The sequence below is a fragment of the Equus przewalskii genome, chromosome 6 (genome assembly GCF_037783145.1).
Source record: "Equus przewalskii isolate Varuska chromosome 6, EquPr2, whole genome shotgun sequence".
Taxonomy (NCBI): Eukaryota; Metazoa; Chordata; class Mammalia; order Perissodactyla; family Equidae; genus Equus; species Equus przewalskii.
In genome coordinates this window covers 74,305,517-74,418,715 of record NC_091836.1, presented here as the reverse complement: position 1 = coordinate 74,418,715, position 113,199 = coordinate 74,305,517, and the positions used below count along the sequence as shown (strand labels likewise).

Here is a 113,199-nt window from a genome sequence, read left to right as displayed (position 1 = left end):
TTTGTAGGATGCCTAGAATCCCAAACTTTAGTCCTGATTCTGTCACAAGAGTGTTGGATGGCCTTGAGAAAATATTTTCCCTTTCCTGAGCAGTGTTGATTTACAAAGAACAATGACGCTGGAATCCTAGTCTCAACTTTTCTACCTATTCACTAGTTAGCATTGGATAAGTCTCACAAACTTTTTGAGATTCAATTTCTTCATTTATAAATTGAAAATAACAACAACTGAGTTACTTATCTCACAGTTATTGTGGTTGAGAAGGAGTAAAGTCTATAAAATTAAACATTTTGGACACTAAAGTAATGCCCTTGCCATTTTTACAAGCTCTTTGCCCATAGCTGCATATTGGAGTGGTACAGAGCATAATAATCATTTTCACTTCTGTCTTACCAAAGGGAAGTCCAAGTTCAGAGAAGTGAACTGATTTAATCCAGTTCACAAAGCATGTTACTGTCAGAACTGAAATTAGGTCTCAGTTCTCCTAATTCAAAGTTTTTACTTCATTTAACTGTCCAGTTTATGGCCAATACTTGAATTCCCATATTTTTCTTACAAGGCGCTCTAATATCAGTATCTAATGCTGCAATCACTTTACACATTTGGATCCCAAAGAGACAGATGACAGTGGAGAGCCTCTCTTACTTGCCTGGAGTCTTTCACTGATGGCCCCAGCCACTGGAGGAAAGAAGCTTGGGTAGGAGAGAGTGGAGAGTTGGAGCCATTATCATTTTCTCTTTCTCTCTTTTCCCAGCCTATTTTTGCCCACAAAGGAAGATTTCAAATGGTTATTGTAAGGGAGCTGCTACTCTGGAAGCATCTGTGGATATGAGTACCAGAACGATTAGGTAGAAGTAAGGTTGTTTTCCAGGGAAAACAATGGGAAAAAGACATTGAGCTGGAGCACCACTCTGGGTGGAATGAGAGCCTCCTCCCATATTTGTCCCACTCAGTCTTGTGTCTGGGTCACTATGATGGCTAAGTATTTGAGGTCTCCCTCTGAGACTGAGACTTCAATAATAAAGTCTTATTTTTTTTTTGAACATATATTTTTGGGGAATCCAATTTCAAGAACTTACCTGTATCAGTGACATGCATTCACAAATTGGGCATGCTGAGATTGGAGCTCTGTAACAGGAGTCATATGTGAGTGTGAAATTGTGCAGGAGAGTGACGGAGCAACGGCTAGTGCAGGTGATGTATATTTGAATGAAATGTTTTGTTTAGGGACATGACAGCCGTGTTTTTGTGCAGGTTGTATCGGTGATTGGAGGATAATGGGGTCTGAATGTGTAATCTGGGTTGAAATGTCTGATCCGTCCTCACTGTGTGAGCTCAGTGAGTGTCTTCAGCTTAGTTCTGGGTTGCAGCCTCCTCTGGTCAAGGGACGTGGTAAGGGAGGTTATTTATTGACTCTCTGTGACACTCAGGTATGAAGACCCAGGGGGATTGCTCTAGGGTTACAATTCATAGTGCTTATTAAGGAAAGAATAAGGGGGAATTGGAAAAGAGAGAAAGACATGAGGAAAGGAAATTTTCCATAGGGAATTTTCAAGGAAAGAAAAAATAAAATCTAGTAATTTTTATTTCTCTTCTTTTTGTTTTCTCTTACTTTCCTCCTGAATTCTGTGTATCTCACTGAAATTCTATACATCGTGAGCCCATGTTCTTCTGTGTGCATAGGGCATCACTAATGCTATATACAAATAGAGCGGCAAGAAATGGCTGTGGACGTTTGCTTGCTCCATTGTCCCATAGCCTTCATATTACAAACAAAAGTGCAAAAATAAATTATTAAGAATTTCAAGAACATGGCAGCAAAACACTGAATCAAACACAGAACCCTTCTGAGCATGGACCTTATGCCACTGCCCAGGTTTCATGTCCACAAAGCAAGCCCTGGGAGTGAAAGTCAGTCTTCTAGCCAGATCTTCTCAAATCCTTTGACATTAGCCATCCTTCAAGCCTTTGCACCAAGGTTTTCTTCCACTGAAGCCTTCAGAGCACTGCATTCTTTTCCCTTGCCCACACATATCTCCTCTCATACGAATATGAACCAGTGGTCTTCAAAATTTTTGTCTGAGTACTTTCTCAATTTTGAGAAACTATATACCCCTTCAAAAATGTTAAGTTGACATGTAAAAATCGTCATTTAATATTTAAATAGTAGAAAAGGATATAATGTTCAGAATATTGTGAATATTGACATTTTAAAATAAAACTGCCACATCAGTCTTTTAAGCATATCCTATGGAATCTAAATATCCTGGAAATCTTCTTCCCCCATTACCCATTTAAACATATATGAACAAGGTCTCCTTAACTACCATAAATTTAACATCATTACTTTGTTTCCTTAAAGTTGGTCCATTTTCCTACATATTAATTTTTATGCTTAAGAATGTTGTCATGGTCGCTCTTTATTCACTGTTAGCAATGAAAATATGTATACAAATTGGAAATATTATTTTTTAATAAATAGGCTCCAAGTGTTAAAATGTTCTATAATTACAATTATTTTAAGTACACATTAATACAAGCAATATAAAAACCTTTAATTTCATAAGTTATTAAACATAAACCTATTTTTTGAAAATACAGTCTTTAGGAAGACTGATGAAGTTTTTCTTATTTTTCCTTCAATTAGATTATATATTCAAAAATCAATATTTGTGGGATGAGACAAGATTCACCTGCAGCTATTGTTAATTTAATTTTTATAAAACTGAGCTCTGAGAACTTTTGTTTTTATATAAATAACAGCTAAGAGTGGAAGGAGTTTGCATTGTAGGGAACGCTGCTCTAATAGAGTTAGTAACTGCTGGAATCAACTTCCGCTCTAAGAAAGGTGATTCTGGTTATCAGAAGCTCAAAAGAGAATGCCCACAGAGCTGGGCCCCAAACTTGTAAGAATGGGCCACAGAGAGCTGGTGCTGGTGTAGCTGAGCAATGTGATGAGGCTGTTTTGAGGTAAGGGTAAGAGAAATGCACCACAAACTGGAATCAACTGCTTCTATTAAAATCCACTGCTGTTGCCAAGGATAAAACAGTTGCTTGTGTGACAATGACAAAAATAGAAAACTAATAGGAAAAACAAATGTCTTATCCTTCTTCCAGCTTTTCAGTCTGCATCTAATGCCTCCTATTTGCAGAACACAACAATGTATTTAATTACAGAACTTCCAAATACTGCCAAAATACTTTGATCTAAAGCCACATATTATTCTTAAGGCAAATATATATAAGACAGGGAAAGCAAGCCCTGAGAAGATATATAGTGATTTAATTAATGATTAAAGTGGCTTGCTCTAAGTCCATAATTGAAATTATGTCTTTACGTGTTGCCTACAAGGGTCAATGCACCAGAGCAGAACATGAAGAAGAATGAAATTAAAATTTAAGTGTTTTTCATATGACAGGTTTTTTTTATAGCTAAGTTTGTAGTCATAATCCGAACAAAGTAAATATCAGAGAAACTGATTTCTTTCTACAAGAAATGGTTTACCTGGCAGTTTAGGCTTTGTCCTTCCATCAAACTAGCTCCTATCTTGTGTCTATCCTGGATCAATCTTATCATCTGTCTTCTTGAATGTTATGCCTAGGACTCTTTAATACCCTAGAAAAACTTCACAAATGTCTACAAATTAAGACAATATAAATTCATGGCCTCACACTTCAGCAATCATTCCACTTGATCCAGTTAATTTTCTCTATCATTCTTCTTAAATGCCATTTCAAGCATCTACTGCTTTCTTAGAGCCTGCTGTACCACTTACATTCAGCAGTTTGAATGTTTAGAATATGGTGACTACTTAAATAGATATGAGAAATGAAGGAGAGAAAGGGTGTGTAGAATGACAATTAGGTTTCTGGCTTAGTCAGCTACAATGTTCATGTCATTCACTGAGAAAAGGAACCTAGGAAAGAAAAAGTTCTCATTCATATTTTGGACATGTTCCTATAATATAGCCAATTAGAGGTACCAAGTAGTCATTTGGAAAACAAGAAATAAATTAGAGCCGAATATATGGATTATGGATTAATGTGTTTGAAATAGTGAAAATCTGATTTTTTTTCCCAGAATCATTTAGAGAGAGTATATAGAGTAAAAATTGAAGCTGGCTTAGAAAATAACCATAGATAATGTTAACGTTTAGGAGAGAACAGAGAGAGAGTTATTTGTACAGGAAAATTGAAGAGAGATAGACATGGGGATATGTGGAGGACCAGAAAAGAGTGACATTACTGGTCCCAGAAAGGAGAAAACATCAAGAAAGAGGGGAAGTCAACTGTATCAATCTCTCAATTGAAAGTCCATTGTATTTAGTAATATTGAGGTCAGTGGTGACTATGGAAGCCCAGTGTTGTGGTATGATATTGTTAAAATACAGTCCATGATGGAGTTACTGAGGAACAAGGAAGAAGAGACAGCGAGGGGATGTGAATGGCTCATGAACTTGCCTGTGACAAATAAGCCAATTAAAAAATGGGCAAAGGATTTGAACAGAGATTTTTTTCAAAAAGAGATATATAAATAGCCAATAAGTACATGAAAAGATGTTCAATTTCATTAGTCATTTGGGAAATGCAAATCAAAATCACTATGAGAAACCACTCCACACATATTAAGAAGGCTATAAGCAAAACCAAAACAAACCAGAAACAGAAAATAACAGCTGTTGGCAAAGACGTAGAGAAACTGGAATCCGCATACACTGCTGTGGAAGTGAAAACTGGTGAAGCCACTTTGGAACATAGTTTGGCTTTTCGTCAAATAGTTAAACTTAGAGTTACCAAATGACTTAGTAATTTGACTCCTAGGTTTATACTCTAGAGAGCAGAAAACATTTTCACAAACAAACTTGTATACTAATATTCAGAGAAGCATTATTCATAACAGCCAAAAAATGAGAACAGTACAAATATTCATCAACTGATTAATAGACAAACAAAATGTGGCATCTTTATACAATGGAATATTATATCAGGAATGAAGCACTGATATACAATGAACATTGAAAACGTTACGTTAAGTGAAAGAAGCCAGACACACAAAGCCACATATTTATTGTTACGTTTATATGAACTGTTCAGAGTAGGAAAGTCTAAAAGAACAGAAAGTAAATGTCATTGTCAGGAGCTGGGGTAAATGAAAATAAAGAGTGGCTGCTAATGGTAATGGAGTTTCTTTTCAGAGTGATGAAATGTTCTGAAATTAGATATTGCTGATGGTTGCACAATTTCATAAATATACTAAAAACCACTGAAATGTACGCTTAAAAACTGAATTTTATAGTATGTAAATTTTACGTTAACAAAATTTCTAAAAAGAAATAATATAATCATATAATGGTTGAAACGTGAAAGTTCAACTGCCTGGGACCCACCTGTTTATGTGACCCTGTAGACAAAGCAGATGCAAGCCCTGGATCTGGGTGGGACAACAGAGGAAGGGGTCACATTTGTCTCCCAGACCGTAGCTGGTGGCCGTATGTGAAAACCAGAGGTTTACAGTCAAAAGGATGAAAGAGATTGATTTTAGCTTATTTTATTCTCTTTTTCTCTGTCTATTTTTGACAGAGTTTGCTCAGAAAGAGGCAAAGGCGGGGAGAATCAATTCAACAGGAAAGAAAAGATAAATAGGAAAAGAGATAAAGCTGTTAATGATCAACAAGTAGATGTGGCATGTTCCAGGGTCTTTGCTGGATAAAAATTCTTAGTATGTTTTTTGAAAATGTTAAGTGGATAAATGAATGGTCTATGTTTGAATGCAGTTCTGCCACAGGGTGGTATGTAATGTTGAACCTGATTTGACCTTCCAGGCACTCATTTTTCTCATCTGCAAAATGGGTAGAGAATAATTCCCTCTAAATTTGGTTGTTAGGATTGAAAGAGACAATTCTCATGAAGTTCTTGATGGAGTTCAGGGAATATTGTTAACACTAAGTATCATCACTGATACTTATATTTCTATCACCTATGACTATAGCCAACCCTATATTCTGGACTCTGAAAAGTCCTCTAAATAGAGGACCCTGGAGTGGGCGCTTGGCTTGAGAAAATGAAACCCTGGTCTTGGCTTACCATTTACCAGCACTGGGCTTCTTGGCACTCACACTTCTCATCTTCCAGTGGTTCCTCGGGGCCCATCCTTGAGAGGATCCCAGGAAGCAGGAGGACATGGTATGGGGCAGGTATGGCCTGCTCACCTGGGCAGAAAGGAGGTGTTGCTTTGGCCTTTGCATACAACTCTGAATCACTCATGAGAATAGACAGAAAGAGGGGTCCACTGGGATACGCTGTGAGGAGCCTATTCCTAACAGGGTTTAGCTGGGGGACGTTATAGCTTATAGCTCCTTCACTGCTCAGAACCTAAAAGGCAGCTCCTGTGAGACGTGTTGTGCATAATGTCCTCTACAGCCTTGGCCTGGCTTGAGAGACACAGCCCATTCCTCTTGGAGCACCTGGAGCAGGCGGGGCCATTGCCTTGTAGCTGTTCTTGGTCTTCTTGTTCGTCTTTTCTTCCCTCTCTCTTTCCATGTTCAATGTTGTACTCATTTTCCCTAAAATTCCTTCTCTGGCCTTGCATTCAGCTTTGCTGCCCTGAGCAAATTATTTCCATCTTATTTACTCTGGATTCTTTATCCTCTTCTCTCTGTCTCTTTCTCACTCTCTGCCTTCTCCTCTGCCCTTCAATCTTTCTCTGTTTCCTCACTTCTCTCTTCATCCTCTGCTCCCAAATTTTTGCTTGGCGTGAACATGGAGAAAATATATTAAGGAACAGAGAAGAACACTCAGCTAAACTCTATCCTCTCTAATTAGGACCGGAAAGAGGTACTAAAACTGACCTTATTCTGCAGCAGCAGGTTTGTAGTTCAGACAATTTTACACTTCCTTATAGCAGAACACATGAGATGATGGCATGAACTCCAGGCAGGGTGCTTAGGAAGCGGGTGACCCATGCTTTTCCTTGAGACCATCTCCTCTAAAATCCTGAGTCAGTCTCTTTGTGTGGGACTAATGGGAGCTCATTACACTGTACAGGTTTCCTGGGGCTTACCTAGTTCATCTTCCCAACTTCTTCAAATCCAGTGCTGCTGCTCAGCATCCCCATCCTTCAGCAGTGGTGCCCTGAAACTTTGTCCCAGACCCATATCCCTCTGGTGGAGAATTTCTCCCTGATTTCTGGCCTCATTGTTCATGGATGCAACACTGAGCTTATGCCAGAGTAAAAGGAATTTTCCCCCTAAGGTTCACGTTAAATAATAAGTTACTCAATGGTGGGTAATTACACTCCAGTGTTTGGAATTATGTATGAGAGGTACAGTGGATTGAACACCTAAGTTCAAAAACTAGTATGTGAAGCCACTTATCTACAGGATATGCAAATGTTTTTGGACATGCCATCCAAATATTATGAAATATTCCTCAATGCAGCTCCTTCCCCAGCTGGTTGTTCTGAAGTTGCGAAGCAAGTGAGCAAAGTGAAAGATGTGCAATGCATTGAGTTACTTCACCGTCTCGTCTCACCATCAGTTTTTGGCTGGGGTAAGGCAGCGTTTCTTGTCTTCCACTCCTGTTGAAGCTTGAATGTCCATGAAAGGAAAAACAAAAGTCTATTATGGAAATGAAACAGTGCTGTTCTTTAACAACTCATAGGAAAAATAAGGTAATGGAAAGAATGTTTCCAATTTTAAATTTTTCTCTCAGTTTTTCTTAAGCTTTTTCAATTTACTCTTGCTTTTCTGTACAGTAACCTATTATGTGATAATATATGGTTTAAAAATATACATTTAGGGGCCGGCCCTGAGGCATAGTGGTTAAATTCAGCATGTTCCGCTTTGGCGGCCTGGGTTTGTGGGTTTGGATCCTGAGCGCAGACCTACACCACTTGTCAGCCATGCTGTGGTGGCATCCCACATACAATATAGAGGAAGATTGGCACAGATGTTAGCTCAGGGCCAACCTCCCTCAGGCAAAAAAAGAAGAAGATTGGCAACAGATGTTAGCTCAGGATGAATCTTCCTCTGCAAAAAACATAAAAATAAAAACTAAATACCTATTTAAGTTCAGTATAAATATATTTCATGCCTTTTGTCAAAGAAATCACAAAGTACAATTTATTTTCCTTTTAAATATGCTTTTAAAAAACAACAATAACAGCAGTACTTCTGTAATGCTTACTCTGGGCATGACCTGTTCAAGTCCAAGTTCTCTCTCTCTCTCCCTCTGTTTCTCTCTCTTTCTATCTTACATATGCATGCATACATATATCCATTTGGCAACTCTATTTTATTCCTATCCTAATTGTAAAAAATCTACAGAAGAGAGTTGAAGGAATTTACCTAATGTCATACAGCTATTAAGTGGCAGTACTGGAACTCAAAGCCAGGATGTTCTGGCTCCATGCTCTTAACAAGTATACTACGATGCCTCTTGAGACATACTGATTTCTAGGCTTCCTGCATGGACTCTCCCAGTGTGAAATGTGGGGCTCTGGACCATTTAAGCACCTCAGGATGGTAGTTGGATTACTAAGTTCTAGTTCCAGCCATGTAACTGCCTCCCAAAACAACCCATAGTAATTCCCTTTCCTTGCTTGGACACTGGCTCCTCATCTGCCTGACTAGATTTAAGTGTGAACATTTCCTGAGGATTAGGTAAGATTGTGGCTGTGAAATTTAAGGCATTTGATGGAGATCTGTGACATTGACCATAAGGAGGGTATCCAGAGGGCTACCAATGAGACTGAATGAGCTAGTTACCTACGCTGAAGAGTGCTGGTCTCCTCTTTTTCTGAAAGATGTGTGAGAAAAAAGCCTTTCTTTTCACAGTTAGCATTTCATGATCTTCTGATCATTCTCTTAGGGTATTTTAAGAATAAAATCAGTGTATAATCACAATTCATAAGCCTAAATTTTGCTTTTTCTCCTAAGGAGGAGTAGTAGTCTTAGACACATGGTATAATTTCTCTAAAAAGTCATTCTGGGGATCCGCCTGGTGGCACAATGGTTGAGTTCACCTGTTCTGCTTTGGCAGCCCAGGGTTCACTGGTTTGGATCCCTGGTGCAGACCTACACACTGCTTGTCAAGTCATGCTGTGGCAGGTGTCCCACATATCAAGTACAAGAAAGTGGGCACAGCTTTTAGCTCAGGGCCAGTCTTCATCAACAAAAAGAGGCGGATTGGCAGCAGATGTTAGCTCAGGGCTAACCTTCCTCAAAAAAAAAAAAAAAAATGTAATGCTGGCTGATGACAGGCGTTCCCAGCATCTCATGGGCAACTTCAAGATGAATGCCTATGATCCTCCCACATTTACCTTGACAGACTTCCCAGAAATGGAGGCGATGGAGGCCTGTCTATCTGTCCCTCTCCTGCTCTATGCCATCTCCATCATGGGCAAGGGACTTATCCTCCTCATGGTTAAGCAGGATCAGAGTTTGCGCCAGCCCATGTACTGCTTATTATCCCCACTCTCAATCAATGACTTGGGGGTGTCCTTTTCCACATTGCTGACTGTACTGGCTGCCCTCTGCTTCCATGCCCAAATGATTGCCTTTAATGCCTGGGTTGCTCAAAAGTTTTTCATCACCTCTTCTCTTAGATAGAATCTAGCATCCTTCTGGCTATGAGCTTCGATCACTATGTGGCCATCTGCAGCCCACTGTGCTATGCTACAGTGCTCACCAATGCCCGCATTATGGCGAGGGGCCTGTGTACTATCCTCGGAAACTTTGCCCTCATTCTGGTCTTCCAACTGCTGCTGCACAGCCTGCCCTTCTACCACACCAAGAACATCCTCTCCCATGCCTCCTGCCTTCACGTGGATATGATCAAGCTGGTGTGTACTGAAGTCTCCCTTAATAGTCATTATGGGCTGTCCATTGTGCTGTTCACCTTTTCCCTGGACTCTGCACTCATTCTCATTTCCCATATACTCATCCTGAGATTAGTGCTAGCCATCACCTCCTCAGAAAAGGGCCTCAAGACACTCAACACTTGCGTGTCCCACATCCTAGCTGTGCTCATCTTCTATGTGCCCATGGTGAGTGAGTGTATCCATTGTGTATCACTTTGGTGCTGGCCTGCCCCATGCTGTCTATATCCTCATGTCTATTCTTTACCGCTTCGTGCTTCCCATTCTCAATCCTATTGATGTGGGGTCGGTGAGCCGAGGAGTCGAAAGAAAGATTTCTTAGACTCTCAAGATCTGGCAGTAGTGCTCTTTTATTTAGAGAATAGTGTGGAATAGCATGGGGACAGGACCCATGGGCAGGCAGAGCTGGTGCGTGAGGACAGGACCCACGGGCAGTCAGAGCTCCTGCTGCTGCTGCTGCAAAGTTGGGTGGAGAGTAAGGCTAAATTTAAGGCATACGTATGTGAGTTATCTCTTTACAAGACAAAGAATATGTAAAAAAGTTAAAATGGTATCAGTGCCCATATGGTCTGGCCATTTGGCAGTCCCACAACTTTTAGATAAGAATCAAACCGGGATTGAGTAAATGGCAGAAGTCACCACTTGAATTTTATCCTCGGCTAAAGACAAAGGAGGATTTGGGGGGGGGGGGGTCAGTTACATGAGGTTGCCAGACAGTAACCAACTTAAGTTCTTGCCTCTGGCATTGATTAAGAGTTTCTAGAGATAAGACCATCCCCCCTTCTTCCTGGCACAGAGAGGGAGGCATCTTCACAGATAGAGGTTTCCCTTAGAAATGTAAATGTTTCCCAACAAAGGGGCAAACAAATTCCACTCCTTGGAGCCTGAATCTCATCTGTAGTTTTAAAACTAACCAGCCTAAAAATTCTCATCATAAGCCATTTTAAAATTAAGCAGCCTAAAAATCCTCATCACTATCATCTACGCCATTAAGACAAAGGAGATACATTGCAGACTTCTCAAGATGCTCTTCAGGGTTAAGTTCTGACTCTTTGGTAGATCTAGAAGCCCTGGAGATTTGTGTTGGGGTATAGCCATTCAGACACCAGTGGAGGAAAAGATCAATCTGGAGGGTGACAAATAAAAATGGCAAGTAATAGGATATATTGGAATATATGATGAAGTCATTTGGTGTAAACCTAATTCAGCCTGACCTTGTCTTTCTAAAAGGGCCTGACCGAGGCCGTTGAGCACACATTGTATATCTGCTTTAGACATTCCCTATGGCAAGAGCAAAGGCCCTTGAGATAAAGGTGCAACTTCTCTCCCCCTCCCAACTTTGGTGTCTCCTTAAGGATTAAGTATCTTTCCTTAGGCTAGAAACTGATTGCTGCTCTCACCTGTGACCGCCCAGCTCAAGACAATAGACTTGCCTCCTGCTACGCCCACCAAGATAGCAGACCCACTGCCTGCTGTGTCCATCAAGTGCTGTGCTGACAGGGCAATCTTGTGACTATTGTGGGAGGGACAGTTCAATCATATGTGAAACACCCTCTTTGAGGGTGTATAACCACCCTCTGTACCCCACTTCTTTGGAGTGCTCTGTTCCTTTGTGGAAAGACACTCCCGGGTTATAATCCCCAGATTTCAGCTCAGAATAAACTCACCCAAATTTTCATTTACATATTGGTTATGGATTATTTTCGTCGACAAGGGTCTTTAACGATGCACTGCAAGCTCTAGGATCAATGATCAATGATTTAGTCTAGTATATTGGGCCAGTACCTGCTGGCAAAAGCTTGGGAATTATCCAGAAAACAAATATGTCAAAGTCCTCCAGAGACAGAAAAATGGTCTCTTTTTATAACCAGGAGAATGTGGACCATCCCTACATGATAAGATTATTCTCTAGATGAAGGAGGGACTAATTTCAGGACACATGGTAACATGGCTGGGATTTCTGGTTTGGGGACTGCACAACTCTGAAAAAGATAAGAGATATAGATGGGGAAATTGATCTGAGTATCACATCATTACCAGTTTAGTTTGGGTGGTTGATTTCTCATGCTGCGAGGAGCCAGAGCCCTTTCCATTATGCTGTTTTAAAAGTTGCTAAGATTTGGAGTTTGATAACTGTGATGGTTAATTTTGTTTGTCAACTTGACTGGGCCATAAGGTTTCTAGATATTTGGTTAAACACTAGTTCTGGGTAAGTCTGTGAGGGTGTTTCTGGATGAGATTAACATTTGTGACAGTAAACTATGTAAAGCATATTGCCCTCCTCAGTGTGGGTGGGCCTCATCTAATCCATTGAATGCCTAAATAGAATAAAAGGCTGAGTACTTAAGAAAGAAATTCCTCTCATTGTCTTTGAGCAGGGACATTAAGGTTATCCTGCCTTTAGACTTAGGCTTAGACCTAAACTTACACCATTGGCTCTCCTGGTTCTTCCGTCTTCAAACTGGAGCTATACCAGTGGTTCTCCATGGTCTGAATTTAAAATCTCAGACTCCATAATTGTGAGAGCCAATTCCTTACAATAATAAATCTCTTTACACACACATCTTATTGACTCTGTTTCTCTGGAGAACTCTGACTAATACAACAGCTACAATATTTAAGTAGTCAGAATTAGACTTTAGGATTCCTGGATTTTTCACATGAGAGACACTAAATCATGTAGGCACTTGACTCTGCCAACCTCCATTGACCTCAGCAGCTTTGTGCTTGTATCAATCTTGTGACCTTTCCCTCACCCTTTCCTGTTTATCTGTATTCCTCTCACGGAATCTGAGCTCCCTAAAGCAACAACCTTGTCTTACTTCATTCTGTCCATCCACATCAGACCTGCTACAGGCCCTCTGCTTAGATAGTGCCTGATGATCTAGAGCAATATGAAAGAATAAGTGGAAAAATGCATGAATAAATAAGAGGAGCAAATCGTAAGTGAACAAATTAATGAATGAGCTTATGAATTAATAATGAATTTCCTTAAATCAGAATCTCGTATCAGGAAATGTTTCCTTTCCCTTTTCTCCTCAGAACTCCCCCTATAGAGAGAAGTGCAAATTAGATGTAGAACCTTTTTCTTTCCTTTTTTCTTTTTAATCTCCCAGAGTTATTGAGATATAATTGACATATAACACTGTGTAAGTTTAAGGTATACTGTGTGATGATTTGCTACACATAGGTATTGCAAAATAGTTACTACAATAAGGATACTTAACCCATCCAAAGAGGTGACATATTCAGTAAGTGGACTGAACTTCTCAGTCTTTATTTCCTCATCTGTAAAACAGAACACCAGTCTCCAATTTATCTACCTCATATGTTCGTTTTGAAGAGTGAATAAAATAAGCTGCTCTAAAAATTATGTAACAATATACATAGCTTATTTACCCATGTTGTTTTTATTCAGCAAGAACAAATGCAAAATTCAATGTTTACCTTCAAAATATCATGTGCATAAGCCGTAGTCTAAAGAACTATTTTGTCCAATACTCTTTAACATGCAGTAAAACTGTTCACTACCTGCTTTGTGCCCCCGCTGTACTCGGAATTTGTTTTAATCAGATCAGTTGGTTTGGGTAGTTTGTCTCCTCTAGACTATAAGAACTCATTGGAAGGGATAATGTACTATTTACATTTGTACTCTTCAGTCTCTAGCCTAGGGCTTAAAATATACCACACACACACAGTGGAGGAATGAATTAATAAATGATTGTATTTCCACATATTTATATATCAGCATTCTCTTTATACTTCACTGAATTAACATATCTAAAAATGTTTTAATCTAAAATAGATAATTTTACTAAAGAACAATTTTATATGAAGATCTTGATATTGATCATAATTTGAAAACCATATGCATTATGGATATAACCAGAGTGAATAAAAAATAAATCGTGCTTGAAATTTTCAAGCATGCCACAAATGTAACTTGCATATTTATGTTGACAAGACCTTCCATACTATAAAGAGAGCGTACCCATAGCAATTTAAATAAAGTGCCAGGACTTTTGCTTGGTCCTCTTAACCTGAAGGACTTTGAAGCATTGATTTGGCTCGTTTATGTACATGTGCAAAGCATTCTGAGAACACCTCGGATGATATTTTCTGTATCACATTCTACAAAGAAAGACAATCAGAATCTTGACCTTAGAAATCCGCCCAGTCTAACAGGGCTCAGCAGACAGCCACTAGTGACAGTCCTCTTCTATTCAGTCCATTAAATTGAATTCATTGCTCTGTCTGGATCTGTTACTTGCCAATATGGGGGGAAGAGGAAAGGGAGGAATTTGCTTAGGCTAAAGGAGAGAAGAGACTACCAGAAAATGCATTATCTCATCTATGAGGAGTTTTATACAAACTTCATGGTACCCACTAAACAAAAAATCTTAACCTTTATTTTTTGTATTTCATAAAAAAATACTACCAAAATTTACCATGTGTTGTTATTATTACTGAAAGTTACATCAGTTAATACCATTTATATGCAATTGCATTTATTTTATCTTAAAACCTATGTCGATAGTGTGGGGTGTTATTTGAAATAAATATTGACATGCATAGATATAACTATTGTGCCATACATATATTTTTTTAATTTTAATTAACATTTTTTGACATAATCTTTTTGTTTTATTTTATTTTCGTGTGGTAAGAACACAACACAAGATCTATCCTCTTAACAAATTTTTAAGCGCACAATACATTATTTTGACTATGGTTACAATGTTGTACAGCAGATCTCCATGGCATATCGATCTTGCTTAACTGAAACTTTATGCTATTGATTAGTAACCCTCATTTCCCCCTCCCCCCAGCCCCCAACAACCAACATTCCACCTTTGATTCTATGAATTTGACTATTTTCTGTACCTCATATCAGTGAAATCATGCAATATTTGTCTTTCTGTGACTGCTTCATTTCACTTAGCATAATGTCCTCAAGGTCATCCATGTTGTTGCATATTGCAGCATTTTTTCTTTTTTAAGGCTGAATAGTATTCCAGTGTATATATATGCCATATTTTCATTATCCATTTATCAGTTGATGGACATTTAGGTTGTTTCCACATCTTGGGTATTGTGAATAGTGCTGCAATGAACTTGGAAGTGCCGATATCTATTTGAGATCCTGATTTCAATTCTTTTGAATAAATATGCAAAACTGAGCTGGATTATATGGTTATGACACCAAAAACACAAGCAACTAAAGCAAAAATAAACAAATGGGATGACATGAAACTAAAAAGCTTCTACACAGCAAAGGAAATCATCAACAGAGTGTGAAGTCAACCTATGAAATGGGAGAAAATATTTGCAAACTACATGTCTGATAAAGGGCTAATCTCAGTAACATATAAGGAACCCCTACAATTTAGTAGCAAAAAAACTAATAACATGATTTAAAAGCGGACTAAGGAGCTAATAGACACTTCTCCAAAGAAGATATAAACAGTCAAGAGGTATATCAAACATTCTCAACATCTCTAATTATCAAGGAAATGCATATTGAAAGCACAATGAGATATCACGTCACACCTGTCAAGATGGCTATTATCAAAAAAATCAAAAGACAAAGTGTTGGCAAGGATTTGGAGAAATTCGGACACATTCACACTGTTTGTAGGAACGTAAAATAGGGCATCCACAGTAGCAAATTGTATGGAGGTTCCTCAAAGAACTAAAAACAGAAGTACCTTTGCCATAATCTTGGAGAAAAGAATCCTTTACCCATTATGGCAGTATTTCCATGGTAATAACTAATATCCTTTGTGATGATTCACTTTAAACAAGGATAATAGTAACATATTATAACAAAATGAGGGACTGATTATGAGGATGTACATCTTTGGATTAAAAAAGAGGAAAACTGAGCAAATAGTTTTTGCTAAATTATGATCCAGTTTACCTTGCCAAATCCTGTTGGCTTGAGTCTTAACTAGTACCAGGCTGTTATCAAACATCTGATGGCAGAAAGCCTAACAGAAAGTAAGTGCCAAAAGGAAATTTTAAAATCCTTATCAAAATAGGTCTCAAATCTGTGGAGTAACAGTAAATATCTATTGAATCTAGGCCTTTCAACATAATTCCTGCTTAAAACTTGGTTCCCAGTAGTATTTTGCAAAGCCTTTGATGAATCTGTTTGGTTTTGATGGAATAGATGACAGGGTTGAGCATTGGAGGCACAAAGAGATAAATAAGGGACATGAGTGTGTGCACATACTGTGGCACATGCCTACCATAGCGAGCAGCCATGGACACACCGACCATGGGCACATAGAAAACAAGTACAGCACACATGTGTGACACACACGTGTTGAGTGTCTTTAATCATTCCTCCCAAGATGCAATGGCAAGTACAGAGCGCATTATGAGAACATAGGAGAGGAGAATGAGTGCTGAGTCCAGACCAAAGGCAGAGATAACAATGAACAGACCAAAAATATTATTGATGGTGATGTTGCCGCAGGGCATGCGGATTAGATCTGAATGCAGGCAATAGGCATGGGAGAGTACATTGGCTTTGCAGAAGGGCAACCTCCTCAGAAGCAATGGGAGTGGGAAAACCATGCAGAAACTGCGGATGATTACAGATATGCCCATACGTGCCACTTGGGCATCAGTGAGCACTGTGGCATAGCGCAGTGGGTTACAGATGGCCACATAGCGGTCAAAGCTCATAACTAGCAGGATCCCAGACTCCACGAAGGAGAAGAAGTGGATAAAGAACATTTGAACCATGCAGCAATCAAAACTGATCTTCCTTAAGTGGAAGCAAAATGTGGCCAGTACTGTGGGCAGCGTGGAAAAAGATACACCTAGGTCGTTAATTGATAGCAGGGACAGGAAGTAGTACATAGGTTGATGCAAGCTCTGCTCCTTCTTGATAATGAAAAGGATGAGGGCATTGCCCACAATGGAGACAACGTAGAGAGTGCCAAGGAGGAGAAACATCCAGTGTTGGGAGGTCTCCAGCCCTGGGAGCCCTGTCAGGGTGAAAGGAGGCAACTCTGAGCTGTTGTGGGGGTTACTTCCCATGCTGGGATTATTGCTTAGATTCTAGGACTATTATCCTGTAAGGAAGACAAACACACAGTCTTATCCATGACCTAGGCCTAATATTTTAAGACTCTCAGATACTGTCCAGCCCCTCACTTTATAGCATTAATCAATCTTTTTCACCAGATCACTCATCCTCGTTTTTCAATGTCACCAAGATTTCTGGAATTGTCTGAATTTTCTCAATTTTTCCAGCTCACTAATCAGGTCACATTGCCTTCCTTTACACTTGTGCCTATTGCCACCATGCTCTTTCTCACACTCAAAGCTATTAACTCTTTTCTTTATCAATCTAAAACATCACTGTGTTCAAGACCTAAGAAAAAACTCTGTTGATCACTACTTCCTTGACTATCCTGACCAATTCCTGAGTATTCCACTTATTCATCGAGTCATAATTGCTTCGTTTTTTCACTCTCTCACACTACTGAACATTTCTACCATGTCGTGACTCCCAAGCTTCCCTACTCTTGCATTAGTCTCTCAGTTCTTCCTTTCATTCAAACAGACAGAAGACAGATGGAAAGAAAGACATCCATCCACAGAGATAACCTTCCAGACATTCATCAAGATGCACTAGACTCCCATATTTCCTCTCATCTTTTCATTCTTTTCTCTGTTTAACTTATGGCACCACTTTTATCTCCAAATAATTTACTTTAATGACAATCGTTTCTTAATTATTTCATCAGAACTGAATAGAATCTAGCTTCCAGAAGCCACTGGATTAATAATCATTTCTCTACACCATGGAATGTCTTCTCCTCTGTGTTCTCCACCTCTTTGAATAATACCATCATTATGCTTAATAGTGATACTCAAAATCCAAACATCACTTTGACTGTTTATTTTGCTACATTAAAACTGTGTTAAACTGGGTAACAACCAGTAAAAATACTGCCTCCAAAGTGCCTCTGTCAGTACCTTTCTCTATTTCCTTCCACCTGTAGTCTCACACTTCAGGCTCAAGAAACTGCATTTTTGTACCATAATGACAGCCTCCTAATAAATCTCATGCCTATCTCTATTTCATTTTCTAATGTTGAGTAGGACTAATATATTTTAAAGGCAAATCTAAAAATGACACTTTTCTGTCTAGAAACCTCGAATGCTCCTTCATTACCAAAGGATCAAAACCAAACTCATTAGCCTAGAATTAAAGGCCTTCTGTGGCCAGTACTAAATCAAGATTTCTGATCTCAATTCTCAAAACTTCCATCCTTGTAGCTTAGGACACCAAGATTGGGGCTGGTCCCATGGCCGAGTGGTTAAGTTCTCGTGCTCTGCTTCAGCGGCCCTGGGATTCTCCATTTCGCATCCAGGGTGCAGACACAGCACTGCTCATCAGGCCATGCTGAGGTGGTGTCCCACATAGCACAACTAGAGGCACTCACAACTAGGATATACAACTATGTATTGGGGGGCTTTGTGGAGAAGAAGAAGAAAAAAAAGATTGGCAACAGATGTTAGCTCAGGTGCCAATCTTTGAAAAAAAAAAAAGATACCAAGATTCATCTGTTTTCTGTTACCCAAACATGAAGCACAGCTCCTCAGCTCCCACAGGGTTCCCAGAATGTGTGAACACACCCATTCGATCCACCTTCCAGGGCCCAGGATCAACGATGCTCTCCTTGAAGAATACTTGGCTGGTCATTGCCAGTGGTAGTCAATTTTCTCCCACTACTCTCATAGGTATAGGTTTGCCTCTCCTTCTGTACCCATTTCTTTGCCTTCCCTGTGTTATAACTTTGTGACTCCTATCTTCCCTCCTGGCTCACCAGCTCCAACAACTCAGGCCTCACTCTTATTCATTATTTCAGTTCCTTTCATGCTTAGTCTGAGTGCAAGGTGTTGAACAGGAGACACTCTCAGTAAGTCACTGCTCCCCTCTGCGTTTGGGCTCTCTTTGTTGTAAATTGGAGATGCTAAGAAGCTAGCTACTGATGTTGTGAAGATCCAAAAGTGGACAGTTGTGAAAAATCTTAGGACCATAGACTTTCAACTCTGAGTTCTAAAACCAGCTCTACACTCTCATCTCCAGCTTGTCACCAGCCTCTACTCCTCCATCTGCATCAAGATTCCACTATCCTTTCTTCTCAAGATGTAATTTTTTTCTCCATTCCTCATATTTAGGACCCCTTTGTTTTCTCTATGTGAAAACTCTTCCTGGGGGCGCCCCGGTGGCGAAGCGGTTAAGTTGGCATGTTCTGCTCTGGCAGCCCAGGGTTCACCAGTTTGGATCGCGGCTGCTGACATGGCACCACTTGGCAAGCCATGCTGTGGCAGGTGTCCCACATATAAAGTAGAGGAAGACGGGCACGGATGTTAGCTCAGGGCCAGTTTTCCTCAGCAAAAAGAGGAGGATTGGCAGCAGATGTTAGCTCAGGGCTAATCTTCCTCAAAAAAAAAAAAAAAACACAACTCTTCCTAAATATTTTTGTTCCCTCCATACACAATATGCAGACACCCTTGATTTGGGAGTCTTTTAGCACTTAAGTAAGGTCCTGCCAAGTGACTTCCAGAGCAGTCAGTTTCTTTTATATACCCCCTCATACGATATTATTCTGAGAAAAGCGTGTGGATGCTTATTCACACCAAGGCATCTATATCCAAAATATAGCCTGATGGTATATCCCTGCTGAGAAAGTAATGTCAGAGCAGGAAACATGGCAGGATTTCAGAAAACAAGAGGAACAGATGGAAAATGTAGAACTGGGAAGGTGATAAAGGTGCAAGTTGCAAGAAAAAAAAATTGACTCGGATTAGAGATAGCCTTCCTTCCTTCAGATTGTCATATTAACACTCAGATTTCTAAATTAGGGGCAGCGTGCCTTCGGGCATCAGTCTGAGGGGCTCTGACACTCCTAGTTACCTACCTGAGAGACCTCTATGCATGGAAAGTGCAGAGGAAGGAAGAGCAGTAGTGGGGGCCCTGCAGGCCGTGCCCATAGCCCCCAGTTACCTCCGCCAACTCTCTGGCCTGAGCAATATAAGGCTGCAGCCAGGAAGTCCCTTGAGCTTGTATGGGCTCAGGTGTTCATGGACTGCTGGGAATATGGAGCATCTGCAGTGATCCACACCCCTCTGACTTAGTATTTCATCACTCACAGGGGTAGGAATGCAGGAGTAGGAATGACCAGACCTGGAAGCAAGAAAATTGTATCTAGCCTCTCATCTTATGGAAGAGTTTATGAGAGCCTAGAAAGGAAAAACAGACACCTCAAATTTATACAGCTTGTTAGTGACAGAATATTTAAAACTAAGTCTTCTAATTTAGCTTATGTGAGCATGATCAATATTCACAAGAAACACTGAATGCCATGAAGAGTGCTTAAGCCACATATAAGTTAACTTCAGGAATTGATTTTATTAGAAAATGTGAAATTCTCACCTGGATTATCCATGAAATTGACCCTAAGCATTTTAAGAAGCATGGGTACATTGTGTCTGACCACATACATAGTATATCTTTAGGTCAAAGTATAGAAAACATTTTCCCTGTTTAAGAAGGTCTTGAGGATACTGCATTGTGCTGCCTTCTTCACAGGTTTTTTTGAGCTCCAAGAGGGAGATAGCCTAGGTAATAAGGATTAGCTGATAAAGTTTTGAGCTAGATGGATCTGAGCTTGAGTTTAGGTAGCACCACTTGCCTTGGGAAAGTTTCTAATTCACATACAGCTTTATTTCTTCACCTGTAGAATTTCTTATAATCCTACTTATATCATAGAATGATTAGGATGATTAAACAACATAAGACATGAAAGGCATTTGGCCTATTGGCAACCAGATAGCACTTAATAGATATTTATGTTTAAATCTCAAACATTGGGTCTTGAATGTAAAAAAATGGGTATAGATATTCACCTAAGTGTACAACACAGTAAGAATAAATTCCTGAATAGTTTGAACAATTCATTTCTAGGAAAACACCAGCAGGTACAGCTGGAAGAAGTAGCGATCAGTAACAAGAGATACACATTTGAACCAGATCAGCGAGGACAGTAAAAGAAGTTGGGTTTAGAAAGAACCTCTCAGATACCTTATGTTTGTCTGAGACCAACCAGGCTGAAAATGCAGTAGCTTTTCCAGAATCCCACTCAGACATACGTCAGACCAAAGGATTCAGTGCATCACCTAACACACTCCTAGATCTTCCCACAGTCACACTGATTGTCATGGGAAAGGTTGGGGAATCACCCAAGCCCTGATCTATACATATGTATGTGTCTGAATTCTATGTTTATTGTTCCTTTGTCATAAGTCTATCTCTTTAAATTTTCCTATCTAGAAAAAATACTGTTTTTTCATTTTTGACAAGGTCACAATCCCTACACTAAAAGTCTATGGTAAAAGGTGCATGTCAACAAAAGTAACTATAAATTATGTCATTAAAAACAATAATAAATCGAGTCATTCATTCAAGATTAGACATGATTTTAGTCATGGGAATGTGTAAATGAGTAAGTCTAACAATTCACAGTGTAGTTCAGGAGACTCATAAGAAAACATTCATAATAGCCTAATGAACGAAATGATAAGAGATATAAGGAAGGTTTTAGGAAAGAACGAAGGAAGGGAATTTGCAAAATTATAGGCAGTCAGAGCAGATTTCCAGGTGCATGTAATATCTCTCCTGACTCTCAAAGAAAGAGCAAATATTGTTCAAGGGAATGTGGTAAGCAGAATGCACCCCACCAAGATGTCCATGTTTGAGACCCAGGAATATGCATGTTTCATGGCAAAAGGAAATTTGAAGATGTAATTAAGATTATGGACCTTAGGATTTTTTTATTTTTGGGGTAGTCCAGGTGAATCCAATTACTCACATGAGCTTTTAAAAGCACAGAACTTTCTCAGGCTGGAATCAGAAATATGTGGCAGAGGGAAAGAGGAGTCAGAGAGCTTTGAAGAACGACAGGCAGCTGACCCACAAATACTGGAGGGAGTCACAAGAAAAAAAAACCCAAAAACATGAGACATAGTGTGGGCAGCCATTAGGAGCAAATACCAGCTCCCAGCTAGCAGCCAGCGAGGAAACCGAAACTTCAGTCCTACATTGATGAGGAACTGAATTCAACCAACAACTTAAACGAGCTTTGAAGCAGAATCTTTCCCAGATCCTTCAATAAGAAACACAGCCCTGCCATCACCTTGATATCAGCCTTGAGAGACCCTAAACCTTTAAGGTTTCTAGATTTCTGACCAACAGAAACTATAAGCTAAGAGACTTTTGTTGTTTTAAGCTGTTAAATTTGTGATAATTTCTTACAGCAGCAATAGAAAACTAATACAGTGAGCCTCAGGCAGAAGGGAGAGGACGGAAACAACAGAGAAGAGTCATTTCTGGCAGATTTGAAAACACAAACACAGGTATGAGGGCTTGAAAGGGAGCACTGGAGGAGGAGAATGGGTGGCAGAACAAGGGCAGGGGGTTATAAGACTTAAAGAGCGAGTGGGAAATTAGTGAGAATTTAATCTATGAGGACCGGGCTATGAATCATCTCAACTATAGGGCCAGGAAATTTGGAGAAGAAGGATGTTTCCACTATTGCATATATTACAGGAGAAAGAAGTGTTAAAAACAAGACAGCGGACCCCAAATCGAGTCACTTATGCTAAGCCCCGCATCACCAAATCAAGACTTAATTACAGTTTTTACTCCCCCAGAAATGGAATCCCCAGACCAGCAGTAGTTAGGTAATCTGACTGATAGACCTCTGACATTCCCTAAAGGAAAGTAACCTTTCAATAGCCCACGTGCTTTTTTTCATAGTATAACTTCCTTGTTGCTATTCCTTTCTGCCTATAAAAGTCTTATTTTTTACAGCTCCTCAGAGCTCCTCTCTAACTACTAGATTGGGTGTTGCCCAATTCATTTTTTTTTGGTGAGGAAGATCGACCCTGAGCTAACATTTGTGCCAGTCTTCCGCTATATTGCATGTGGGTCATTGCCACAGTATGGCCTAACGAGTGGTGCATGTGAACCCCGGACTGCTGCAGTGAAGTGTGTGAACTTCATCACCATGCCACCAGGCTGGTCCCTCAAATCAATTTTTCCTTGAATAAACTCTTAAAATTTTTAATATGCCTCAGTTTGTCTTTTAACAAAAGATAAGGGCAAAGTTAGTGCTGGGAATTGAGAGTTCCTGTAAAATCACATCAACATTCTTCTGAAATAAAAGTAAGGTCATCAGCTGGGAGTAAGAGGTTGGGGTAACAGATGTGAGTGATTTGAGAAGAGAGAAAGTATGAAATGGAAAACAGAAGCATTTATGACCACTGTCGACTATCTAATACAATTTGGGCTGATTAATGAAACCATTGAGTTTATCATTGTCTCAAAACTGTCCACCCTCTCAATTACAGTACTCTTTTATTAAATGCTTTCTAATTTTCTTGGTAACTTCTCCTGGAAGCCCTCTGTTCTCTTGCTTCAGTCTGGATCAGCTGCTTCCCAGGTCTCTTACTCAGCTGGCAATGAGGAATTCATCCTACTGCTCTCTTGAGTTGGAATCCCATTTCCTGGATCATGTATCTTCCTTTTCTTTGTCTTCCTTATTTGTTTGTTGGGAATCTTTCTCCTTTGCTCTTTAATTTAGGAAGATATTTATTAAATTGGATACTATGTTTTAATTTCTATGCAAAGCTGTTTCATCTCCTTTCTGCAGTCTTGGTAGAGAAGCTTTCTTGTACTATGCACTGTGCTAAGCACCTTAAAAGTCTGGTACCAATTTCACTGTGTGTGTGTGTGGGCAGGTCAGGGGAATGTTCCCCATACACCCATGAAATTCTCAGACACCAGTGTAGAGGAGCAGGATTTACTACCTCAAAATGTATCTCTTTGGCTCAATTATTTTTAAGAACAAAAGATGCAGGAAGAAACTTTGACCTTCGCCCTAACTGCCTGAAAGAATTTAAGATAGAAGGTCTGTTTCAGGAAGGGGCTAATACCATACATAACTATAGCATAACATGAACTAGGTGTGGTAGACAAGGAGGAACCTAGTGAAGTCTATTTGATCAAAATCCTCTCCATGTCGCAATGTCTGTGCAAGGCATGGCAACCATTTGTTTACCATTTACTTTTCCATCTCCATGTGAATTGCCTTCCTCCTCTTTGAAGTCCCAAACCACTGCCCCCAATATCCTCCTTTCTCTTTAGCTGAAGGTAGTATTTAAGGTGGTGGCTTTGGCTATTTTAGCGTTACTCAATGTTCTTGGGTTACTCCCATATATACACATTACTAATCTTGAATGATTTTTTTCCTGTTATTCTGTATTATGTGGTTTTAATTCTTAGACCAGTAAGAAGAACCTAGGAGGATGAGGGAATAGTTCTTCCTCCCCTACAGTACCAAGATTCAAAGGCTAGTTCTATCACTTACAGGTTTTGTGTTTTGTAAAAATTATTTAACTCACTGTGACTCAGTTTCCTTATGTGTAAAATATAGATAGTAAGAGTATCTGTTTCATAAGGCTGTTGTAAGGTTCAAATGAATTAATGGAGTTGATCAACACATAAAACACTCAATAAGTAGATTTGAATATTATTACTGAAGGGAAACAGTTACAATCCAGTGAGATAAGATGCCATGATTAACATCTGTGCTAGCCCAGAGAAGAGGCATCTATCACAGCCTGGAGGGCCACCAATTTCTCTAGCTCACATTAATTAATTAAGGTGGAAAAGTGAATCAGATATTTCACCAAGATTCTAGCCAAGAATAAAAGACAGTTTAGATTTGGAACAATTGATTGATGACCCAAGTGTTGGCCATTCTGCAAGATGGTACTATGGGGCCCAAAGGTATCTAGATACACTGACAAAAAAGCATCATTTGAATAGCTGTCTATATGTCATGTGTACCTTCATATGTGATTCGTTAAATAACATGCTAACCAATTTAGCAGAAACTTACGGAAATGATACTGATGCTGTTATGTTGATGGTGTTTATTATGGCAAAAATATTAGTTATATGCTTACTATTGCTAAACATTGTGCTGAGTACCCTGAATATATTAAAGAATAAGAATGACGTAGACTCATCTTTCATGGAACTTACATATTAATGTATGAGAGAGGCATGGAATGAATAACTTATTGTTTACATTAAATCACTTAATCACAGATCTGCAAGGTGCAAGAAAAGATCAAGGCAGAATGTTATATAAGCATTTAGGAATCTAGGAGGTTAGGGAATCTTCCACAAGGCAGTTTAAGATAATAGTTGGTAGATAAGGAGCTAGTGAGATGAAGGGAAGGTGAGTGGGGAAAAGCTTCCAAAACATGGGAAACAGCATTTGTAAAGGCCTGAGGAAGGACCAAACTTTGCATATTCAAGGAAATGAAATATCATTATGATTGCAAGAGAAAGAATAAAGGGGAAATGGCCCAAGATAAAGTTTGAAAGAAAGACAGTTGTCATATCACACAGGGTCCTCTGGGCCATATTAAAGTTTAGACATAATAATAATAGAAATGGAAATGATATGATGAGATATTACTTTAAAAATATTTCTGTAATTTGGAAAGTGGATTGAAAGAGGACTGAATAATGTGGGAAATCAGTTAAGATTCTACTGGAATTATCTAAGATTCACATGTTGATATTTTTATCTAGAGAGTGACTAGAACTGGAAAGAAGTAAATTAAATAGAAAGATATTTGGAGTTAGAATTGAAAGGATATAAAAATATTTCTGCAAGTAGAGTTCGTAAGTCCAACACTTATTTATTAAGCTCTCTTCTCTCTTTCCCTGAACATTTCTAATTCATTCTTCAAGTCTCAGTGTAATCTTTTAGATTATTTTAGATCCCCTCTTTCAAATCGTTCCTATTCATAGCACTCTAAATTTCTTTTCTGAAGCAGATTAATGCATGAAATTATTTGTGCAGTCTATTGTCCTGATCACTGTGAAAGCAGAGAGAAGGCGTGTCCTGTCCATTTTTGTACCTCAGCACATCCCTCAGTGTGGTTCCTTCACTTAGGAATGAACTCACACTAACCAAGACAATGGCATAGGTGCATAATGGTATCATTTACAATACGAAATAGAATTATTATATGGGCATAAATTCTCTTCTCACTTTAACCAGCACATTCTACGTGGTAGGAGACACCACAATTACATTTCTTCTTGAACAAGGAATAAGAGGCAAAGGAGTAGAATTATAAAATCTGAAAGTTTCATGTCTTAATTTCTGATGGCTATCTCGAAAAAGACCCTAACACGTTAGGCCATTAGCCCCTGGTGCTTAGTGGGCCAGTTGTGTCATCTCCTTATAACTACTTGATTGATGCTGTCCTTCAAGCCTCTTGTTTTCTCTGCTTTAAGCTCTTCTTCCAACCAATTGGTGATTGTGTGTGTGTGTGTGTGTGTAGTATATTTGTTTATGATTATGATTTTCTGTCTGGACTGGAATCTTGACTCCTGCAATATTTATATAGTCTTGGCAAGTGCCGTAAAGTCCCTGAATCTCAGATGTCTCATCTGTAAAAAGTAGACAAAACTTATAACTGATAGGCTTCCATGAATATTGAATAATGCATACGAAGATACTAGTAAGTTAATGACATGTAGTAGATGGTCAATAGATAGTAACTATTTTTCATACCCTATACTTTAATTAGGTTAAATTGATCAAATCTTAAATTTCTGAAAATCAATATTTTTAATAAAATGTTTTTTATTTCTCTCTTCTGATCTCTTGAAACTGACTTAATGAATAGTTCTAAGAAAGCAGTTCTGTTTTTCCAATTTCTAAGAAATTCGAGGCACTTTCCCTCGTATACTCTTTCCTCACTCTGATAGATACATTTGCGCACACACACATACATATACACAAACACAGACACTACAAGCAAATGCTAACAAGCCCTTTAGAGACATTAACGCCTGAAGAACTTTGATGTTTCTCCATACAAATTTAAAAACAAGCTAAAAAAATTAATCCCTAAAGAAGGTATAGTGAAATCTAATAAAGTTCTAATTTTCCTGTAAGGAAGAATGATGTTGGAGGAGAGGAAGGAATTTTCTTCTACTCTTGTAGATTCTTCTGGCTAGTCTAAGAATTAAATTGATATGAGACAGAATAACAGGAGAAAATCAAACAAGTTTAATAACATATATAGATGGGAAAAACACAGGAAAACCAAACAACTTGAATAAATGATGGAAGCCAGTACGTTAAATACCATCTTCAACTAAAGACAAGAGAGGATGTTGGGGGTAGTGGTTTAGGACTTCAAGGGAGAAGAAGGCAATTCACATGGAGATGGAAAAGCAAATGTTTGGTAAACAAACACATGCCATGCCTTGCAGAGACAATGGCACATGGAGAGGACTTCGATCAAATGGGCCTTGTAGGTTCCTCCCTGTCTACCACACCTAGTTTGTGTTACACTATTAGTATCTATGATGATATTTCCTTCCTGGAACAGTTTTTTTATCTTATATTTGTTTAGGCAGTAGGGGTAAGGTCAAAGTTTCTTCTTGAGTCTTTTGTTCTTAAGAATAATCAAGGCAAAGAGATACATTTTGAGGTAGCAGATTTTGCTTCCCTACAATGTTTTAAAAAATGTCTAATAAAATTTATCTGGAAATATTTGCCTGTCTATCTATCTATTATCTATCCATCTTTCTATCTAATCTATTTATTTGCCTATCTATCTATCACTCTGTCTATCTCTCTATCTACCTGTGTCCTGTTTTAGTGTTTTCTCTTATGCTCTACTCTGTATGCTTAGTCAGCCTACTGAAAAATCCCGTACCGATTTTAGCATAATGAAATGTATTCATCAGCTTTCCTCTGATGATTAAATGAGCTAACCTATATCAAAGAACCTAAGATGGTCCCAGATACTTGGTAGGTGCTCGACAAATATCAGTTATTCTCTATTTTCCTCTTTTCCAAACCTTGGTAATAAGAGACAGCATAAGCAGTGGAGATAGACTCTGGGGTCTGCATCAGGATAACTGTATTCAATTTCTGACTGTAAACAATTTTCTGTGCAGATCAGCAAAGCTTTTCCCTGCTAGAATCTCTAATTCTTCATCACAAATTTTGGGTGTGATGCAAAATGACCCAAAGACTCCCCTAATTTTAAGAACTTTGATTTAGTGTCTAGGAATCAACCTGTTCTCACGGCCCTCAGAGCCCCCAGAGCCAACTGGCTCACCCATCTTCTACTCAAATTCTTTTTTGGCAGATGAAAAATTGGCAAGTCATTACAACAGCTCTTATTCCATAAGCACTTACTAGGTGATACTGAGTTTCATATTCACATGGATCTATGGGCATTTGTGCTCCAATGTTACAAATGAGGTGTTTGGAACTTGAACAAATTAAATAATTTTCTTAAGGATATTCGTTTAGACAGGGAAGGAGATGGTTTTAAACCCAGATTTGAACATAGGGTGACAAACTGTTCCAGTTTGCAGCAACCGAGGGGTTTTCTCCAGTTCAGGTTTTTCAATGTTGAAACCAGTAAAATTCAAGGCAAATCAGGATCATCACTCTATTTGCTGACTGTCAATAATTAGGCTCTTAGTGTTTATGCCATTTTGCTTCATGAGCTCTATTTGGGTTGAGGCATGCTTATTAGAAATAGCCTTAATCTAGGAGTCAGTGAGAGTCAGAGGATCTGGGATTCAATTCAGCCGTTTAACTTACTGAATGGGTTCATTCTGGGCCTCAATTCTTCTTCTATAAAATAAAGGACAACACAGTTCTAACTCTTAATTTCTCTGAAACTTCTAAGTGCAAGAAATGCCAGGGTACAGAAGAACCATCCACTCAAGACTTTTTGCACACCTGCTGCCCCAGCCACCTGTCTGAGCCCTGAGACTTACTGGGCCCAGGGGACTCTGAAGAGGAAACTTTATAGAGCTCAGGGCAGGAAGGGGGTGGAGGCTGGCACGAATGTTGTGTGCAGAGTGTGCAGAGTCTTAAGTGTTTCTCCCTAGTAGACACTTTACCTACATCTCTCCTCCAATCCACCATGGCTGCCCTGGGGAGGTAAGTTGGGTCTTCAGCTCTTCCCTCCCAGAGGTCTGTAGGAACCTCATTCATAACTTCAAACTTCTGAAGTGATTACAGTACAAATATTTGAAGTAGGAGAGGTTGTCTGTGATTGAAATTTAGAGATTTTTCCTGCACTCCACTTCTGTCCCCAAACCCATACTCCCCATCTGTACCTCTTGGTGCTTGAAATTCCACTATCCTGGCCTCATTCTTACAGCTTTATTGTGAGGTTCCCAACATGTATAGACCTAGGTAGGCATCTTCTGAAGCTGTTGTGCAGTCTGAATTGTTCAGTATGGGTAACTCATACTCTAATATGCTCACTGGGCTGTGGCTAAAAGGCAAAAGAAGAGAGACTTTGTTTGGGAAACTGAAAGTGGGAAGACAGTATAGAAAGAAGATCAGGAAGCTCAGCCTTTAAATATCCCTCTTCATTACCACTTTATTGGTTCTCATTTACAGTACATATCTTGCACCAGGGTCCTGAAATTTTAAATGTTTTCCTCTGAGTTTTTTTTTTCCTACACTACAGACATGAATATAAGGTCTGAAGAAATAAACTAAATTCACAGCTGATATACGGTAGAGCTGAGATTAAAACTCAGCTATTTGATGTTAGGAGAGTTATTTAACCTATCTAAATTCATTTTATGCTTAAAAATGTGTAGCAAAGAATACCTCCTTCCTCTGATATTTTATTTATCTATTAAATTAATATTTATAAATTAGAACTAGAACTAGTAATCTCTGAGACCTAGTCCAGGCCTCTAATCCCAGTTACGTGGCCAAGCATTGAGGACAAAATGAGGGCTAAGCAATGAGGACAGACAATTATGGGAACTTATAATTTAATGGGAGAGAAAGATACTAATCAAATAAACAGATGTATAATAATTCACTGTAATTCTAAAGTGAAAAGAGTCATGAAGAAAAAGATGTGTGAGGATGTGTAACAGGTACGTACGACCATGAGCAGAGAATTAATGAGTGATTAGAGCAATTGGAAGATGATGAGTTCCCAGGATGTACTGCTGATGCTGCTGTATGCCATAGTGAGGATGTTTGAATTCTTATTTCAAAAGGTAAGAGAAGCCATTGGAATATTTTCAGTATGAAGGTAACATCATTTTACTATAATATAAATAAGTAGTTTGGCTGCTTTGTGGAGAATGGATTAGAGAGGAGCATGACACTAAAATGGTCGATCAGCAGGGAAGGTCCTGCAGAGATCCTGGTTAAAAATGCTGAGGGGTGGATTACAGTTAGAAGTGAGACAGAGAAGAGAGTCAATGTTAAGTATATTTTGCAAAGGTGCTAATATGTTAACTAAATCTGGGAATGGGAGAGGGACAGAGATGCCACCTAGGTTTTTCTGGGTTAAGCACAGGGATAGATGGTGATGGATTTTTATGAGGTGATAATATTGCAGAGGTTCAAATATGGTGATTAACAAAAAGTTTAACTTTGCATTTGTTGTGTTTGAGATGCTTATGAGCTGTTACAATTAATAGTCCAATAGTGAGTTGGATGCTTGAGTATATAACTAGAAGAGAAGTCTGAGCTAGAGACATAATTTGAAATAACTGACTCACAGACGAGAAAGAAGACTGACATTATGAGTAGAAAATAATTTTGAAAATGTTATTTATGAAAAAGAGCACAGAAATGAATGATTATTAGAAGAATACATGAGGACAATAACGAGGGTTTTTATTGTTGTTGTTGTTTGTTTGTTTCCTATGATATTAGATCCTGAAATTGATCCTCCATAAGGAAGCATTTGATGTGGGGTGGGACATACCTGGAACTGATAAGAGTGACCTAAACTCCTAACTATCAAACTTGGCTGCCTAATAGAATTGCCTGGGAAGTTCAAAAAATACTGATTCTTGAGTCCCCCTGCCAGAGATTCTGATTTAATTGCTTTGACTGTGGTCCAGGCCGAGTTTTTTAAGCTCCTCAGGTGGATCTAACATACAGCACAGTTTGAGAATTTTTAATCTAAACAGAGGGGAAAAAAACAGGTGAACATGCAAGAGAGAAACACCAAGAGCAACCAGGCAGAGGGAACATGAGATTTTGGTCTCTCAGTGAATAAGTGAAGAACTCAAGCAACAGAGAATGAGAAGCTGGGACGACGCCTGATTACAGGCAAGAGAAGAGGCACAGCTCAGAATTCAGATAAATTTCATCACTTTTATAAGAGGGCACAGATTAGTAAGTAGAGAGAATTTCAAAAGAATTCGTGGAGGACATACTGTACCTCACTTCTTGAAGAAAATAGTAGCTAAAAATTAGTAGAAAGAAAGGGCAAAATCACTTTCTGCCATTGGAGGAAGATTTGAATCTTTCTGTAAAGAATACAGAGACAGGAAGAGTAAAGAATAAGGTGCAAAAAAAAAAAAAAAAAAGAGTCAAAAGATTTTTGTAGGGAAGGATTTAGAGGCCAAGACCCATCTGTGGATATGGTCAGAATACGGAAGGCCTGAGATGTACCCAATGACCCCTAATGTGCTCCTTCCTGGCCCTTTCATGATCTTTGAGATGAAATCTAAGTATAATTTTCTCTTCCATCTTGAGGATAGTGACCACTCTTGATCTTTACGTCTTCCAGTATCTGATCTGACTTTGGTTGTCTTTTCCCAAAAGCCACTCAAAGACCTCCATGGGAAGTTACATGGCTAACATCTCAAGCACTACCAGCTTCACACTATCAGGCTTCCCAGAGGTGGAAGGCCTGGAGCACTGTTTAGCTGCCTTCCTCTTGCTGCTTTATGCTATTTCCATCCTGGGCAACATCCTAATTCTCTTCATCATAAAGGAAGAGCAGAGCTTGCACCAGCCAATGTACTACTTCCTGTCTCTATTGTCTGTCAATGATTTGGGCGTGTCATTTTCTACACTTCCCACTGTCCTGGCTGCCTTGTGCTTTCATGCCCCAGAGATTGCCTTTGATGTCTGCCTGACCCAGATGTTCTTCATCCATTTTTTCTCCTGGACAGAGTCTGGGATCCTGCTGGCCATGAGTTTTGATCGTTATGTGGCCATCTGTCACCCCTTGCGTTATTCTGCAGTGCTCACTGATATCCATGTGGCTCACATGGACATATCCATCATCATCCGCAGCTTCTGCATGGTCTTCCCACTGCCTTTCCTTCTGAAGAGGCTGCCCTTTTGTAAAGCCCATGTGCTGACTCATTCTTATTGCTTGCACCCAGACCTGATCCGCCTGCCCTGTGGAGATAGCACCATCAACAGCATGTATGGCCTGTTCGTTGTCATCTCTGCCTTTGGTTTAGACTCAGTGCTCATTTTCCTCTCCTATGCACTCATACTGCGCACTGTGCTGGCCATTGCCTCCCAGGAGGAAAGGCTTAAAACACTCAACACGTGTGTGTCACACATCTGTGCTGTGCTCATCTTCTACGTGCCCATGGTTAGTGTGTCCATGGTTCATCGATTTGGGAAGCATGCCCCTGAGTATGTGCATAAATTCATGTCCCTGGTGTATCTCTTTGTGCCTCCACTGCTCAACCCGATTATCTATTCCATTAAGACTAAGGAGATTCGTAAGAGGCTATGCAAGATGTTTTTGGGACCTAAACTCTGATGAGAGAGTACCTGATTAGGTACTTAGGAGTTTATTTTATTGTTGTTTCTGATTTTTGGGTGTAAATGCTAGCCCGTTGAGGGTTTCAATCTCCTTCTTCATATGGACCTATGATTGGGTACCTACCATTAGTTTTGTGGTATAGCCTGCCTATAACCCATAACTTAAAACATAAGGCACCTCTATGTTGTAATTAACCATGTCACAGCTTGCCATAAATGACTTGTCTCAGACCTGACAAGGAAGAGGATCTTCAGTTATACCCTTTTATTTTTCCCAATATACTAGTATCATCTATGATTTCAAGTAAATCTCAAAGCAGACAAAAACTGAAAAAAAACATGGATACATATGAATGATGTTATGACTGGGGATTGTGTTATTTGAGATCATAGGTATCACTCAATACTTTTTAGATGAATAATAGTTTTGAATATCTTTAAACATTAAAAATTAAAGAAACACAACAGCTATGACCAATATTACACTTTGGAATAAGAGCATCCCTGAGTCCTATAAATGGAACACACATGTTTGCTGTGCTGACTCTACAATATAAATCATGTAACACCTGAAATTCAGAGATTTAAAAGTAGGAGAAAAATTTTTTGGGAAAAAAGAATATGTTGCCATCCCTTGGGCATGACTGGGATGAGGATTAGCTTTCTCTAGGGAGATGGTAAGCACTCTAAATGGAAGGCTAATATGTACTAGTAGTTGATGGTGGAGAAAGTTGCCTTCAGCAGCATTGACAGTTTAGCCAATGATCTGCTGGAATATGGACTTTCCTGGCCTGTAGTGAGCAACCAAGTAGAGAGACTTCAGCATACGCTGGAGCAGAGGAGAGGTGGTAGATGAAGGTTATCAGGAAATTCACAAAGCATAATCCCTGGAGAGTAATAACGATAAAGGGAGAGGAACTCTCTGCAAATTCATACAAAGCTCACACAAGATAGACCACACAGGCCTGAAGACACCTGACTGAGGTAAGCAGAATAGTGTAGGGACCTTCACAGGCAGTGGACAGGTTATGGCATAGTTCAATTCTGATAGATGATTGGGGAAAACAGACACTGGGGCAGAAAGTTATTTTTTTAAAGAAACACCCTTTTCTGTATTTTCTTCATTACATAATTTTCTAAAATAAATCTACAGAGACCCAGTGACATGATCATTCTCCACACATAGCATCAGTATAGATTCCAATCTTAACAAACCTGTCATGAATGCCAAATTAACAAACCATTACCAAAAACAGTAGACTAAAAACCTAGAGATAACATTTTCAACAATACTAGGTGACACAGAAATCTCAAGTATCCTAGAAAAAGGTGGGTGTAGTCAAACGACTGAGGGCAATGAGATTAGAAATTGTATGGTGGGGGTCAATGCAGTAAAGGTGAATAACAAACCTTAATCCAACAAGAAATAAAAACCCTAAAAAACTGTACTCACCAGCTCTCAATAGGAGAAACTATACCCTAAGCAGAAACCTGAGCAGATGGCTTTGAGGTTGACTGGTGAAATTGGGAACAATCCCTACAACGTCCAAGTCCTCATGTGCTTAAGAGAATCCAGCAGTGCTGTGATTGCCCTAAGCATTTGAGAATCTCAGAAATGTTCAGCAAATAAGCTTTCCAAAAGGATGTAACCTCAGCCTGAAGGAAACCACATAAAACAGATAAAGATCACTTGAGTAAGAGAGAAAAAAGGTTTTGATGATGGGTTTTCACCATCATTTCACTTTTCAGGCTGTAGAGGAAGCAGATGCAAGGAAGTGCTACAGCAGCTAAAGCAAACTCCTCAGGTCTGTAGAGCCCCATGGCTGGAACAGAGGGCAGGGAGCAAAACATCCTCTAGAAACAGACTTCCTCTGAGACTCACAAGTGGCCTCAAAGAGAGGTGCTGCTTTACCTTTTGCACAACAACAGAGGGAGCCCGAGAGCCAAGAGGCTGGCCATGCTACCCTGTTGTCCCCTCCCAGTCCAAAGAATACTCCTCCCAGTCACCCTGGAAAAGCACCCTTCCCTTATATGGGGACAAACATTGAATATAAGCTCACTCTATGTGCAGTTATGAGTAAAAGTGAAAGAAAACAATCAAGGAAAAATATTAACCCACAGCCCTGAGAGTCATGCTTACAATGGGAATCTTCCTTCTTCTAAAAAAAAAAAAACTTTTTATATTCTAGTGCTTCAGTATCTACACCTGAATATTACAAACCACATTGCTGAAGTTAGTATTTTTTAGGCTTTTTTTAAAAAAAATTATGTATATCTCTTAGTCTCAACTACAGAATTGAGAAGTCACAGAATAAGGCAAGAGAACAGGAAGAGTGAGTACCACTGCATCACTGAAAGTATTTCTCTCATCATTCTGTGCAGTTTTCCCTTATTTATTTGTTTAACAAACACACATGGAATGACTAATGTGAGCCTAGCTTTGTGCTAAACACCAGAGATGCAGAGACGGATGGGGCCTGGTTCCTGATAACAAAGAGTGTGTGATGTAGGGAGATGTTTCATTGCATCTGTCTAACTAGTTGAATATGGATATACTGAGCTAAGTTCAGAAAAAATAAGGGATCACTGCACAAAATGGTGCTGGAAATTTCTTTCAGTGACACAAAAGTACTCACTTTCTAGCTCTTAGTTGGATAAGAACCACTGAGGCACAAGCACACATACACTGAATATCACCTGTTTATATTGACTGTAGATGATAGAGAAATATTATGAAGAGGCAGAAAATTAAAAGCTCTTATTTTCTTAATATAGAAAAAATAATCCATTATGTACACGTGTCTATATATGTATATGTTTTACTGCTGCCTAATAAATATTGATGAATTTCCTAATAGTATTGCAAAACAAAAAAAAAGCTTTTCCTCTCTGAAATTAATTGTATTTGTTTAAACTGGGAAAATAAGTATTTAACTGATGCACTGACATCTAACTAAATGGTAAATTATGATCTTGATTATAATATTTTTGTGTGGGCTGAAGAGTAAGAGGGTTCTTTAAGAATCATATTAAAAATATACCGTGATTGCTTTAAAAATAGTGCCAAATTTTTCAGTTTATACCTAAATTGTGTCTTATTACTCTCCTTCCTCCTAATAACCATATAGTTGTTTTCCACATTATTTGTAAAAACGTTCTTGTAGACATTTGGATTCCAAAGGTGGTGTTGTGTTTCCTGTTGAATGTAACCATCAATCTCCATACCTTGTGAATAACAGACATGAGACGTATTTCCAATCTAGGGCCTGTTACCCAGTTACACAAAGTTTTGAATATACATGTTTAGCAGGAAGTTCTTTGTTGGAATTTCAGATTTATTTTGCTTGCCTCTTCTACATTTAGTAGAAGACTTCTTCACAAATTGCTGCCACTTGGATTTTTGTGTTAAATCGCACAATAGATGTTTTCACACTGCCATGTCACATATAGAAAAAGCCACTTTGCACTCTATCAGTTCTAAGCTGTTTAACATTTACAGAAGACTTTGTCTCAGTCAGAGACGTTGGGCTTGGCTGTTAAGACTAATGATTAAAGTTGACTCAAAGCCATTGTTGCTTATAGTCTGTCTTTCATTGTGAAAATACAGATTGTCACCTAGGAAACTTGTTCTCCTAGCGTGTAATATGGGATATTTGTCTTAAATATATAGCCTCATGGTTCTCAGCGTTAATTCTATCCTGCCACACTTCTGTGAACATTGACCATGTTCCAGCACTAACACTCCTGCATTGCAATGCAGCCGTTGAAAACGTGGTGTAGCTTAATAAGGGGGAATTTAAAAGGAATATGCACTTAGTAAACACATTCTAGGAGACTTTGACATACCCCTTCCATCCTTTTTCAGATCAGTTTTTCTCATAAATGCTAATGACAAAATTCCATAATCAGTGGAAACCTAACATCATGCCTGCCAAATTTAGTTTTCAATAGATATTGTTGAATGAATAAATAAATAAATGAGCTGTTATATTTTTTATAAGCAAACTAACAAAAAGCAAAGCTTATATGAAAAATAGATTGCCACTGGAATTATATTCAGTCTCCCAAAAAAACTTCATATTTTTTTAGACGTGGGCTTGAGTAAAAGAGAGTGACTATATGTCTCTGCTAGGAGGAATGGAGCTTCAGAAACACTTCAGGGAGAAATTTTCCTTAGCACTGTGACTGACGGTAAATAATATAGGATCAAATTTGTCTAATAACCAGTTCTTTTTTTTTTTTGTATTTCTATTAGTGGAAATCAGTTTTTCATCTAAATTTTTAATAAACCCTGCCACAGACAGATGTTTTGGATGAGTGATACATGACTGCAGAAATTTATAGAAGTTTTGTTTGGGGATTATACTTTCCATTGAGGAGTGTTGTAGGCTTATGCAAATATCAATAAAATATCAAATGTTTAGGTGGTGTCAGCTGACTTCGGAGTTACGTACGTAGAAAACAGACTAAATTAAATAATCACTTAATGGATAATTTACCTCTTTTATTTATTTTGCTACATGTATTTGATAAACAAGTTTTCCATGGATAGTGGAAGAAAAGAAAAAGGAGAAATAAAACACTTTATAATATAAATATGAACACAAACCACATATACCTTCCCCTAGTCAGACAAATCCATGGGACCAAATCTTGGTTTCTGACATTCATGTCAAGTGATTGCTTGCTTGGCAGTCCTCCTCTTCCTCTGTAGAGGGTAAATCCTTGGCAGTGACTCTTGATTAGTTGAGGTTAGGAGATTAATAATTTGCAAAGTAATTACCAACTTTATAAGCTCTTTATTGTTTCTATAAAACCTGAAAGCATTTATAAGCACAAGTCTATAAAATATGGGTTTGTGCTTTTCATTCCATATTAAATTCTAGTTTTATTGACTTTTCTATGACTCTTACTATAAGGCACAGAGATCCAGAATTCTATGCCACCATGACTCTTATTCTAGTTTCTTCTCTGTCTCGCTTCATTGACCCACACCACATGGGCCCTGGACCATGAGATATGCACTCATGACAAAGCAAAACAAAAGCGTGACCTTTGTTATGTAAAGATCTTTTTCCATAAACTCCAAAATAGTTCCCTTGCAAGCTTAGCTGAATCATATTCAGTATTTCATTTTCTTAAGTTAGAGGCAGACCTTAGGGACCTAAAACAAAAGAAGTATAAGAATTTATTTTCTCCTTTTTTCTAGGCCAAAATGCAAATATTTTACTGTTTCAATAAGGAAAAATGTTGAGTTCAAAGAAAAGCTTGAGTCTTTTGTTGTACTTATAGACATTTTTGGAAACCTAGATTTCAAATACTTACTTTATCTCCATTCAGAAATAGTTCCCTCCCTCTGGCACCTGACAATTCTCCTTGATATTTCCTCAATAGAGTTTCGTACAGGGAGAAACGCTTGATAACTGTATGCTCTGATACTATGAGGTCTGGTGCAGTTTCCCTGGTGAGTTAGGTTAGACTTTGTAGGGAATCTCTTTTATTTTAGTCTAGATGTAAGCTCAGACTTAGTCTGAGAGCACTGAAATCAGGCCAAGGAATTTCCTATTGTAGCCTACCTCTCTGGTATCAGAGAAGGAATATACAAGGCAAATCAGTCTAACCGAAAGTCTGAAAGAACCATTTTCTAGTTTCTAAATCATAAATGCTCTTCTCTGCCTATTTCAGGCATTTTTGGAGTTGGAAATCCTAAAAGGACACAATTGCTGACATTTGTTATCATGTCAATGTATGCAATAAAATAAAAATCCCAAGAAGGAAAGAAAAAGAGAAATTATGCATCTAATACAATGTCAAAAAAAAAAGGTTATGGTTCAGCAGTTTAACATGGTTTTCTTTGGGGGAGGATTGAGTGGTGGGCAGATAAAAGAAGCAGAAAAGAATCTGTAATTTCTTCTGGACATGAGTTTTCCAAGGTCATATTTGTTCATACAGCTTATGGCAAGTTCTGAAAGTATATCACATTTCACTTTGTGAAGTTAAAACAACTCAAGAACGTTTGGGAATGAAAATGGTAGTGAAAGGATAGCAATGGTAATGCTAATAATGATGCCAGTTAGACAGAGAGGCGGTATTTGTAGCGGTTGGGGACAAATACTGACCAATATTGAATCTCATCCGGATCACATATTATCTGTGTTAATCTGAACAATTTGCTTTATTCTCTTTACCTCATAAGATTGTTATGAAGATTAAACGAATTAATGCACATAAATAATTTAAAACAGAACCAGGAATTTTTAGGGACTCAATGTATTATTATTATTAAATTAGTAATATTTATTATTATAGAAAATGATTCCTGGCTTAAATTGACTCTTCTCTATAAAATTCTAATTACTCATTTACCTCCAATATTTGTCTTCTAATAATGCCATTGATGTTTGCTGAATGTACTAATCATTTGCTTTAAGTTTTGCAGCTCCATTTCCTGATCTTTTATTTTTTTCCCAGTATGTATCTCTATCTTATTCTTGGTAATGATCTGATGATGATGATGATGGTAAAAATGATGACAATGATGATGATGACACCATGGATAATAGCGTATGGCTACAATAACATCAGGTTTTAAAGCCAAATATGAAAGTCATATCTTGATGCGGTGAAACATGCGGACAATGGCTCGGCGGATCTCCTTTGTTTTGGCGCTATAAATGAGAGGGTTGAGCACAGGAGGTACAAAGAGGTAAATATTGGACATGAGGACATGTATGTAGCGTGGGACATGCTTCCCAAAGCGGTGCACTGTGGAGACCCCAATCATTGGCACATAAAATGCAAGTACAGCCAAGATATGAGACACACATGTGTTGAGAGCTTTGAGACGTTCGTCACGAGAAGCAATAGCCAAGACTGAGCGCAGAATGAGCACATAGGAGATGAAGATAAAAAACAGGTCCATGACAAAGGTGGATACAAGAACAAAGAGTCCGTAGATGCTGTTGATAGTGATATCAGCACAGGCCAGCTTCATCATGTCTGGGTGCAGGCAGTAGGAGTGGGAAAGAACATTGGATCTGCAGATAGGCAGCCTTTTGATGAGGAAGGGAAGAGGAAAGAGGGTGATGAAGCTGCGAGAAGTCACAGCTAAACCCATTCCAGCAATGACTTGATTGGTGAGCACAGTGGCATAGCGCAAGGGATCACAAATGGCCACATAGCGGTCAAAGCTCATGGCCAGCAGAATACCCGACTCCATCATGGAGAAGGAATGAATGAGAAACATCTGGATTAGGCAGGCATCAAAAGCAATGTTTCGAGCATCAACACAGAAGGTTCTGAGCACAGTGGGCAGTGTGGCCATGGACATGGCCACATCACTGAAGGACAACATGGACAGGAAGTAGTACATGGGCTCATGGAGACTCGCTTCCACTCGCACAGCCTGCAGGATCACTGTGTTGCCCCCCAGGGCCACAGCATACATCAGACAGAGGGGCCCTGCTAGCCAAGAGAGAGAGCTCTCCAAACCAGGGATACCAGTCAGGAGGAAGGAGGCAGGGTGAGTGACATTGAACAATCCCATGGCAGCAGGAACCCAAGGCACTTTTTAGGGTCAGACCTTCTCAACTGAAGACTTCTGAGAGTTGTACTTACTAGAGGACAAGAAACCAGGGAGTAAGAGATGCAGCAGGTGGTGCCTACATAGTTGGAAAGTGATATATTCATGAAATTACTGGTTTGAGGAAAATGCAGGCAAACTTCTCTTCTTCATATTTTAATTATCAGGCCCTGGGCTGGGCTAATATTTCCCGCTGTTTTATGGAAGGAAGAAATTGACAAAAGCTTCAAGCATACAAATTAGTTACAAAGAAAATGTTTAAACTATATTATCCACAGTTTTAATGTGTTTTAGAAGCATCATTGAAGGGAAATATGTTAAGTACAATTCATAGATATTATGAAATGACATGAGGAATTTGAGTTAATCAATAACTTTTGGAAGTGCTTAAATATTTACTTAAAAATGTTGCTTAATTCAGATGTGTCACTGATTACTGACAGAATTTCCCAGAGCTGGTTTGAGTTATGGTGTGTGCTTGGTCAGGGAGCGGAAGGGGCAGTGGGCTGTGGAGGAAATTGACTGCCTGCGGACATCAGCCTTTCATTGGCAGAGTTGCTGCAAAAAAGCAACAAAGAAATCATATGTTTGTGCAAAGGCACAAAGCTGGGGTTTTTGGGGGAAAAAATATGAATTCTTCCCTAAATATGTTGTAGGTACACTAACACTCAGCCTGTGGGATAGTATTGTTCCAAATACAGACTTTCACACCCTTACACAATCATATGTACTCAGAATATCCATTATTCACCTAGACACATTCGTGTATCTTCAAACCAGCCTCATTCTGGATCCTCTTCATATGCTTCATAACCCTCACCCACACCTCTTTCTCTCATTCTCTCACAATCTTACTCATTATTCAAATATATTTGACACCCTCTCTTGAACTTTATACTCTTTAACATGCACATGACCGGTCATGCTCGTACTCTCATCCACATGGACATATGTACAGCAGTATATATGCCTAACACTCAGGTGTACACGTAGATTTGTATACACACACAACACTCTACCTACATATCTATAGACTCCTACTTTCCCACTGTCATTAACCCATTCACCCACGTAGGCACTATCTTTCCTGGATGGATTGCATTTACCTACATTTTCCTAGAGTGGCACTAAACATATTACTTACTCAATTCCTAGAGGCTAACCCACAACGATTTCTTTGTGAGAATGACTATATTTTTTGATTTCCTATCATCCTGATGTTTTTGAAATCCTTTCCTTTCCTCCTAATGAATGAAGACAGAGAAGGCTAGAAGACTTTTCACCCAGCAGACATGTTTCAGGCTTATAAGGTACCCTCCTTGGGAAAGGAACTCCAGAAATATATATCACTATTTTCCCTCTCCTTCCTCTCCAACCTCTTACAAAGCAAGGTCATATCATAATCTCAGAGTCCTTTCTGATGGGAATGGAGGAGGAAGGGAACCTGGGAGCCATAGGTGTCTGAAGGCCACAGAGATGCTGGAAGGTTAGGTAATGCAGAATGATCACTCTGGGAACCTTCTTGGATTTTCTCGGGCTGTATAGAACTCAGATCTTCCTGTGGTTCCCAGAAAGGCTGTGGCCACTTCTCTGTGTGATTGATTATATCCTTTCTGCTCTTAGAGATCAATCTCTACATGCCCACCTCCCCTCCAGAACTGTGATTCCTTGGGATCCATGACTTACCAACATAGTTTGTCTTTGTTTCCCCCACCTGACTATAATTCCCATTCTTCATACAGAGCTTCATACAAGATAATCAGAAAAAAAAAAGAGGAGAATTGAGCTAATGTAGAGGGGACAGAAACAGACCTCAATGAAAGCAGGATTTTGCATAGGGCAGGGCCAAAGTCCTTGTGGGTATGAGGAACTAAGTTTTAGTATTTATGGAAGAAAGATAGCCTGACAGTTCCAGGACCACACTTTTTACCATATCCATTGACCACTGACCTTGTGGGTTTTCTGGATGCAGGTGAAGGAAAGACTACAATGAGAAAACCAATATTTATTGAGCACAATCTATGTGCCAGATACTCTGCAAGGAATTTTTCATTCATTTACTCATTTAATCCTTGACAGATGTGGAAATTGAAGCTCACCAACGGAGGTTGCCTCATTAACTCTGGCAAGTAGATAATAAAACTTCAACTTAAATAAAGATCTAAAACTCTCTAATATCTTACTGAGGTCTTTGAGGCATCATTAAGGTGTTGGGGAGGAGCTTGAAAGGAAAATAGAGGTACATCTTTCTGGAGAGAGATTTCTCAGGTACCCTTGAACAAACGGAGTGGCTAAAGGCAGATTCATGTGGAATAAATGAGGCAGAAAGTACCTGTCTCCAATTTCTTCTTCCCCTGGAACGCAGAATCTTTCCTTTAACTTAAGCTGTATAGGAACCAGGGTGATTTAGGGGAATGGGTCCTGGGCCGGGGGTCAGTAATCTTTGGCTTCTATCCTGGCTCTGGCATGCCCTGGCTGTGTGAGCTTGGGAAAACCTATTTATCTTTCTAGACCTCTGTGTCCTTTACTTTTAAACTGTCTTTAAGGACATTTTTTAAAGATCCTTTATGCTCTGATGGTTTTTTTAATTTTACTTTTTGATTTCTGGTCAAGCAAAGAATGCCTATGAAGATCTCCAAGCATCCTGAAAGAAGGCAAAAATGGGGTAGAGATGAGGTTGGAGGGATGCATACAGAGGCCTATTTAATGGCCATAGATTTTAACCTCCATCATGAGTAGAAAAAGATTAGAAATGCTTCGCTATTCAAGGTTCATCTAAAGTTTATGGCTGATTTCGCCCACTTTTTCAATCTCCTGGGGACCTTTACATATTTTATCTCAGAATTTATAAGATAAGAGCAAATTAGAACATGAGTGCTGGCTCAGCTGTAAATTTGAGTCATGGAATAAGTTGTTACTGCTTTGTTCCTGGAATTCTGAACCTTCTTGTTCTCTGAGTTCTGATTTACTCCCTGAACTTGCAACAACGTTAATGAATCGTGGAAACATTGATTCAAAGGAAATTGCTCTGGAAAGTGAGCTATCTAGAGAAATACAGTGAATTACTCAGTTATTGGCAGTGCTAGAACGAGAACCCAAATCCAGGGACTTTTCCTCCTACTCTGCTCAGTCTACTAAGATGCTGCTGTCTGATATCCTCTACCCAGGCTCTCCCTCTTCACCTCGCCCTACTCCTTTCTCAGTTTAGCTCTTTCTTAGAGCGGGCTTCAGGAGAGTGGGCGAGCTCACCCCGATAGAGTTTCAGAACTCACCAGAAGACAGGCAGATGAGAGATGCTCGCACTCACAGAACAATACGTCCTTCTCTCAATCTGCTCAAATGAATGCATGTTGCTGCTTTTATATCTCACTCTAAGCCCCATGAGAGAGAGGAGTGATACTGACTGTGTTTGAAAATGTATGGGGAAGGTTTTCGACTCTTGAGGCCCTTAATGACTCCTGAGAATAAAGCATGTGCTCTTTCAGCTAAAATTAACTCAGTAATTATTTATAACTCAGAAATTGCCAGACCAATTCTCTACCCAATGCAAGACACCATCTGGTGATGGATGGGCAGGCATACCAGAGAGGAGCTCATTATCTTTTAAAAGATCCCAGGATTATGTAATATGGTAATCGAGCCTAGCAAATAAAGTATAATCAGAAAATAACTAACTGTACTTTTCTAACCCCTTTAAATATATGGAATAGGGCTAGTCTTTTCTTTACCCCATGGATGAAAACTCCGTTCCCTAAGATTTCTGGTCACATTTGGATAATAAAACACCCTCTGGTGAGTAATTAGAATGCCCAGCCTCATGTAATAGTCAAACTTTCCAGTGTTTAGTGTTACAGCCTTTCCTCTTTTCTCATTCCTCACTTGCTAACCATGGTTTCAGGCTCCTCCTCCACGAAAGAGAGAGAAGGGGAAGTGGAAGATTCTTAATTCATTAGCGGTTCAGTTAACTACTATGATGTTTACTAGATGCGTTAAGTGTTTACAGCTGACTCTCTTTCATTGGGTATTTTCATAGATTATTCAACAAACCTTCTCCCCATCTTTTACTTCTCCACTTGATTTAAACTAATGTGTCCTACTCCATATGGCTGCTTATGACTCCATCCACAACCCAGATCCTCTTTGCAGAATCATACATTCTTCTGGACAGGATCTAAGACAACACATGCCAGCTCTCTCTGTGTATCCCATCCAGGAAACAGCCAGCCTTCCTATATTGCAACAAATGCCCCACCTCAAAATAGGAATAGTCTCTCATTCAATTCTGCTATGAGAACAGCAAAGTAACTTTTATACCTCCATTTAGATTTCCAGGCGTAGGTAAGGAACCCATCTGCTGTCTCTCTCTTTCCCCAGATTTCAGGGGACATATGTTTCCTCTCTTTTGGCTCAAGGTAACATGAGATGCACTTCCCTAACCCTTTCCTTGGTGGGGGTGTGGGGTAGGAGACTTAGCTCTTTCCTATGGATCTCTTCAGAAATCTTTATTTAAATCCTCTAATTCATAATTTTGATACCTTTAATTAGGGCAGAATTTCTCAACCTCAGCACTATTAGCATTTTGGTCTGGGTAATTCTTTATTGTGGTGTGATGTCCTGCGCATCATAGGATATCTAGCAGCATCTCTGGTCTTTGCCCAATAGATGTTCCACCTCAGTTATAACAACCAAAAATGCCTGCAGACATTGCCAAGTGTCCCCTAGGGGACAAAAGCACCACTGGTTGAGAACCACTGAATTCAGAGGAGGAGTTTAAAATTCAGCCAACCGGTTCTCTAAAAACTAATTCAAAATTTCCCCATGGTTGTCCATTCAGAATATAGTATTCATTGTCTTCAATGCATTAGCCATTTTGAGATATGAAGAATCAATTTTAAAATTCTACTCCAAGACATCTCAAACTCCTAGCAGATTGAAATTTCTCCTCTCAAAAGGCCATTGTCTGAGCTGCAGTATGCAATTTGGGGTTTGTGTATTCTCTGTCACCAAACCATTCCCTCTTCAAGGATTGCAAACGGTTGAGTGTATACAAGACCCTTTCTTGCTTCTCTTTCCAGTGATCTCTTGTCACTCCAAGCCTTACAGCATTTGTACCTGTATCACTGAACTTCTTGCAGTTTCTCAAACAAATGCTCTATTTCATGACTCTATTCTTCTGCAATTTTGTCCACATCATTTCCTCTGCAGGGAATTCTGCCAACTAAAACTCTTCCTGGTGAATCCTACAGCTGTAAGATTCATTATAACCTTTATCTGCTATGCGATTCTTTTCCTAATCTCTTGAGCTTTTTCGTGACACCTTGAGTTCTTGACATTTCTCCCTTACAGAGTTTATCAAATACTATTGGAATGTTGCACAATCTTAAGTAAATTATGAATGCTGTGTATTTTTCATTGCATTCTCCCCACTACCTAACTCAGTGTCTGGGACTTGGTTGATTCTTAGAATGAATGGATGAATAAAATTATTGTCAGCCTCAGAAACCATGTCTTATCCAGGGCCTGGGAGAGCTTCGTTGATGTAGCTACTTAGCAATTGCTTTTGTAACGGAGTGACCCATTCCAAATGTGAGTGTACGTATTTAGGGAAATGGCGAAAGATGTTCCCACAAATAAGCAGTCATCACATGTAGCCTAAGACAGTGTCATCTACAATCTTGCCATTCACTGGTTTTCAAAGTTCCTTTAAAAAGAAGTTGAGAAATATTTCCTGAGGTGAGGAAATAATACGGAGTGTACGATCAGCTGTTTTCAGAATGTTACATGGGATTTGGGCTCTTGTAACCCAAAGATTTTCACCTTTGTTCTGGCACCAATGGATTCCTCCCAAATATTTCCTTCATCTCTACTTTACCTGGAATGTTACAGATATTGTCAATGAATTTATTCACAGTTTTCTCAGGCTATTGTCACAAAACCCAATATAGGGACTATGAAGAAGAAAGAGGTCTAGTTACTCTCACCTCCACCTTGTGTACATTAGGTGTTCAATAACATTTGTGAATAATAAAATGAATAAATAAGTGAATTAGCCAACCATCATTGTTAAATATCCAGTCCGTACCTAGATTTGACTAAACTTTTCAGTCTCTGGAATATGAATCCTGTGTCCCTATTAGCTATCAATTGATGCATAACAAATTACAAAAAATCCACAGCTTAAAAAACAAACACAATATTTCATTAAACTATGAACTCTCTGACTTATTCATTAAGGACCAAAGGGTCAGGAAACAGCTTAATCAGTGGTCCTGGCTACGAGTCACTCATGAGGTTACAGTCAAGGTGTTGGCTACAGCTGCAGTCTATGAAGACTTGTCTAGTCTGGAGTACCCCTCAACACACCGCAGCTCACATGGCTATTGGCAGGAGGTTTCAGTTCATGGCCATGTAGCCCTCTCCATTGGATTGTTCATGACATATCTCCCTCTAGAATGAATGATCTGAGAGATAGATGGTACAATGCTACACTCCCTTTTTTTCTTTTTCTTTCATACCTAGTCTTTGCCTCACACATGGTCATTTTCTCCTTATCCTATTAGTTAGATGTGTGACTAAGTCCACCCACACTCAATCGGAGGGGATTGCCCAGGGGGATGAATACCTGTAGTTAGGGATCTTAGGGGGGCAGTAGAGAATTCAATGTTAAAGCATGTGCTGCTGATTATCAGAGTAATTTCTAGGAGTTTAAAGAAAGTATTATCACCTCAAAGCTGAGAAGAAAAGATTAGGGAAAAGTTCCATGGAGGAAGTGATTATAAATCACGTGATGATCAAACCACTACTCATCTTCCCTTTATTTTTCTGCTTCTCCCTCCTATTGCTTATACTCCCCTTTCCTCCAGACCTTCCACTTATTTCTTCTCATTTTCTCATCTTCTCCTCCCTACCTCTCTTCTTCCTCCCTTCTTTTCTCCACATTCGCTTCCACATATCCCTCATTATCTTCTTCCAGAATAAGAGCTTTGCCAGAAGTGGTTCCTTCTGCTCGACATAATCAAACCTTATGCGTTCGTTCATGCTGACCCTTGTCTCCTTCACGCTGCACAAACAAAACAGAACAAAACAAGACCCTGATTCTAAACTGCTCAAGTGAAATCTCCTGTGTTTATTCAGTCAATATATATGGAGTTTTTACTAAGTCTCAAGGCACCATGTAAAGCATTGTGGCAAACCTGAGAACATAACAATATTTTCGTAGTTTTAATTTTATTTTCTTCATCCCACTTTTCACTTTGAAATTATCTTATTACTTATTCTTGTCTGTCATCCCACTAAAATATAAACCTTGTAGGGGAGGAGGATATTTCCTCTCCCGAAATGTGGGTTCGTCTGGCTGGAGAACGAATTAAATTCACATGAGACAGAATAGCAAGAGAAAATTAAACAAAGCTTTATGAGGAACCATGGCCCAGGGCCTTTCTTCCCAAAGGAAGAAAGGGCACCGAAGAAGTGGGGTGCACAGAGTGGTTATATAGCCCCCAAACAGGGTGTTTCACATATGATTGAAAAGTCCCTTTTACAATAGTCACGAGGCTGCTCTGTCAGCACAGCGCTTGATGGAAACGACAGATAGGTCTGCTGTCCCAGTGAACGCCGTGGGGTGGCAGGTGTGTTGCCTCAGGCTGGCGGGGGGGGGGGTGGTCACAGATGAGCGCCGCAATCAGTTCCCAGCCTAAAGAAAGATGCTTAATCTTTAAGGAGACGCCAACGTTGGGCGGGGGAGGGAAGTCAGTTACAGGAGGTTACCAGAGAAGCACAATAAAATGCAGATTTAAATCCTTGCCTTTGGTATTGATTAAGAGTTTCTAGAGAGAATGTAATCTTTCTTCTTCCTGGTGCAGAGAGGGAGGCACCTTTTACAGGTAGAAATTTACCTTACAAATGTAAACGTGTCCTAACAAAGGGCAAGTTCCATTCCTCAGAGCCTCCTTCGCTGTCCCAGTTTATCAAAAGCAATCAGCCTCAAATAATCCTGATGCCAAAGAGACATATCTTGGGGTGGCCAATTTCAGGTCCCCACAACCTCATCAGAATGGACTTGACTATTTTGTTTAGAGTTGTGTCTACGTAATTTAAAATATTGTAGGACACCTAGTAGGTACTCAATAAGCATTTATTGAATCAATGAGCTCATGATCCCTACTGTTTTTGACAAAAATATTGTGAACAGGTTTCTTTCTTAAACATCTTTGACATTTTAGTGCCCTCTCTGTTCAAATGTTTCTGTTTATTTGTATAATAGAAGCTCAGGTACTCCCACAATATGCCTTATTTTCTTGTTAATAGTCTTTTCACATTGATTGCAATGGGTTCCATTCTCCCAGAGTAAGATACCACTGTTCTTGGTCATCACTATGTCTCCAGGTCCTAACATAGTGCTTGGAATGTAGTATTTAGTGATTGTCTATTGAATTCATATGTATTAGTCACAATCTAACATAGGAAACAAAAAACCGAGTCCATTTACAGTCTAGTTAGAATGTAAGAACCACATCCGTTCCTTTAATTGAGAAAAAATGATGTAAAATGTTGTTAACCAAATGTTAGAGGATGCAGAGACAAAACGGGGATACAAAGGTGTCATTGGAGGTAGTAAATTGTGGAAGCAGTTTCTAACCCTAGTACCAGGGGAACAAAGGGAGGGGTTTGGAATTATTAAATCTTACAAGAATGGAGGAGGAGCATTACAGAGCTGAAACTCAGACTTTTGAAGAGTGCGCACTGTTTAGGTGGTGCTGGGGTCTGAAGAGGTCACACAAGACACCCTATAAGACTGGAACTTACTCCTCTTAGACTTCCCTGGCTTGTTCTGAAGTCTTTAAGAGGTCACAGTAAGACTGGTTTGGGGAATGATGGAAGGCTGCAAAATAGAAGCAACTAACATCACTGGAAGTAACCACTGGTGCTTAGGTAAAGTGTTGCCAGAGGGCCGGCCCTGTCGCACAGTGGTTAAGTGCGCACGTTCCTGCTTCTCGGCAGCCTGGCATTAGCCGGTTCGGATCCCGGGAGCGGACATGTCACCGTTTGGCACACCATGCTGTGGTAGGCGTCCCACATGTAAAGTAGAGGAAGATGGGCACAGATGTTAGCTCAGGGCTAGGCTTCCTCAGCAAAAAGAGGAAGACCTGCAGTAGTTAACTCAGGGCTAATCTTTCTCAAAAAGAAAAAAAAAAAAGAAGTGTTGCTGTGGTAACACTGACATCAACAACAATCAAGGCTTCTCTCCTACTCTAGTTTCCTAGCATGCCCTATTTGAAGATTTTTGGAACTGGTTGGCAAAGAAGAAATGCAGTTTGCAGAGGCCCAACCCCAGCATCACAAAGGATAATATAAAAGTTGAAATTGAGACTGAGAGACAATAACATAATAACCAGTAAAATAAAACAATGAAATTAATCCAGGAATTGTTACAGGTTTCAAAAGAGCTGAGAAACTGACCAGCAGATGCTAAAATAACCTAGAGATTTGCAATGCAGGACGCCACCGCCACCTCTAGGCTGGAGAGTCAAAAGTTATGTTACCGAAGCTGGAGGGAAAGTGATCTTAACCAGCAGAAGCTGGAGGCGTGGAAGAGATGCAAACCCATGCCAGAGATTCTGCTGTAGGCAGGAAAGTGGAGTGACTGAAACACTCTTTGTCTGTCAGTGCTTCCCAACAGTGAACCCATCTGGAAATCTGCTGACACTGGAGTTTAGGATATTCTTCAATTAATGATTGGACCCCTGTGATACGGAGAAGAGCTACAGAAGAGTGAGAAGTGGATCTGAGGGTAAACAGCCCTATCCTTGGTACAGAATAAAGCATAATTCATTCATTCACTAGCACTGTAAGATACATGACCTCCCATGAACTTTCATTTTCATAGTCAGCCACGTGTGAGGTATCAACTTGCTGTCATCCCTGAAAGATGAGAGTAATTGACTTCTTGAGTTCTGAGGAGTAGAAATTCTGTTTATAAAATGATCTCTCTCAAAGCCAGACAGCCAGATTTCTCTGGGAACTACTTTAAGATTGGCACACAATCGAAACCTACTTATATTCTTAAAACCTTACCTAATCAATTAGAACTGATGACTCTTTCCTCATAACATTGTACATTTCTGCCGTGAAAGCAGTGATTGCACCCTATTATAGTTGGCTCTGCATGGTTCTGTAGCCTTCAATGGAGAGAGAGCAATCTAGGGGAAGAATCAGATGCCCTTAGGATGGGGCACAAGTATGGCAGGGAATGATTATTTGTTAAACCTAAGTGGTTGACCATGGGACAAAACAAGCTACAGCTGAGAAATTTGATTATTGTCTTTAACCATCTGAAAAGAAATCACTTATGAGAAATACGTAAAATGTATCCCATAACACATACTAATAATGAGTTTATACAAAAGATGATCAGGATTGACTTAAACTAGGACTTGAGATTGTTTTGCATTGGGTTGAATTTCCATTACAGTTTGGAATGTGTCTTGTGCTTTCAGAAGAATGATCTGTGTCTTGCTCCACGTGTTTTTCTTCGTTAAAAAATTCTCAACATTTTATCATGAAAAATTTCAAACATGCAGAAAACTTGAAGTTTTAAAGTGGACATCAGTATACCCACCACATATATTACAACATTAATAGATTAGGGACCAGCCCTGGGGCTGAGTGGTTAAGCTGGTGCATTCTACTTCGGTGGCCCACAGTTTCGCTGGTTTGGATGCTGGGCGCGGACACGGCACCGCTCATCAGGCCGTGCTGAGGTGGCATCCCACTTAGCACAACCAGAGGCACTCACAACTAGAATATACAACTATGTACTGGGGGCTTTGGGGAGAAGAAGAAGGAGAAAAAATATTTTGTTATACATGCTTTGTCATATATTTACCTATGTATCCCTCCCTCTATCCATCAATCAATCCATTTATCTTATTGATGCATTTCAAAGTAAGGTGCAACATCAATACTCTGCCCCCTGAATATTTCAACATTCATATCATTAACTGAAGTTTAATATTTTGTGTAGTTCTTTGATTTCTTTCAAACGTATAATGCACAGATCTGACAATTACCTTAGATAAGTTTTGGGCAAATGCATTGATTTTGTTGTGAAATATGTTTATGACATATTTCTAGGTGGCATCTGGAGGTGTATTTGTCTGGACTATTGAACGGATCAGTTTCTCAATATTTATCTTCTTTTCAAGCATAGGTGCTGTGTCCTTATTGCTCTGGATAACATCAGTGCTGAGAATAATACCTGAAGCAGAATAGTGCTGAAAAATGTGTTTTCTTCCATTTTTTGTTGGTTTTTAGTTGAACTGAACTAAGTCTGTAATCTTTAGCCTCCATATATTGGTGGAGTAAAAGGAATGCTTACATAAGAAGCATGTTTATGGATGCTGACAAGCATTTGTAAAAAAATTAGGCAATGCAGTTAAACTCCACATACGAATCTGTGAATAGATGTGGTGATATGAATTTGTTGGACATTTTGTTGATCTGTTGGTGAGAATGTTGATATGTGCTAGAAACATATACTTTTGGCTATGTGAGTATTGAGTATATTTGGAAGGTATTTGATTGTTTCTTCAAGTATGTGTATGACTCGCCACCTATTTCTAAAATTACGTCTGTAGTCTACATTGGTCTTTATAATCATTGTAAGAATACAAAGATTACAGTCTGTGTTTATGTGTCAAGACATGTGATTAGTGACTAAAACATTGGGCAGTTGATGAGGTATTTGTGTTTATCTATTTGTATGTGTATGAATCTAAAAGATGCAATGGGAATGTTAGTAAATAAAGAGCTGAATGTGTCTAGGGGTGTATCTGTGGGAGCCTCAGAATGTTATAACTATGTATGTTTGTGTGCATACATGTGTTTGCATCCTCTGATCAAGGAAGGATTAACAGAGTAATGGATATGGGTGACGACATCAGGGTTGATGGGGCCAAGAACAGGATTCTCTTGGGAGCAATTCTCATATGGTCAAGCTCCCTGTTCCTTGATATTACCTTCTCCATTATTTCCAGTTTCCCTCCTCACACCACAAACAAAACACCTTCAGATTCTGGGATATTCATAAATTTGTGAGTCATAGGAGAGTGAGCTGATGCTGCTGTACTGACAGGACTCACAGACCAGTACATCCAGCTACAGGGAAAAGAAGCATCTGTGAGTGCCCCTCCTTCAGATTGACCACCTGGCTCCTTATCTAAAAGTCATCCCAAACTTTAACACTCTCACTGCAGCCTCAGCCCGACTCTGACCCTCACATTTCCCCTCCTACATGAGCCAAATATGTTGCTTTCTAAAGCCTAGGATCACAGACCCTGAAGTAAGGTTCCCATCTGAATCAAAACCCTTATACCAAACCACATACCCTTAGATTAAGGGGCTGATGCATCAGATATAGATTTTGTCTTGAGAGCATTCCATACTTTTTCTCCTGCAATTTGAATTATTGTCTCATATACTTAACTGTTTGAGGTGCAGCTGGAGAGAAAAGTCAGAGAATCCAACGAAAGGAATTGATTTAACAATATGGTCTTCTATCGTAGCTGGATTTTTAGTGTTGAGTATGTCATGGGAATATAATTGGCTGGGATATTACTGTGGGTCTGTTATAGATAAAAATCCTGATGTATCTGTGACACTGTGGTTTTATATGTGTGTGTATGTTTATAGATATGTGTTCTGGAGGGTATAAACATGAGAGGATATTTGAAACATAGTGTTTAACACCACTGAGTAGCTATGAATCTTTAAATTCTGTGGTTGTGATAGTGCTTTGTGAGACCAAGGGAGTGTGTGATAGTTTCTGTTTGCCATCGTATAGTACTTGTGAATATCTGAGTATCTAAGTGTATGTAGGAGTGTAAAAATGTATATTTTATGGCAGCTTTGTGCGACTGTGTGTGTGTCCATGCTCATGCACATCTTATGCAAAAGAACAGGATCTGTCTCCATCTTCTTGACCTTTTTTTTAGTCACATTTAGCAAGCATTAACTGACATATCTATGGTCCTAACAACAAAAAATGTTTAATGAGTGGAGGCAGAGCATGTTTTCTTGGAAGAGGTTTTCCAAGTTGATTTCTAGACTGAGGAAAATATAGAAAATGGATGAAATATGCCCTTTCAGATTACCTAAATCTAGATACCAAGGGTTAAGGGTAGTGGGATAAACCCACTTCGTGAGAGAGTTCTTAGTATCTGTTGGTGCTCTTAAGGGTCTTTCCATTTCTTCAGAATCTAGAAATACTATTGAAATGAAGGTGATAAAAAAAACCAGATATGGACAGGCTGGATCTAAGAAGACTTCTTGGAGACATTGACTTTACAACTGGACTGGGAATAAGAGAGTTTAGAGGGAGCTTAGGAAAAAGAAATTGTATTGATTATGTGTTCCTTTGAATTCTCAGGTAGAGGAGAGAGAAAAAAAAAGAATAGACAAATTGTTTCTCATGGCCCATGTACTTTCAGGATTATTACTTCTATCTGGGCATTCTCTAGGCTTTAGGCACCATCTAATTTCTAGGAAGGCTAGGAAGAAGATGCAAATCCTAGAAAAGTCAAAAGAAGAAGGGAGACATTATGCACAAGTTCCAAAATGGGGTTTTATTTTTTAATTTTAACTATAGCTATTTTTCAGCTTTGTTGCAATATTATTGACGTAAACATCTGTAAGTTTAAGGTATACACAGTTATGATTTGATACACATGTATATTTCAAAATGATCGCCACAATAGAGTTAGTAAACACATCCATTCTCTTACTTAATTATATTTTGTGTGTGTGTGGTGATAACATTTAAGATCTACTCTCAAGGATTTTCAAGTATGTATTGTAATATTGTTAGCTATAGCCACTATGGTGTAATTAGATCCCCAGAACTTATTCATCTTATTGCTGGAAGCTTGTACCCTTTCATGAACATCTTCCCATTCTCCACTCCCTGCCCCCAGCCCCTGGCAACTACCATTCTACTCTACAGAATAGAGCATTAATTTGGGGATATCTGGTACCATGGAAATACAGTTACAGAGATATTTTGGATAAATGCTGAGAAGTCTTTTTTATGATATGGTATTTCACTTTGCACCATTCTGACTGTTGATTACTTTTCTTGGAGTTAGGCTGATGATGTTCAAGCACAAAGACAGAGAAAGACAATTCAGTAAAGAAGGTAGGGATGGAGATGGCAAAGTAGGAGGAAAATCGGGGAGAAATGGGGCCTCTGAAGGAAGAAAGCCTTTCTAAAAAGGTGAATTACCAAAAATTTTAACTCTGGTAGGGAGGTCAAATGGATGGAGAGAGGGAATGTTTTCATTAGCTTTAGCGACAAAGAGGTCATTAGTGACCATAAAGAAATCAGTTTCAGTTGGGAGAGGGTAGCATGGAAGCCAGATATAGTAAATTGAGCAGTGATAGAAGGTAAGTCAATAGGTCGAATCCTGACTTTGAGGATCTCAGAATGGAGTTGGAAAAACAGACACATAAACAAGCTCCCCTTTCTTGGCATCCAGAGAGAAAGTGTTTTAAGAAGTTTGACTAAGAATTGGGGAAGGGTAATAGTGTTGCAGCGAGAGCGGGAAGGTTCTGTTTGTATGATGACATGGTCTTGCACATGCTTACTGCCTGAAGGGAAAGGGACAGAAAGGGAGAGGCTACAGATACAAAACAATGGACTAGTGGAAGAGGTCTCTGAAGGTGAGAGCAAGAAATGGAATCCTAAAAGTAGAAGGCCTGGTCTTGGAGAAGGTGAGGCATCTCTTTCCCAAAAACCATATTGTAAGAATAGATAACGGTGTGAATAAATTTAAAATTTAGGTAGTGGGAAGTAATCAATCTCTTTTTTTTCCCCAATAAAACACTTACCTCTTCAGTTTTTATCCAGCTGTACACCCATTTTGATTATAGAAATTATCAAACTTGGGGTTTACTGTGTGAATGGAAGAGAGGCAAAGAAAAGGTAAAGAAACTAATCTTAGTGGGAGAGTAGGTGATGAAAAAAGTGAGGAAGAAGAGCTATTAGATAGACCAGAAGAAAATGGAAGAATTATTGAGACTCTGAAAGCAAGCGCATGGGCATGAGAAGGACAAGAGCTGGAAGATAGAAGGCTATGCTCAGAGTGTAAAAAGTTGGAATCTGAGATTTCAGAAGTGTAACAGTTTTGGTGACAACAAGTTCAGGGGTAGCCATGAGATTGAGAGGCTGAGGTGAAGTCTGAGTAAGGGTTATTGAAGCTATAATTTTACAGCTGTAGAGGTTTCATCTGTGCCATCTACCAAGGGGTTCCCTAAGAAATGGGCAGTGTTTCCTTTCCCATGTCTATCTTAATTTTTATTTTTCCCCAAATTCCCAGAATATTGCTTCTCGGCTGAGAAGAGGAAGTGAAGGGATACCGCACTTTAAGGTGAAGATTAGGGAACTTTGTCCATGTTGTCTCCTACCTTGTTGCTTTGCCACATTATTGGCACTTGATTGATCATCACACCTTCACAGAGTTTCTACTATGCCCTAGACTGGGCACTGGTGATGCAGAAATGAGTAGAGCCTATTTGCTAGACTCAAAGAGCTCGTAGTCTAATGGGGAACAAAGGAACATAGACAAATACTTTCAATCTCTGACCTTTTGTATTAGAGACAGGATGTCTGAAAGAAAGTGAGGAACTCCCCCAACACAACTTCTTGGGCTCATCTTTCATCTGTATTCTCCACCTGCCTGCCATGTTGGGCCTCAATGGTACCCCATTCCAGCCAGCCACACTCCAGCTGACAGGCATTCCTGGATTGCAGACAGGCCAAGCCTGGGTTGCCCTGATTTTCTGCATCCTCTACCTGATCTCTGTCGTAGGCAACCTCAGCATCCTCACTCTGGTGGTTCGGGAGCCTGCTCTGCACCAGCCCATGTACTACTTCCTCTCTATGCTTTCTCTCAATGATCTGGGAGTTTCCTTCTCTACACTTCCCACTGTGCTTGCTACCTTCTGCTTCAACTACCGTCATGTTGCCTTTGATGCCTGCTTGGTTCAGATGTTCTTCATCCACACTTTCTCTTTTATGGAATCAGGCATTCTGCTGGCCATGAGCTTTGATCATTTTGTAGCTATTTATGACCCACTACGTTATGCCGCTGTGCTCACCAACAGCCGTATCTTGGCTATGGGTCTGGGCATCCTTGCCAAGAGTTTCGCTACTCTCTTCCCTTTCCCCTTTCTGGTGAAACGACTGCCCTTCTGCAAGGGCAATGTTGTGCATCACTCGTACTGCCTCCATCCAGATCTCATGAAAGTAGCCTGTGGAGACATCCAAGTTAACAACATCTATGGGCTTTTCGTTGTTGTTTTCACCTATGGCATAGACTCCACTTTCATCGTACTTTCCTATACATTGATCTTGAGAGCTGTGCTAGCCATTGCATCCTGGGAACAGAGACTCAAGGCGCTCAACACCTGCATGTCACACATCTGTGCAGTGCTGGCCTTTTATGTGCCCATAATTGCTGTCTCCATGATCCACCGCTTCTGGAAAAGTGCCCCAGCTGTAGTTCATGTCATGATGTCCAATGTCTACCTATTTGTACCCCCCATGCTCAACCCCATCATCTACAGTGTGAAGACAAAGGAGATACGCAGAGGAATCCTCAAGGTCTTCTTTAAATCCCAATGCTGAGGAAGACTGGAGAGAACTCCTTTGGAGGAAGAACTAGGAGTTGTACCAACTTTAGGAATGCTAAAACAAGAAGGAGAAGAAGCCCAAATCTTGATTGTTGAGAATATGGAACTAGTAAAAGAACATCTGTGTTAATAAAATGATATAAATATGTGTTGAAAATTTACTGTGTGAAAACCCTTTGCTAGTTGCTGAGAATATTATAGTCATGAGTAAGATATATTATTAAGCAAAGAGATAGACATATCCAGGGGAAAATATGAAAAAGAGCAACAGATGCCCTGAAAAATGTTTGGCATATATGGCGACAATGGAAGTTCCTCAGAGCAGATAGGCTTGAACATAAATAATTCTACTACCACCCAGACTTAAGGAAATGATGAACATTAGAGACAAACACAATTCTTTGGAGGCTTGGTGCATCCACATGTGAGAGAGAGGACTCATTTGGTTTGTGGAAATGGGAACAGATTTGGGCGTATGTTTGTGAAGTAGCTTATGAAGGATGAGAGGAGTAAGGGTCCTTGGCACAGGGTGGCAGGGAGAAGGGAAGGTAATGATCTTGGCATAAATAACCGCCTGAGAAGAAACATTTAGGCAAGAAAGTTTAGAATCTTACTACTCCAGGTGTGGTCCGATGAATGACAGCATTGGTGTATCTGGTAGGTTGTTAGAAAAACAGAATCAAACCCCATACGAGAACTGGAGAATGTGAACTGCATTTAATAAGACCCCTGGGTGAAGAAGGCTTGCAAAGCACAGTACTTGTCTTTTGGAACACCTCTCAGGTAATGCTGATCTGATGTGTGACAAAAATAACAAGACTCATGAATGACAAGAGTCTAGAGAGGTGGTTCTCAAAGTGTGATTCCCAAACCAGCGTCATTATCATCTTTTAGGAACTTGTTAGGCAGGCAAATTCTCAGGCCCTTCCTCTGATCTCCTGAACCAGAAACTCAGGGGGTGTGAGGTCCAGGAATCTGTCTTTTAAAAAGTCCTCCAAGCAATTCTGATACATGTGAAAGACTGAGAACTTTAAACCTAGAATATCAGTTGACAACATTTGGGAGAATCGCAAACAGTTTTGTTTAGACAAAGGGGAAGTTTCACACTGAGAAGCTTGGGAAGCACAATCTTGAGAGATTGCCTAAGTCAGATTGTGGGTGGTTTCAAATCTGGGGAAACTGAGTGCATGACAACTAGGCATATGACTTTGATCGTAAAGGGAAAGCAGACTTCTAGCCTATCATCGCCACGAGGTGGTGCAGATGGAACACACAAATAGCTTCACACAAGAATTTGATGAACATTCTCCAACTACTCCACAGTCACTCTGATGCCCCCTGCTGCATGATGTGAGTTCCTTCCTTTGCCCCCAATTCCCACCCTCTGCCATCCCAATCTACCTAAAATCCAAAATTCAGGTAAGCTCCAATTTTAAGGCTGCCCTCTAGGCCAGTAGAACTGACAGGGGAAAAAAGTCAGTTGATTGTCACAATAATATGTGGGATCCTGCCAGAGTTCTTTGTCAATTCGACTCCCATGCATAAAAGTTCCCTGATCAAGATCTCTTTTGAGACTTCTTTTTCTTTTCTACAAAGTCTATTAATTTATTTCTGAAGAATAGATCCCTTCTTTAGATAAGATATGTTTAAACTGGTTTTATTCTTCTACACCAAACATGGACCTGCAGACTGTGCCTACATTTGCTTTGCTCCATCATGAAGTTTTGCTTACAATCCACAGGACAAATTTATTTCCCTTTTTAAGCTCTTCAGGGAAAAGTGCTTCATAATTTCCCCATAGATGACTTTTAGCACTTATAATAAATCCCTTTTGTTGAGATTAGCTCAAATGTTGGGTTTAGCATTGTCACTCTCAGAGTGAAAGTACTTTGGGTTTCGCTTGACTTTTCCTCTTATTTAATGGAGGAGAAACTGGATCTTGAAAAGAGCTTTTCAAAAGTCAAAAAAGAGATAATGGCAGTCAAAGGTAAAATCCTGCACCTTAGCACAGCATTTGGTACCCAGTACATGTGAATTAAATGAACAATTAAATGACTAATTAAATGAATGAAGAAACTGGTCAGGATCCATGCTTACTCCTCTTTATGCTGCTCTTAATGACACAGCTAGAGTCACTTTGCTCTATGACTTTTCAAAGCCCTACCCCTAATTATGCACAATCTGAGACATCATTTAGGTCCCCTTCTTTTCCCAAGACTCTCTGACCTTATTCATAAAGTTGTTGTCTGCATTATCCTGAATTTAAATTCCTGGTTCTCAACTCGTTAATTCTAACCCAACCAATTCTACAATAATGGAAAGCAGAAATGGTTGTCAAACTGCCTCTCTGAGGTACTTCAAAGTTCCATATGGGGAAGGAAGATTTTTCTCTCTCCATCTTCTGTTTGCTTTCCCCCACTCATCCCACCACTTGATAGAAAAGGGAGAGAGCTATCCCGCACTCCTTCCCTCAAGACACCCTTATTCTATTTGAAACTGAAACAAAGAAGAGGTAAAACAAAATACTTAAGGGGAAGACTGGGCATTTGGGAAAAGAATCTGTTTGGGGGATCTGAAATTGGGCTCTGCATAAAAACTTACGATGCAGATAATTTTCATATATGGTTCAATCACATTAAAAAATGTCACTTTCTTCTTCTCGTTTGAATCTCTACCCCCTGTAGATAGGTACCAGTCTCTTTACAGGTCAAGTGGTGGGTTGAAGGAATGCTAATCTCCTAAAATCATGAAGCTAGTAGATGGCAAGGTTGGGACTCAAACCTACGTCTGTGTGACTTTAAACCCCATGATCACTCAGTACCTTGGGATGTCTATCCTAGAGGAGACCTCAACATTGTAGAACTTGGTGTAAGGTTGAGTGAGAGGTGATAAGAGCGGGAATAGAGCAGAGAACAGTAATGACAAGTGGATGGAGGCAGCCATGGTCATATCCTCTTTTGCTTAAATCCTTGGGATGATTCTGGGTCCTAAGCTCTCTTCTCTGGGCTCTGTGTCCAGGAATTTGCCTATTGGGCTCGAAGATTTTGGTTCTGCCTTGGATATGGATTTCCAGCCCAGAATTTGGGGATCTAGACTCTGTGTTCTGGGCTCAGAGTTCCAGTTTTGAGACTGGATAATTGAGGTGGCGGGGGGCGGGGGGGGGGGATGTTACCATGGAGCTTGGAGGAAATTGTCTCCATCCTCCTCATCACAAGGAAGGAGTTGGAATTTTATTTCCTCTGTGGAGAGAGGGCAGTATCTCCAGATGATGTTTTTTTCTTTTCCTTCTGCTCCCAAGGTAAGATCTAATCGCCCTCTTTTTCCCATCACAGCATTACACTCAGGCAAAACAGGACACCAGAGGCGCTGACCCCTGGGAATTCTTATTTGCAGACATAAAGTCCGCCTCCTTTCTTGGCTAGTGCCTGCCTGAAGCCCATTCTGGAGCCATTGTGAGTCCTGGCCTTCTGTCTTTCAATCCATCTCACTTCACAAAGCTCTCTCAGGCGAGTTTGAATCTATTTGTGTCTTCTAGTATTTGCACAAGAAGAGTGTTTTGTCTACAGTTCTGTTTGTGCCTCTGTGTGGTTCTCTCAGTCTCTCTGCTGTCTCTACATCTTTGAGTAAATCTTGTTAATGCATGTGTGTGTTTGTGTATTAGCTGTGATTTGTTCGACCTATGACAGACAGGTTTAAGACCAAAAAATCCCTAAGTCTGATTTTCATGTAGGTTTTCTACAGAAAAGTAATATTCATTCAAAAGCCCTTGTGTGCTCCCAAACACCTTCAGAAAGGGCTGCCAGAGACTGCCTTAGCCATGAAAGACACATGATGATCATACAACAGGTGCTAAGAGCTTGCCTCTGTTCTGTCCCACACAGATCCACAGCCATGATTTTCTCAGTCACAGAAAAAGAGAGACCCTGACCATCTGGGACATCAGGCCTGAGGACAGAAGGAGAGATGAAAGGACCTTTAATCCCAACTCAGCTGGTGCTGGAATTCTCCCTCCAGCATTCCAAACAAGGGTTATTCAGTCTTTGCTTAAACATCTTGACTGAGCAGAGACATATTATCTTGTTGTGCAGCTTTAACTCTTAGAAAAATCTTCCTTACCTGAGCCCCAAACTGTCTTCCTATGCTCACCACCTATCACTCTCCAACTCTTACAACCATCCCCACCAATCTCTTCTGCAGTCTCCTCTTCTCAAAACAAAGTTTCACTGGTTCCTTCAATGCTCTTTACATGACTTGATACCCTTTGCCTCTGAGTGGGTCCCAGTTGGTTTAACTCTGATCTAGAGTCTGTAACCTGGAACTGAACGTACTTCAGTTATGGTCCTGAGTGGTACGTTCATGCTTTTCTTAATTCACAAATTCTTGAGCCTGCCTGTGTGTCAGAATCATGAAGTTCTGGTGAGGCAAGGATGAACTCGACAAAAGTCTAATACTAGAAGAGCCCAAACTATGACAGGGAGAACAGAGGTATAAAAGTAATTTTAATAAAATAGGAAAAGTCTACATAAAATACTGTAAAGTCATAGATAAGAAAATTATTATTAATGCTTAAATAGTGCTCGAAAAAGTTTCAGATAAAATGAACGTTTTGAGTAAAAATAATAGTAGGGGTTCAAAAAACTAACAAGGAAGAGAAAGACAGTGCAAGCAGAAAATAAAGTGTAGAATTGTAAATGTACATTTTAGAATGTATTATCTTTTGAATAAAATACCTCTGTTAACAAAGCCTGAAACTCATTAATTTGTTGTAAGCTGCAGTCACACTGTTAATTCATATTAGAGTTAATATCCATGATACACTCTGACAGCAGGATTTTAAGGAATTAAAAATCAGGTACTTCGAATAGCTAAAGGAATTTAGCATAAGTAATCTGAAGAAGTGAAGATTACAGGGTATTATGATTGAAACATTGAGGCACTGTTTATCCATCCAATTATTTGTTTATCTGGTTAAAGAGCTTGCTAAGCATCTGCTATGTACTTGACTGCACAAGTATTGGGTATCTAGACATCAAACTTTTTTTTAAAATGTAGTTAATACCATGCTTATTTTGATGGAGTTTACCATCTTGTAAGGGCTACAGGCATTGAACAAATCATTACACAAGTAAATATATATTTACAAATTAAGATGTGTTTTGCAAGAAAATAACAGATACCATGAAGAAAAATGTTCAGGTGAAACCTGAAAAAGATTCCTTCATTATTATTTCCTGCTGAAGATGAGATTTTACCAGTGGCAGGCAGTCTCAGGTGAGATAAGTCAAGGCCTACAGGTGAGATGATTAGACAAGGTCTCAAAGCCTCCTACCAGGCTCTCCTCTCCCTTTTGGTGCATGCCCAGGGAGGTGATATGCAATGCTAGGCCCAAACCTAGGCTATATCTGTGGGAACTACCTTGGAATAGCATGAGCAAACCCAAGTTTATTTGAAGGAGCTCCAGGATGCTGAGGAATGTAGTAGATGATGAAACAGAAGGGGGTGTTTAAGTTGCAGGTTAGAAGTGGACTAGGAAGGTTGTCTGGAAAAAAAAGAGGAAAGCTTAGGGAGCTCTTGAAAATTACTATTATGTCTAAAACACTGTCACTGTAAAGTGATCGGAATGTCACAAAATGGGTCTGGAGTGATTCTCAACATTGGGTTCACCTGGGAGCTTTAAAACTTATTGATAACTTTATACACATCCAGAGATTCTAATTTAATTGGTATGGGATCTTGCCTGGGCATGGGGATTTTTAAGTTCCTCATGTGATTCTAACATGTAGTTGAGTTTGAGAACCACTGATCTATAAGACAGAACCAAGAGACACCAGTGGATAAAAGGCACAAGCAAGTATATTTCACCTGTCATGGAAAGTGTAAACCTTGATGGAAATACAGAGATAGAATGCATGGAATTTCAGAAGGGCTGGTGCATGAAGAAAGGACTTGAGCATGAAGAGAGTAGGAGAATACAGGCTCTGGGGTCATCCTCTCTACTAGTTTGTGTGTCGCCATGGTTATAGCTCTTTGTATTCTTTTAGCTGTATATTTTCCTAACTGTCCATCAATTCCACTGGAGCATTCCAATTGAACTCTTTAGCTATACTGATCATTTTATATCAACAGTGGGTAACTGAAGGATAAAGAATTGATAAAGAATCAGTGCATCATATATCCAAGTCAGCTGAGTGAATGAACTGATGATTTGAGATAACTCAGCTTTTATACCAATTTTAACTGCACTTTCCTATTTCAATGTTTTTGTTTTGTTTTGTTTTGTTTTGTTTTGTTTTTGGTGAGGAAGATTGGCCCTGAGCTAACATCTGTTGTCAATCTTCCTCTTTTGTTTTTTTCTCTTCAAAGCCCCAAAACATAGTTGTATATCCTCGTTTAGGTCATTCTAGTTCTATGTGGGATACCACCACAGCATTGCTGGATGAGCAGTGTGTAGGTCCACGCCCAGGATCCAAACCAGTGAACCCTAGGCCTCCGAAACAAAGCACATGAACATAGCTACTGGGCCATGGGGTAGGCCCCTATTTCACTGTTTTTTTAAATTCAGTTTACAAATTTAATTTATTATATTCCATTATGTGAAGTTACTTTACATTACATTGCTTTATATTATATTATGATTATTTTCATCTTCCAATTGGGGGTAAACTGTTTATCTCTGATCTCTTGGCCAATAATGGAGTCCTTATCTCTGTATCATTGATATCTCCATGGATTCTAGATCAAATATGCTATTTTGAAGCCATTACATCTTTACTTAATGGCCTTTCTGAACTCTGTTTTTGAACTCACAGGTCACTTTTGTATTAGTATAATTTTCACCTGGAATTTCCATATCCTTCACCACTCTATTCATGTTTCTCTCTTTTTCAACATTCTAAAACCACTGTCTCTCTTTCACTCAAAATGTTTCTTTCCCTGGAGTGGAGTGGGGACACACAGAGACTACCATTTTCCCAGGTGTCCTTGTTTGCTCAGATGCCCATTGGCAAAGCTATAACTCAATTTCTTCTTATGACTCCATCTTACGTCAGACTGAGGTTTACTCTTATTTCCATAGTGAAATGGAAACATCACTACAAGGAGAGTCTGTGGATCTAAGCTATAACCTTGGCTCTGCAGAAATTGATTCTTAGGCTTTTGGTATATTACTTGCTCTTCCTCTCTGGGTCTTAGTTATCTCCCTAAGGATAAAATAGTTTATTTTTATTCAGTGTTTCATATGCCATACAATATCTTGCTTACCTTTTCAACAACCATATGAGGTAGATGTATTTTCACCCTTAATTTACAAAGGGACACACTGAGACTTGGAAAGGTTAAGTTACCTGTTCAAGGTCACACTGAGAGTAAAATATAAATTGAGCATCGAACTAAGGTCCGCCAGAATCCATTTGCAGAGCTCTAAAACACTGAACATATGGTGTTAATTTTCTAATTTATTTCTTACATCCAAATAACTGAATCAAATTATTATCTTCACTTTATAAGTTAATTAAAAAAACTTTGGATCAGAGTATAAATAAGTTGCCCATATCACACATCTAAAAACTGGCTGACTCTGGATTTTGACCTGATTCTGATTTATTCTAGTGTTTCTGCTCTTAATTTTTAAGCTATGTTTTCTCTCATAAGGCTAAGGAGTCTCAAATATCTCTTTTAAGTGTAAAATTTTAGGATTCTGGTTGCCAGGGAATAGGAGGTGAGACAAGAATGTCCATTATATTTTTACTCAGAATGATGTAAATGACTCCAATTTCCCCCATCTCCTTTCCATCTCACTTCTTCAACCTTCAAGGTGAGTTGCTAAAGCAGAACACCCTGTAGACGGGAGCTAACTTTGGTTTTTTCAAATGGCAGGTCCAGACTGAGCTCTGTTGTCGGTGACATGGGAGCTGAGAATAATGAAAGTCTTGACCTCCTATCCGTCTTCCTGACTGGCATCCCGGGATTGGAGGCCCAACATGGCTGGCTCTCCATTCTCTTCTTCACCATGTACACTGTAGCCATTGTGGGCAACAGCCTCATCATGGCAGCAGTGCAGGCAGACCCCGCCCTACATGAACCCATGTACTTGTTCCTCTCCATGTTGTCTGTCACTGAGGTGGGTGTTTCTGTGTCTACACTGCCCACTGTCATGGGCATTCTCTGGTTTGATGCCCGCCAGATTGACTTTGATGGCTGCCTGTCCCAGATGTTCTTCATTCATACCTTCTCTTGCATGGAGTCAGGGGTCCTGTTGGCCGTGAGTTATGACCGCTTTGTAGCCATCTACAATCCACTACGCTATATAGCCATCCTGACCCCACCCCGTATCATCTCCACGGGACTGGGCATTTCACTGAAGAGTGTGACACTCATGGCCCCTCTTCCAATCCTTTTGAGGCAACTACACTATTGCCACATTAATGTCCTCTCCTACTCCTACTGCCTCCACTCAGACCTGATCCAGCTGCCTTGTGCTGATACTAAGCTCAATAGCATCCTGGGTTTGGCCATTGTCCTGGCCACTTTTGGACTAGACTCACTGCTCATCATGGTCTCTTATATCCTGATTCTTCACACAGTGCTGGGCATCGCTTCTAGGGAGGGACAGCAGAAGGCTCTCAATACATGTGTGTCACACATCTGTGCAGTGCTTGTGTACTATGTGCCTATGATTGGTGTCTCTGTGATGCATCGCGCTGCCAAGCATGCCTCACCTCTGGTTCACACACTCATGTCTAGCATCTACCTCTTTGTGCCTCCTGTGCTCAACCCCATCATCTACAGCATCAAGACAAAGCCAATCCAACAGGGAATTGCCACACTGTTTTCTTGCAAGAGACAATTACTCTAAATCACTCCAAAGGTCAAGGACTTTGAGTCAGTCCATAAACTCTGATGGTGTTTCTGCTGTGGGCAAAGCTCTACACCAGGCATTTTGAGGAGGAATAGGAGCAAGGGATTCAAAGCATTGTCACAGGCTTGAATCTGGATCACAAAAGTTATCTCTAGCCCTTCCCATCCCACATCATATCAATGTATGCGTGTCTCTGTATGTGCACATGTGCATGCCATCTCTAACAGATATGATCAACTTGAGTGAATACTTCATGAACTTCTCTTTTCTTTTTCACTTCAAAACTCCTAGCAAAAAACCTGGCAAATAGCAAAGTAATAGTAAAAAATAGTAAAGGCTTGAGACTTAATGATATTTGAATTTAAACAAAACAAATTTCTGTTTTGAAGGGGTATGCAGGGATTAAGAGTCTCCTCCAATAAAAGAAGATCATCCTAGAAACAGCATTTTGAGTAAAGTGAACATACTTTCTGGTATGCCTCAGATAATCATGGTTTATACTTATTTTCCTCAGCACCATCATTAATAGCACTCTCTTCCCTCTCAGAAATGTCCTTGTTTAAACAATAAATTAGATGGCAAACCTACCTATGATGTGATCCTCTTCCTGTAATGCAAGGAACCAGACTCTCCCCACAGCCCAGCAATCCACGGGCTCTACCCCCAGAATTTATGTACAGGGAGATACTGAGAAGGAGAAACAGCTGACTAAATGGCCTCAACTTAGGCAAAAAATAGAATATAGACAACCTCCTAATGCCCAGCTCTCAGATGCTAAGAATCTGGGCAAATGCGCCAAATTCTGCTTTAGTAGAATCTCAGGCTCTGTCTTAGGGCAAAATAGGTCTCATGTCACTGTGCATGGATATTGCTGTTCCCCTTTCCTCGCATCCCTTCAGCCCTCAGTAACCTCGCTGTGCTATGTGGCAGGTATATTTTCATCTTATTTCTTAACCTCAACTGTCCTCCAGCTCTGTCAGGCACTTCCAGGAACATCTTCTCATTTCTCCAGGGGAACATGTAATCAATATGGAGACCACTAGATTGGACGCCCATCAATGACAGCTTCTATAAAGCCAAAGTGTTTGTCCTGGAGAACTCCTGGTCAAATCTCACTAACAAATATCAGGGAAGATAATTTCTTCCACAGTGGTTCCCAAAGATTCCTGAATGAATATGGGTGTCTTTCACTAAAGAGTGGCTAATTACTTTCTTCATTTATTCAAATAATATTTTTGAGCACGTATTACATGCAAATGATAGATATATAATATTTTATTTTCATCTGCATCATAAAGAATAAATCTAAAAACTTAACAATGGATGTTGCAGTAATTTCTTGGGAAAGGTCCGATATTGCATTCTAAGTTTTAAATGACATCAGCAGATGGACATACCATGCAAGCAACAAATCTAAAGCATGAATATGCATAAACAGACTTCAGATATGTGATCAAATCTCATTTTTAGCAAGATTACTTTTGCAGTCACTTCTTTTATAATAGAAATCATTACTTCTGGGGACATGATTGCCTAGCAGAAATACTCAGAGAGATGTCCATATCATTCTTAATAGAGTTTTTTTTCACAGTTGTTCAGGAATCCAGGACTTAGAAAAATCCAAAATGATAGTTGGATGATTTTTTTAAAAAAATTACGTTAAAACATTATCTCATAAATTTTTTGGCTATCTTCTGACTATTCCAAGGACTGTGACTTTGAGGCACAATTTCCAAAGGACAAAAGCACAGATATTCTGCAGCCTTGTAAGGCTGAGGTTAAAGCTACACTGTATAGTATGGTGGCAACTAGCTACACACGGCTACTGAGTCCTTGAAATGTGGCTAATTTGAATTGACATGTATTGTCATGACATGTGACCAGATTTTGAAGACATCACATGAAAAAAAATGGATGTAAAATATGTTATTTTTTAACATAGGTTACATGTTGAATTAATAACATTTTAGATATATTGTGTTAAACAACATACACTTTGAAAATTATTTTTACCTATTTCTTTTACTTTTTTAACGTTGCTACTAGAAAATTATAAGTACCATATGCTTGTATTATATATCTATTGGACAGCACTAAGTTAGAAGTTAAATTGTGCAAGTCAATAAGAAATGATAGTGAAATAGAGTAATGAATTTGAAGTTGTCTATCAGTATTTCTTTGTTTAATGAATTCCATAGGTTTGGGGTCATGAAATTTCCAACTTGAATGGCAGAGAAAATAATACCTTATTTGTTTAGAGAACTTGAAATATGTATATACTTTTTATTAATATTTATTTTTTTAATCTGAAAACAGTAACAAAACATGATCAGCTCTAGTACGTGGACAGATATCACTCTGCATTTTTAAAGAATTTAGGCATGTATAAATAGAAGACCTCTTTAGAAGGGAAAAATTAAAGCACAAATAAAACCTCCCAGTTTTGACTTTGTAACTTTTCAGTAGCAGTAGTTAAAGTGATTTTAGGTCATTCGTTTCAAGATATATGACAGTACATTAAAAGTGGGTGATCTTGCTCCCCAGTAACATTTCTCACATAACAATGTGCTAAAGTTACAAATACTGATATGCACAAACAGCTAATTAGTAAGAAAAGTATGTACAGTACTGTAGCATAATGAATGTGGTAGCTGCAATATCTTAATATTAACCAACTTTTAGTATACACGATACTGCTATATTTTTCTGCCAATTCACAGGTTAAAAGTTGTTACCGAAGCCCTCTGTTTTGCACATATTGCCTGATGTTTAATATACAATGCAGATATCACATTCAGTATATACATATATATATTTATATATATATATATATGTTTTACACATATATATATTTACTGGAAGACACTCAGACTGTGACTAGAACCTAGCTTCCAAGATTAGAGGCAAAGAAATACAAATATATATCAGAGTAGAAATCCATAATCATAAAAATGCACCAATAAAAATGCTCATATTAAGACAAACAGCATGCAAAAAGTTTCAATATTTTGTACATAAAGGCAGAAGGATTGTACAAGTGTTCAAATTCACCTAGTATTCCTGGTAAGGATGAATTGTTAGAGAAATCAGACTAGTTTAGCATTTTTATTAAAATTTTTTTGTCTTTTTTTCCCTGATATTATTCCTGTATGGAATATAATGCTAGAATAACATTTTAATTTATGGAAATCTTCAGTTAATTTTATTATTGAAAAGTAGGTTCAATATTTCCTATACTGATTTTATTTGTTAGATAAGTTAAAATTGTTTCCAAAAACATTTACGTTCATGTGAATGCGTGTGATTGCTGTTACTGGATTGTCATTGCTTGTAGGCCCTCTCAGCCGACAGAGAAAAGAAATATGTCTGAATACTAACCTGTGTACATACAAACTTCTATAAGCATTTCTGCATTTAACCATCTGCATCAACATAATGCTAAACGTGACTTCATCCTGATGTCTCCAGCTCCAGCCCATGGATCATTTATAACTCCTACACTTGCTCTTCTGTAACCTCCCAATCTAGCAGTGAGAAAACTGGCTCCCAGCATCTGCCGTCCATTTACTTAATTCTTCAATTCCAGCACAAATGTGTAATGTTTGTGGAACTATTAATCTACACCCACATGAGAAATTACTTTATCACTAGAGTATAGCACTTTATTATAATTCCTTTTGCCTGTAGCCTTGAAGATTCCACCCATTTCTCAGGTTATGTAGGTCAGCAAACTTTCCCCCCATCTCTTTCAGTGTGGTCATTTCATACACTTGTAATAGATTATATTCTTTTGTCATACTCTGCATTCCATCCTGGGATCCCCCAATGTCCTAAATGATTTTTTTAAGTTTACAGACATTATAATTCACTCTGTGCTGCTGTAAATTTCTATGGGTTTGAGCAAATGCATAGTGTCATATAAGCACCATTACATATTACAGAAGGATTTCACCACTCTAAAAACGCCTCTATGTTTCACCAATTCAACACGCCACAACCCCAAATCCTTGATTACCACTGATTAGCTTATTCTCTATAATTTTGCCTTTTCCAGAATTTCACATAAATGGAATCATGCATTTGTTAGATTTTTAGTACTGGATTTCGCACTTAGCAATATTTAGAATTAATCTATGCCCTTATTGATAGCTCATTCCTTTTTAATTTCTGAATACTATTCCATTGTATGGATGTGCCACCATGTGTTTATCCATTTCCCTACCAAAGGACATCCTGGTTGCTTCAAGTTTTCTGTCTCTTTTCCTTTTATGTTCATTATTTGCAAAAAGGTTCTTAGGTGCCTGTATGGAATTGGGTTCCTTCTCCTGTAGCAACAGCCTGGGCTATCTTCTACTTGAACTATTGCAACCCATTTAACATCTCCCAAAAATTGATATCCAATCCAATGTCCTCTTATATATCTCATTTAAAATAACTTACAAAGGGTCCGTAAGATGACTTTCTAAATTTTATGAAATACAAACACATGTCCGTAATAAAATGTGACTAGTATGGTTATTCACATTTTAGGCACTGAATAACATATGCAGAAATAATTATGAATAAAAAACTTTCCCAAAAAACCAAAATCTATTTTGAAATCTAAACATATCATGCCATTGAAGGCATAAAGTCCATACAAATACACACATGCACACACACAAAAAGAAATCATAAACAGTTTTATCTAGGGAAAGGAAACAGATAGAAAAGGTTGAAGAACAAAGGATAAGGGCTGACTTCTTGATTTAATCTTCTTTTGATTTCTAGCTAAATTTCGGCTGTTGTCTGGAGTTCATGATCTGTGACCATAAAGATTCAATTGACAGACAGCTATCATCAAGATATAATTTAAAAGGCAGAGATAACTCTCAGCAGCTGCTGAAAAGGCATTATGCAGAGGTGTGACTGATGCCAGCCTGTCAGCCTTGCATCAAAGCGTACCTTGTCTTTAGTTGCTTAGCCTACATTTTGTAACCAGGTCAGACCATCCATTGGTCATTGAACAACTTCTTTGTCCAAGAATCCCTCTTTGTGTTTCTAAACTCTAGTCCCTTCATAACAAATATTTCTGCTTTCTTCTCCTACAGCTGACCTTAATTTTACAGTTACAGAAATACAGGCCATGGCTTCTTGGTTGTATTAATTTGTTAAGACTGCTGTACCAAAGTACCATGGCCTGGGTGCCTTAAACAACAGAAATTTATTTTCTCACAATTCTCTAGGCCTCCCACAATTTCTCCAAATGCTGATTTCTTTGAGGCCTCTCTCCCCTGGCTTATAGATGGCTGTCTTCTCCCTGTGTTGTATTGTGGTCTTCCCTTTCTGCTTGTGCATATCTGCATTGTAATCTCCTTTGCTCATAAGTACATCAATAGTAATGGATTGGGCCCATGCAAATACTAAAACACCGGGAGTTAGGACTCCAACATACGAATTTGCGAGGGACACAATTCAGCCCATGACACTGGTAGATCTTATTGTCCTGAAGCTAATCTTTATCTGTCACCTTTACTCTCAGTACTCCCTCCCCAATCCAGGGAAGTCTTTAGAGGGTCAGTGAGAACATCTGTCCATGTGGACAATTACCATTTAGCCACCCTAATTTGTGTTCCCACAAAGGTTGAAAAAATAGGTGTCGCCACAGATAATCCCATTCATAATCTGCAGTGTAACTTTTTGGAAGGAAGAAGGAGGAAAAAATTCACACAAACTGAGCATCTATTAAGCCCAGGAGTAATGCAAGACTATGTCTGTTACATGCTGTGTTTCATTTAAAACTCTCAAAAGCCTTATGAGATGGATTTTATTATCAGAGAATTTAATAAGCTGGTCAACAAGTGACAGAATTGGTAACAACATAAGAGATTCTTAGTGATATCATGTGCTCACCTCAAAAACTGGAATAGGGGCCGGCCTGGTGGCACAGCAGTTGAGTGCGCACGTTCTGCTTTGGCAGCCCCAGGTTCGCGGGTTCGGATCCCCGGTGCAGACATGGCACCACTTGGCACGCCATGCTGTGGTAGGTGTCCCACATATAAAGTAGAGTAAGATGGGCATGGATGTTAGCTCAGGCCCAGGCTTCCTCAGAAAAAAGAGGAAGATTAGAAGCAGTTAGCTCAGGCTAATCTTCCTCAAAAACAAACAAACAAAAACCTGGAATAATCCCAAGATATTTTCCCTTCATGATGTTTTGGGAGATTCTCAAGCCCATACCCTCTATTGAAAGAAAAGTCTCCTTTGATCCATATTCCTCCCATTTCCTTGACTTTCTTAACATTTGGAAGGCCTGGTCCTAATTTCCCCACTCTGAAACTGTGCTTGCCTGCCATTCTTCAATTTATTTTCCTACACCAACTGATCCTTGTTTCTCTGGAGAAGCATGCTAACTTCTAGGCTGGTAAAGAAATGGGAAAATAAGTAAGGAAAAGAATAGTGGAGGAGAAAGACATCTTTTCCCTGCTTACTTTCTGCCTTTCACTTCCTAATTCTCCCTTCCACTAGGCTTGCAGTGGAAACCAGCCTATTTTGATTCAAATCTAAGCTGCTTCTAATAATGGCCATCAGCACTATGAGTTCAGTAATCAGAAGCTGTGACCAAAATTATGGCTTCCCATCAAAGTGATATTTCTGAGAGAAGTCCCTGGTTTCCAAAAAATAATATTTACGATCATTAAGGCCATATCCTTTCTATGGAAGCTTTTCTAGTTCAACGTCTATGATGCAAAAGGGAACCTGCCCATAAAAATTTGAACCACATTAGGGACATTAAGTTTTTAAAAAATCCCAGTCTGTTGTGTTAAGAAGCAAGAATTCTTATTCCCACAAATATTATCTATAGACTTACTTGAAGTCTTAATTCTAAGTACTAAGGACTTTTAGCAGGGCAGGAGCCTTATTATGGCCATGGAGAATCTAACCATCCCACTCCAATCTTTAGACTCTTTGCACATATTCCTTTGGTCTGCCGAAATCAAGCTGGGTGATTAGGTAAGCCTGAATAGCCGAGGAACTTGATCTGTATCCATCCTCCCTTAGAGATTTACTACTGCTTTTCAAGAGAAAGTCAGAGCACATCTACCCAGTAGGGTGAGCCAGGGTAATGGAGCTAGAGTTCACCTGAATGCCTAAGTGGAGCTGCCTAAGAGAATGGGTGCTGGCAACAAGAACCAAGGGTTTCCTTCAAACTTCTTTAACCAAGCCCGTGGGAGAGAAGAGTATCCAGAAAGGAAGACAAAACTTAAACAGACCTTTACTCAATGAAGTTCATGCCACTGGCTGGCAAATGTGCTAGAATTTAATCAACTCCAATCTACAGCTCTTTTGGATAGAATATTTGCTACTAGCACCGCCCAGACAAAAATTTGCTAAAAGCCAAGACCATGTCATACTCCCTTAAAAATATAATGGGGTTTGATTTTACAGTTTCCATTTCCCAATTCTGACTATAGTCTTCCCATAAGCCTATGACTCTACCTCCTGAGTAATTTAACACATCTTTTCTTTCATCTTAAATGCATGTTTCTTTGGGAAAGAAGGTGGATAATTCCCTGGTGGATCTGCTTAGTCCTTACACTGTAAATGATGAGTTCATCACAGGAGTTGCCAACAGGTAGATATTGGCCATGATAATGTGGAGAGGCATACCTGGCAAATGGAAGAGTCATAGATACCCCAACCATGGGAACATAGAGAACCAGAACAGACTGAATGTGAGACAGGCAATTATTGAAGGAGTGGAGTCTCCCAACCACAGAAGCTAGTCCCAGGGCATGTCTCAGAATCATTGCATAGAACAGCACAACGAGCAGATGGTGCATCACAATAATGAGCAAAACCAGAGCAAATCCATACCAGCTGTTGACTCAGATATCAGCACACATCAGGTGAATCATATTCTGGTGGAGGCAGTAGGAGTGAGAGAGAAGGTGGGAGCAGCAGAAAGGCAGGCACTTGAGTAGGAAAAGGGATGGAGGAACAGCTAGACCACAGCAGCAAATGATGTCAAACCCAATTCTGCCAATGACTTCATTGGTGAGGATGGGGACATAAGGGATGGGGCAGCAGACGGCCACATAGTGGTCAGAGGACACGGCCAACAACACAGAAGATTCCATAAAGGTGAATGTATGAGTAAAAAATACCTGTGAAAATCAAGCTTCAAAGCTGATTCCCCAGCATTGAACCAGAGGACCTGCAGGACTATGGGTAGAGTGGTGAGGTTGAGACCCAGGTCAGTCAGGGCCAGCATGGAAAGAAATAGGTACATGGACTAGTGGAGGGATGGCTCTGTGCAGATGACTGTGAGAATGGTGGTAGTTCCTGTGACGGAGATTGTGTAGAAACAGTAGAAGGGGATGGAGGTCCAGCTGTGGGAGGCTTCAAATGCAGGGATGCCCGTGAGGATGAAGTAGAAGTGGTCCTGGGTGGTGTTAGTCAGCTCGGACATGAACAATGAATGTAGCTTCATGATCAGGGGCTTTGCTCAGAGAGAACCAGAAACATTTGAAATAATCCTTGTCTTGATCTCATTTGATCCAAATTCTATCCAAATAACAGTTCAGAGTTGTTGAGTGGAACAAAGGAATGATTCAAGAATATGATGGTTGTTGGGCCTGCCCCGTGGCCAAGTGATTAAGTTCATGTGCTCTGCTTCCACAGCCCAGGGTTTCACCAGTTGGGATCCTGGTCACAGACCTAGCCTGCTCATTGGGCCATGATGAGGCGGTGTCCCACATGCCACAACTAGAAGACCCACAACTAAAAATATACAACTATGTACTGGGGGTCTTTGAGGGAAGAAAATCTCAAAAAATCTAAAAAAAAAAATCTTAAAAAAAAGAGAATACGATGGTTGCTCTTCTTTAGCCTTTTTCCGCGGAGATTGCTTCCATACAACTCATATTCTCTTGATAACTCTATACACATTAACTCACAAGCAACTCATTTTAATTATTTTATGCTTCTATCTCCCCACACCCATTCAGTTCTTAGTGCCCTGGAATCTGCCTTTCATCCAAACCACATTACTGGTACTATTCTCACAAAGACTTACAATGAAGCTCTAACTGCAAATGTGATAACTAATATCTAGTCCTCACCATCTTTTATGCAGTTTCTCCTTTTGAAATTTCCTTTGACTATTATAACAGTATTTTCACCTGTTTCCCTTGTTCTAAATTCATCACTGTCTCTTTCTCTATCTCTTATTAAATTCATCATACACTAAGGTCATTATTCCTTGTGTTCAGTCCTTATTTCTAATTGTCTTCTTATTCTCATTAGCTGATGCCATCTGACACCATAGATTTCATTTGTGCAACATCAAAATATAACTGGAAGCAAAGGGCTGGGTGCATAGGAGAGGAGTGAGAGTAGAGCCAGGTGAGGACAACCACATTTATCGATCGCTGCCTATGTGTAGGCACTGCTCTAAGTGGATTATCAGTATTAATTCTTTCATCTTCTAACAATAGTCATCACCCCTACTTCTTTTCCCTGAACATTCACAGAAGAGTCTTATGTGTAGTTTCTCCTATCTGATGATGCTCTCTTCACTATCTGCAGCCTCTGCTTTTTCTGTTTGGCTCATGGGGTAAATATGTTATAAACTCTTGCAAATCTCTTGGCTGCAAGGTGGGGAGGTGTGGCAGGGCCCTTCAGGATTACTTGAAGAGGCATCCTGAGACCTGAGGTCCCACGGGGAAGCCAGTGGAAATCAGTTCTTTTGGTGACACCCTTTGCTGCCCCTGGTATCCTCATAGAGCAACAAGTCAGGAAACTGTATTGAATTCCTGTTCTGACAGCTTGTTGCGCATGATTTGAACCACGTACTTATGCTTGGAATGTATACTCTCAGAAACTTCTTTCTGAGAAACTCTCCTCTGAAAGCAGTCTGACACTGGGGCAGAGTTAGAAGGGATAGGAGAGCTGCAGGTAAAGGAATGTTGTACACCAGTTTCAAGGAGTACTCACCTTACAGTGAACCTCCGGAAATAATGAGAGAAACTTTTCCAATACAAGTATAAAATAAGTAAATGATGAAAGCCATATCAAAACTAAAGTAGAAAGGAAAAATTTTCAATTATTAGTCAGTTATTTGGTGATTGGCTCCATGATTCACACACAACTAAATTCCAAGTGGATAAATTAGATGGAAATCACTAACAAAAAATAGAGAAAGCAATATATGCTTTTAAATTTCTCATTGTGGAGGACTGTCTTAGCAGTAATGCAAAAACATCACAAGGGGAAAGATGAGCGCATGTGAACACAAAAAATTAATTTTTTCTCTATATGAGAACGATGAAATTTAAAATAAACTTCCAAAAACTTCTATAAAAATGTGCCATAGAAGTAATTGATATCTTAAATATAAAAAAGTAAATGTATCAATATTTATCAATACTAATCTCACAATAGATTAATAGGAAAGACTATAACAATGTTTACAACCAAAGGAGAAATACAACTATAAACAGGTGTATTAAAATATGTTTTACAATACAATATATATTACAATACCACCTTAAGCAAGAATTCAGTAAAAACAGTTAAATCACATAAGCAGTGTTGTTAACCTTTCAAAATAGCAGAGGCCTTTTCATGACAACATGTGTTGCAGATAAAGGCTTCACAATGGAGAAACATTCGTATTTTGCTGAAGGAAGTGAAACGTGCAATGATTACTGGAAAACAATTTGACCATAGTCACTATTTTAAATCATTCACATGCTTTGAGTCATAGAATTCACTTCTGGAACAGAATGATAAAGAAATCATTTTAAATGTGAATAAAACTTTATGCTAAAAATAGTTACTTAGCCTTATTTGCAATAACATAAAAGTAGAAAGAGACCAAGTGATAAAAATATTAAAATGTGTGTCTATGTATATATATGTAAAAATATACATGTATATTCTATACATATCATGATCATTGAAATAATAAACATTACACAACCACATTTGTTTTCCAGAGATTATAATTTATATGTCTTTATGTCCCACATATATTTTATAGTTTCAATTACTTTTCTGTGTTTCAGTTTGACTATTTCTATTGACTTGTTTCCCAGTTCACTGATCAGCCTTCTGCTGCATTTAAGTTTCTGTTAAATGCACTTATTAATTTCTTTATTTTAGGTATTGTCTTTTCAGCTCTAGAATTTCCATTTGACTATTTTCATATAGACTCCAATTCTTTGGTGAATTTCTCCATTATATATTTCATCAACTTACTCCATCTTTTCCTCTATTTCTTGAAAATTCTAATCAGATTAACTCTGGTTGTTTTAAAGTCCTTCTCTGTTCTGTTAACTCCAACATGTGGATCACCTTTTGTCCTGCTTGCTTTCTCCTTTTCCCAGGAGTTTCTCTGTGTCTGGAAAAACACCAAATGATCACCGTTTTCCCCTTGCAGAGAACTGACACATACCTCCAGGGAAAGATGTCTCTAGAAGTCAGCTCACTTCTCTAATCCTTTCCACTCTCTATAATGTTGCCACTGTTTCACATTTTGCTGATGCCTTTGCAAAAATACTCTCGCAATTATTTTTAAAAATGCTTTTTCTGGTTGTTCTCAGCTGGAGTATTGCTCTCATACAGGCTACATCATCCAGCTCAGAAGTCAGGCAACACTTTCAAAGGTGAAAACTACCAGGAACACAACTATAATTGAATAAGTTTGGTTTGTTTTATTTTTTATTTATTGTCCTAAATAAATTAATTATTGTACTAATTTTTTTACAGCTTTATTGAGGTGTAATTGAAATACAAATACTTGCACATATTTAACCTATATAATTTGATGTTTGGACATACGTGTACATCCATGACATCACCACAACCTTCTATCATCTCCAAAAGTTTCCTTGTGCCTCTCCGTTTTTTAAAGATTTTGTGTTTCTTTTGTTTTTGTTTTTGAGGAAGATTAGCCCTGAGCTAACTGCTGCCAATCCTCCTCTTTTCACTGAGGAAGACTGGCCCGGAGCTAACAGCCGTGCCCATCTTCCTCTACTTTATACGTGGGATGCCTACCACATCATGGCATGCCAAGCGGGGCTATGTGTGCACCCCGGATCCGAACCGGTGACCCCCAGGCCACCAAAGCAGAATGTGCCACTTAACTGCTGCACCACCATGTGGGCCCCAAGACTTTGTTTTTCAAAAGCAGTTTTAGACATATAACAAAATTGAGAAGGAGATACAGAGATTTCCCATATTTTCTCTGCTTCTGCACATGCATAGCCTCCACCATCAGCACTCGCCAGAATGGTACATTTTTACCAAGGATGAACCTACTTCAACACATCACAATCACCCAGAGCCCATAGTTCACATTAGCTTTCACTCTTGATGTTGAACATTCTATGGGTTTGGACAAATGTGTAATGACATATGTCCATCGTTATAATTTCATACAGAATTTTCACTGACCTGAAAATCTCCTCTGCTCTGCCTAGTCATCCCTCCCCTTTGTAGTTTTACTTTTAAGATTGCTGCGGCTTGAAGAGTATACTGGAGACGTGACAAGACTGAATGCAGGACTACTGGTTAAGACACTGAAATATTTCAGGCAACAGATGATGGTCATTTGGATAAGATTAGAAGTAATAAAAATGGAGAAAAATAAAAGATATTGAAAATGATTAAGGAGACAGAATAAACAAGACCTGTTCAACTCTTTGAATGGGAAACTGTGTTGACTGAGAAAAGTAGAGTCAATAGTTTATTAATTTGGGGGCCGGCACAGTGGTACAGAGGTTAAATTCACATGTTCTGCTTTGGTGGCCCAGTGTTTGCCAGTTCGCATCCCAGGTACGGACCTAGCACTGCTTGTCAAGCCACGCTGTGGCAGGTGTCCCACATTTAAAGTAGAGGAAGGTGGGCATGGATGTTAGCTCAGGACCAGTTTTCCTCAGCAAAAAAAAAAAAAAAAAAAAAAAAAGAGGAGGATTGGCAACAGATGTTAGCTCAGGGCTAATCTTCCTCAAACAAAAAAGAGTTTATTAATTTAGCAGCACACATTAGTCAGACATTTAGTATAAGCCATGATCTATGCTTGTCTCTGCGGATACACTGATAGACAAGTTTCCAGGTTTCTAATTTTGGGGTATGTGGGAAGTTGCACTTACTGAGGTATGGAATACTACCAGAAAGTAAATGTGTGTATTTTGTGTGTGTGTGTGGTGGGGAGTTGGGGGGGGGGTGTGGTGGTGAGAGGGTGTGACTAATACTGAGGGTAGTAGGTAATTAGTATAGTTTTAGACAGACTGAGTTTGAGATGGTGGTACACCATCTTAACAGATATCAAAATTGGGTATATAATTCTAGAGATCGAGACAATGTGAAGCTATGGATACGGATTTGGGAGTTATATATATACATAAGGGTATTGATGCTATGAGAATCAATGAGGCTGCCGAGAGAGAAAGGAGATAGAGGGAGAAGACAAAGGGCCAGGCACATTCCTGAAAATTGTGCCACTTGATAGCCGTGTAACGATGGGAAGTTCACTTCCTCTCTGAGCCTAAAACTCCTAATTTTCACAATTTATATAATATTTCATTTGCCTGGGGCTATTGCCATAACTTAATTCTGTAACTTGGAGCACCTCAGTTAGCAGTGGTTGCTTTCCTCTCTCATTGATAATAATAATAACAATGATAGTGATAATAATAGTATTAGCAGTATTAAAAAACAAGGAGGGGCAAAGACAGATACTATGTTGTTTGAGGGTTGGTTTTATTCAAGCCTATTCTGATTATATCCTTTTGGAAAAAGGGAAAGTCATAACCATGAGAAATATGTAAGAATTACATATATTTTGGAAGGTTTTATTTAGGTGATGACAGCAGATTGTACTCAGCAGCAGATTCTTGTTATTGTAATGTATGTTTATGTTCTTTGATCCACAAATCAAATTATGTAGTAAGGAAAAGACATATTTGCTAATAACTTAGTTTTGAAAATAAATAATTAAGGGTGAGCAATTGCCTTTGATCTCACAACTTGGGAGAAGATGGATCAGCAGACCTTGGGCAATCACGTGGAGCCCATCCTCAATGAGTTGCACTCTAAGACCAGATTTAACGTCCTGGCATCCCCCTTGAATATGGTGCTGAAGTTGGGACTGTTAAAAGAGTAAAATTTTCCCAGAAGGATTATTAACCCATATGCATTTCTGAGACTGACTTCTGTTTTCTCCTCAATTGTTTCTTTTGCTGAGAACAATGTACAGGATCTTGTTTACAGGGTCTGAGAGTTGAGAAGTGGGAGGTGTAGCAGAAGAGATACTGCTGATCTCCCAGGTGAGTGAGTGGGCATCCCCCGGACCTTTTATATACACACTCATGTGAACAACAATTAAAAATTTCACGGAAATGGCATTAGTGAAGGGAAGAAAATAACATTTAAGAACAATCTGTACTCTAAACAGTGGTGTTTCTTTAGTTACATAGTCCTCATTCTTTGCCGGTCATTGATACTTTTCACAGTTTTATTGAGTGCACCCTCCTCTTAACTTCATGTTCTTTTATCAAAAGTGTCCCTGAAACCCTAATGCAGTTTACGTGTTTTCTATTTAATATTTATTAAAACCAGCTACAGAGGTATAATTGTGCACATTTTACTGTGCACAGTAAATGAAAAGGCTGTGCCTGCAAAAAGTTTAGCAACTTTTTCAGCTCATTTATTAACAAGTCATGATGAAAAATCAGTTACCCAACAAAATAGGAGTACAGTTTGAACCTGTTTAGAAAGCAAGTCTAATTTTCAATAATTCTTAGTTGTTTCTAAATATTCACAGTTTAACATTCAAGCTCATTTTACGTATATCTTCCGGCGATGTCTGTCTTGTAGCTCCTATCTATGTCTGCCATCTTCTTTCGGCAGGAGTTTCCATCTCTCTGAATGCTGCTTCCACCACTGAGTTTAGGTGAACTCTGCATTGAAAATTGGTTCAACAGTTTCTCAAACTCTCAGGCTACTTCCATTCTGACTCCTGACATTTGACATTCATTTCTTTTCCAGGTAGCACGGATACCAGCAATGGTCTTTCTCTCTTCAGTTTGACATCCTAGTTTATGAAGGTTCTCTTTCGTTACTACAGATTAAGATTACATGAGCCCCCTGTGTTTAATTAAAAGTTGACATTTGCTATAGAAATTATTTGTAAGAGCATGAACACGTTACAGCTTCAATAAATATGTTTATCCAACAATGAACATTTTGAGTTTATAAAGCAGAATCTTATAGTTTACCATATGATTAATAACAACACCACTGTGAAGAAAGCAGAACAAGGATTATATTTTTAATTATATTTTAAATACTTTTCCTCAAAGTCATATGGCTAGTGAAGTGTAGAGTTTTAAGAACTTTAGGTCTTTCGATTCTAGTCCAGGAATAATGATTTTTCTAAATTTACATTGGAAGCTTCTTATACAACACCCGTTCCTTCCCCCATCTATGCTACTTACAGTTTTGATGGCTGTAGTTCCTGCTCCTGACTCCATGTTATTAGATAAAATTACTACAGTAAAATTAAATCCCAGTAGTTAGTGCACTTTCCTCAGGAAGAGGAGATGGAAGATTGCATGGTGGATCTGCTTAGTCTTTACACTGTAAATAATAGGGTTCATCACAGGAGGCGCCAACAGGTAGATATTGGCCATGATAACATGGACCAGTGGAGAAGCATGCTTGGCAAATCGATGAGTCATAGACACCCCAACCATGGGAATATAGAGGACCAGAACAGCCAGAACATGGGACAGACAGTTATTGAGAGCTCGGAGCCGCTCAGTCCAGGTGGCTGTGCCCAGGATACTTTTCAGAATGAGTGTGTAGGACAGCACAATGAGGAGAGGGTCCAACACAATAATGAGCAAAACTAGAGCAAATCCATACCAGCTGTTGATCCGGATGTCAGCACAGACCAGGCGAATCATATCCTGGTGGAGGCAGTAGGAGTGAGAAAGAAGGCGGGAGCCACAGAAGGGCAGGCGCTTGAGTAGGAAAAGGGATGGAAGAACAGCTAGAACACAGCGACAAATCATGGCTGATGCGATTCTGCCAATGACTTCATTGGTGAGGATAGTGGCATAATGAAGGGGGCGGCAAATGGCCACATAGCGGTCAAAGGACATGGCCAGCAGGACTGAAGACTCCATGAAGGAGAATCCGTGGAGGAAGAAGAACTGGACAAAACAGGCCTCAAAGCTGATCTTCCGAATGCTGAACCAGAGGAGCTGCATGACTGTGGGCATGGTTGTGAGGGTGAGACCCAGGTCAGTCAGGGCCAGCATGGAGAGAAATAGGTACATGGGTTGGTGGAGGGAGGGCTCTGTGCAGATGGCAGAGAGAATGGTGGTGTTGCCTATGATGGAAATGATGTAGAGACCACAGAAGGGGACGGAGATCCAGATGTGGGAGGCCTCAAACCCAGGGATGCCCGTGAGGATGAAGTAGAAAGAGTCCTGGGTGGTGTTCGTCACCTCAGACATGCTTGATGAATGCAAAACCAGAATCTGCGTGTTCAACAGTAAGAATTCCATCAGTGTGCCGCTGCCATAGAGTCATTATCTATTCAATCTGTGGTCCAAATATGTGCCTGGGATTGTTTTTCAAACACCACTGAGCAATACACTAGCCAGAACACTAATAAACAGAAATTTGGACACTTCTGCTATAAATTTCTATTTAAAATTACCATATTAGTTTAACTTTCATGACCACTACTACACACTAAAATTTAACTTTATGCTTCCTGCAAACCTTGTAATATATTTCCCACCAGTTCTTGTATGTGTATATATATGTGTGTATGTGTGTATTTATATACACACACACACATATACATATAACTTGCACCTATATATTTACTAACTGAAACTTCTTTCATCAATATTTCAAATAACTTTCTAACAACCAAATCCAGAGATATATTTTAGTTCATATTCTACTTGACACACAGGAAAATAAGATTCTGCTCCCTACTTGCTTCTATTCGATTGAATGGAAATATTATTGAGAGAAGGAAGAATTGTGATGATGCCCAGGTGTCTTATTTGAGCACCTATGTGGATTACAGTGACAACCACTTTTATCTGGAGATTACTAGGAGGAGATTCTGGGGAAAGATCACAGGTTCGGTTTGTGCATGTTGAGTTTGATGTTCACAGGAGCCATCCAGGAAAATCACCAGCTAAGCAAATGGATCTGAGGCAGAAGAGGACAGAGAACAAGCCTGTGAGGAGTTGTGGGAGTCTTTGGTGTATTGATGGTGGCTGAGAACTCGAGTTGATGTGATAACATACGTGAGAATTTAGGGTGAGAAAGGAAGGAGAGTGAGGATAGATCTATAAGAAAACCTAAAATCTGGCAGCTGGGTAGATGTGGAAGTAAAAGCCAAGAAGACTGTGGATTGCTCAGAGAAGTGGGTAGAAAATAAGAAAAATGAGTGTCACAGAGGCCAGGAAGGTAAAAGGTGCTGTCGCCATAGTGTAGGGCTGCTCAGATGCTCAGGAAAACGAGTACTGGAAAGCATCTATTTAACTTAGGGATGTAAATGTTAGTTGTAATACTTTGGAACGACATTTCAGTAGAATGATAGAAGAAGCCAAATTAAAATGGTCTAAGCAGTGAATTAGTTTCAAGGAATGGAGACTGTGGCTGTAGATCTTATATTCTAAAGGTGGTGTTATACTGCCCTCTATGGGTGAATGCAGACTTTCATTCTTTAAAACAAGGAATATAACTGAAATGAATGATTATCAATTTTTGGAGTGTTCTGAGAATGAAAGCTGTGAACCTTATTGTCAGGAAAAACACAAAGCTTTTAATGAGTTTCTGGAATTCATATTGTCTAACCATATTCCCCCGAAAGTGTCCATAGTTGCCAAACTAAGAATTCCTGGAAAATCATTAGACTCAATAATTTAGAAAATAATACAAAATAAAACTAGAGGAAATAGGAAAAAAAGATGAATTAAAGATAATTTTTGTTGTTGTTGAGGAAGATTGTCTCTGAGCTAACATCTGTGCCAGTCTTCCTCTATTGTGGACGTGGGACACCACCACAGCATGGCTTGATGAGTGGTGTGTATGTCCGTGCCCAGTATCCGAACCCACAAACCCCGGGTAGCTGAAGTGGAGCATGCCCTTAACCACTACACCACCGGCTAGCCCTAAGCTTTTTAATTAAAGAAATAAAAAAAGATAAACCGCATTTAAAAATTATTTCTTTGAAAGAATCAACGTAATTTGAAACTCTAGCAAATATGATCAAGAAAAAGAAATATAAGCAAACATGTAGAAATGAAATGTAATGATACAGCCAAAACTGTAGAGAAATTCTGGAGACCAATGAGAGGTCACCAATACAATAGTAAATAATAGAAATTTGAAGTTTCTTTGGGACTTAGACTACAAACCAAAATAAAAGAGGCCTGAGCATAGGTTTTTACAACTTCCTAACACTGAGTCCTAATGGACTTGATTAGTAGGTCTGAAGTATTAAAAACTTCTAAAATATTTTAAAGAGGATGCTAATCATTTGTAGAAACATAAAGGATAGAAACTCCTAGAGACAAAGGTGCTCATCTAATCGCTGTGTAGGTAGCAAGGCCTATTCACGTTTCCAGGAAACAGTAACTATGTGATGGCCTCATGACACCATCTAGCTCCATACTGTTCAATATTTAATCATTGACTGCATTCTTGCCCTGATCTCAGCACTCTTGACCATAATTTGCCTCACTATATCATTGTTTTGTTGTTTTTGATATTAGGCACACATTTTTACATCTCTTTGCTTCCATACCCCAGTTTCCTTTAGCTTGGTTCATGTGAATATTAACAGGGAGATATATTTGATTTTTACAGGATCATGGTTATGAGCTAACAAAGCTAAGACTCAAAAAAAAAAATTATCGCAAAGAAAAATTTACTAAGAGTAAAATAATGCCATACTGAGAAAATTCTTGAGAACCAAGACATCAGGCTTTCTGTGTGACTTTCAAATAGTGTCTTTCAAGCTTCAGTATTTTAAACTTCAGTATGGTCTCTACAAGTCAAATGTCTCATAGTGCTGTGGTTGAATACAACAGGTAATCCATGTGTTGTGCTTATTGCTATGAATGGCAGAGCATAGGAGACAGCAGCAGTGACAGCAGCAGCAGTGTTCACAGAGAACTCAGTATGTGTCAGGTCTCTTCTTAGAGCTTTGCTTATTTTAACTCACATAACAATTGAATATTTGATGTCTATCACTTTAAATTATGAGGCACATGTGATACCGATGAAGGAGCAATTTTTTATTTTTGAAAAGCCAGGGAAGTCTTAACAGAAGAATTGGTTTATCAGGTGCTTAGTAGTTAGAGTAGAAACTCGAAAGGGGGTGAGGAGGGCTTTAAGATGGGAGATAAGAGTATTCCAAACAAAGCAAATGGTGATAGTATCTGACATATGCAGGAAATGATGTCCCCTAGTCCTCTATAGGCTCTGAGTGGGGCCCCCATTGCAGGGGTGGTGGGAACTGTGTCAGAAAGATGGTGAGAACAGAGTAAGGGCTTGAGAGGATGATAGTAGGGCCATCAAAGACTTTAAGTCATGGAGAGACACCATCACACTTTTAGTTGAGAGAGAGTGTGTGGGAAGACACAAAACAGGATAGAATTAGGGGGAAATCATATTTTGCTGAAGAGAAGCTGGTGATAAATATATGACCGATAAATATACAATAAATATGTATTTATCATAAATATATGATAAATGTGTGTGTCTATGAGCGTATGAGTGTTTATGGGCATATGTGGGGTGGAGGGAGTGGACAACAACGAAGACATGCTGGATGCATCATTCGAAAGTGTGTCACAGAATAGAGAATGTAAAGACTTATGCTTGGCCGTTTTGATCCCAGGACAGACCTAAAGCAAATGAGTACGTGTTAAAAAACAAACAAACAAAAAACAAAGTCAAAGCTTATTATCAGTAAAAACTTGATAATCATTTTCCTCTGCTATAAGGCAGGTATTTCTATTCTCTCAAGCAACCCTATCTCTCCAGGTAAAATTCCTAGGGACTCTCTACCAGGTGCTGATGGTGAAGACTCCTGCATTAGGTGTGGGGGTAGTTTACGGAGATCTTTAGGTTTCTTCCAGCCCTGCTTCTTTGCTTCTATGACTTGTCCTTTTGCGTTAAGATATGGACTCAGTAACTGGCAAACAGTGAGAACATTTCTTTACCTTCTTTACCTTCACATTGGCTTCTAAACTCACAAACCCTTACTTCAGGGCAATTTAATCCCTGAGCACCTGCCTAGTTCATTCTGGCTTCTGCTTGTACCTCATTCAGATGCTTTCATGCTCTCTTGAACCCACCTATTTCTAAGATACTTGCTCAGCCATTTGCAAGACAGAGAGGAGGGCAAGTTAAAATAGGAACAGAGGAGATACCACTCAGAAAAGGCCAATTCTCTGGGCAGGATTTGTTGATCCATTAACACTTATTAACATGCACTGAAAACTCTTCAACTTTGATGACCACAAGTTTGGTATAAAAGAGAATAATGCCATCAGGGCTACTTTTTGAACTCAGTTGGAGGACAATGATAATTCTCCCAATGAACTACTTCATTTCATGTTCCCTACTGAAACACCCCCCCATCCCAGTCCCGTCTCCTGTCAACGTGTCTCTGAAATGGGTTGACTTCATTGCCGCCCTTGTCTCCATGGAGTAGCTCCTGTTATCAGCCCTCAGACATCCCCTCCTCTTATTACTGCTTGTCCACGGAGCATTCCAGCCTCACCTTTGTGCTTTCTTGTTCCTTCACTCCTCTCTGTGGCTTCTATTCTCTGCTCTGTGGGTGAGTGTGGTTATCTGCTCCTGAAGATCCCATGCTTGAATACAAGAGGTGTGTGGAGAAACCTCTAGAAGCGTCTTATAGGAATATGAAGATTGTGTTCTGAGACCTGAGGCCCCCTGGGACAGAATCAGGAAAAATGATGGTAATCATAATAGCAGCTAACATGTACTGAGTGCTAAACGTTTACCAATAATTGATCTAGCTGACTCATGGAAATGTGAAGATTTTGTTAGGTGACGTGGAAAAGATATAGCCCATATTCCGGCAGACATTTTCTCAGTGATCATTAGTTCTCTTCTGCTTATTATAGTAGCTTACGTGATTTTGAGAGGGACTATTATGTTGGAACAGAGTTGCAACATAGAGTTGCAAACTCAGATTTGATAAAGCTTTAAGATTTGGGGGAAGTTATCCCAGATCTCTTGATAGACTCAAAAGTCAGAAAGTCAAAATGGGATTTCCTCTGTTTTTTTTTTTTTGAGGAAGATTAGCCCTGAGCTAACATCTGCTGCCAATCCTCCACTTTTTGCTGAGGAAGACTGGCCCTGAGCTAACATCCATGCCCATCTTGCTCCACTTTATATGTGGGATGCCTGCCACAGCATGGCTTGCCAAGTGGTGCCATGTCCACACCTGGGACCCGAACCAGAGAACCCTGGCCCTAATATATACATTTAATGAAATTTGGACTCTATGTATGCCTAACATTGTCAATAATACTTAAGTTAAAATGTGGATACAAAATTAATCATTATTGATATGAAAAACGGAAAAGAAGGAGACAAATGGTAACTTAAAGCATAATAAATTTTTCGCTTATTTGGAGATCAAAGAGATTTTGAGTAACTTTCGACTTTATAAACTATGCATGTTTAAACTTTACACATAAAAATAAAAGTACAGTTTGCGACTCTAAAAGAAATAGGGAAAATAATAAACACATTTAAATGTTAGAAAACAGAAAATTAAAGAATGTATATCAAAATATAGAAAATAGTTAAACACGTGGATTAACTTCAGGTGTTAACAATAATGCAAGTACAAACCCATAGTGACATATAATGGGTGAAGAAACAATAACAGATGAGAAAGTTTTAAAAAAGGGAATAAAGAAAGCATACAGATGAGTGGTAAGTGACTTTGCAGAGCGAGGAGATATGGAACCTGATTGACTGCAGAGCAACAGTGAACAGGAAGCCCTGCAATTCCACTAACTTAGAACTTTTTATGAACTTGAGGCATTTGGAACTCAGGAAGCCTGGATGTATAGGACTCTAAACTGGAAATTTCGTGAAAATCAATGTGAGGATAAGTTAGAAACAAAGATTCGCCCCTCCTCCCCACATAGACAGATGATTATTACACTCTAAAAATGCCAGATTCCATTTTTATATACATTTTTATTGGGATATAATATTTATAGATAAAATACCCACTTTATAATTGTACAGCTGAATGATTATCTCAAAATGAATAGATCCTGTGTCCCAATGCAGATCAAGAAATAAAACATTACTAGACCCCAGTGATCAATTTTGTAGGAGTCCCACATGCACTTGAAAAGAATGTGTGGTATGTAGTTGCTGATTTCTTCTTCTTTAATTGTTAATTAGATCAAAGTTTTAAATACTGTTTTTCAAATATTTTAAATCCGTTTTATTTTTGTTTTTTGGCTTACTTATTATGTCAGTTACTATGAAAAGTACAATAAAATCTCCTACTATGACTATGCATTTATCTACTTATTTTGTGATTCTGACAACTTTTACTCTATATATTTTGTTCTGTGTTTAAAATTTAGAAATTTTTTATCCATCTTGCATATTTTTATTATGTAACGTCCCTCTTTATCACTAGTAATGCTTTTGCTTCGAAGCTTACTTTATCTGATTTTAGCATAGCTATTCCTGGTTTCTTTTAGTTGGTGACTACATGGAATATCTGTTTAAACATCTTTACTTAAAATGTTTCTGTGCCCTTATATGCCTTATATGTTTCATTCTATATGTCAATATTCGGCGCTTTTTTTTTTTGGTGAGGAAGATTGGACCTGCGCTAAACATCTGTGCCAATCTTCCTCTATTTTGTATTTGGGACACCACCATAGCATGGCTTGATGAGCAGTGTGTAAGTTCACGGCCTGGATCCAAACCCCTGAACCCAGGGCTGCCAAAGCAGAGCATGTAAACTTAACCGGTGTGCCACCAGGTTGGCCCCACAATATTTGGCATTTAGTTTGAGCATTATCCATTTATTTTTAATAAATTAAATGATTTGAATGCATTTACATTTGCCATCGTACTATTTTTTGAAATGTGTCATACTCTTTTCTCATATCTTGCTTTATTTTAGATTTACTATGTTCCAATCCCCCCCAAATTCGTATGTTGAAGCCCTAACTACCAATGTGATGGTATTGGGAAGTGGGTCTTTCAGGAGGTAACTAGGTTTAGATGAGGTCATGAGGGTGAGACCCCTGTTATGGGGTTACTGTCCTTATGAAAAGTGGAGTAGAGATGAGAGTTCTCTCTCCACCATGTGAGCATGCAGGGAGAAGGTGGCTATGTGGGAGCCTTTTAGTGATCTGTATTTTACTTTAGGTAATTTAAGAATACGAAACATTGTATTTTTTTCATACTGTTGATCTTTATGTGTATTTACCCAGGTATTGTTCTTTATTGCTTCTTGCAGCCCAATACTCTATTGAATGAATGATCTTTAAATTACCTTTAGTGATGTATTTTCTCTGTTTGTCTGTATTTTTGAATGATATAATTTCTGTGTATCGAACACTTGCTGGTATTTATTTTCTTTCAGAAGTTGGTGACATCACTCCATTGTCTTTTTCTTTTCCATTATTTTTTGTTAGGACATCAGAAAAAGAGCTATTACTCTTTTTATTGAAAAATCAATGGATTGATGGTAATAACCTTTTTCCTCTAATTTTAACATGTTCTGTTTAATTTTTCCTTTTCAGCTGTATGACTTTGAAGTGCCTAGGAGTTTGCTTTGCTTTGTTTTGTTTTATATTTATCCTCCTTGTAGTCTATTGTGTTTCTTGAATATTTGGCTTATGCTTTATGTCAGTTTTGGAAAATATTTATGCTATTACATTCAAATATTGCTTTTTGCTCCAGGACACTCTCCTTCTGGATCTCCAGATACATGTATATTTGACCTTTCCAGCTCATGTCATGTATTCTTTAAGATTTTTATTCATGTTTTAATTTACTTATTTATTTATCCATCTGTCTATTTATTTATTATACTTTATCCTTTCACTTCTCTAGATACACAAAATTATCTATAGTCTGGATATAACCAAAGTTATTTTTCAAATACTTTGATTCTTTCTTCAATTGTGCCTAATATGATTAAACCCACCCATTTAGTCTTTAATTTCAGTAATTTTTTAGTATCTCCATTTTGTTTTTAATAGTTTCAAATTTGTTGCTTAAATTCTATACTTTGCGATGTAAATTTTGGCTATATTAATTAAAATTATTATTATTACTATTTATTTATTTTTTGCTGAGGAAGATTAGCCCTGAGCTAACATCTGTGCAATTTTCCTCTATTTTATATGTGGGTCGCTGCCAGCCCATGGCTGACAAGTGTTGTAGGTCCACGCCCAGGGTCTGAATCCATTAACCTGGGTCGCCAAAGCAGAATGCACTGAACTTAATCACTATGCCATGGGACCAGCCCCTCTAAATTATTATTCCTATTTTTTTGAGGAAGATTAGCTCTGAACTAACTACTGCCAATCCTCCTCTTTTTGTTGAGGAAGACTGGCCCTGAGCTAACATCCATTTTCATCTTCCTCTACTTTATATGTGGGACACCTACCACAGCATGGCTTTTGCCAAGCTGTGCCATGTCTGCACCCAGGATCTGAATCAGCGAACCCCGGACCACCGAGAAGTGGAACGTGTGAACTTAACCACTGTGCCATCGTGCTGGCCCTCTAAATTGTTGCAATGTCTGTGTGTACTAAACCCAATAGCCCTGTCTTCTTTGGATCTAATACTTTTTCCTCTTTTTCTTGAGTTTTGTTCAATTCTTATATTTTGCATTCCTGGTTAGATTTTAACGAATGTCATGAGAAATTATGAGGATGATTCAAGATCCTTGCTAATATTTTCCTGCAGAAATTATTTCATTTTACTTCTGATTAGAGTGACCAACCATGCTAATTTGTGGCTGAGGGGTCTCCCAGGGTGTAGTATTTTCTGAGATAAAGCTAAGAAAGTCTGGAAAAACTGGGGTGGTTGATCCCCCTAATTCTTACAGACAGAGTTGGAAAATTAGGTAGTGAGTTGATTTTAAAAATCTATGTTAGGTTAGTGTATTTCTAATTTTCCCTTACTCCAAGGTGTAAGTTTTCTGAAATCCAAATAAATGCCTAGGTATTTACCAGTCCCCATCATCCAAGGGGATCCCTGTGGTCCAGTTTTTGTCCCTCTATACTCCAGCCCCTTGAGAATGCTATAAGCTCTTCTCAATTTGTCAGCTATTTCTTTTGAAGTAACAAATCGCTTAAGGGGAAAAATGGCACCAAATATCAGGCTCACTTCTCTATGCTTTCTTTGTCTTTGGAGTCTTGGCCTTTGCATCCTCATTGCATTGGATGCTTGCTGAAGTCATCTACAAAATATTTCTCTAACTTTTCTAATTCTTCTTGGTAGGAGGACTGGTCTGAAACAAAATAATATTCCTTTGATTAATATGGAGATGCCTATAACATTTCATGCATTTTTCTCGTGTTTTAAATCATAATGTACTTTATTAGTATAATGATGGATCTGAATATAATGATGCATCATTTTGTCCTTTTGAGGATATAAAAGATCAAGGTAGGTCCGGCCCTGTGGCTGAGAGGTTAAGTTCATGCACCCTGCTGCGGCAGCCCAGGGTTTTGTTGGTTTGGATTCTGGGCGTGGACATGACACCGCTCGTCAGGCCACGTTAAGGCAGCATCACACATGCCACAACTAGAAGGACCTGCAACTAACACATACAACAATGTATCGGGGCGGGGGGGGGGGGGTTGGAGAGATAAAGCAGGAAAAAAAAAGGTAGTTTCAAAAGGTCTAAATTATAAGTTAGGATAGTAAATATAATGACAGAAAAAGAGCCAAACCTGATGGTTTTCCTTAGAGTCATATTGGATTCCGCTTATTATTCAATTTCATAGACACTCAGAGACTTCTTTTCACTGTGTGGTTTTCCAGGATTTTGTCTGATCTAGGGTCTATCTCTGAGATTGGACTTCATGAAATTAGAGTGATAAAGATGGGAAAGAATGAAGCTAGAAGGTGGCTCGTGTATGGAGTCCTTTCTAGGATGGAGCTAAAAGGTATCCATTAAATTAGCCATGAGCTGACAAACAGTACATTTATAATCTCCATGTCTTGGTGCCCTTAAGTATAGGAGTAAACATATTTAGGAAGCCTCAAGATTTACCATGCAATCTTAGACAGAAAATGAAAGTAGATACCTAAGATTCTCATTTTATTTCAAGCCACCTGACAACCTGGTCCCATCATTTCTTCTTGTATTTATCTAGCTATAGGATGTCCTTCTGCAGACACTCTAAAGATATCCCTTCTTGTCCTCTCCTCTCAAGGAATCACCACTGTCTCATTCCCCTGGTCATCTATGGGATGGCCCTTCCTGTGGGTTTACCTACTTGGTTTCACTTGATATTTCTAAGTTTTCTGCAAAGTTCTTTCAACTCTCATTGGGCTATAAATCTAGGGTATACTTATAGACAACTTAAGATCCCTAGTTCTTAATAGGGCACCTGGAAACCTGGAAGTAGAGTCATGGAATTAACTTTTACAAAAGATCTTTTGCTGCTTTGGCATCTCTACAAAGCACAATGCAAGCAAACAATTTAAATTTTTTTAAAAATCACATTCAAGAGCTTTACTTATGTAGGAGAGTGTTATAAGGTTTGTTTTAAATTGGTTCTGGGGCTGGCCCCGTGGCTGAGTGGCTAAGTTCGTGTGCTCCACTTCAGTGTCCCAGGGTCTTACCAGTTCGGATCCTGAGCGCGGACATGGCACTGCTCAACAGGCCATGCTGAGGTGGCATCCCACATAACACAACCAGAAGGACCTACATGTAGAATATACAACTTTGTACTGGGGGGCTTTAGGGAGAAGATGAAGAAGGAAAAATAAAAGACGATTGGCAACAGATGTTAGCACAGGTGCCAATCTTTATTAAAAAAAAGAATAAATTGGTTCTAAGCATCACTCCAGGAAGTACAATGTAAAGCAGAGACAAAGGTAGAACAAAAACTATTTTTAAGCTCCTTGAAAGAAGAGACCTTGTCTCTTTTGTCACCACTTTATCTCCAGGGCCTAGATTTGTGCTTGACCCATTGATTGTGCCCAGTTAATGCTACTTGATTGACCACTAAGAGAATACAAGGAGCTGCAGTTCTTGCCTAGTTGACAGTATAGTTTAGGAGTTAACAGCTTAGACTCTGCAGTTTGACCCAATTGGATTCCAATGCTAGCTCTTGGATGTATAGTTTTGAGCAAGATGCTTACTATATCTGAGCACCAGTTTTTTATCTGAAAAATAATAAGGATTGCATTAATCCTACCTCGTAGAGCTGTTGTGGGAAGTGATTGAAATAATAAATATAAAGTACCTAGTATACATTTGCTTTTTGAAAGTCTTGGTTCCTTTCCTTGGAACTATCAATGTAAAATTTTTACGTTATTTTAAATGTCTGCAAAGGAATATTATCACACAGAAAATATTAATGTCCACAAAGGAAATGCTTGCTTTTTTGAAAATTTCTGCATGTTGGGTGGGAGATCTTTAGAATTTTGCAAAATGAACAATATTTGTAATCTTTGGGACTCCCAACATGGGCCCTCGAGGAGGCTGAGTGAATACCACATCAGAGCTGGTACTGGAAGCCTCCTTTGAGCTAGCTAGTGTGTCCTCCTGCTATTGAGGTACCAACAACTCAGGAGAAGGTAATTCATTTTACTTCCACTTCCCCTAGAACGGAGGCTCAATAGATTTCTCAGGACACCTGTCAACTCCTGATTACCTTTCCATACGGAAAGTGCTATGTTTTCATCAACAATTCTTCCTGCATTTCGACTCCAGCTATGTAAAGTAATGGAAAACCTCATGTCACACAACATGTTTTAAAATAACTTGAATTCTTTACAGTGTTGTCATGCATAATCCATCCTCACTTGTACCCCGACTCCAGTTCACTGCCAAATTACAGAGAACTTCCTATTAAATAACAAATTTTAAGATAACATCATTTCCATTACATGCAAGCTAGGACCACCTGTGATTATAGAAAAATATCCCTTCCTACTTTGTCCTTTGTCTAAACTCTGGTTCTTTTCTCTGACAGTATTCGGGCAATGCCATGACGGATCTCCTTGGTCTTAATGCTGTAGACAATAGGGTTGACAAGAGGTGAAAAGAAAAGGTATGCACTGGCCATCATAGCATGCAACAAAGGGGACCCATGGTGTCCAAAGCGGTGCACCAGAGATAAGCCAATCATAGGCACGTAGTAAGTGAGCACAGCACAGATATGTGAGCCACATGTGTTGAGCGCCTTCTTTCGCCCCTGCCCAGTGGCGATATGCAATACAGTGTGGAGAATGCACCCATAGGATATCACAATGAGTAGGGAATCCAGCCCAAAAGTGGAGGTAACAATGAAAAGTCCATAGATATTGTTGATAGAAATGTCCTCACAAGGTAGATGGATAAGGTTGGGGTGGAGGCAATAAGAATGGGAGAGGGCATTATGGCCACAGAAGGGCAGGCGCCTTAGGAGCATGGGCAATGGGGCCATGAGCATAATGCTTTTCAATCCAATGATAACTCCTGTGCCAAGGATACGGGGCAAGGTTAGGATGGCTGTATAGCGCAGTGGGCTGTAGATGGCCACAAATCGGTCCACAGACATGGCCAGCAACACTGCTGATTCCATAATGGAGAAAGAATGGATAGAGAACATCTGAAGAAGGCATGCATCAAAACTAATTTCATTGGTGCCAAAAAGAAAGATGCCTAGCACTGTAGGCAGAGTGGATGCAGAGACACCAACCTCAGCCAGTGCCAACATGGCAAGAAAGAGGTACATGGGCTGGTGTAGGGCAGCATCTGTTCTGATGACATGAAGAATGGTGCCATTCCCAAGGAAGATGATAATGTACATCAAACAGAAAGGGATGGATAGCCAGATGTGCTCTGCCTCCAGGTCTGGGATGCCAACCAGAATGAACATTGTAGGTAAGAATTCCAAAGAGCTATTAGAGTGCTTCATGTTGAAGCCTCATCCCACGGAATCAGTGCTCCCCTGAAAATTAGAAACAAACTAGGTTAATGTCATTTTAATGGAGAAAGATCCCTGGACACTGAGGAAGGGGGAGAAGAAAACAAAGCTCATAGATTCAGATGGCCAAAGGTCTCCTGCCTGAAAATTGACAAAGGATCACCATCAGGAAATTCCCAGTATTAAGGAGGTTACAGTCTCCATCAAAGTAAAGTTCAAGACTAATAGAAAATTATCCCTCTAAATTGCAGTTCACCTTGGATCTGCTAAGGAAAAAAATGGCTGCCTTGTCTTGGTGTGGAGATGCCTGACTCTAGAAAGCCTCTGAGGAGACAAGCACGAATAGGCAATGTCAGCATAAGATATGAACTAATGTCAGAAATAGGTGAACAGAGATGATATTGGTAAATATATAGATATAAGGCAAAGAGTACACTATACAAAAACAACTAAAAATACATGATGAGTGAATATAGATATATGAATAATCGAAGTCCAAAGCAAGGCTAAGAGGCGATTAGAGCCTAGAGCCTAGAGCAAGTGACTGGAAAATTAAACTAGAAAAGAATGGAGCTTAGACCCACACTGGGTTTGGGTGTTCTGGGCTTTGAAAAGACTAGGAAGCAACTGGAAAGATTATGTGTAAAGGACAGAATGAGGCAGGAACCAAGGTTGGTGGATTTGTATGCAGACTTTAAGGCTCATGAAAATATTCTGTCATGATGATATTCACAATCTCTTGACTCTCAGTTCCTGAAGACAACCTATCTGATCCACTGGGACTTCTTTCTGATTCAGACACACCTCTGAATATACTGCAACAACATGGGACCATAAACAAACTTTCAAGGAAGGTTTTCCTGAACAGGAAAGGAAGGCAACAGAGGGTAGCAGAAAACCGTCTCTCTAAATTGGGTGTGTTTTAAGCTGAGCACTGTCTGGGCCAGCACAGGAGTAAAAATAGAATCCTGGAGTGACAGGGTAGGAAGGATCTCTACAGGTATTTTTAAACTCATTCACCCAAACACACACACACACACACACACACATCTGCTCATATACTTGCACATGCACATATTTCCACCCTTGCTGAAGTCTCATCAGCATCTTCTGTGATATGAACTCTCTATTCAGCCAGTGCTGAACTTAGAGGGAACTCGCTATTACATGTTGATTATTATTAAGTTCTTCTTTGCAGGTTAAGGAGATACTCATTCAAAAACTGCCCTGATTGGGGCTGGCCCCGTGGCTGAGTGGTTAAGTTCGCGCGCTCCGCTGCAGGCGGCCCAGTGTTTCGTTGGTTCATATCCTGGGCGCGGACATGGCACTGCTCATCAGACCACGCTGAGGCAGCGTCCCACATACCACAACTAGAAGAACCCACAACGAAGAATACACAACTATGTACCGGGGGGCTTTGGGGAGAAAAAGGAAAAAATAAAATCTTTAAAAAAAAAAAATTTAAAAAAAACTGCCCTGATTAGAAATAAATATATCAATGGGTAAATCACAATTCATTAGCTTACAATGATGATGGAGTCAACTACTACTAGTTATATAATATTTTATGAGAGAAGGGCATACAGACAGAGCTAACTTCATACAGATTCCATTAGACAACTGGATTTATAACAAGTTTTTAAATAAGAAAGGGGCAAAGCTAGCTTTCTTTTCAGAATCAAAAAGCCGAACAAATGTGAAAATTATGGTACTTAACTTTCACAAATTTGAGCCTCCACTAATCAGGCAACCAGGGTTTACATTTTTAACAGTCCTTTTACGTACACTGCATCTGCTCTATCTTACTTCAAGTTTTATCTTCATTCCCAATTATGCCGATTGCATTGTTACTCAAAAAGAAAAAGTCTTCCCAGTTATTGTCAGAAATGATTTGACTTACTCCCTCCACTACTCAGCAAACTACAGAGAGGATGCCCATCTGTAACCAATCATCGCTTCTTTATGCCGTGCACCATACAAGACCCTAGCCCTACTCAAACAAATCTCTGCAACTTTCAATCACAGGTCAAAGAACACATCTTCTCCCACAAATGTTCAAATACAGTCATCACATGCATTGGAGTCCTCTCTCTAATCTGGTTCAATTATGTTACATGCTACAAAAGAAAAGTTCAGGATACAACGGGAGGAATCTACATGGAAAAACTTAATTTATTCCTAAAAATCAGGAAAATCATTCCTTGGAAAGTGATATTTCAACTGAGACCTGAGGAATTAGTAGAATTTTTCCAAGCTAAATTGAGAAGTTGGGTGTAGACTCATGCAGAAAACAATTACCATGGAAATGGGTATGTAAGATTACACTTTGACAGGAACTAAAAAAAAAACATGGAGAAAGCGAAAATTGTCTATGGATATTAAAATTGATTTTTTCATAATTTTTCCTATCATGTTTTCATGATAGGAAAAATTGAAAACAAAAAAGAAAAAGAGAAAGGCTATAGCCTGCCTAAATACAACATCCCTGTGTACCTATTATAGTCTGATGGAGTTTACCTCAGCAAATATTTGCTTAGGAAAAACCTTGTTTTGGAAGCAGTGCTAACATTTAGGGTAGAGAAATTCAGGGACAAATTATGACCTCAAAAAATGCTCACACACGTCACAACTTGCCATGGCTGAGGGACTTGGAGGACGCTTCTGTTCCTCATTTGTATGGGGAACATATGTGTTCGTCTCACCTCCCAAAGCCCGACATCTTTCTTAACTCTTTAAATGGACCGAATATTGGTTTGCCTTTGGGTTGAGCAGCTGTTCCTCCTGTGTTTGTCCTCACCACACCCTTGATCTTATTGCACCCTGGTTCTTGCCTAAACCACCCCCGATGGCCTGATATCTGAAGGGACAAATCTTGAGGGATACTTGAAATTCGCTTCTCCCCTCCCTGTTATCAGCAATCTCTCTACCTCTCCATGCTCTTTTCTGTTTTTTGATTTGTTTTCTGTTTTTCTTTTTTTTCGCTTTTTTACATCCTTCCCATCTTCAACTTCCAAAGTCTCCCCAGTCAATCAGGGCTCAGGGCTCCTTCACGATGATCTAAACGGCAATCATTCCCCTGAGTTTAGGGCTTGTATTTCAAAAACATTTCACATTGAGAAAGGAAAAAAATGGACTATTTAGTTTTATCACACTGTAATAAAACACAAAAAATCAGTAGAAAGAATCATGTTTAGGAAAATCTTCTTTTCATTCCATCACACAGCTTCTGGAAGCTAGGATTGTGACTACTGACTAGGGAAAAATCTAGAGGGCTAATTGTGGGGTAGAGTTGGGACTCCTTTGAAAGCTGCTTCAGGAGTCAGAGCTGGGAGATCATGGGCTTGAGCACTCACCACAAGCAGAACTAACCTCTGAGCATCAAGTGAGACTGTGGAAGCTCACTTCAGCATGTCCCTGCCTTCTTGGCATTAACATCTTCTTGGTCCTGGGACTGGAATGCTGCCTCTCTCTTTGTAACCTGATCAACTCCAGGAAGTGAAGGAATAGAGGGGGACTGAGAGTCTCTGATGAACAATTACCCAGGTAATTACATCACCCCTTCTCAATGTCCAGGGACCTGCAAGGAAAAGAAGCAAGGGTATAGGGTCAGTATCTCTGTGTAATGAGTGCAATAACAGTATGCACCTTCTATGAGAATGAAAAAATTGATATATACGAATTGCTTAGAAAAGTGTCTGGTTCATAAAAAATGCACTAGAATGGTTAGCAAATACTGTAACTATTATAGGACAGTTGCTTCCTGGAGAAATAATATATTAATTCACTATGGGCATCAACTATCACTTTTATAAAATTGCATTTCAGAAGTAGTGAGCAGGGCACAGAATTGTTAGTATCCAGAGAACATCAAGAGTGTTTAATACCAGGAGATGACAGAATCCAAGGGGTTAAACTATTGTAAGAGAAGTTTAAAGATTGAATTGGAAGCAGAGGAGGGGGAGACTGATCAGAAGGTATGATGAGTAAGGCTTTGAAGCATAAGGTGACTAGAGAGATCTAGCAAAAAGTGAGCATTTCCAGAACTCAATGTTAAAGAGAAATTAAAATTGCTACAACAAGCAGTTCTGATTATTTGTGGGTTACCATGTTGTTGGCTAATTTTCTGACCGATAAGAAAGAGAAAGAGAGAGAAAAAGAACACATTTGGCTTGAAAATCCACCATGATCCACTTATAGGACTTTTAAAAATTCTTTTGAAATATACTTTTTGTGCTGCTGGTTTAACAAGAAAGAAGAAAGCTTTGCATCATCAGTGAGGAGATGTTTTAAATGATAGGTTATGTGGGTAGATTGGATCCAGACATACGTGAAGCCAGCAATGAGCTGAGATACTTGAAGAGAATGGAGGGATTAAGTGAGACATGGCCTTAATACAGTCAGATAAATCTAGTGTGAATAAGACAACTTCACCGGAATTGAAGATCAGAAGCTGTGACGTAAGCTCATTGAATGGATGATGCATATGGACGCTGAGCTGAATTTGGGATGTTGGTATATTTTTCCCTGGATGTCAGTGACAGTTTCAAACATTTAGCAAAAATATGCAAATAAAGGAGATCGTCATTTTCCATTATAAACTGAGATTATATTCTGGGAGACCTTTGGTCAAACTTTGCTTTGTTAATTTTCAACACCCTTAACATACGTTATGCATTTAATGATCTTCTCTCTCTTTCAACAAATATATGAAAATTAGAGTTTGTGTTTCTTATCTATTGTTCTCAAGTAAGTTGAACCAAGGATACCTCACACCTTTCTCAGAAAGACGCAATTCACATTGCAACTAATGGAACAGTAAATATTTACAATCTTTCCATGAGAAATAGTTGCCCAGAAACTTTTTTTCAGCTCTGCAGCTCTTGCTGAGGCGAATATACATTATATGGGGATATTGAGATGGAATCGTGTTTTAAAAAACAAAGGATATACTTTTTTGCTACTGAAAAATCGGGAAGTTTATAATTTGCATTTCAAATAAGACTAGGAATATTGGAACAGCAAACATTGTATACTTTTGGAATTCTACGTCACGTGAGGTTTTTCCATAACAAATGGAAGCTAGCAAAATCCCAATATCCCATATACAGAAACACACACTACACTTATTTTAGTTTATCGCAAATGCATTTGCATTGTGTGTACAACTTAATTTTACATAAATTTTATGCATTTGAAGATAATCATTTAGCTATGCATTATCTTTCCTAGTTAGCCCAAATAAGTTATCTATCTATCTATCTACCTATCTTTAAGATATAAGCTTCTTCAGGGAAAAAACGCTGTTTAATTTTTCTAGTGTTTTTGAAAGCCTTCAGTTTACTTTTTGACAACAATGAAAATGCCAGCAGTGGGACTATAGTGAGATATCTCATTTGTCTTAGAGAGGGAAATCAGTTCTTTCGTAAAGTTGGAACATTGAGCTTAACACGTGATAGGTCAAAGCAAAACAAAACTGAACTAAATTAAAACTAAAACAACAACAACAGAAAACAATTTAAAATAATCCACAATGTTAACATCTAGCTAAGTGATATTTGTGTTAGATTTAGTAGGTTATTCCTGCCCCTGAAGAATTTATGATTTCTTATTGTATTCTAGAACTTGTGTTAGTATATATTTCCCTCATTTTTTAAAACACTTTAACCATGTCTTGACAAGTCAGTAACATTTTTCATATGTGTTTCATACAATGTACAATATTTCTGAAAGGCCCACAAATTGGAGTTTGTTCTTGGAGGACAGGGGAACTTGCTCTTTCAAGCCAGGTCAATAAAATAACAAAGTTATCACATGGATATCATCACTGCCAATCACCTCTGCATCAGCTGAATTTTAAAGGAGGTTAGAATAGCTCATTTCCCTTGACAAATAAAAATGGCAAGTAATAGGATATTTTGGAGTATATGAGGAAGCCATTTTGTGTAAACCTAATTCGGCCTGACCTTGTCTTTCCAAAAGGGCCTGACCAAGGCCATTGAGCATGCCTTGTATATCTGCTTTAGATATTCCCTATGGCAAGAGCAAAGGCCCTTGAGGTAAAGGTACAACTTCCCTCCCCCTCCCAACATTGGCATCTCCTTAAAGATTAAGCATCTTTCTTTAGGCTGGGAACCAATTGCAGCACTCATCTGTGACCACCTGGCCACCCCCGTGGCATTCACTGAGACAGCAGACCTATCTGCCATTTCCATCAATCACTGTGCTGACAGAGCAGCCTCGTGACTATTGTAAAAGGGACATTTCAATCATATGTGAAACATACTCTTTTAGGGTATATAACCACCCTGTATACTCCCACTTCTTTGGAGTGCTCTGATCCTTTGTGGAAAGACACTCCCGGGTTATAATCCTCAGATTTAAGCTCAGAATAAACTCACCCAAATTTCATTTATAGATTGGTTATGGATTATTTTCGTCGACACTCTCCTCTTTAATGCAGATGCTCAGAGGTGGGCCAAACTCTGTGTTTGTTGCTAAAAATTGAAGCATGTAATGTGGTGGAACATATAGAACTTTTATAAGTAGAGGACTGGAAATAATGTGATTTTGCAATTTTATTTACTAGATATTAAGTAGAGAATTGTGAGATAGGACAAAAACACCTATTTAGATGCTGTTTAGGGTTTCTGATATACGCAATTTTCTATCTATTAAAAATTATATTAGGGCCAGCCCAGTGGCATAGCGACTAAGTTCACGTGCTCTGCTTCAGCGGCCTAGGGTTTGCCAGTTCGGATTGCCTGCATGGACCTACATACAGCTTGTCAAACCATGCTGTGGCAGGTGTCCCACGTATAGAGGAATGTGGGCAGAGATGTCAGCTCAGGGTCAATCTTCCTCAGCAAAAAGAGTAGCATTGGCAGTGGATGTTAGCTCAGAGCTAATCTTCCTCAAAATAGACAAATAAATAAAATTAAATAAAAAAATTAAATTACACTTTGGGCATAGCTTAGAGGGAAATCACCCCTGATTCTTGGCAAGCACAGAATTTAATGAATCCTGACTATTACCTAGTAAGTGTTTCTTTGGAACAGAGAAAATGCCTTTGGTTTTCATTCTAACTGGTATTATAGATATGTCTTGGAATGAGAAAAAGATCAAGAATACAAAGCCTGTGGGGGCTGGCCCGGTTGCGCAGTGGTTAAGTTCACACTTTCTGCTTCTCTGCGGCCTTGGGTTCACCGGTTCGGAACCCGGGTGTGGACAGGGCACCGCTTGGCATGCCACGTATAAAGTAGAGGAAGATGGGCACGGATGTTAGATCAGGGCCAGGCTTCCTCAGCAAAAAGAGAAGGACTGGCAGTAGTTAGCTCAGGGCTAATCTTCCTCGGAAGAAAAGAAAAAAAAGGATACAGAGTTTGTTTAAAGCCATTGGCTGGTTGGAAGATGAATAAAGAGGCTCAATTCCATAATCTCACTCATGACCACTTCTGAAAGCAACCACGAATCAAAGACAAAAAGTAATGCTAGACTCTTCTAGTGTCTAAATCAAAACCAATTTTAATAATGAGTTTGATAATGTAGAAGACATTTCCCTTGTTTTGCATATCATTGCAATAAAAAGGTTTTCTACATCTAACCCAAATATTCTTAGCATGACAGTTTTCTTATCTTTCATTTTCCAAGAAAAGAAAATTTTGATGTCATATAGAAAAATTTTCTTTCATAGTTAGAAACTAATTTTACCTAATTCTCAATCTTCAAGGTGAGTAATAAAAACATTTTAATAAATGTTGAATACAGGTATGTAATGTGTCTGAGCAATTCCAAGAATATAGAAAGCTTGAAGTATATAATAATATATGTATCAGATTCAGATTAGAATCATGAAGTGACCTAGTTTTTTATCTAATCAATAGATGAATTGTATTGAAAGAAAAATCACTTTGATTAGAAACAAAATCTAAGTACAGCTTGATGTAGTAAAAAAATAATCCATATCTCTTTTTGTTGACCATTAATCTACACTAGCATTTTGGATTCACCTAGTTTGTGCAGAAGGGTAGGCTATTTAAAGGAGAAAGGGATTGGCCTCAGGGTATTAGCTATGCACATACATTGACCCAGCAAATCCCGTTAAATAAATCTATATATCCTAAAACCTCATGGGACCATGTCATACCTTCTCCAGTGATACTTGATTTGTTTTTGAGGTGTTTAATGTTAATGATGCTGTTACTCTCTCCATTCAGGAAAAACTCAGCTCAGATTTCTATTCCATTCCACTTTCTCTTTTGCTCTAGCGCCTTCAATCTTTCATGTGAAGGAGGACCTTTTACTCTTACTTCTCCTCCATCTATGATAGCTTATAAATCAGCAATGACGACACAAAGCCATGCTCTAGTATAAATACCAAACTGGAATCACAACAGTCCAGAATGATCCAGGATGCCAGAACCCAACATCCTCTCTACTTTGATATCTCCTAACTCTTTTTTAGTGCCACCAAGCAAAACACTATTGCATCTCTCTTGAATTTTGATGCTTTAGGTACTGGGATGGATTGCAGATGGAGAAAGAAAAAAAGGCATAGACAATGGCAGCCTATAGGAGTAGAAACATTGGACTGGCTGTCCAAAGTAGTGCAACTGGAAGAAAATAATCATTGGCACTAAGTACAAGAGCACACAGACATGAAGAGGGCCTTCTGCCCTATCACCACAATGTCAAATATTGTGTCTAGTATTGTGCAAAAAAATAAGTATGTAGGAATCATCATGAGCAATGAGTCCAGCCTGTAGGTAGAGGTGATAACAAACAGTAGATAACAGATGCCAATGGAGAAGTACACATGGATACCTTCCATAAAGATGAGTCCAATCCCTAGACGAATGGTTCAGTTGAGATCTCCACAAATTTATCGGAGTAAGACCATTTTGCAAGACAGGTGTATGAATGAATACTTGAGACAAATTAGAGGTATATAATTATCATTGTTATGAGCCACTAATCAAAATTACATCTTCAGTGAAGAGGGTGGCACAGGAAGGTTGTAAGTTGTAGAAGGGAAAGACATAGTTTTTATTCCTACTGCTCTCTCTGAAGCTTCCTGTCCTGTTCAAGGAGGAACATGTATACACTACAAAATGCTAAACTGAGTTGCACTATGCCTGAGAAAGAGAGAAAAGAGCCGCAGTGTTAGCAGTCATCAGATTCCCTCCCACAAGGAGAGATACTATTGGGTGGGGCAGAGATGAAAGGGAGAACGATGACTTGGCAGAATTGATATATTTATGAAGGAAAAAAGTAGAATTATGAATAATGTGGAGATATTCCCATGAGAAAAAGAAAGAAACTACGTGTATGAAAACTTGTAAAATAATAATTAAAAAAATAAGAGAAAGGGAATCTATATTCAAATCAACAGTACGTATTAGTCTTCACTGCATTTTGAGGCCAATTACCAAAGCATCTAAGGAGGAGGAATTTTAAATCATAGATAGATATAAGTGAATTCAAATTTATTTTCATGATCTACCATCCCTTGTATAATGTGAACAACCTACCTTACAGGGTTGTGAAGATTCATAAAATATACTGAAAGGTTTATAACTTTGATAACAGCCTCACACATCCCCTTCCTATTTTGAAACTTCTTTCCCAAATGTAGTCTTATATTTCACATACTATATCTAAAAGATTATCGTAAATTTTCCATGTATGGTCAAGATTAAAACATGCATATATGTTTTCCCAAAAGTCTCCAAATGTCACTAGGAATGTTTAACTGAAGCACATGTATGGGAATGAGCATGAGTTTTGCATTAACACCATTAATGTTTTACTGAGAAGTTGAAGGGCTTAGTATTTGCCAGGAGCATATTCTTTTGGCTTTAGAATGAGAACCTGAAAAGGTCAGACAGGGAAAAACATGCAGTCAACATAGAAACAGAGGGGAGAGAAAGAGTGAAGGATATACATAGTGTCATCAAATGGGGTTAATACACACAGAAGAAAGGAGGTAAAATAAATATAGGAGGGGTTAATACACACAGAAGAAAGGAGGTAAAATAAATATAGGAATCAAAGAAATATGTGTAGACCCATATTAATTCATTCAATAATTCATTTATGCATTTACCAAATATTTATTAAATAGCTAGAATATTCCAGACATTATAGGAGTCCCTGGCTGTATGTAGTAAGCAAAAGAGACAGTCCATGCCTTATGGACATAAAATGTACTGGGCTAGAGAGACAATAAAAAAATAAAACATATACAGATGATTACTTGATTACAAATGTGACATGTTTATGGGAGAAATGACAAGAAACAAAAGGTGCTGTTAATGCATAATAGAATGGGGGGGGGTGCAGGGGACAACCAACCTTAACATCCACTATGAGGGAGATAGGGACAATGTAAACCCAGGCCCCTACAAATCCAAGGAAAATAAGGCTCTCAATAAATTTTCCTCTCTCATGTTACCCCACTAACATTTATTCTGCAGTGACTTCAACTCAGTACAACTTCTGAAACCTCACACATCATATTCTCCAACTGACTGAAGATATCCAGCTGACTGAACACCTGTTAATCTGGGTCAACTATTTACCTATTGGTGGCCAGTTAGTTTTTCCAGTTTTTTAAAATCTTATATCAAACATTGCTGAAATGAAAATTCTTACTCAAATTAAAGTCTCTTATTCACTTCTTATTCAAGTGACCATGAACAAGCATAAGAGTATAAATCTACAGAAGTGCTAAGAAGTGGAATTTCTGGGTTAAAGAGTATGTTCATTTTAAGTTGACACAAACAACAAAATAGCAGAAAAAACACTATACTATACTAATACAGATTACAGCATATAGTGTACGAAAATGTTTGTTCTCTACACATTCTGTAACATGCAGCATCATTAAGCCTTCTAATTTTGACCAAGTGATGAGCACTCCCTCCCTCCCAGACCACCTTTGGTGATATAACCACCTGGCTTGAGGGTAACCACTTCATTGGCCCTAATCTCCTTAATATTTTCTTTGAGGAAAGAATTGGATTAGCCCCTGGCGAATCTGCTTGGTCTTAATGCTGTAATGATGGGATTGAGTACAGGAGGCACCAGAAGATAGACATTGGCCAGGAGTAGTCGGAGAGCAGGTGCAGCATGCTTCCTGAAGCGGTGCAACAGAGCGACACTAATCATGGGCACATAGTACACAAGTACTGCACAGATATGTGATACACATGTACTGAGGGCCTTCCACCGTCCCTCCCCAGAGGTAATGCCCAGCACTGTGTAGAGGATCAGCACGTACGAGATGATGATGAGCAGCGAGTCCAGCCCAAAAGTGGAAGTAACAATGCAGAGCCCCAGAATGCTGTTGGGATGAGTGTCCCCACAGGGCAGCTGGATTAGATCTGAGTGAAGACAATAGGAGTGGGAGAGGATGTTGTGGCCACAGAAGGGAAGACGCTTCAGGAGAAAGGGCAGTGGAAACATGAGCATCATACTCTTCAGTCCAAGTACAGCACCAGTGCCAGCAATACGAGAAAGGGTCAGGATGGTGGTATACCGCAGTGGATTGTAGACGGCCACAAAGCTGTCCACAGACATGGCCAGCAGAACTCCTGACTTAAGGATGGAAAATGAATGTATGGAGAACATTTGCAAAAGGCAAGCTTCAAAGCAGATCTCATTGGCACCGAAAAGGAAGATGCCCAGCACAGTGGGCAGTGTAGAAGCAGAGACACCAAGCTCTGCAAAGGCTAGCATAGCTAGGAATAGGTACATCGGCTGGTGCAGAGAGGTGTTTTTCTTGATCACTGTGAGGATCAGACTATTGCCCAAAAGGGCCACAAGATATGTCAAGCAGAATGGGAAGATAAACCAAGAGTACAAGTCCTCTAGACCAGGGAGACCAGTCAGTAGAAAATATTTTGGGGTGAATTGACTGCTGTTGAACATTTTCCTGAGTCTGGAGTCTGGGGAATTCAACCTAGGCAGGGACCAGGGATGCAAACTAGAGTGAGACACACAAAGATTATTGAAGACAGAGGGACCAACAAATTTCTCTGTATGGTACTATCTGCCGAAGTATGTCCTTCCTCCCGTGCATAACCAGTTGCTTTTGGTCTTCAATGCTAAATAAAAATGTGGAGTCATGATTGCAAAAAAGTATACTCCAGAATAAGGAAATCTGGTAGAGTATTTTATCATTCATAATTCAAACTATCCCCATAGTGGTTTCACTAAGTATATTTGTTAGGAATTAAATGTTTCTCACATCCCTATAAAGAGATGTTATTGTGTGGTTTAAAGAAGATATCATTGCAAAGACATCGGCATAAAGAAAGCAGTAATCTTTCAGACATTATATAATTCCCTTTTAGAGCATGTTGGGTTTTAATTTACAGATGAGGACAGGGATTAAGAACAAAAGTATTTCAATGTCAGTGTAGAATTGCTCAGTAGATAAAGATTCTAAATATCCATCCCTGCCAGTCCAAGCAGCATCAAAGAATGTTCTCCATTTGAAACACAGAATTATCTAGGTTTACCTGGAGAAAACATCCTTAAAATGGGCTCAGTTCTCCATGTTCATCCCACAACCTCCTGGATGATTACTTTGGTTTTGACACATGGTGGGAGAGAGTGTAGAAAAAAGTCTAGTTATAAAGGTTAATGAAAAGATGTATTTTGCCCAATGGAATTCCATCAATGGAAAGAATTATTCTACTCATTGGAAAATTCCTCTCCTGTTGTGAATACACACATTGCAATGTGATTAACCAATGCTTACTGTGTGTTTGGACACACGGACAAGAGACCTAGAGTATAGTGCCTTCAGATCATGTGTCTGAAACTGCAGAAATAATGGCAATTTTAATCCATGATGGCCCACCTCAGTAGTGCTCATGCCTTCTGGAACCCTGCCTGGGAAGGCAACTGGTATCTGTTTACATTATCTAAAACAAATATATCTGTTAAGGTGAAAAGAAAAGACCTCTGCATACCAAGCAGATATATCTGTGATGGTTGGAAGATCAACCAAACTTCTGTGCTAGAAAAAAAAAATGAGAGAGGAAAAAATTGCTCTCTCACTTATCAGATATAGAAAATAGATCTGACCACCCCAACTGGAAACAAGCAAAACCAGAATGATATAAGAGGGAATGTACTGGAGATGAGGAAGCTGGAGGTATTAAAAGATGTGATACAGTTGAATCTGCAGATATGATTTTAAACTCCTGATTTTTTCTTTCCAGTGGTCTATTCTGTGAACTTACTTTAAATCTGTAATATGAAGACAATCCCACATAGAATAAAAATTAAGAGGAGACAATATAATAATGTATATAAAAGAATTTTATAAACTATCAGTAATCACCAGTTATAAGAAAGGAACATTGGCCATTTCAGGAGACATTAGATCTTCAATGAAGACCTATGCCTTCTCACTGAGGGATAAACTTTAGTGATGACATAAGGGTGTCCCTTAACTAGGAACCACTTATGTTGCTGATACTCTGAGGTTGATCTCTTCTCTAATTAATATTTGGGGTATACTGTCCCTTTCAACTCAACCCTTCCTTGCCTCAATTTAGCATCTTATTAGCCTAAGTCATTTACTTCCTGTTTAAAGTGCTTGATGTTTCGATATATTTTTAGAAATTTCCTTGGATTATTTAGCACTATTCATTTATAATTGTATACCTTATTTATGGATCCCACATTTCACGTTATGTATTTTGGAATTTCAGAGCAGTTCGCATAAAAGGTAGGACTGCAGACCGTGGGGTCAGGTTTTCTCAGCTGGAATCCCGGCTCAGTCACTTTCTGTCTGGGTCTCCATTTCTCCACCTGTAAAGCAGACATAATCATAATACATAGCCCCATAGACTTGTTTTGAGGCTTAAACAAGTTAATGTGTAGGGAGCAGTTAGCCTACATTACATTTTCAATAATTGTTACTATTGGTGAAATAATAATACTAATAATTATATCAATATAAATCAGGCATTGAATTTTTATATCTTTTTTCATTCAGATCATTCGCTCCCCATCCTTATGGATAATATTTATTTTTTAATTTATTTTGCAAATAAGCAAATTTCTTAACTGCCTAAAATTTTCCAGATTGAAGATATCAGCGTTGTACGTTTATCCTGGTCTTATACTGCGTCACTACAAGTATCTGGAATATCTCTAGAAAATCATTTGACACTGCTTCCTGATCCTTCAAGGACACTGCATCTCACACAGATTAAAAGAGTCTGTTGCTTTCCACAAGCTCCTCTGAGTATTAAACACAAACAAGCAAAGAAACAAAAAAATGTTTGCATGAGGAGTGAGCCACTGCATAGAACTGTCAGTACTGAGTATCACCTGCCATGTAAAAGGGAGCAGAAAAGTTGAGAGAGAATATGCCTGGCCATGATGCAGGCTCTGGGGAGGGAAAAGTGGTCCAGGAGCCAGCCTAAACTTTGGGTTTGACATCTTCATAGTCTATTAGCTAGTATCTTAATTTTGGAGACTACAACAACAAAAGTGAAGCAAACTGATTCTAACATGCATGATATCCCCTGGCACTTCAAAATAGTCTGGTATAGAGGAGGTTAGTGGCATCCGAACATCATCCATCAATTTTAATTAATAAGGTAAGTAGTGACTTTTGTTCCCCACACCACTGTTTAAGACTGACAAATAAATGGCAAGAAATAGGATATATTGGAGTATATGAGGAAGCCATTCAGTGTAAATCTAATTTGGCCTGACCTTGCTTTTCCAAAAGCACCAGTTGTGGCCGTTGAGCATGCATTGTATATCTGCTTTAAGCATTGGCTATGTCCCAAAGACAAGAACAAATGGCCTTAAAGATGCAGCTTCCCCCATATTGGCATTTCCTTATGGATAAGCAGCTCTCCCTAAGGTAGGAACTGATCGCTGTGCACACCCACAGGTCGACCACCCAGCTCAAGACAACAGACCTGCTACCTGCTGTGTCCACAGAGACAACAGACTTACTATCTGCTGTGTCCATCAATTGCTGTGCCAACACAGCAATCTTGTGACTATTGGTAAAAGGGACATTTCAAACATATGTGAAACATGCTCTTTGAGGGTATATAACCACTCTGTACACTCCACTTCTTTGGTGTCCTTCCTTCCTTAGGGAAGGAATGTCGCAGGCTATATGGTCGTCCCATTTGGCTCAGAATAAACGCACCCCAATTTTCATTTATAGAGCGGTTATGGACTATTTTTGTCGACAAGATAAAAGGAAAATTCTTTACAACTATACATGCATCCTCTCTGAATGGCGCACCTTCTAATGCCTATGACACTCCGATGAGGAGATTTAGCAACCTGACTTGACTCCTCTCTAAATCCTGACACACCCTAACTTGTCTTTCTCTCCTGGTCATTCCTCTGATTTTTTTTTTAAATCTTGTTTTGTTTCTGTTATTATTGTTTTCTTTTCTTAAGCAGTCTAGAATTCAGTTCACCTAAAAATTGTATTTTAAAACAAATACAACCTCCACCACTCCTTCATAACATGTCACTCAAACATAGGTTCCATGATGTCCTTCCTTGCTAGTGCATACAGTTGATCACTTTCTTCAGCAGCCTCCCCCAGCACTTCTCTCTGGAATCAGTCGGTTCCATACATTGCACTTTAGTTGTTTAGGTGACTTTCTCCTAGTTGTCTTCCAGCTCTTCCAAAGAAGACCTAGAGACTATTTTTAAGCATACCTTCAAGGATTAATAAATGGAAAAGGATAAAGGGAAGGAGGGCAACAGGAAAGAAGGTACACACTAATTTACAGTGATGCTATTCTAGGCTGGGAGTTTGGTGAGAAAAGTATTTTTCCTTCTTTTATCAGATGACAGCCTCTTTGAGGACACAAAAATAATGTAATGTCCTTTGCCTTCATTGTATAGGAGGAGTTGTTATGTAGGAAGTCAGAGATTGACACTAATGAATGAGATCCAAGGGTTAAATGGGAAATATTATAAGGAGAGGTTAAAGCCTGGTGTCTGGAAAAGAGGGGGACAAGTAAGAACAATGAGAACAGAAAAGAAAATGTACTGATTTAGTGCTATGTATCACCTACTCTGGAAGGGTGCCCTGTGTATGCTATCTTCATACGTCATCTTATTTATTCTCAATATACACAAAATGACATAATCAACCCATTTTAAAACTTGGGAGACTAAGAAATGGGCATTTGAAGTGACTTGACAAAGTCGCAGTGGCAATAGTGAAATTAAAGATAGGAGGGAAAGGAATCCTGAACCAAAGCCGTAGGAGGAGCCAGTGATAAGGAGTGAGATGGGAGCCTGGTCAGCCCGAGAGGTGGGTGAGGGAAGAGTGAAAAGCATAGGGCATCCGAGGAACTGGGTTTCAGAGCGACCAGACCCTAAAGCTTATGTAGCTGCCTGCGTGGGATGGAGAGGAGAAGGCATATTGGTACTGAAGGTGAACAAGAAGAGGGTAAATAGGTTTAAGAAATGAAGATCGATTTAAAAACAGAATTAAATATCTAATTTAAAACAAATTGGCTTTGGGGACGAAAATAGAGGACTCCTTGCCCCAGGTTTTCTGAATTAACAGAGAGGCGATGGATAAAACAGATTCTAAGTGTTCCTCTGCCACACCAAGGCTTTTGAACAAAAGTATGTCCTCCAGGGAGGAGTCTTTTGTGACAGAAAGAAAGGGGAAATAAGGTGTGTGCTGGAAATGAGCTGCATCTCAGAACAAAAACCACAGGGTCAGCTCACCAGAACAAATTTCCCATTCTGACCCAATAGGCTGGACTTCCAGGGCAAACGCCACTCCTTCTCTATGAAGGCCCACCTGCCCTCACTGTAGCTGGTCTCAGGGCTAGTCTGCAGCTCACTGGCTGGAGGCAGGGGCTGACTGGTCTTCTTCTTTATCATGACTCCAGAACTTTTATCATCTCTCCTTCCCTCGGTTTTTCCTGTCAGTCCCCTGGGAGACACAAGCAAACCAGCCTCAGGAGAACATGCTGCCTCTGGGCCTGCAGAAACAATTGGGCCAAGAGCAGACGATCCTCAGATGTGTTCCTTGGGGAACCATAAGTCAAAATCTGAGAAAATATAGAACAGGATCATGCGCATGCACGAGCGAGTATGTGTGTGTATGGACATGTCTCTGTGAGTATGCTTTTATGCACATATGCAAGTATGTAAATTTATGTAAATGTACACATGAACCCTTGCCTGTGCACTCATATGTGTGCAGGTGTATGTACAACCATGCTCCTTTATGTAGAATTTTATTTGCAAGTTCGTATTAATCTATGAGCATGCGTATCTTTCCATATATACATTTATCACTGGATGTGTGTACATTCATGTCTGTGTACGTCCATGCATGTATTGCATTTCTCTTTATACATATGTATTTGTATAATAGCATAAGTTTATTTAAAGATCCTTCTAAAACACTCTGATACTTGTTTTATTTCCTAAGCCTTACTGGTCAGGGACATTCCTGTGTCCTATGGGCCCAGCAGAAATGCCTTGTGCCGAACTGGTAAAGCACGATCTAAGGGGCCCTTTGAATTTGTATCTCATACTCAGATCTGGGGGTTCTTTCCTTAGGTTAGCAACTCACAGACATGCCTCTGCCACATCAGCACCCACAGATTTGACTCACTCTCAAACTCAATTGTTCTCACTCTGATAATAAATTAGGTTTTCACGTTTCTTTCAGCTAAATTTCCCCTCTTGTTAGGGCTCTGAGAAAGCAACAGCCTCACTCACTGTGTCCCCGTAGCTGAGTCTAAGTTCTGTTGCACCCTGCATCTCCCTCTTCTAAATCACCCACAGTACCAAAGTAGAAGCACCTGATTGCACTGTCTACTTTCTCTCTCTCCTTTTTTTCAGGAAGATTAGCCCTGAGCTAACTGCTGCCAATCCTCCTCTTTTTGCTAAGGAAGACTGGCCCTGAGCTAACATCCATGCCCATCTTCCTCTACTTTATATGTGGGACACCTACCACAGCATGGCTTGCCAAGCAGTGCCATGTCCACAGCCTGGATCCGAACATGCAAACCCCGGGCCACCGAAGTGGAACCTGCCCACTTAACCGCTGCACCACCGGGCTGGCCCCTGCTTTCTCTCTTTAACTTTACTTTTTCGTTGTGAATGTATGAAAGGTCTCGGAACCTGTTTCCTCTATTTAAAAGGGAATGATTGTACTTGCTTCCAAGGGCAAAAAATAGAATTTAATGAGATAACTTAATTGAACAAATCTCAAAAACAGTAGGCACTCAAAGTACTTTTTCTTCGTG

General features: G+C 39.2%; 8 protein-coding genes and 2 pseudogenes across 8 annotated transcripts; 4 read left to right on the top strand and 6 right to left on the bottom strand.

Moving 5' to 3' along the window:
* Positions 1-9,242: 9,242 nt before the first annotated feature.
* Positions 9,243-10,925, top strand: LOC103554351 (olfactory receptor 51I2-like; annotated as a pseudogene).
* Positions 10,926-15,982: 5,057 nt separating this feature from the next.
* On the bottom strand, positions 15,983-16,927 carry LOC103553491 (olfactory receptor 51I2-like). The gene is given in 1 exon segment (XM_008524088.2): positions 15,983-16,927. A coding segment is annotated over 1 exon segment (945 nt).
* A 14,712-nt stretch (positions 16,928-31,639) lies between these two features.
* On the top strand, positions 31,640-32,584 carry LOC103553482 (olfactory receptor 51I2-like). Its single transcript, XM_008524081.2, has one exon. The coding sequence runs from the start codon at positions 31,640-31,642 to the stop codon at positions 32,582-32,584; it is 945 nt and encodes a 314-aa protein (XP_008522303.2).
* Positions 32,585-39,193: 6,609 nt separating this feature from the next.
* Positions 39,194-40,132, bottom strand: LOC103553474 (olfactory receptor 51I2). The gene has a single exon (XM_008524070.2). It carries the CDS (start codon positions 40,130-40,132, stop codon positions 39,194-39,196), a length of 939 nt encoding a protein of 312 aa, XP_008522292.2.
* A 15,772-nt stretch (positions 40,133-55,904) lies between these two features.
* On the top strand, positions 55,905-56,849 carry LOC103554343 (olfactory receptor 51I1). Its single transcript, XM_008525368.2, has one exon. The coding sequence runs from the start codon at positions 55,905-55,907 to the stop codon at positions 56,847-56,849; it is 945 nt and encodes a 314-aa protein (XP_008523590.2).
* A 7,908-nt stretch (positions 56,850-64,757) lies between these two features.
* LOC103553467 (olfactory receptor 51L1-like) lies at positions 64,758-65,708 on the top strand. Its single transcript, XM_008524058.2, has one exon. The coding sequence runs from the start codon at positions 64,758-64,760 to the stop codon at positions 65,706-65,708; it is 951 nt and encodes a 316-aa protein (XP_008522280.2).
* A 7,508-nt stretch (positions 65,709-73,216) lies between these two features.
* LOC103554338 (olfactory receptor 51Q1-like) lies at positions 73,217-74,258 on the bottom strand (annotated as a pseudogene).
* A 6,703-nt stretch (positions 74,259-80,961) lies between these two features.
* On the bottom strand, positions 80,962-82,622 carry LOC103553461 (olfactory receptor 51Q1-like). Its single transcript, XM_008524048.2, has one exon. The coding sequence runs from the start codon at positions 82,268-82,270 to the stop codon at positions 81,272-81,274; it is 999 nt and encodes a 332-aa protein (XP_008522270.2). The 5' UTR covers positions 82,271-82,622; the 3' UTR covers positions 80,962-81,271.
* An 11,330-nt stretch (positions 82,623-93,952) lies between these two features.
* LOC103553456 (olfactory receptor 51J1-like) lies at positions 93,953-94,906 on the bottom strand. Its single transcript, XM_008524034.2, has one exon. The coding sequence runs from the start codon at positions 94,904-94,906 to the stop codon at positions 93,953-93,955; it is 954 nt and encodes a 317-aa protein (XP_008522256.2).
* An 11,028-nt stretch (positions 94,907-105,934) lies between these two features.
* Positions 105,935-106,843, bottom strand: LOC103553447 (olfactory receptor 51I1-like). The gene has a single exon (XM_008524023.2). It carries the CDS (start codon positions 106,841-106,843, stop codon positions 105,935-105,937), a length of 909 nt encoding a protein of 302 aa, XP_008522245.2.
* Between the last annotated feature and the right edge of the window lie 6,356 nt (positions 106,844-113,199).

Coding starts and splice junctions, on each gene's coding strand:
- LOC103553482 (XM_008524081.2), top strand. CDS start 31,640: ATGGGAAGTTACATGGCTAACATCTCAAGCACTACCAGCTTCACACTA.
- LOC103553474 (XM_008524070.2), bottom strand. CDS start 40,132: ATGGGATTGTTCAATGTCACTCACCCTGCCTCCTTCCTCCTGACTGGT.
- LOC103554343 (XM_008525368.2), top strand. CDS start 55,905: ATGTTGGGCCTCAATGGTACCCCATTCCAGCCAGCCACACTCCAGCTG.
- LOC103553467 (XM_008524058.2), top strand. CDS start 64,758: ATGGGAGCTGAGAATAATGAAAGTCTTGACCTCCTATCCGTCTTCCTG.
- LOC103553461 (XM_008524048.2), bottom strand. CDS start 82,270: ATGGAATTCTTACTGTTGAACACGCAGATTCTGGTTTTGCATTCATCA.
- LOC103553456 (XM_008524034.2), bottom strand. CDS start 94,906: ATGAAGCACTCTAATAGCTCTTTGGAATTCTTACCTACAATGTTCATT.
- LOC103553447 (XM_008524023.2), bottom strand. CDS start 106,843: ATGTTCAACAGCAGTCAATTCACCCCAAAATATTTTCTACTGACTGGT.